The sequence below is a fragment of the Anas acuta genome, chromosome 4, assembly GCF_963932015.1.
Source record: "Anas acuta chromosome 4, bAnaAcu1.1, whole genome shotgun sequence".
Lineage (NCBI taxonomy): Eukaryota > Metazoa > Chordata > Aves > Anseriformes > Anatidae > Anas > Anas acuta.
The window spans coordinates 72,304,763-72,448,941 of NC_088982.1; the positions used below are offsets into that span (position 1 = coordinate 72,304,763).

Sequence of the window (144,179 nt, forward strand, 5' to 3'; positions counted from 1 at the left end):
ACCTGAAAATCATATCCAGAGACTTAATCAAAAGTTCCTTTTATTTTACCTTTAATCTCGCTATTATTTTGTGAAATATGTATTAATATTTATGTTATTTCTGAGTATCAGGGTTGCAGTACATTATACAGGTCTAAAAAATACTTCAGTGGCTGATGGAGACCATACAGTTAAGATATTCTCTTACCCAAGGCCCTGCTCTCTTTTGATTTCTGTGGGAGGAAAAAGGAAATGTGCTTATTTAGAGCTGTGTGGATGTTTTAGATGAGAAACTGCCCCTTCTGTAAAGTATGTTTAATCCAATGGGATTTTAATGCAGTCTATGGGGAGTTTGATATTGACTTCGGTTAGCTCAGGATCAGTTTCTCCTCAGTGTCTGGAAGCAAAGCGCTGTCACCCTGGGTATTTAATCCTGGAACGTGAAGATGAGCCTGTGATCCAAGAACATTTGAGGAGAGTACCCGCCCTGCCCTTGGTCCGCATGTTTTGCAGCACTGAGCAGCTAGGAGCACTGAGAATTTATGCAGGAATCAGCCTCTCTGACTTCTATGCCAACATCCGTAAGGTAGGTCCTTCTATAAGTCTGTCTAGAGATACGTAGATGGTATTACAATTTTACTGCTTGGCACAGGTATTTTAGGTATTTCAGCTTCTGCATGTGATGCATTCTGCCTTGCCCATCAGCTCAGTTATAAATAAGGCAGCCAAACGCAAGGGCACAAATGGAGAGGTTTCTTTAGCGTTGGGAAACACATGCAAACTCTCAGAATAGAATTCCCGTGCCCCTCTCTCCTTACTAGAGTCTTGTTTCTGGCACCTACGGCTAATTTTCAATACACTGCCCAAGGGGTACATCAAACCTTTTCATACAGGCGTTACTGAGAAGGATTTGGGTGGGTACTTCATTTTATAATTTTGTCCTAATGCCCAGTTGACCTTAACTGCAGTAGGATTTTAATATCATGGAGAGTGGCCCTAAAGCTCTTTAGTTTTTAATAAAGATGCTGTAACAAATTGGGGTAGATCTTTAAAATGGTGATTTTGCATTAACTACTCTATTCATTATAATTGTGTTTTCAGTTTGGTAACTTGTGAAATGATTTCAGAGAGTGAACCTTTTTTTGGTGTCATGTATAAGGCAATGAGTCTCAGAAACACTCCCTTATTACTTTCTGCAAGCCATTGTGTTGCTACTGATGTGGCATGCTCGCTCTAGTAAAATCACAGAGGGCTTCTCTGGGTTTATCTCTTAGCACTAACAGGAATTTTATTATAATAAAACAACTTTGCACTTTGAGAAAGAGAAGTTTCTGCAGTAGCGTGATGGTTTTCAGTAGAAATGAAGTATAAGCAGTTACCTCTCTCCTGTGAGGAGGAGTATTTTTTCGTACCATCCCTGGAAGTCTTCAAAAGACGTTTAGATGTAGAGCTTAGGGATATGGTTTAGTGGGGACTGTTAGTGTTAGGTCAGAGGTTGGACTCGATGATCTTGAGGTCTCTTCCAACCTAGAAATTCTGTGATTCTGTGATTCTGTGATTCTGTACTTTTCTATATAGAAATAGACTTTCATTTGTGCTAAGAGTAACAAATACGTGATATTTAGAAGTTTTCAGTACTTTGCAACAAAACTTGGGAAGATGGTTATTTCTTTATTTCTGATTCAAAAAAACATACCAACCCAAATTATGTTTTTTTTCTTCTGTTTGATGGCCTAATTTGTTCTGTTTGTGACCTTAGCAGTAATAAACAATTACTTTACAATTTCAAATATTACCTTACATACCAGGATCTCAGGGTACTTTATAACAACTCTTAAATTACAAATATCCTTCCTTCAAGCAAAAGAGAAGCATAGATCCTTTTTTACTACAAAAGGGGATTAGTGAAGCGCAGAAATCATACTCAGTATGCCGAGAGCACTCAGGAAAGCAGTGGCAGGGATGTTGATGGGATGAAGGCATCTTGCAATACCCTGCACACGTGGTTACAGCAGGCACACAGTTTGTCTGTACATGCACAGACATTTTAATTTGCAAAGTCTAACTGTGCCTGATTGTACCATTGCTTTTTGTGGCTTGCTAGCTGACAGCCTAGCGTAAGTCAAAGGCTACCCCAGCCAATACGTGCTGGCAGCTCTGAAGGAGGTAGCTGTATCTTTCAGCAGCCTGTTTGCTCACTCTTCAGCTAGGCAGACATTGCTCGTTGCCATGCTGCTGAGTAGACGTTTTGTAAGAATGTATGTGATTGTTAGTGAACACTTTGCTTGCAGTCCTGTTTGCTGGTTCTGCAATCACTGGTACGCCAGGCTGTTGCAAAATTATTTTCCCCGGTCCTTAATGCTTAACCCAGTGTTCAGTGGTCTCAGTCCCTGAGACCAATCTTCTCCTAGGTTGTGCCATTTTTCTTCAAAAATGATTTTATTGGGAATAATGTTCTCTCTGACTCCTACAGGTACTTTTTGGGGATTTCTGAGGAGCAGCAGAGTTTTGCAGGACACAGGCGGCTAAGCAATCGATGCTAAAATATTTTTTCCCCCTTTTCTGAAATAACTCTTTCCTCAAGTCTGAGCTAGAGCCTCTGTGTTCACACTCCCACAAGCAAGACAGGATCTACCTCTGGGGAATGGACAACCACTATCTGAAACTTTAATATAATGTGGGCTATTGCTTGCGCTTAGTGCCCCTGCCTTTTTTTTCCCCACTGCTCTTCTCTCCGTGTCTCTGTCTAGGTGGAGAATTGACAGCTGTGGCCTCGAGCAGGGTGTGTTTGGTAGCTGCAGGATTTGGATGCCAAGTTCTGGGATATCATTCGCTCGGCGGCATTTGGGTCAGCGATAGGCTCTGGCGCTGTGCTCCCCGCAGCTGCGAGGCTCGCTCTGAGGTGGTGTCGGGTCAGGCTGCCTCCTCCACAGCACAGCCCCGTGCAGATCGCTTGCCTCTTTCTCTACCAACTTCTTCCTCATATGGTATAAGAAATCCACATGCGGGGCTCTTATGGCCGCTGTGAGTAGGGTCTGACATAAATATATATATGTTTTTTTTTTTTGCTTTAAATCTTCAGAGTGCCTTTTAAATTTTGCCACGCAGTAAATGCCATTGTATCAAGAGCTAACATTCAGCAGGCTCTGGGCAAATTCCTTGGGAGATTCTGCCGCTCAAATATTTATTAATTAGGACATATTTGCTTCTGGAGATCTCCCGAGATGTTCCATGAACAGCAGGGAAATGAACGTTCCCAGCAGTTAGCAGTGTGTTTGATTACACCTGCTCTTGGACACCCACCAATGACTATCCCCTCTGGCACCACCTGAATGGCCAAACACAGGAAAATGTTAAATTTTTATAAAGGGAACATCATTTGCAGGGTGCTCAGGAAGTTACCTCCTTCAGGCCAGCCATGCTTGAGGCAGAGAGATCCTAAGTCTGGCAGCAACGGGGAGCATCCCGCAGTCTGCTCACAGGAGCTCAGTGCCAGGCACTGAGTGCATCTCTGGTAATTCCAGTCTCTTGAGTTCATCTCAGGTGCTTTTGCTGTGGAAGGCTGGGCATAGCACTGCCTGTTTCTGCTTCTGTTTATTATCCGTCTTGTTGGATCCTGCCTTTGTGTCAGCGGTGTGCAGATGCAAGCTTATACAGCTGTACGTTTATTCAGGCACACCAAACAGAAGTGAAGGTGAAGTTGAGCTAATCTAACAAAGAAAGTGGATCGGATTGGTAAATTGCAGTGATTTTATTCCACATAGCCAGCGGGACAGCTATAAAACAAATGCATAAACTGTTCCCTGCTGTATTTGCTAAAAAACAGCAAGATCACAAGAGGAATGAACCAGCTGAAAAAGTCTGTAATGTGGATAGGAAAGTTGACTGAAATAGTCTTTTTAATTATTCATCTTGACAGCCAAGAACTCATGGGATAAAAAGAGGAGGCAAAAGTAGCTATATTTCTGATAGATAGGCTTCAGAATAAGAACCTACAGGCTGATATTTATAATCCTGGTCTCTTACTGCTATCACTGGAAACCTTAAGTGCTCAGCAGCTCTGAAAATCAGTGCCAGATTTCAGTGAGTGCCTTTGTTTTGAGAGTTCTGCTGGAGTGCCTGCTCTAATGCATGCATGAAAAATCATTTTGCTGTGGGTGAACTCTCTCTGGGATGGAAAGTAGCTGTGAAGCAGAAAACATGGGGAGGATACATTTTTTTTGGCCCTGATAGTGAAGTAATGCCATACCTGTTACTAAGATCTAAGATCTTTTAAGTGTTCTTACAAAAAGCTGCATAGACCTTATTCATGTTAACTAATGACTTGCTTTATCTTCAGTTTTATCTCCACTTCAGAGAGCCAAATGACTCTTTCAACATGCTATTTTAACCACTCCTTTGTGTCTGCTAACATAGAGGCCTAATGTAGTCATCTAACATTGATAAATGTCATAAGTCAGTAATGTGCTATGTGGCTTCCCCAGAATGTTTCGCTGTTGTTCTTTCTGTCTGGATGCGAGAGAGAGCATATTTAACTTTCTTTCTGGATCCTTCTGTGGATGCCAGTGTGGTCTATCTGGTGAAATGAATATTCACAGCACAGCAACTGGTGAAAGGTGCCTGTCAAAACATTAAATGTAAAAGGGCTTTAAAAAGATAGTATTGGTTATAGTAAACAGTGCAGTTTCAGCGAGCCTTTTTTTTTTTTTGTCTTTTCCTTAAGATCAGATTGTAGCTGGAAAATGTGTAACCCTAGCAGAAAAGATGTGGAATTCTAACTGCCAAAAAATCCAGTGGGTATATGTTGTAATTTCTGCTGTGAAACAAATTGAGACAACTGGAAAGAGATTACCTACAATAGCACTTGGTTTTCATAATGCTTTCATGGTTAAAACCCTGCTCTTCTATTAATTTTGTTAATAAATTAAATTAAAACGTTCTGCCAGCCAAATATCATCTCCAAATTGTTGAAGAGAACAATGAGTGACATGCCTGAGGCCAAAAAAAGAATGGCCGTCATACCTCGGGAGGAGATTTCAGGCATTCCTGGCTTTTAGAGATCACTAGAATATGCTGCTCTCTCCCACTGGGCCTCCCTCCCGCCCTGCTTGACAGGCACTTTAACGTTTCTTAATGTCCCTTTTGTCAGAATTATGCACCATGTAGGCTCAACCTGCTGAAGTGGTGTTAGCAGTACTGGATGGGGCACTACCATGTCAGAGGAAGGAGGGTGGTCAGGGCGGGCAATCCCCAAACTGACACCGAGGTCAGGCTTAGGTTAGTGCAAGGCATGGCTGACAAAAATATGGGACGCTATTTTTATTTGTTTCTGGGCCTGTATGTTTTTTTCTTTCCTGAAGGCAATCAGAAATGTCATTAAAAGTAGCCTGTGTCCATAAGCTCCTGGGGTGGGGGCGATGCCCCTGCTGAAGTCTGTGTCCGTGGGCACTGTGACCAGGGCTGGCGGATTCCCTGGGGCCATTGGGACAGATCTGGGGTCTGGTTTTGTGGGGATCCGAGTGTCCCTCTCTGCTCTGCCCTCTTGGTGTAAGGAATAGCCCCTACACGTTTTCTATGCGATTTCAGTGAACTCTCGCATAGAATCGTTAACCTGTATTGGCGGTAATTGGTATTGTGATGGCTATAAAATATAATTTTAACCAGATCAGAATATGCCTGAGGCCAGGATCAAACTTCTAGAGGCTGACAGGAAAAGAAGCTCAAGTGCTGACAAGCTAGCATAACGTCTAGTAAGCAAGAATAAAAGCCAATATATGATTCAAACAATGTGCTAATTAAGACAATATAGATACTGAAAGCCCTGGAAAACTGAGGGAGGGCTCCGTTTCCTTCACAGCTTTGGAACAGCCAGAACATACCGTCCTTGAACTCGGGAACAGCAGCTTTTTGCCAAGGTAGGGGACAAGACCCTCTCCAGTAGGATCACTAGCTGGTCTTTACCAGCTTCGTTAAAGCAAACCCACCAAAGCTGGATGAAACAGTGGAAAGTCCAAAAGAAAGGAAGAAAAGAGCATTTGCTTATTGTTAGTTCATCAGTCACCAAGTCAGCAGGCCAAATTAAAGTCACTTCTTTGCATTTGATGTACTGGGACAGATGATTATAAGATCATTTGGGCTGGTTGTGTGTTGAGTGCCACAAGAGACACTACCCTGCTATTTCAGTCTAATTTATTGTATGAATGCTAAGCTGAAATAAACTACTGTACTTAATGCCTGGAGGTGGGCACGATAGCTTGCTTTGTTATAACGTATTTGAAACGACTTCTTCATTGATGAATGACTTCAGGTGTGAAGGAATCATTGCGTGTGGCCTGCTGAACCACTTGGTGAGAAATGGTATGTTTGAAAAGTTTAGCTGTGGTACAGCTGGATGGATTTCATACTTTGGAGAGAAGTTTCTGGTTCGATCTAAGGGGAGGTGGTCAGTTCTATCTACTTTCAAGTAAATTATGCACATCTTCAGGCCTGGATCATATCACACAGTGGGTCTGGGGGTTAGGTTTGGTCAGAGGCCCATTTGGCTCATGAAGGTTAAAAAAAACAACTTTCCCTCTTAAGAGTTTTTTTTTCTGCCTTTTTTTAAACCATTCCTTTATTTCTAGGATGGTGAAGTCTATGATTTTATAAACCACTCTTCATCTGACTGCAGAGAAGGGATCTCTTCCAGAAAAGCTCACCATGGTATTGATGTGTCAGACAATTCTCTCTTCACTGTTATTTAGAGAAAAAAAAAGAGCAGTTCTGGGCCACGCTTTTGACCGTGTTTTGAGTAAAGGCAAAAAGAAGAAATGGATGGCGGGGGGAGGGAAGACTCTAGGAGATGTCTGGAAAGGACAAGACATGTAAACGAGAAACTAAGAATGTGAGAGCTTCTGGAGTAACACAGAAATTGCTTCTGGGTTTTAATACGAAAGGGAGATCTTGTTGAATTTGTCTCTTTCAGTGCATTTGCCTGGAAGAGGTCAGAGCTGTGCCGGGACTAGCAAACACTCTGCTGGTGGTTACTCACAAAGAAGTGAGACATTCCTTCTGAGCTGTCCAGGTTGCGTGCTCCCAGCTTGAACACTGAAGAAAATCGTGTTGGGAGGAGCCAATTTAGCAAACTAGACTCAAGTGGCATGTCCATGGTTCCTGGGCAGGATCCTGTAATCCTAGATGGGATGGCAGTGCTGCACTTTCCCGTTGGTTGCCCTTTTGTATTCCAGGGAACTATTTGGAGAAGCAAATATTGTTTGGCATGAGTCTGGCCCTGCATAATTTACATTACTATTATTGGATTTTATAGCACGCAGAATAGAGACTCAGTTCTGAGCAGAGTATATGAAAACGTGGCTTCCATTTGTCAGTCCGGGTTTAATTAGTTGCATTAGCTGCAGCAGTGAAGATCGAGCAAACAGAAAGTGGCTACACACGGACCCAAACCATCAAGAAACAGTTGCTTTTAGTGGAGAGCGGCCCAGTTTATAATCAGGTTTCGTGCTTCTTATTTTCTGTCAGTGCAAGTCTGGACTCTTATCGATTCAGACCAGTATGGGGGGGGGAAATTCTCAGGGAGGGAGTTTGCACAGCTGCAGGTTACTCTCTGTACTGTCTGATGCTGCTGTTCCCAGCTGTCATATTAGCATTTATCCTAGTGCAATACTGTGGAAATAATTAATAATAATAATAATAATAATAGAAGCAAGAGAACCAAAATGCATTACAGTAGTTAGTGCAACAAAGCCCAGTGGAGTCAACTACTTAAACACCTGCTTAAATCTCAGCACATTCAAAATTGGGCAAATTACTTGCATTAGTGCCTGCTTTGGGAGACTGATGCTCCTGGAATTTCTCTAGTGCATATACACTAGCAAAACAGGTGTAAAAAAGCATTACACCACAGCAGTAGCATCCTACAACACTGATGTGCCCATACAGATGACTGGGCTGTGGGTGGAAATTGCAGGCTCATAACAAGTCACCTTGGTCTCTGTCAGCAGGTATTTTCCTGGAACTGCAGAAAGGCCAAATTCAGACCTGAGAGAGGTGGCTGCAACTTCTTTGATATCAGAATCACCGACATGTACCCTAGATCTGAATTTGACCTTAAGGCAATTTGTATTTCCCACTACTGGAGAAACTGGAAGGATTATTTTGTTCTCCTTTTTGCATAGAATGTTTTAAAGACAACACTTGTTTCAGGTGGTAAAAACACAAGATGATATTAAAATCAGTGCAATCAGATGATATTAAAATCAGTCACGATTGAACAGGCAAAGTATAAATTAGGCTGCAGTCCATGAGAAATAAAACTTAGCTGTCACGCTGTAGGTACTTCTCAAGCATGAGGGGCTGCCTTTCTAAATAGGCTGTATTTATTATGGGTGGCTGGGTATCAGCATTCTGGCTCGGTTCCCTGTAGTAAGGAACTGACCACATTACTATTTGCAAACACAGGGTTCACTCAAGTGGTACTAAAAAGAGAAGAGGTGGGGCAAGCAGAGCTTTAAAAAGCAAAGAGGAGTCCGTCCGAGCTGGTACGTAAAAAGCAACTGCATTTTGGAGGACGGTACCTGGAGATCTCACTCCCTGTACTTCACTGAGAGCAGCGGTGAAGTTTTTTAAATTCTTTGCTTTTAAGATTTAAACAGCAGCTTTGCTTGTTGGGAGGAAAATCACAGTGATCCTTGCGAGTGTTGCTTTTAAGCTGTGTTAAATTTGTGGCAAGAGTGTCAGGCATTTCATACTTGGCTTCCAAAAAAAGAAAAAAAAAAAAGAAACGAGAGAGAGAGAGAGAGAGAAAACGACGTGTGTGGGGAAGAAATCTCCCAGGAATTTCTTCAAGGTTGTAGTCAGACACAGTAAGGACTAAAGTGACAAGAAAAGCAAGGCAAAGATAAAACTTGGTATTGTGATAAGATGTCTGAGTGTAAAGCGGGAGATTGCAGAAACCTTTTGGGATTACACATGTTCATTTTGTCCTGGATATGACTGCGTACAAGCTAGTTCTTCTCTAGTGACAGTTTAAAAAAACCCTCAAGATTATGTTTCTCTTCCTTGTTGCTTTTTTGCCAGTGGTTTTTAAAATTGGTTTTGTCAGCCTCTCAGCTCTGCAGCACTGGAACTGTCCTAATGGATACAGATTAAAGACTGAAACCTCTGCCTGTATAGGTAAGTAGCTGACCATTCACAGATAAGAAAACAGCATTTGTATTCTCTTAATTGAATTTCATAATTGTTAATTTTATTTTTTTTTTGTCTTTTTTAACCAGACTGCTTGTGTGTTGTACTGGCAGAATTGATAAAGCAACTTTTCAGTATCCCTTGCTTCTCATAATGAACAGAACTCATTTTGTTTAGTTTGCTATTCAAAAATCAGTCACTTGTGTGTCGGTTTTACTATCAGAAAGCAGGATAAAGATTTATATGATCATTAAGAGATCTGAACTGAATGCTAGTCACTAAAATTCCTTTCCATAACTTTAGTGTGTCTTTATTTTTGACACATCCACACATGTATTTGTGCCTTTATATGTGTATAATTTGTGCATGGGTGTATTTTATATTTCTATATTTATAAAGAAAGAGTACTTTTAAATATTTTTATATGTGTATTGGGATATGCTTCAATGTGGGCTTGATAATTTTAAAAACTACTTGTTCTGTGCTCATACAGGTAGGTGTAGATGTGTGCTAATGTATAATGAGGTCTCATACAATACGTGAAACACTGATGTGTTTGATACAGTAGTGCTAAAATCTGAGTGAGATGACGCTATTATTGGTATAATGATCCTTCAGTGACTCAGAACATGTGAAATGCAGATCTTACTCTTTACCAAGTGTAAGGCAAAGCATGACAGAACCTTTCTGTTCACCCTGCTACCTTAAAGGCCAATTTTTTTGTATTTATTTATTTATTTAGAAAGCCAGGGCCAGTGAAGTTGTGATCTTTTGGGGCAGGAGATGAGGAAATTCCCTGGAAGCCTAGCAAACAGACCTAATACTTGGAGTCAATGCTTTTGCCTTAGTTGCTTGGGCTTCAGAGGCCCTGACTCAGTTCTTGACATGATTCCAGTGATTTAATAACAGGTGCCTCCTCTGTGTGCTCTGCCAAGAAATACCAGCTTGTAAGCAGAAAATAGAAGTATGCGTGTTAAATGCCCTCGTATTGAGAGGGGAGGAGCTAGCCGTTTTTTGTGTACAGATGACAAACCTGACCAAAGGTTTGTCAGAGAGCCAAACACACCTAGGGTACTTCAATGCTGATGCTTGAATTCAAATGAGGAACACCTTCCTGAAACAAATCTCTGTACTGCTGCCTGTTACTAATGCTTGTGTTAACATTATGGAGTAGTCTCAGAGTGCATGGACTGGGTTCCCTTTAGGCCAACATAAACCAGAAGGCGTACCCTAGGAGAGCATCTATTCCCATGGCTGTTGATAGCCATTTGGTCCATAGAACCGGGCTACACCTGGTTCTCCATAACCCTACACTGAAACATATGCAGTCTGTATGCCAGATCCTCAACAATTGTTGCACTTTACAGAGCCTTTCTATAGGTCCATGTTATTTGCTGATATGAACCTGGTTTCCAGGAACTAATTAGGATGTACATTAGTTGTGACTTCTACATTATTGGGTTGCCCAGTTGACACCTCATGTATAATAGGACAGTCCTCCTGAAACGAAGTATATTGGTTGGCTTTTTTTGTGGGTCAAAATGAACTCTAAATATTGAATTTCAAAGAGCTACGGGATTATTATTATTTTTTAAATTCAGTTGATTTAACTTGCAAATTAATGTGCAAGTTAATGTCTTCCATTAATGGAGACAACTTTTGTTGAAAATTAGATATATCATTTGCTCTACTAGACTTGAGGGGGTTTCTAGGTAAAGCACCAAAACTGAAGAGACAGTAACTCAGCAAACTGTGTAAGAAATAGTAATAGAAGTAGTCTTTTGAGTAAGAGCTGACATTGCTATGAGCTATTTTGTGTAACATATAATAAATGAAAAATGAGGTGTGCTAAGGTACCTTTTTATTAGAGATTTGCAAGGGATTAAGAAAAGGTTTGAAGTGAAATATCAAACTTAAGGGATACTTTGATGGCATGGATTTCCCCTCTTTCTTCAGGGTGCTTGATGTTCAAGTTCCCTTCTGACCAGAAGACCGGACGTATGATATTCTAGTTCATTAATTACGTGCGATGGAGGGTGTGCAGTGGAAGCAAGTGGTAGGAAGCTGGGGGCAGGCTTTGAAGGTAATAGTGGGGATAAAAGTGGTGAGTGGGAGACATGACTCATACTGCTGAACTGTGAACAATGACAGCAAGCTGAACTGTGGCTTGGCTACCGTTCTTGGTGAGCTGTAATAAGTATACCAATTGTAAAGTGCTCTGTGTCGTCCGTGACCGTGGTGGCATCCTGCCAGCCCTAAGGGCTACCCTCAATGGAGAAGGTGCCTGCTCCCTGTAAGAGAGCTGTTACAAGCAACACTTGCTGTGAAGTGTTTTTCTACCTTTTCTAGATTTTTTTTTTCCATACTACCACTACAGATGAAGGTCTAGGCTTTGCTCCTCTTACGTTGTTAAATATCTCACTTCTTAATTAGTTCCTTTTATTTCTAGGGGTATTCAAAGATCAAAGGCCTTCTCATCCTGTGGAAGGATAGTGAAATCCAACCCTAAATGTTTCACATAATTTTATATAGTTATTTTAAGAGAGATTATTTGAATCCTGACTTGGTATGCCAAGAGAGGAAAGGCCTTGAGGGGGGGAGAGGGGCACATAGCCCAGAACAGCACGGTTTATAAGAGACAAAGTATGGGAGAACAGATCATGAGGTCAAAACGAGGCTAGTCTGGTGCATGAGCATATCCATTTATCAAAAATTTATGATACTATTGGAAGCATTTCTGCAATTCTTGACATTGTCATCTTGATTTAATCATTTATTTTAAGCTGTTATAAAGACTGGGGACTCAGTTACCATTCAATGACTTATCTTCCCTAGACTCTAGTGAAAATAAGACCTTCTACCTCTAAAAGAAAAATAGTCTTGGCCACACAGTTGTTCTTCCTACAAGGTAAAGATGCATCCACAGTTGATACTGGGACAGCTTCTGTTTCTAAGCTGTTTGGCCATCTAAGCATAAATGGTACACCAGGGGATGGGTCTTATGTCTGTTGGAAGTAGTTGATTGTCCCTTCCTGATGTCCTGCTTTAACAACACTATATTTTGTACTGGTATAAATACCAGTATATATATAAATATACTTCATTCATGGTATATAGATGCTTTCCTTACTTGAAACAACAACAAAAAAATGTTTATCTGAAGACACCCATAGAGCAGCCCCTCACATTACTGATTTTAGATTAGACACTAGTGCCTGTTAGTCCTGGGCTACCCAAGGTAAATATATTATTTTCTGAATATTGAGAGGCAATATATAAAAACACTGCACCTTGGCTTCAGGGCTGACTTTAAGTATTCCTTTTGTAAGCTTTCATGGTGAAGAAAGATAGTTATTTAAAAATCAGAAAACAAAATTGTAAAAACCAAACAAACACAACTCACATTAGTAAAGTTGTACCTAACCATAGATCCTTAAATTCTGCAGGTCTCTGCTAACTTCTGACATAATCTGATCAGCCCTTGTCACTTCTTCAGGGCTAGCATGCTACACGTTCCTACAAAGCTAAAGGCTGCAATTGAAGGTGACAACTGCAGCTAAGGTCTGCTCTTCTAGTCAGATGCTTCTTTCTGTGTCTCAAGCTTTCCTCCTTTCTTTCTTGCTGTTCACCACTCTCCTGTCATAGGACACTGGTTTTATGGAATATTAAATTATTCATATTTGTATTACATCTTTAATTTCACCTTAGTTAGCCAAGTCCTGGTTTTAGTTTGCTTCATACAGCCTTCTGAAGACACACTGCTAAGACCTCTTATGTTGTATTCTGAAGAATATGAAATGTCAAAACCTTGCTGATTCACAGCTACCCTTTCCCTGCAAGTATTGCGTAAAGAGCAATAAGAGCCAGTGAAATGAGGAGCTGTGTTGTCTACCCCTGTCATGACATAGCTTTAGGGATAATCCTTTTGAAACCCCACTGTAACCCTGTTTTTCAGAAGAGCTGCAGTCGAGGCACGTCTGCTTGCTTGTTTTCAGTAGTTGTCTTCCAGCTAGCTCACTTCGTATTCCATTGCCTTGGGGAAAAGAGGGTTGAAAATATTGTTACCAAATAACAGAAGGGAATTCTTCAACATGGGTCTGAGCCCAAAGGCCAATTCATGAGAAGATTCCCACTGAATTCTCTGGAAATTGGATCCAGCTGAAAGTGGACAAATACTATCCTTAGATGTAAAAAACTGCATCAAAATAGAAAGGGGGTAAATATGTCACAAGAAATGACAGAAATGGCATCATAATACACATGAAGTTTAATTGTGAAGTGGGCTGAGGAGTAGACTCCAGGGCCAGTGACTAATACTACAAGACTCATCAATGTTTTTCTCATTGGAAATGAAAAAATGTCTTTTTCAGTGGAAAATAGCAGATATTAATCTTATGTTCTGTTTTGAGCAAAACCCATCTACTTTCTAGTATCTAATATGAAACCTGCTGGAGCTGGATGACAATATTTGCTGATGCCTTTCAAAAAGGGACAGATAACAGCATCATGAAATTCATCTTTGAAAGGCAAGCCAATAACACTATGTTGAAAGGTGAACTACATGATCTGGGAAGTAGAGGTCCACTAGAACTACATTTTTTTTTTCAAATTTTTGCCTTGGATATGATTGAGTAATTACTGATTTATGCATGCAATTTATTTATAAGGTAAAACAACAGCAACAACAACAAAAAAGTGTATTTTTTTCCCATTCTAGTGGCCAAACTCTTGAGATCTGAGTTCAGAAAGGTAGAAAACTAATGATATCATAGTACTATGGGATCTTTTTTCCATTTTCCTTCAAAATGTTTACAAATGGTTTCTGAATTTGAATTCAATTCTAAATTTGATTCTGCTCTATGCAGAATGGAAGAGTTAAGGAGCTGATAAACACCTTATTGCACTCATATTATATTTCTTACCACAGTATAGAAGCACTCCACAGCCTCTACCCTAGCAAAAACCAAGAGTGATTAGGTTGTACTTTAAATCTCATTTAAGAACTTGGGAGCAGAGATACTGAGCTGTGCTATTTCTATCTTATTGTGACCAGTTGGTAGCCAGAGCATCTTTTTCCATTTCTGTCTCTCTTCTTTTGTGTGATCTGTCTGTCATTAACAGAATAGACGGAAGGGGTGGGGCGCTTTCTTTGTAACCCAGCTGAACTTTCGTGTTCAACCTTGTTGAAAAGATTATGGTGGTGGCTGGGTATAGCAGATTGAATTCATTCCCAGTACAACTCCACAGGAACCACGTTTGAGTGAGGTTGTTTGAGTGTGTGTATCTGCATGTGTATATTTTATGTATATAATCTATGTGTTCGGGGCCAAATGAAAGGCGGCCTCTGGCTCCCAGTGGTTTCTCTGTGTCCCTGCCAGGCATACTAATGCTTCACCTTCTGCAATCAGAGCATTTCTCAGGACTCTCAACAAAGTGGCATATTTGTATGCAAAGTCATTGAGGGCTGCCAACATCATGATGACATGATTCATCGTTTTTGCTGATTCTCAAGGCATTTTCTGCATAAAGAAGCCTTTGAGAACTGAGCAGAACCTCATTCTTCCTTTCAGAACTGGCTGTCAGGGCACTGCAGACAGCTTTTGTGTTCCCTAAGCCGATTTCTTTCACAGGGTAAAGTTCCCACTGGGGGAAGTGGTTGCCAGGAGACGTAAAACAGCCACAGCAGGATGCGACTGTGTGCCTCGCTTTGGCACAAAGAGTGCATGCAGGTGAAGGCATTGCTACTATTGCTACTTTCACCTGATGGATGGTTTTATGGTCAAGTTCTCCTAAGGCTTTTTTTTTTGTTGTTTTTTGTTTTTTGGCCTTCACAAAATGTTAGTTTTGTAGACTCATATAGCTTAATGCTGGAAAAGCCCTCCCTGTAAATCACAGGCCATTGCCCAGTTACCTTGGTACATAGCTCAGTAACTTGTGCTTGGTTAAAACATGTCTCCCCATTCTGGCTTTGCCTGGAGACCATCCACTGATGGTTTTCACAACTTCACAGTTTTTCTTGGTAGCTAGTTCCCTTAGTGAATCACATTTTGCGTTAAATGTGAATTGAATTTCTAAATTGATTTCCCTGGCTTCAGTGCTCAGCCACCAGTCCTTGTTAAGTCTTTCCTGCAGAAGATTAAAGTGAACAAGCCCTCTCCCAAAGTTGTTTTTGATAAACTAAGCAGATATTTGTGTCTCACTGAAAAGTTATTTTTCTTACTCTCAAATCATGCTTTTTATTCTTATTGTATCCACTTTCTAATTTTTCAAGATTCTTGAACAAACTGTATCTGAGAAATAGAAGGAGCATTCCAATATAGTCTGACCACTGCCATATACAGAAGTAAAATTATTTCCCCACTGTCATTCATTTCTCCTGTGTGTATATGTATTTTGATTTGACTTTTCTTGTCCTGTAACTTGCTAAGCAGTCAGACGTTTGTCTAGAATGAATGCCAATCCTCTTTAGAGTAAGCAGTCTTCCAGATACAATCTGCAGGTCAGGCCTATCTTTTTATTCTTATTTAATGTACTCTTTATTGTGACTGAATAATAGTTCTTTCATTGGTGCTTCACATTGCTTTTTCAAATGACTTCTGTCTTTAATAATCTTACCTTTAGCACCCATAATTGTGATTTCCTCAAAGGAGTAACATCAGCTTTATTTAACAGGCCGCTATTGTCATAAAAGTTATATTGACTGACATGAATTATATTATAGCCTTCATCAGCCGAGTCTTGCCCTTGTTCATCCAGCTTGGTCAACCAGTTATTCCATTCAAAAACCAGTGCTTCAGGGCGAGATGCGAGCCGTGTTCATGCCCATAGACTCCTTCACATCTCTGTTAACACTGACAGCAGCTGTGACAATGAGCTGAGGTCACCAAAGCACTCCTGTATAAGCTATCAATGAGCTCTTTGGTTTTAATGACATCCAGGCAATGTCAGCTAGGAGTGGCTGATTTTAAACTGGCAACCTAGAACTCCGTGTTTCTGTAGCCCACTGGCAAACTTCTAAACCATTCAAACCTTTCTGGAGGGCATTTGGAGGAGTTACTCCTTTAATCCATGGAGAATGGCATGTGCAGCCCTAGTATGTGTGGGAAAATATGCTCCTGAAAGCTGATTGTGTGAAGAAGATTGTGGTTTAGAATTAAAGTGCTTTACGGAATTAAGTTGTTGGAAGTGCTTCTGCTTTACCTTCGTACTCTGATCAACAAAAATCAGTTGGACATGGTGTGATTACATCTTGTATGTTGCCACATTGTTTTGTTATGTGCTATTATTTACATATTGTTAAATTACTGTTGTTATCTGCTATATGGAACGTGCATTGTAGAAAAACTCTGAAAATGCCACAGAAACATTCCCTAAATTGTACAGATACATTAAATGGTTGTAAAACATCCACAATCTTTAACAACTTTGATATAAGTCTTCACCAGGAATGAAGAGCAAAATTATTCTAAGCTATACTTAGAATAAGCCAATACATGTATGTAGTTCTCATAACGATCTAGTGTTGTCTAGTGACTTAATCAAATGTGTTTCTTGAAAAGAATTCATTTTGGTTCCTTTTTTCCTGTACGTACAAATGCAGATCTATGTTAATGACAAAATCCATAAGTAAAGCCACTGACATCAAATAGGTCCTGGGCAGGGGAGAAGCTGCTCCTCGGAGCATCCTTCACAGTGGTTGTCCAAGAAATACACAAGGGTATGGTACTCCAGATGCCAAGAACCTCAGGAAGCTACTATCAGATCCATTCGATTTCAGTTGGATGTGAAGTTTCTTTAAGCCTTCCAGGCCAGTCATCTGTGGTGCTGAGTACTGCCAAAGGAGTCAACTTCTTTCTCCCTTAGTGTAAAATGTGCTCCTCAACGGTGACATTTTTTGGAAAATGAAGTCCTTCCTTATCATATTTATTGTCTCAAACTCTAATAAAACACCATAAATACATCAAATATCTTCTAAGTTCCAAAGGCTTTAGCTTAATCTATCAGTTAAAAGTCAAATTTCTATTTTTTTTTATTTTTTTTTTTTTTTGCTATTTGTTTGCTGCCTCGGGCTTACTGCTCTCAGAATGTAGCAGTATTCTTTTATTTATTTATTTATTTACTGTTTTGAATGTGTTTTTGAAACTTAAACAAAAGAACTCAGAAATGAGCTCAAGGTGGAGCTCAGTGTTGTGGCAGTCTGTTTGCAGCTTTGCTGTTTTGCAAAATTTGGTAGTTATTTGCAGAAATGTTATTGTGGAAAGAGGGATAACAATAGAAGGAAGCAGCTGCAGGCAGCATTTGCATAGGAAAGGATAATGCAAATAACAAAAATTGTTTACGAGATAAGTCTGTTTCCCATGTTTGGGCAATCAGAGACCATTTGTATAGAGTGTCCAGACACTAGGGAGAACGGTAATTTCTAAAAAAAATTACGTATAATAACTGTGCATGTGACAATGCAAGGAAAATGATCCTGAGACCAATGCATAAAGTAATACAGATATTCTCCTTTCCTCTTTTCATGATGAGAACTTACATTTTCTAACCAGATGGTTATCAGCTTTCTATGCCAATGGTATTCCTTCTGTTTACTTTGTACTGTTTTTGCTCATCAAGTTGTCCTTATTTGTTCAAAACCACATTTCAGATATTGATGAATGCCTTGAAGGTGGTTTGGGAACCTGTGGCCAAACCTGTATCAATGTGCCAGGGTCCTATATCTGCTCCTGTTTGCCTGGCTACACCTTGGATATTGACAAACGGTCTTGCTATGCGAATGGTAAGGTCATTTTCTTTTTGGCAATTAAAACAGAGCTTTAGAGTCTTAGATTTATTTAGCAGTTGGCATTATATTTTGAAGTGAGCCATGCCTGTCTGGTCCCAACTCACAATGGTGGGAAGAAGAATGAACAAACAAAACAAAACCAAATGAAGACTTCTTATTCAGTAAAGCTATTCTCTCTCTGTGCTCAGAACTGAAATCTCTCTCTGTTTTCCTGTCCTTACTACTTCCAGGAACAGAGGGCAATGCATAAGGTTTTGCTACTCTTGCCTCTTTTGGGTTGTTGGCGTTGATGTCTGTCTAGTGTATTTAGGTTAGAGACAGTGCTGTGAAATGTTAGGCAGGAAGCTCTTATTTTTGGTTTGGTCCATAGGAAATAATCACAATAAACATAGGTGCTCCTCTGAGGCCTTTCCTATTGTCCCAAAAGTTTAAATTGATTTTTGAACACATAAGCTGCATCCAAATTTTATAAGCTTCTAGCCCTTCTGAGGGGAAAACATCCATAGTTATGGTCTCTGAATAACCTTAATTCTGTCCTCCACTGATGCTACTCATAGAAAAAAGATCTAGTTAGATTTTATTAATTGTTTTAACCTTATATTACATCTAGAATATGAGGTGGGTAACCTTATATTACATCTAGAATATGAGGTGGGAGTGCTTTGAAGTTCACCTCTCCATTTTGGTTTCCTGAATGTCTGGTTTTGGTTCCTGCCTGGATATGCTAAAACTTCTTTCTGGTCCAGGAGTTCAGGTTTTCTTTTTCTGACTAGTGTTTACCTGGAACTCTCCCTAATGTGGAGATGGGATATGGCAGGACAGATTTTTGACCCAAGGAGATGAACTTGAGTCCCTCTGGGTGTAGCCTCTGGAGCCATGTACGACAATCAGAAGTATTCAGTGCAGCTCCTAAATTTTTGCCAACACAGTTACCTCAGTCAGCTCCTTGAATCACTCAGTGCTAGCAAAGTATGACTTTTTTTTTTCAGTCCTGCCTAAACTATAGGTTTAGTCCTTTAAATAGTTTTTTTTTTTTTTTTTTTTTTTTTAAAGAATGTTTTCTGCTCAGTTATCTTTCAAAGCACAATCCTATTTTATACATTATTGGAGGTTTTCAACTTTTTTTTTTTTTTTTTTTTTTTTTAAGTTATTACTAGTCTTTATAGCACCAGAAGTGATGGATTGGGAGCTACCGTGATGGATAAGGAACCCTGTCCTTATGCTATGTATAAATCCTTCTGTTGGAGGTATACAAAGTTGTTTATCTGATCATTAAACCCCTGATAAAATTAAGTCCCAGATCTGGCTGGCCCCTCTGCAGTCAGATTTGTTCAGTCCTCATTCACAGGCTCCTGGTGGGAAATTCAGAGAGCAGAAAGGGAAAAAACAAAGTATAAAATTGTTCTTGGTCAACTAATTGGCAAAAATGCTGGCAGTACAGCTGTCAAATTCCTGAGATAAATCAACCTTGCTACACTTCACCATTCATTTACGTAAAACAAGTCTTCGTAGTTTAAATATTCTCACATGGGATTGCTCAGAACAAATAGCAGCAGAAAAAAGGAGACACTAACATCCCAGAAGCAGCTGTTATAACTGGGTAATACCTTGAAAATCCAAATGAACACCAGTGTATTAGTATAGAAATCAGAAAGCTGATCACTGTCCTTGTGAATAGCAGTAAATCACATCCTGGGTGCTTGTCAGAACTTGCTGTTCTCCAGAGAAATCAAACTTGGTCCCTTTCCTCTGCTGTGAAGGGGGTTGCATCAAAGAACCTTGCAACCATGGTGAAGGTACGGCACCTGCCTAAAATTTGTAGAAATGGTGTCAGCTGAGTTTAATGTTTCATGTTAATAATGAAGGTACTTAGTTAAAAGGTTGCAAAACTGATTAATAAAATGAGTTTAGTTATCAAAAGTATATGTGCAAGGAAATTGATTTCAGGGTCATCAAGGATGCAGGCCATCCCTGGTAAGCAGAGAGTTACTTCTGCATTCCTGGAAAATCAATTCAACAAGTGATTAGATAAGTTTTAAAGCTGTCATTCTGTTGGATCTATATTAATAATTGTATTTCAAAGTTGCCTGACTAGAGCATTTTTTGTGTGCCTTGATCTGTTGCTTCAGGCAACTAGGTTATAATTCCCCACAATTACCAATATAATGGGACTTTCTTCTTTGAATGTGGTTTTAGTGGTAAATTAAAGACTGAGCTGTGTGTTTTGAGATATAATATTAGAAAAGACTAAAATGTGGCTGGCTACCCAAAAACTCCTTTCCTCTGCTACACACCATATAGTTATCCATTATATTCAAATTACCTAAACAAAAAACATTCTGTTTTGGAAATGCAGTTAAGTTTCTCTGGGTGATCTTGACCCTGTCCTGTGGTGATACCCTACAAAATAACAAGTAAGACTTGATTAAATTGGTTTAGTGTAATCTGCAGCCCCACCAACCAATATAACCCACTAACTCCTTCCATAGTTACCACCTGGTTTTAAGGCCATGTTAAGGCTGTTTGGCCCATCCTAGTTGTTCATCACTCCAACCTTAATTTGATTTATAGAGTTTGGGTCATAAATAGATTGAGTTTTTCATTTTAAAATATTTCCTGTTAACTTACTGATATGCCTATACCTTTCAGTCAGTGTGAATACAATTTTTATTTGTAATGAGTTGTTGCTGTTGAGCTGTAGGAGTTTCAAGTAAGGATCTTTTGCTTTCCTCCATCCCTTTATGTCACAAGAAACCTCCACAGTTTGTAGCTTCTTCCTTTGCCCTACCTTGGGATCTTCAGTTTCCCTGTTTGGACAGTTAATGTGAGACTCCAGCCCATCTCTCTGTGAAAAGTTCCTGCTATGGAGCAATAGTTGGAATTGGTCTTCGTCTTGGAGATACATCCATGGCATAATTTTTCCACCATCTGCTGGCATGCATGTGATGGCTCTTCTAGCCTCTGACTAGGCTATAGGGTTTGGAATTAGTGGTAATAACTTTTTTCTGCAGTCTCAGTTACATTACTCATATTTTTGACCTAAAAAATTCTCAGCAATAAATGTGAAGGGACCATTATGTTTACATCATATTGACACTCGGTGATGTGTTTGGAAAGTCATCATTAAATATGAGAGAAATGGTTAGATCCTGAACTTTGCCTAGTATAATACTGATGAGAACTTAATGTAATGTAGCAAAAGCACAACTTCTATCTAGTAATTAGTTTCTCATTTATTTATTTATTTATTTTTCTCCACACCAGACCCTGTACCATTCCTACTTTTCAGCCATGGAAGTGCCATCTTTAGAATTGACACTGAAGGGACCAATCACGAAAGATTGGTGGCCGATGCTGGTCCGTCAACACTTATGGATTTTCATTATACAGAAGAGAAAGTGTATTGGGTAGACTCAGAAAGACGACTTCTGCAAAGAATTCACCTCACTGGCACAAAGCGAGAGGTAAAGTTATCAGTTCTTTGAAATTTTCCGAGCTACTGGGCATAAAACCCTGTAAAGAAACTGCCTACTCTGTAGGCACAGTTTTGGAGTTCCTGTTCATTGGTTGTCACTTCAGACTAATTAAACAGGTTTTGGTGTTGTAATAGTTCTAGTCCTGAGTCTATGCTGTTTTACTCACATTCACAATACACGTAGTGTTTTCTGTGGATCAAATGAAGGGGAAGATATTGAGACAAACCCAAGCTTTGAAGACAATAATACTTCTATCAGGTTTAAATTAATTGTTATGGAAATTTGTCTTCCAGATTACTGTAACTCAAACTGGCACAAATGGTATGAGTGGAATGTGCTTGAAATCCTACTCTTTTTTTCTCCAATCTTTTAATGGTTTCTATGGTTGCCTAAATGCTTCTTTTAGTACTGCGTCTTTTGTTCAGAAAAAACTGTGCAGTTCATTGCCTCTGGCTGATTAAAAGGGAAGACAGGCTGTTGCTGCACTTTAGTGCTGTGAGAGCCTTCTTTTGTTGGAGAGTTTTCAAGTGTTGTTGTACCCATGTGGAGTCTTAACTGATATATTTGATGCTGATTTTTAAGAATCAGGGTCCAGCACAAGTGTGTTAGGTTTTCCCCCATCTGTAACAGTGCAGGTCTGGGTACTTCCTAGTTTGTGAAATGCAGGAAGAAGTTGTAGCTAAAAGATTAGTCCAGTGTGTCACTGATGGAGAACAGTTTTCCCTTTTTTAGGGAGTTACATGGTTCAGAAGCGGTATGTATAAGTGCAAAGACCAAATGAAAGTGATTAAAGAATAAGAAAGAGAAATAACTACAGGTCTGAGAGAAAATGAAGCAGGCAGTGGAATGAGATGGGAAGCCTCAGTCTAGCACAGTAGTCCCTATACTGAAAGTCAAGCTTAGATTAGTACATATGCTTCTTGCAAACTTGCTTTTTGCTTGTTTACAGAGACTGTGTTACATAGACAAAGGCATTTCAGGTTTTGCTATTGACTGGATAAATCAAGACATCCTCTGGGCCAACAGACAGAAATCAACCATAGAAGCGACAGACATGAATGGGAAGAAACGCAGAGTTATTCTAAGAAATGTTGGTCGTCCCACAAAGATTACCATTGATGCAGAGCAAAGGTAATTTTAACTAGGTTAGTAATTTCATGAAAATGGTCTCAAAATATGTTAAGTAATATGATTGTTGTTTCTAAGGATACTCTGTGCAGTGTGTTATCTGTATTCCAATACCTCCTTGACCATTGACAAAATAGGCTAAAATATTAACAAGTTATGAGAGAACCAGAGAAATGTGTGAGAAAAGCCCACAGAAGTCTAATGCAGAATCTATACCTATTGGTCATCAGGGAGAATTTTGCTAGTGAGGACAGCTGAGGGAAAAGAAGCAGTGCTGGTCATTTCTCAATGAGAGGAAAGTTTCAGGGCAACAGAAACAAGAACTGGAGCACCAAGGGCTATGATGTCTGCAAATGCTGGGAGTCCCTTGTGCTCCAAATGTGGCATGCTTAGAATGTTATTTAGTGTATTTTCAGGAAAAACAAAGTTCCTATTTCCTTTGTTCCTCAGTAGCTCTCAATATTGATTCTGATTCTAGAGTTGCTGTTCTGTGTTATCAGTAATTTGACCTTCATAAAGATGCTTCTTTCATCTTCAAGCCATTTGCAGTGACAACCATGGCTAAATAAGAATTGTTGCATCCTCAGAAGTTATTAATATGAATGTTCACAGTGGTTCTCTCCATGCTAATTTCTCTTGAAGTGTAAATCTCTTCAAGTCTGTGAAAATAAAAGACTTTGAAATGCTATGGTACAGCAAAATCACATTTTTGTTGCCACTTTTAACTTGCAGTAAGCTTGTTCTGCACTGTGTAAAAGTATTTTAATATTAAGACGTGTATTTTCATATTGCATTTATACATAAAATAGTTTTCTGATGATAGTAATATTAGTAGTATTCATTGGAGTCTTGTCATTTGGGTAGGCTTTAAAGACCTGAGCATCAGCCTTTACATATATACATATTGTTGATTTGTTTTTAATATAGTACTTACCAGTTTTGGAAATATTCACAGGCCCTTAATTTCACTGTCAAATGCCACAGAAAGACATGTTACAAATAGCATTATAAGAGTGTATTTGCTGAACTCATGCAGAAGTTTGTGGAGACTCAAGTGCATATATTCACCTAGGTGTGATTGACCAAGCACTGAAGCTGTACTTATGTGCTTACTAAAAGACCAGTAAGCCAGTAATGAACTGTGAAGAAAGTAGGCTCCAAGGAGTCTAACATCATTTTTATGTCCTAGTGCACTTTGCCTGTATGCAAACTCTACTGGCTCTATTTTTAATGTGAAGTGAATTTAAAAAATAAAAAGCAGAAGTTTTATCCAGCAGGTATAAACCTACACTAAATCTGATGACAACAGTATCTTCCCTAAAATATGTACAACTCTTTAAGTAATGAAGGTCAATATGACTGACACCCTAATAACAGTTTTTCTCAAAGAATGGGTCTGGATAAGATTATTAGCAGTGATAAGATTATTTTGCTACTAATAATGCAACTATAGCTGTAAGATTTATATATATATATAGAGAGAGAGAGATAGAGAGAAAGAATGGTGTTTAGGAATGTTGTAAAGTTAGGATTCAAAATAAAGGGAAAGAGAGGTCAAAGAAGATAAATGCTGGAAATTACTCAAGCTGGTTTCTAATCTTTTTTCTTCTGTCTTCCTGTTTGTTTATACCATTTTATGTCCACATGCTGACTTGCAAAAGATGTGCACAGACCACCTTTGTTTCTTAGTTTCCTTATTAATAAAAAGTGAATCCTAGCATTTATCCAACCTTCCTGATCACTGAGATTTCTTTAATAGCAGGTGTTATAGAAATGTAACTAGATATTATTGAAGTGCTTAAAAATGGCAGTAGAAAATTGGACTGGTTTTGTGGCCATATGTTTTTGCCTATACATTAATAATATATGATAATTGTAGGCCATGTAGAAGTGAGGAAAAGCCATGGACAAGGACTGATTCTTCCTACTTGTTTAGTACAGTCCCTTACCAGTGAGATCTAATCCTTTTTTTGGCCTTATAACAATAGTTTAAATAAACATAGAAAAACTGAATTTATGGCACACTGTTTCATACACATAAATCTTTTAATTTTGTGAAGACATAAAGCTTCCTGGAGTTTTTGTGCAAAAGTATAAGAGACTAAAGCAAATAATCTAAACCCAAACCTTAAAAAATAAAATATATGATAATGATGGATAACCTGCCATGTTGGAAGGAAGAACTGTTGCTAACCTCAGTCACATCAGTAAATCTGGGTTCTGATCCACGAATAACCTGAGCTAAAAGTAGCTTCAGTGCATAACTGATTTGGGTATTGGAGCTGTATTTTGACTGTCTTAATTTAATGACAGCATAGTCTGGCTGCTATAACCAGCAGGAAGGTAGAAAGAAATGAAAACAATAATAGACATGGTATTTTTAAGTTAAGTACCACTGCGTGACATGTTGGACTAGAGTTTCTGGAAATGGATTCCTCCCCAGAGGCAGAGGGCAATGCATAGCTGCCTCAAAGACGTGCCTTTTCCTAAGTTTGCAGGAGCCCCCTGCAGATCTGAGAGGTTATTCCAGTTTCCTTCACTGACTGCATGGCTGAACAAAGCAGAGAGAGAGACAATAGCACTTCATGGTTAAGCTGGGCTGATTCCTGCTTGACCTACATGAGATAAATTTCAAGTATCTCAGTGCTTCCTGAACGGAGTCACAGAGTCCCTGATAAAAACTTGTTTGAAAAAACAAGAAAACAACTGTAGCAAAATTGTAGTGGTAACTGTACTTCCATTAAACAGACAATGCTTTGTTGTCAGAAACGTTTCCATTCTTAATAGAGTTATGTTAAGGGAGAGCTATATGGGGTTTTCCTGAAATAGGTCAATGTGTGTTGAGAAAGCCTTTTGCTTTATGATTAGTTTTGGTTCTGGGAGCACTGTGGTAAGACTGAAAAATGCTGTATACAGGAGCAACTAAATAAGGAATGTGTAGCAGTGATATGATCTTGTAAACATATACATATATTTTTTCCCAAACATGCCTGCAGGTTGTTATTTTGGTCATCTGACGGCATAGTTTCCAGTATATACCGAGCATCTCTCAATGGAAGTGATGTGAGAAATATTTTAAGAACCACAGAAAAGATAAAGACCATCTCACTAGACCTGGTTAACATAAGGCTCTATTGGATCCAGCATGACCATGGGAAGGAGATTTCCCATATTGGATCGTGTGACTACGATGGGGGAGCTGTTCATTTGCTTCAGAGTTCTGGCCGGTGAGTTTTTCTGAGTTTGTCAGAAATAAAACGCTCATTTCCTTGGTATCCAAATAAAAAGAAGACTTTTATTTTTCCATTTTATAGCACCATGAGGAGTACGAAGTGTAGCAGAAATGACATGTAACTGTAGATCTAAAACTGCAGGCTTGAAAATGGAAAAAAGACACTGTTGCAGGGATAATACTGCCACTCCATACTCCATCTTCTAAGCTTTTAGCAAATGATAACCACTTAATCCTCAGAAATCCCCTCTAAATGTTTATTAGTGGCCTTTTTCTGCAGATAGAGGAGCCAAAAGCAGAGAGATTAAATGATTTGTCCAAGGTCACAGGAGGTCAGCTCAGGTGTCTGAGCTGTGCTCAAGAGCCTGAGCTCCACCAGGTCTTTCCTATCCTTCCCTAAGCCTGTTGTCCTCCTCAGCTGCTGGTCAGGGAGGCTTGGAGAACGCCTGGTGCTCAGGCTCTCCAGTAAACGTCAGCAGATGTGGTGAAAATGCCCTATACAACCTTCGTGTACCCCTCTGCTCCCCTTTGCCTGGCTGAGTGCGCTCCTGATGGGAGGGATGCCCATCAAAGAGGGCACTGAAAACTGAGAAACAGGGGGGACTTACCTGGCCTAAATCCTTCAACAAAGCAGGTGCCCATTTTAGTTGCTGGGTTCAACAGGCTGCAGGGTGATACCTAGGCTTTCCGTGTCATTTGGGTCAGTCTGGAACACCAGTTCATGTAACTGGTGGGAAGCACCCACCATTTTTCAGGTGTTTCTTGCAAATCTGCAGGATTCTGGGCTCTGGGGCTGTCTCTGGCACTTCATCTGACTTTCATATTTGTAATTCATATAAGATGACATAAGATATATATATAGGAATACAAATAAAAGGTATTGACAGCAAATTGACTGAACTCAATGGTCAGAAAATGTATAGTGAGTAAATAGACGGGGATAGGTAATGTGCCATCTCATGTTGTTTTCTTTCTGTTGTAGACATCAGTTGCTTGGTATGTCTCTCTTTGCTGACCACCTGTACTATTCAGAGGTGAAATCTGGTATGATATGGAGAGCCAACAAGTATACTGGAAAAGTTGTAGTCACAATTAGCCTGAAACCATCATTTTATCCACCCGTGGAGATAAAAGTGGTGCATCCGTTTCAACAGCCAGGTGCAAGAACAGATCTTCAGGATTTTGGTAAGTTAACTGCAATGATACAGCTATATTTGTGAGAATAATAATGTAATACACTCTGATCTGTTACAGTAATATTTTATTTTCAGCAAAATGTGTGCTGAGCATGAACTACTCATGTCATTAATCTGAATACATGTGTAGATAAATGCGTTTTTCTCCTTGTCTTTTTTTTTTTCTTTCTTTAAAGTTTTTGTGCAGATTACCTCCATCAAATGTCTATTCAAATGTCTATTCTCTTCTGGAAGTTTTAATGCACTGCACATCTAAATACCTCTGATTGATTATTATGGCCCTGAAGTTTTTTAAGAAGTATGTGGTGTGCCCTGCAAGTGATAGTGTGAAAGTCTCAGCTTCTCTTTGAAAAGACTGGATTAAGAGTCATCCTGTTTAAGACAGACCTGAAGTTTCCATAGTAACTATCAAATGAGAGCCTTAGGTGTCTTTAATTGCTATCGGTTGCAGCCTACACTGTGAGGTGTCCATGTCACTGCATTTCACTGTGGGATCAGGAGGTGAAAGTACTTGGCTATGGATAGCTTGCCCTGCTTGAGTATTCCTGCTGAGGCAGTAGGAAGCGGGAGGTGCCCAGGGAAAATAATGTCTTGTTCTCTGGTCTCTGAAAAGCAGATGTAGAGTATTATCGATTTAATTGAACAGCCTTTGTCACCGGTTTTGCTTTGACATGAAGAATTGAGCAAACAGAAGGCAGACATCTGGGAGTGTCAAGCAATGATTGCAGAACTCCGAAGTGAAAAGAGTCTTGGGTTGCCAGAGGTAGAGGTGGTATAAAAACATTAGAAGGAAGCAGTGTATGTTTGTATGAGCAAAAATGAAACTGTGTATGTCTTGCTTGAACAATTTCTAAATATCTACCGTATAATAGGCTTCACCTTCCTTCATGCCAGCTGACAGCTTTATATGATACTATGCTGTATCTCCTTCCTCAAGTTTGGTCTGAGTGGGAAAATCAAATCTTGAAGGGAACTTTCCCTTTCAAATGCTTTGTTTGCAGTGCAAAGATCTGTTGACATGAAGAATAAAAAGTGCTCTTGGAAATCAAATTTTTGCTTATAAATGCAGGGAGCTTTCATTCAGAGACAATACCCATTCTGTGCTTCATTGGAGGAAAACAGTCATCTTGTCAAACTAAAGCACTTTCTTCAACTTACAGCCTTGGTGCTCTCCCACAGAGAAACTAGGAAAGGGTGCGCATGGTGACATGCCCACACAAGGCTTAGGGTTGTTGCAAAGAGATCTGGAAGGCCCTGCGTAGTCTCAGGAAACCCCCTCGGGTGCTGCCTGTCACCATAGAATCATAGAATCATAGAATATCCTGAGTTGGAAGGGACTCTTAAGGATCATCAAGTCCAACTCTTGACACCGCACAGGTCTACCATATTTACAATTACAGGAAGATGGGGAGGGAGAAACAGTGACCAAGAAAGGTAGTTCATGACAGCAGTCTCCTGAACCTCAGGGTCATGTTTCATATGTTCTCTCCATGAGAGTATGTATTGCATTGCTCTTTGACTATGGGCACTTAGCTTTTATTCTTCTCCCAGAAGATTAACTCCCCTCCTTCCTCCAGAACGTGCTGCTTTCCAGTGTTTCTCTTTCCACTGGAAAGAGGTGTTCCCTGCTTTTCTTTAATAATTTAATTACTAGTGTTTTTAAATGCCTTGCATTATTTAGCCCTATATTTCTAGCATGTTTTACAAAGTATGACAGTAATTGTTTTCAGCAGTAGTTCTTTTTTATTCCAAGTACCTTCTTGTAAAAATGTCTGGGAAGTGATGGAGTAGAAAGAAGCTTAACGGGCTGAATCCAGATGAACCTTTGGACTTCGCATATACATTGCTTGGCTTATCCAGTGCAAGAACTGGGATAAAAGAAGGACTAACGAGCCTGGAGTACAAATGAGATTTATAGCTGATCTTACAACAGAGAAACTTGGAGATAAAAGCATACCTCAACTAATTGGATGCTCTGTACAAGCTAAGAAAGTGTATGTTTCACTGTAGTGTCAGCTGTGAATTATAAGGCCTTCTTTAAAACAGATAAAAAGTGAGCCCCTTCAGATAAAAAGGGAACTGACAAGAAGTGCTCAACTGACAGGACTTGATTTTTGACAGGAGTTTGGATTATTTACTTTACTACTTAAATTCCTCGTGTTCCCTCTTCCCTTTCTCTCTCAAAAGGCTTTCCTGAATTGATCAGGGCCAATAAATAGATAGAAGAGCATTAATTCTGCTACGGGTTTTCTATAACCCCATATAACTTTGGTATGGAGTAGCTGGAAGATGGCCTTCAATTTACCTCAAGTCTCTTCAATAACTAACCCTAGATTTGAAGTCAGTATGTGTATTTATAAATGCCTGCTGGAATACTCTTCTCACTTTTATTAAGTGAGAAGAGTATTCCAGCAGAATTCCAGCTTTTATTAAGTGAGAAGAGTATTCCGCTCACAAGACACCTAAATTACCTTACAATCTAAAAGCCTGCCTCTAGATTTTTTTTTAAGCTTTCTCTGACAGGGTAAAATTAAGAGGAAATGACATTCAGAACACTCAGGATAATTTATTTTATTTTATTTTATTTTATTTTATTTTATTTTATTTTATTTTATTTTATTTTATTTTATTTTATTTTATTTTATTATTTTATTTTATTATTTTTAACACAAGGAATTACTTTGTGTTTCTTTCCAGTGTGAGATACTGGTATCAGACTATCATTTGAAAATACCCATTTCCATTTAAAAAAGGTGATGGAGTGGAGAAAATGTTTCATAGTGGCTGTTCTTCCAGAAAAGATTATCTGAAAACTTTGGTCAATAACTTAGTCACTGTTCACTTCTAGTTTTGAGATGTGATAGTTTCTTTCTTCTTTTTCCCTTCCCCTTTCCTTCCTTTTTTTTTTTTCTTTATTTTTTTCTCTCTCTCTTTTTTTTTTTTTTTTCTTCTTTTCTTCTTTTTCTGACATACTGCTTTGGCAATACTGAGGTCTAAAATTATTGCCTTAAAGAATATATTTCTGAGATTTCCTAGATTGCAAAATTGTTTGCTGTGGTATTTCCATTGTAACATCCAGGTTTATTAGGTCTCATTAGACCAATAATGGTACAAGTAAGGAACAAGAAAACATACTGGTGATAAGCATAAGATGATCTCGGTGCTCGTTTGTATTGTTTTGAGGTTGCATGTACTTGCACTGCTGATTCTGTAATGAGTTCTGTATTTGAAAGTCAGACACCCCACCATGGTATATGCTTAATTTGGCTATAACAGGGACAAAGATTAAGGGTCCAGTAACATAGATTCAAAACTGGTTCTACAAAAAGAGAAGCGAAGCTAAAACTACATAAAATTCAAGTCTCTGATAGCCTAACATGCTTAGTGACACAGATAATATCCATCTGATCATCCATTCATTATTTTTCATTCAATTTTGTTAGAGAAAAGTCAGTCGGTTTCATCTAAATAAGTCCAATGTTGATGCTCTCTGCCAAGCTGAAATTGTCTCAAAATTATGTCTAGGAAATTATTGCACTCTTCTGTAGATGTGATCTGTCATTCCAACAAATGGCCAGCATTTTCTCCTCTGCGGCTAGCAGAAGACTAAACACTGAACTCATATATTATGTTGCTTTCTGTCTCTTCAAATTTAGAGGGTAAAGTGGAAATAGTGCAAGAAATTTGTTTGCAGACAAATGTCTTCCCTGCCTGTATGAGCCTATGATTTCCTTTGTTACACACACAGCAGAGGGCAAATACAGAGTTGTGTGTGGGTGGCTGCATACCCACGTCCAGTAGCAACAGTTCATCTATTCTTAGCTTGGAAAAGGGGCAAGCAACCCCAGAAGAAGATTAGGAAGATTAAAACAAAAATAATAGTTTGTGAGACAAAAATAAAGACTGTGAGCGTTGCATATCTATGAAACCACCAGCTGTGAAAGACAGCCAAGCAGAGACACATGGCTCTTCCAGTCCTTCCCATGGAAGATGTTTCAGTACCTATTTGCCTTATTCTATGAAGCAAGAAAAGCAGGAAGGCTTCTGAAAACCTATTGAGTGCTCTTTTCCGCTTCCTCTGAAGAAACTTTGTACATAGCTTTTAGGGCATCAGAAACATTTTGAATTTTAAATCTGACTACACGATTTATGAGGTGCACATTTCTAACAGTCAGGAACCCAGGATCCATTTCAGTACAAAGATTCTCTAGGCTGTACTAATAATTTTAAAATGAAAAATATGGTCATTGTCATCTATCCAGGCTTTGGTTTTGTTTGCTTGATTTTGTTTGTTGTTGTTGTTGTTTTTCTTTTCTTTCTTTCTTTCTTTTCTTTCTTTTTTTTTTTTTTTTTTTAAGCAATGTAAGACCTAAGCCCTGCTTTGTCCTAATTTCCAGACTTGTTCTTTCTCCCCTCATTTTTTTTCTTTTTGTGTGCTCTGTCTTCTTTCTGAGTGCTTTACAGAGCCTGATAGCACAGAATATTGTTCATGACTGGCTGCATATGAAGCCTGCTACACAGGTTTTTCCCTTTCATAGCCACTAGAGTTACTCACCCAAACCAAGCCATCCCCTGCTTCAAGGCTCTTTCCAGATCTGCCTGTGCTGATGTGGAGCTAGAAATGACCTTTCATAAAAACCTACTCTTATTCCTACAAGTACTTTAATTCTATAGTGACATTTTGGCCTGATTTTACCAATCAAGATTAATAGGGATTGTTTTCTAATAAGTTCCTCAGGTTGAGCAAATAGCTGTTGAGAAGGAGAGGACATGTCACTGCATCTTTGGTCAAAGTAGTTCCTCCTTGAGCAGAAGATTGACATGATAAGAACTCCATTTTATTTAAATTTACATTTACATTACATTTGTTCTTCCAGAAAGAGGAGTCTGTGATATGACAAAAGAAAAGTGCAAAAGAAGAACCTGCAGGCCAGACTCGAGGACTCATCGGTGTAAATGTTCTAGTGGCTTTATTTTAAGTCGAAATAAGCAGTATTGTGAAGGTAATATATGGATCTACTGTCAGCTTTATTCCGTCAGACAAAAATCTTCTTCTGTTCTTCTACTTTATTTATTCCTATCTTGAGGAACACTGAGAGGTCTTAAAAATTCCAGTTGGTGTAAATGTTTAATGGGTATAAATGGTTTAATGGGTATAAACGATTTAATCTGGATTGCTTTAATCAAAATTTAATATTATTATTATAGTTACAACTTTTAGAAGCATCTTTTTCACTACAGAACCAGATTTGAAAAGATGCAAAGACATGAAAATTATGAGTTTATAGCATTTAAAACAGCCATCTACTTCAGGATTTTTTCTCAGGAAATTAGCCAGTATTGTTTTCTGAAAGGAAGCTTCTAATCCACTTCTGTGGATTTCAGAATTTTACTTAAGTCACGTTGGAGCCTTTAAAAAAAAATATTGTCTGAATAAAGTGTCTAATATGGATTTTTGGGGTGTGCACAGGATTTAACTGGCATCAGATTCTCTATCGGATGGTATACTTTGCTTCTGGCTACCTGTGCTGGACTCATACGTGATGAATAGGTTACTTGGGAGGTTTTTGAAGCTTATTTGAATGAGGTCTGCAAAGCTGATTTTTTTTTGGCATTTGCTACTGTCAATATATTTTGTAAAATGAATGGGTAAAACAGTCTGGAAGACTGCTAGTTTGCTTCATTAATCCAATTCCCTGATGCTGGTTGATGACCTTATTCTGACACAGCACATGTTTCTTTTCTCAGATATCAATGAATGTGGCTTCTGGAATCATGGCTGTACTTTGGGCTGTGTGAACATCCCTGGTTCCTATTACTGCACCTGCCCAAGAGGTTTTGTTCTGCTGCCTGATAGGAAAACATGTCACGGTAAGTAGCAGTGATGCAAAACCGTCTCCAGCATGATATTGGAGATGGTTCTCATATAACACCAAAACCTCTGCAAGTTTTGTGTGTTGCATTGCTCCCTTCCAATCCCTCATTATATAAGTAGGATCAGCTTAAACCAAGTGAACCAAAGACAGATGGCAACTTTAAGAAAGTGTAAGTCATACATAAGTAATCAAGTGTGAGCCTCTTGGGGAGCAAAGAGTCAGGTTTAATGCATCCGTGTGTCTGGTTCTACATGCCTGCATGCAGTCCTCATGTTGAATTACAGGCCTAGGTTTTATGGTGTTTGGGGAGTTGTTTGCCAGCCAGCACCCTTGCCTCTGGGGAACTTGCACTCTGTCAAGGTTTGTCTGTACAGTGGCATGGCTTGTGCACTGACTTTTCAGCAGCAGCAAAAGATAGCAGCACAACTTATTCTGGTATAATATTGAAACACGATAAGTGGAGCAAAGAGCACAGACTGTCATTTTCTTGATCGAGTCATTGGGGATAACTGGACAGTAGGCCATTTGGAGATGCTGATAATGGGTGATAATTTGATTAGTCACATACAAGTAACGAAAAATCTGATTATGGTATGAATGCACTTGTACGTAGGTATCTTATGGGCCTTAAACCCCAGACTAGAGAGACCTCTCTGCTCAGATTCAGCTCTGTGGCACATTCCAGGTGCATAAGCAATTACATCATTTTAAATGCAGTCTCTGAATTTGGCTCACTGTCTAACCTGCATAATGATTTGCATAGTCTCTGAATGAGCAGCTTACAGCACCAACTTTTTTCTTTTCAGGTCAGCGTTGATAACTTTGCTATATGCATGAAATCAATAAAATTAAATGCATAAGCAAGTTTACAATGAGCAAGACACATCACAGGGTTTATTCTGGGTGGCTGCTGTACTTTGGGAGTTTTTTTTCTTTTTCTTTTTTTTAATCAATTAAAATGTGTATTAAAAATATACTTGAGAGAACTTACCCATATAACATAAGTGTTTATAAACTAGGAGGCTGTCTAAACCTGGACAAATGGGGAAAAACAAAATGCAGAGAACACAGACAATTCAAAGGAAAAACAAAGATCTGTGTTTGAGCAAGCTTCAAGGACCACGTTTTAGTCATAGTAAGAGTCAGAGGTGAAAAGTTTTGTTCTTTCATCAATTTTTGTTTGAAACCTTGAGGAGGCACTTCTCTTGCTCTGTTAAGGAGGATCCAGGAGCAGGATTTAGTGGCCTAAGCATGGGTGTCCAGGGTGTGGGACACAGCTGCACACGGCAGCCAGATGTGACAAGGACCTATAGGAGACCTGCAGCCAGAGGCTGTCGGGTGGTGGGATATCCCTCTGTGTCCAAAACACCACTTAGACGCTGTGCAACTTAGGCCTACTCTGGATGACTAGATGAACCATCCGCCTACATTTTGGGTGCCTCAAATTAGATAGAAAATAAAGTTTTTCTAACACAGGCTAGGGATGCAGCATGGACAGTATAACTCCATAACTACTGCAGCACAAGGCAGATATGTCACCATCAACGTACCTTGAGAGAGAGAGATGCAAGGTGAGAAGTCCACATGCTGACCAGACATTTTGATGCTTTGTCCCCCAAGTCCTGTACGAAGCTTTTCATCCAAAGCCACGAGCTCTGGTCAGACAGAAACAAACATTCAATTGAGATCAGTTTCTTCACCCCCTTCACTGTGTTTAAAGGATTAGAGCAACCAGGTTCAGAGTGCAGCTGCCTGGGAGAAGGCAACAGCTACAAACCATTTAAGCTGGTGTATGCAGCTGATTCAAAAAAGCAGGTTGGTTCTGCAGGGGACACAAGGAGATGTAGCACTGCAGGGCAGAAGGTGGAAGGAGGATATCCTGTAGAATTGCATAAAAGAGAAAAAATATAATGATGATGGTGATAATAATAATAAATCTTTAAAAAGAGTTGGCACTACAACTATTATAATAGAAAGTAAAAGGAGACTCTTCGTAGGTCCGTGGATGGTTTTGCCCCTATAGGCTCAAAAATTACCCCTAAAGAACATGGTTGTATTTCTGGAAGGTTCATCTCCCATTTTCACTGGTTTTTAACTCAGTCACCCTGGGAGAAGAAGGAAAGTAGTTTTTCCTTATTTTCTTTCCATTTAGCACTTATTCTTTAAGTCTACCTTCCTCATAATTTTTGAAGCCTGATCCATTTTGGATGAAACGTAAAAATAAAAGTTTTGTAAATTATTTCTATTTTGATAACACTCCCTCATAAAAAATTGGAAAATTTAAAGCTGATCATTATAATGACTTCATGACCCAGCAACAATTTCAGATTTTTCCTTTGCTGTAATTAAGAGAGGGTGGACAAAGAAAGGAGGAAAAAAAAATACCATCAAACAAACAAACAAAAAAACAGCAAAGAAACAAAAACCCAGAAGAAAAACAACAACAACCAACAAACAACAACAACAAAAAAAAAACAGAACTGTTATTCTCTCTGCTATCACTTTCTTTTCCTTCTTTCTTTCTTTCTTTCTTTCTTTCTCTCTGTCTCTCTCTCTCTCTCTCTCTTTCTCATATATAAGAAAGTGTATATATGAAAGTGTTAAGAAGTCTTTTAATTTTTTTTTGGTGAGGAGTAGTAAAAATGTTTCATTTATGATTTTTTTCCCCTCTTCATGTTACTCTAGAGCTAATTTCCTGTGTAAGTAACGACACTGAATGTAGCCACGGTTGCCTTCAGACATCTAAAGGGCCTGTTTGCTTTTGTCCTGAAGGATCTATACTCAAAGTGGATGGCAAAACATGCACGGGTAAGTATTTAACATTTTTCTAGCTGTAGTGACTGCCAAACTCTGTTTGTTCTTGGCACTGAGAGCCAGAAGTAAATGATGGCATTTTATACTCATTTTGCACAGCTGTAAATGATTGTACAAGATAGGAGGCAATGGAATGTCAGGCTCTTTAAGTGCTGAGATGTGCAATATTCATCTTCATTTTTAATGGATGTTTCTTAGCAACAGCATCCAATATTTACTAGCCAAATTCTTTTGTAGTTTGCACAGACCAAGGCATCTCCCAGATGTTTGTTGCAGGAAAAACCTACAATTTATATTTGAGAGGAATCATAGGACAGATGGTACAAAATTAAGGCTTGGGTATAAGCTGAAGACGACCTTATCAACATCACGAAACCCAGGTTCTGACTCACTCTAACTTGCAGCAATTTCATGTAATTACCCACAAACGGAATTTTTGCAGCCAGAGCATTTGGAGCTGCTCCACCTACTCATCTGTCATTCCACATTCCAGCAAGCTTTCCAAATTCAGGAAGCTGTAGGTTTTCGGTTGTATTTCTTCAATCTGTGGATCACGACAGCTCCATTGATGTCAGCCTTATGCCTTGACAAATCCCTTTCCCCTTTTACAACCCATACATGCTTTGGACTGCACTGTATACCTGGATTCAGTCAGTGTTGCTGTTTCACTGGGGACGCTCCACTGCATAAGTTCAGGTTGGCGTTGCACAGCCCCAGGAAGAAAGAATGATTTCATTTCATACAAAATCTTGGCTTGTTGTATTAGAAAGCCACTGTATATTTCATCAGTTTGGCATCCTATCCTAATCAACTTCTGGGGAAGAATAGCATTGCCTGGCTGCTGCTTTGCATGGAATGCATCTCTGATAGAATTTTTGTTTTACATTGGATGAGATTTCCATGGGACAAAGAGTTGTCTGGGAGAATCAACACATGGAAGCCCTGGTCATATATTCCACTTTCCCTGCATTCTCAGCTTTTGTTATGAATTTTCTGTAAAGGCTCTGGATGAAGCTGAAATTAATTTGCTTTCATGTCACTAGACTTCTGCTTTCAACACGAGACCTTTCAGGAAATCTCTTGGTCACTGAGAGGCTTTACACTGTGGAAATCCTAACCAGAGTGGATCATTTTCTTGCTTATACTTATGATTTTGTTGTATTTTTTTCTTAGGATGGCAAAGTTAAAATTTTCAAATGCTCTGTTTAAGGTTGCACATCTCCAGATAATGGTGGCTGTAGTCAGATATGTTCTTCTTCAAGCCCGTCCTCCTGGGAGTGTGCTTGCTTTCCTGGATATAAGCTTCAGGGAGACAGAAAGCACTGCACTGCCATAGGTCAGTATCTTGATATGCCTATATGTTACTACCATAAAAGCAAAAACATTTCAGAGGCTTTCAAAGTGGGTAGCATAACCAGGATGCATTTTTGTACCAGTTCCAGGTTCCTTTGTGAAACTTGGGAAGTCTTTTTGTTTGGAAAAATAACCTGTTTTAGAAATGTGTTAGAACAAACACCGTAAGTATACAACTCAGTCTCCCTCACACGAGATTCTGTCCATTATCCAACTTCTGCATTTCACTTTGGGCTCCTGTACAGCAGGGGTGTATCTGCAGTAGTCAGGTGGTTGTGCATTCAGATAAATGTGGGTGTAATTTCTGCCCAGTGACAAAAAGCTGGGGTTGAAGTGTCTACATTTGGAGAACATGACGGGGAATAGGCTGTTTAAGTGCCTTCCCTATAAGGATATTTCTCTCCCATTGACCCCAGAAAACCCAAGTATTTAACATCCATGTCTGAATTCCAGACCCATCAGTTCCTTCTGAGATAAGGTCAGACCCTGGTGAGCACCATTATATATGCAATTTCAGGAGAGAGAGGATGAAAAGAGAAGCTCGTGATTTGTTTTAGCAATAGGAGAAAAACTTTATTTGTTGGGAGACAGCAATTTTCTTGCTTTTAATGCAAAAAGGCTTCTCACAGACAATAGATGGGTGTTCTTGCATTTATGGTGACGCTGTGAAATGCAAAGGGATGGCTGTCTTGATGCTAATTTCCTGAGTGTGCCATGCAGCAGAGATAGAGACTGCCTTTATCACAATTTTTGAGGATGATCTTGGGCAAGACGTTTGTCCTGAAGGCCTGTACATACATCTGTCTTTGTCAGAGGCAAGCAGGATATAGGGCAAGGGTATAGGGCGTTTCTTCTTGCTTCTGTTCCCCATTTGTCTTCTACTGTTACCTGCTTACAATGTTAGCTTTCTGAGTCGAGAACACTTGTGTTATATTTATACTGCTTACAATTAATCCCAAACTTGCCTTTAGCTTAGTTATAAGAACAGAAAAAATGTTCTCTTGGGAAATAGTTTTAGACTGCCAAATTAACAAATTAAAGTGATGCATGAGGTTATCTCAGATCTGTGTGAGATTTAAATCTAGGATCCAAAGGTGATAAATCTAATACAATAATATAAAATACTACCAAATTCATTTTGTCCTTCTCTGTTATATGTTTAAGACATTTATCTGGCTTTGGAGATGGGAAGACGGCTTAAAGTCTGAATTTTACTTTCAGGCTTTTAAATCTTCTTTTTGTTTCTTTGTTACATAAATAGCATCTTGGTTTGTGTGGTTATTTACAGTTTCACAGAGTCAAAGCTTCCATTAGCTTGCTTGGGGTTTGCCTCCGGTACTTACTACAGTTAAATGAGGATGAAATTAATTTGATCTGAAAAAATGTTCATGGTTATACAGAACAGAAAAAAATATGAAATAGGAAAGAAACAAACAAAAAAGCAGCACCCAGAATTTTCCTTCTTCAGTAATTAAGACATTGCTGATTATATTATTAAAGCGGCAAAGAGAACATGGAGTAACTGTCTGCAGTAGCTGTCACTCCCACTCAGAGCATCCTGTGTAGTGATGCAGAACAGGATGACTTTGAACCTGGTGAGACTAATGCATGTAAAATTTTCACCAACAGGCCCCAGGCCGTTCCTGTTATTTGCAAACGGCCAAGATATCCGCCGGATCAGTTTTGATGGAACGGATTACACAAGTTTACTTGACTGGCAGATGGGAATAGTCTTAGCTCTGGATTCTGACCCAGTGGAAAATAAGGTAAGGTATTAAAAATGAGAGGATTTTGAAGTGTTGCAAGGACAAATGGATTGGGCTTTCGTATGCCTTAACCTTTCTGCTGTCAGTGATCCAGATTACACGTTGTGCTGCGTGTTGCTCTTTTGCCTGTGCAGGAGCACTGCTGGTACAGGATACCAAACACTAGCTGATGAGTTTCATCCTTTGCTTGCTAATTTAATGTGCTTTGTACATTGACATGGCTAATTCACGGGAAATTAGGATTTCTGTATTGATGCATGACTTAAATTTTGTGTGATTGATTGTTTCTGCCTTAGGATTTCAGTACTGTTTCCTGGAAATATACCGTTTGTTTTTCCATCGGGTAGCTGTAAAAACAACAGTGCATTTTGCTCTGTACAGCTCCTTGCCACAATCTCTGCTAAACCTAGATGCAATCATAACAAGAATTACATCCTTATGTCCCAACACTACTGAACAAATCTGCTGAACACTTGCTGGGTTTATTGTTCTTATGAAACGTATTCCTCATATTACAAGATATTCCTGTTGGAAAGAGGAGTCTTGTCTGCCGAAAGAGCTCTTTGGATGTGTGGCCACCTCCCAGTGCCCTGCACTCTGCCTGCAGAGTTTGGAAGAAGAGCTCAGCTAAACTTTGCTAAACTTTATGTGGCAGATAGTCATTTTTTCCAATGGTGAGATTCATTTACACTGTAAAAGTGATAAAAAAAAAATAATAAAAGGTACCGGATGGTAAAGTGAAAGGCAATGAGGAGCTCAGTTAAGCTGCTGGAAATGTCTCAAGGCCTGGGTGGACACAGCTAAGCACATGGGAATGTCACCAGATCTGCGTTACAGGAGGATCATTTCAGGCTCTGCTGGAACATGGCCACTTGCCCCTGAAACAGGGCCCTGCTGGGGAGCTCGCAGTTGTTCAGCACTGTACCGAGTGTGAAAAAAACACTGCGGTGGCAGGGGAAGTGCACATTTGTTGCCCTGTGAGGTCTGCGGTGTGGAGGTGAGGGAATCCAGCAGTCCTGTCCTGGCAGTGCAGGGTCGAGGTTCAAGGTAAACTTGCTCTGCAAAGCTCTGTTGCTCCCATGGTAGTTGACTTAGCTGGTTTAAGGCAAGAGACTTCTCTACTGCTTCCTTTGGCCTCATGTTTTCTCTTTGCTTGTTACTGTTTGCAAAGAAAGCCTCAGCATGGTTTTGTATGTGGTTCTGCTGTACAGTGTTTGGAACCCTCTGGATATCAAATACAGGACAAATTTACTTTTTCCTCACTGGAAAATGTGAAACTAGTTCTCCCCCAGTAGAAATCTTTTATTTTAACCCAAACCTGAGAAGGCTCTTCTGGAATAGTTGGAGCTTTACAGAATCAACACCTGGTAAGAAATGCAGATATACGCCGCCTGAAAGAGACAAAACAGAAGCACACTGTATGACTCCCTTTCCCCTTCCACCTCCCTAACACACATACAGTACTATTCCCTCCTCTGACCCCCTTTTTCAAAAGAGCAGGCAGTGAAATGGTAACACGCTTCCTTTGGCTGCTCCTGCTTTTGCTTTCTCAGTGGTTCTTCATGTGAGGTAGCTGCTCACCGCAACAAAACCATAGGATATTTAAGGGACTGTATGTAGGGCAGCCAGGATTTACAGCTAAGCACAAGCAGCCTGTAGAAGTCATCCTGGCTGAAGGATATATGCCCTTTATTTGATCAGGGATCACAGGTTACCCATGCAGTTTTCTGTGAATAAGCAGTTCAGGGGACTTCCAAGATGAAAAAGTTCTTTCAGAAGAGGAAATATGAGACAAGGAAAATAAAGCAGAAAGTGCTTTGGGAACTAATCATACATCACCTGTTATTTCTTCACAGATTTACTTTGCCCACACTGCCTTGAAGTGGATAGAACGAGCTGATCTGGATGGCTCAAATCGTGAAAAAGTTATTCAAGAAGCTGTAGATATACCCGAAGGCCTTGCTGTTGACTGGATTAACCGTAAATTGTATTGGACAGACAGAGGGTACAAGCTCCACTGTGCATTTATGTCAAAGCATGCCATAAGATATTTGGAATAAATGACTGGTGATGCAGGAATAGCTGAGATATCACTCTAAATTCAGTAACGCTTCACATTCTGACTGGATAGCTCTAATCTCCAGTGTATACAGTTGGAAGGCTCTCTAAAACTGAAATGCTGGAAGTTCACTTTGTCTGCTATTGTATTTTTATCTTTATCTTTCCAAGGAGCAAGAGTTTAGACTCAGCTGCAAGGAATCTAAAGCACGTACTGCATATATACATATATGTATGTGCAGATGCATGTGAATGTGTGTATACACTCAGACATGCACACTGTGTGTCTGAGTGTATATATATATATATAGATATGTTATATATACATATATACTACGAGTATTATTGCACTAAGTACATCTTGGGCAGAAGTCAACATTGTTTACAACCAAACTCATGCTCCTTAAAGCTGATGGAGAGTCTTTGGCAATTATCTCTTATTAAAGGGGAATGACCACTGACAGACAGTATGACTTCATGTTTCAATCAGTACCTAAACTTACATGTGGAGAGAGAGAACCAAAATTCACCTTTGATAAAAAGGCAGAGGCAGATAAGGACATGCAGTGATGACTCCTTGAAGAGCAGTCATGGTGCTTCAGTATAACCCATATTTTATCAGTTAATAAAAGGTGATTTTAAAAGTCCCGAGTGCCTTCCCTCTCCTTGTTAGAGGTGCCGCTAGGCCATTTCCTTGCTGTTAGGTACAAACTTCTCTGCATGGTCATACTCCCATATAAAAGTGAAATGGGAAATTGTGCTGCTCACCTCCATAGGACAAGAACCAAGGAGGGAGCCATGAATCTGTATCTGCCACTTTCTTTCCACTCTCTGGGTTTGCCTGTTTGTATTACACATATCTAGAAAATGTGTGTTTGTGTGTATATGTGTATGTAAATTTCTCCTTCCATCCTCATGTGGATTTTCTTGACATGGAAAGCTATAGGCTAGCTTTCAGGTAGAGGCTGATATTTATTCAGCAAGGTGAATTTTCTAGCAATGAGCCTATACAGTTTTCTGAAAAAAAAAATAAAAATGATTGGGGAACAGGCAACATAGGTTCTATATTTGACTGCTGTAGATTAGATGAGTGATCATAAGGACCTTTGCTTCATTCCTCCCTGTGAAATAGATATGCTATGTAAATTGTCTGGAGATTTCTGGATGAAAAATGCTATTGAAAACAAAAATTCTTTACACATTTGATAATGCTATTTAGTTAGGAGCTGGTTTTCTTCTTGACTCCCTTTAAAGCTTAGATTAATCTATTAGTGATCATACTTCCAACTCATTATTTGCCCAAAATAGGAGAACTTCAGGTCCTTGGTAGAATAGCAGGTATTTTATCATCATGCCCTGGACCAGATAATGAAGCTGTAACATGAATTACTTGTAGATAAAGCAACTGGACACTCCACAGCAGCAGGATTACTTACTGTCTTTGCAAAATTATTTATTATAGTTTTGTGCTGAATTAAAGCAATGCAAAAACTTAGTACATTCTGCCTGAGAAGGTAATTAAAAAGATATCAGGGAGGACCTAACAGTGCTGTGTGTGTTGCAGGAAGGCATGCATTGAAAGGAGCAATTTGAATGGAATGCAAAGAAAAATGATCATCTGGGAGGATATCTCCCAGCCCCGAGGGATTGCCATTCACCCATTTGTGAAGTAAGGAGTGATAAACGTGTTTAATTGTGTAATACTTAGGGAGGTTTCTTCAAAATGAGCACACCAGCCTTGCCCTTTTGGCAGACAAAAAATGCATTAAGCCTCAGGTTCAGACAGTGGAGTAATATGAACTGCAGTGCTTTATTGCTAGTTTTTGTTGTGGTCTGGGACGTGTTCATTTCCCATATAGATTTAAAAAAATATCAGAATGGAAACATCACTAAAACCTCCTTTATTAGAGCGTTAATGGCAAAAGCAGCAACAATGTCCATAACAGTAAAGTTCATACTAAAGAGGAATCTGAGACAGATGCAAGACTATCAAGAATACGGATCCCTGCACTGGCTACAGCAAAATTACTTCTGTAAATAAAGCTAAGCAAATCTGTGGGTGTCCCTGTAAGCCTGATAAAGACATCTAATGCCTTGGAAGGCTGGAGTCCAAAATTCAAAAGCAATTTGTTGTTTTGGCTATCTATGATTTGAGCTGCTGTCTTGCGTTGTTCCTTGAAAAACATTCAGTGGGATTCAGCATTCCTTGTGTAACACTGAGGACTCTATAGGGAGACCCTGAGAACTGGGATTTTATTAAAATAAGAGGTGAGACTTGTTACTGGTTTCTTTTTTAAAAACAAAACAAAAAAAAACACCTGAGGACTATTGTTTGCTTTCCATAGGTGGTGGGTAACTTGGGTTGCGTTTGTGCATTGCTGTCATTTAGCCAAACAGCTGGCTAATGCAAGTCCTGTATGAGGACTTGGTAGAAAGTGTGAGTTGTTTTTCAAAGGCTTTGTGCCGATGAACATAGTGGGGATTCTGCATAAGTTATGGCAAGTTTTAAAAGATCAGAAGCTAATATATTTGCTGGAAGCACATACCTTTCCTCCCATGCTTCAGGCCTGTATTGTGCTGTTCTGATCTTCCTGCTTTGAAAGAACTCGGTGGAGCGGATGACAAATATTTCCTTACTGACTTCTTGTGTGCATTTTGTTTTCTAAAGGAGATTATTCTGGACTGAAATGGGGGTCCGTCCCCGGATTGACAGCTCTTCATTAGAAGGCAGCGATCGCCGAGTTATAGCCAGCACTGGGCTAGCATCTCCCAGTGGGATAACTCTTGACTACTTAGCCAACAAGTTGTACTGGTGTGATGCTAAGCTGTCGGTGGTTGAAAGTGCAAACCTGGATGGTTCTGATCGTCGAATTCTTGCACAGAATGATGTAGGTGAGGCTTTGAGGTTGATAATTACCTACTGCCCTTGTCGGTATGCCTGTGTGTGTGCTAATGTGAATTACCCATCACTGGCTGTGCTTGCAACCCTGTGCTAAGGTTAATGGCATCACTTTATTTTCCATTCTGTCACCCAGATGACTTTTGCATATTCATTTTAGGAAAAGAACACCTTTCTAACACTCTCTGCTTTTACAAATCAGCCACTTAGCATTATACAGAGATTTCCTCTGCCTTCACCAGAGAAGTAAAAAGAAGGAAAAAATTAAAAACGTGTTTTGCTTGTTCCATGCATGACTGCCTAGTTTAATTCAGTTTTTGCAGTGTTTATTATGCCAGTAAGTTATATTGACGTAAACTGGAAGAGAATTGATCTTGGCCGTTAAGGTCCTTGAGCAAAGAACCTGCATCTGCACAGGGCTGAACACTGGAACGATTCTAAATACACAATAGGCATTGAATGGAAAAGTGATTTGTGCAATATGCTGGTAGTTGTTCTTGCTGAGATTGCTATTGTTTGACACGTAATTGTGTTTTTCTGGAGCAAGAAAACAGAAGTATTAGCAATGAAGAACTGATGTTGTATCGTGTTTAAAGTAAAACATGTTTAAGGATCTCATTCATAGTAAATTAATTTCTGGAGAGGTTAATTCCTTTTTGTGTCTGACATCTCTTTGGGGACCAGACTTGTTTTGTAGGTGTGCATACAAAACATGGGCAGAATGAGGACTCTTGGCTCAATATCATGACTGGCATGGGTAGAGACTTCACAGTTCCTGTTAAGCTGATGCTGTTCTAGGCTCTGCTTTGTGAAGGACTGTGTTCATCTCCCAAGCCAGATGCCCCCTCACTTGTTTGGAGGTGTGCAGAGTGAGATTTTGGAGGGATTATGGAGTATTCTGCAGTCCATAAGACATTGAGAGCCCTGAGCAGTGACTTGACACACTCCTCTTCCGCTGCTGCACATGCTCTGGTGTACACTCTGCCTTGCAGCTGACCTGTGAGGAGGACCTGGGAGCCTGCTGAATGTTTCACTTTGTTTAGGAATAGGACAGTGTCTTATGGGGAGAGAACAGAGAAGGAGAGCTAGGAGCGCTGGAGAACCACAGGGTATGGGAAAGGTGTAGGTTTTGGACAGTGATACATGGATGACTGGAGGTAGGAGAAAAGGACATCGATGCCTGGATGGAAAGGAGTGAAAGAGAAGAAGTGAAAACCAGCAGGGGAGTGAGTTTAGAGAGGCTTGAGACTTGATACCCTGAAGTTATGCTAAAGTTGTTAGTGAGACCAGAATTCAGCTTCTGTTCTCTGACAGCTTTACGCTGGAAGAAGGGAAAGCAGCATCTGTTCATACACACACTGCTCTAGCACGAATTTTACTACACCAGCTCCCTCTAGTGCCCCTGTACTGAGAATTCATTCAGTATAACTGCATGCAAAAGAAGATTAGTTCTGTTCTTCTCCTAACCCCATTTTTAGCTATAAGTAAAACAGCTTGTAAGCACTCGTCCAAGGCATTAAACAACACAACCATTCTTTTTATTTATGTAATGGCTCGGGTTTGCATTGTTTTGGAAAGATTTCTGCTTGCATGTGACTATTAACTCTCCTGTTCCTTCTATTCCATTAATGACATTGCACTTTTTTTTTTTTTTTTTTTTTTTTTTTTAATCCTTAATATATTTATAAGTGGAGAGTTTAAGGAATTCCTGGTCAAAATGGGGTGTTTTTTGTTGGTAGTGCAAGCTATAGATCCTCTGAATGTGAATGAATATTTGGACGGGCACAATGTGTAGATCTTGGATTAGTTGCTCAAATTTAATGAAATGAAGAGCTAAGAACCGTGACCAGTAACCAAGCACAGTTCAGTGGAGGTGGTGAAGTGCTAGCAGAATAAAAATATGCTCTTAAACTTAATACTTAAGAACATTTAAATAATGTCTTAGAACTTTTCTTATGTAGGATTGTGGTATTTTATCTCCTTTGTGGTTTATTTAAAATATACCAACACATACCATTTCTCCAAGGTTCTAATTTATCAATTTAATTTGTTTTGTTTATTAGCTCTGTTTTTTTTTTTTTTTTTTTTTTTTTTCGTTTGTTTGTTTGTTTTGTTTTGTTTTTGTCTTTCTAAAAACTAATACCTTTTAGGGTCTCACATTCATTACTGAGGTTAAATATCATCTAGTTGACACCTATATCCAAATATAAAAGCACTAAGCATACCATCTACATCCAAATATAAAAGCACTAAGCATACCATCATGTGTCTAAAAGACATCTGTAGATTTCTAGTGCAGATAATGTTAGGTTACCAAAGAAAAATTGCTGTACTCTGTACTTGGGGCCTAAACAGGTGTCTGGATTCCCTTAGTAATTCATGAAAAGTAAAGAAGCTTCCCAGATGATCTGTTGCATCCTGTGATTTGTATCAGCTGCTGCTGTTAGCTAGCTGACAGTGGCTAACAAGTCACAGCCTACTGCTGCTAGTGGGCTGAAGTAAGGAAAATGAATTTCCGTCTTGAATTTTGCTCTGTGATGAATTGGCTAGTGAACGTGCATGGTTATGTGTACGTGTGGACCTCTGTCTTGCCCTTGCGCGTGCTCTTGGCACTTGCAGAGAAGGCATACTGGCATACTGTCTACCTGAAAGCTGGGCCACTTGTTGGCAGAAGAGGGAGGCACTCCACTTCTGAAAGAACATCCCCAATGCTACTTCAAGAAATTATGTCTGAAATAGAAGCATGCTGTGGGTTTGGTTTGGTTGGAGGTCACCAGCAGTCTAGAGAATGGACTGAGCCAGGCAGGTATTGCAATCTCCTCTGCTAAGAGTAATGCCCATGGTCCTTCATTCATGGATGCTTATTCCTCCCCATGAGACATCAAAGTAGAGAAGCCGCTGTGATAGAAGTAGATACTGATTTTATTTACGTGGTTTCTTACGTGTGTTCTACAGATGTGGAAATGAAGAATCTTATTTCTTTGTAGGCCGCCCCTTTGATGTAGCAGTGTTTGAGGATCACCTTTGGTTTTCTGACTGGGCTAGGCCATCACTAATGAGAGTGGACAAGAAGACCGGCCAAAACAGGGTACGTCTTCGAGGCAGCATGCTGAGACCCTCATCAATGGTTGTAGTTCATCCTTTGGCGAAACCAGGTATACTGCAAAAATTAAGCAGTCATTCCCTTCCAGCCTCCTCTTGTTCACTGATGTCAATAGAATAGATGTTCTCTTGTCCTTGGGAAGACAATAATTTTTTAGAAAGTGGTTCTTTAAAGGCTTCACGTAGCTCTGCCAGCATTCACTGAAAGCCTCACCTGGGCATAAGTCCAGGAATACAAAAAGATTTTGTGTATTTATAATCACACTCAAGAATATACACTGACCAATTTCCACAGGCCTACCACAGTCTTGTAATTCCTATTTATCCTACTTTACTAGCACCCATCTAATGCATGAATAATAACAAATGACATAGGGAAAGATTTTTGTAAGATACATTAATTTGGGCCAAATTATTTGATTTTCCGTTGGGAACAATCTCCCTGTAAGCAGAAAAACAAGTAATTCAATAGACCATGACAGAGAGAAGGTAATCATGGGCTCCCTATGTCCTTGTAATGTTCTTTCAGGGAATGCTAGGATTCTAAAAATTAAAGGAAGGATAAATAAGGAAATTAAAAAAAAAAAAAAAAAGTGATACATTTATTAGATGAAGGGTATGCAAATCTGCTTTCCTGACAGAGGGTAGGTTATAACATTTATACCTTACTATACACATCTATTTTTAATTAAAAAACAAATAAACTAGAAAACTTCTAGTTTTTGTCAGTCCTTATTATTTTTCCAAATGCTCCAACTTGACTTAAGAATCCATTTGTTAAATTTCCTGTTTTTCTGTGCTAGGGACAAATCCTTGCCTTTATCAGAATGGAGGCTGTGATCAGATCTGTGAAAACAATTTTGGAGTTGTCCATTGCATGTGCCATCCAGGATTTGTGAAAACTCAAGATGGAAAAACCTGTCGTGCACTGGATGCTTCCAACACAACAGCAGGTACAACCCTCCACTTCCAGACAAAGGTCCCTTTAAGGACCCTGGCAGATAACACTGAAAAATATTCACCTTGTTCTACAAAATGAATGAGAGCTTCTCTGAAGAATTATAATATTATGTATTTTCCTTTACAGTCATTAGTTTCACACTGCTGCTTACCTTCTTTTTCTTTCCCTCCTTTCTTTTTTTCCTTTTTTTTTTTTTTTTTCATCTCGAGGCTGAATAGTTCAAGCTCTTTGACATAACTTTCCTATGCATAGATAGTGTCACTTTCATATCCTTGATTAGGATGTCGTAATTAGAACAATGTCTGACTTTTACAAGAAACTTCACAAGCTCCACTAGTAAAACAGACAGCTAATTAATATGATATGGCTCAGGTGTACATCACTTGAGTTTGTTTGGATGTACATACTACAGGAAGAAGAGCAGAGCATTTGATGAAGTGATAAAGCTTGTGTGAGGGTAGAAATTGCTTTACTCTTCCTATGTAGATCTGTCGGAATGAACCACCCCTTCCAACTCTGTCTTTGTACTTCTGTGTTTTTGAACCACAGCCCTGGGCTCACAACTGGCAGCTCTGCTTCTGCTGTCCACCTCTGTCTCCTTCCTGTTGCCAACAGCTGATGCACTGGTTGTTGTCTGAACGTGCCGCTCCTTCCTGAGGGACTATTGCATCCAAGATGCTTATTCATGAATGCTTTAGTGTGTTCACCAGAAGCAAATAGAACAAATCTCCTGTAAGAAGCACTGGCGTGTTGTTCTGGGGCAATACCATGTAGTCTGACTATTTCGTTTTTCCCTTGACACTGTCAGTGAGAGAGATGCCTGCAGGGCTGACATGAGTTGCCTTCCTTTTCCTTTGCATTTGAGAAAACCCACCCATGAGTGTTTTCAGGAATAATTTGAAGCCAGAAACAGGCTAGTCTGGGAGGAAACTTTTTTATTTTAAAATGAAACCACTGTGATTACTGGAAAGTAGATCATAGAGTCACTGAAAATCAAAATGTTCGTTCAGTAGATTTAAATAGTCTGTGTCTTCTTTTTCTTGTCTTTTTTAGGAAGTATCTCTGTGCAGAAGGAGGCAGGGCCAGTGCCAACACCAGAGACCCTGCTCCAGAACACACAAGGCAATGCAATTTTCAAGGATATTGACAGTGGGGAAAAAAAGAAAACCAACATTTTGTTGATGGCTGAAATCATGATATCAGGTAGAGTCTGATGATTTCCTTCCTTCAAAAAGAAATCGTAGGTCTCAAAGGAAGAAAGGCTCAATGTCAAGACTGATGGCAATCATTTTAATCCTCTTACAACTGTGGTCTATGCAGTTGTGCCAGGTAGAACTGTGTTTGTTTGTTCCTGTGTTGCTTTGCTTTGTCAACAAAACTTGTTATTATTATCCAGGTCTAAAGAACAAACATTTCTATCCTATAAAAACATGTGAAAGTCTCTCCTTTACAAGTATATTAAATTCCTCTGAAAAAAAAATATGCAATAAACCCTTTTGAATTCTACATATGTTCAATGACACTAGCTCATAAAATTGTACAATAGGTTTTGCATACAATATTCAGAAATCTCAATACTAAATGACACTTCAACTCCGTCTATCCAGACAAAGACAACAGCCTGATGATTGTAGTGGTTTGTCATCATTAACCCTGGAGAGTTATACTTCAAACTAAGACCCTATGCTCTGTTTTTCTAATTGATTTTTTTTTTTTTAATATAGTACCTTCTTTGCTCTGTACAAATACATTTTTTATCTTTCTGATATAGATCAAGATGACTGCACTGCACTAGAATGTGATGTCAACGCACAGTGTGTTTTGCTAGAAGATGGTGCTGTGTGCCAGTGTTTGAAAGGATTTACCAGGAAGGGCAAATCATGCTATGGTAATGAAAAACATAAATAAAACCTTCAGGGAAAATGTAAAAGTGGGAAGAGAAAGAAAATCTATCTTTTTTTTTCACATTGGCAGCTCTGCTTCATGAGCCGTCACAGAAAGGTCAACAGGATTGCTTGTTTTGAAAGGGATGATGAGCAGAGAGCATGTGAGATGAAATCACTGATTATCACATGGCTTATTTTCCCTTGAGTCATAAGCATTAATCTTATTAATATTAATGAGCAATAATGGGATAATAGAAATAAAAGCATAAAGTATTTATTTGTAAAAATTGTCTTATTATAAATGCTCAGTCCATAGACCTGATAGTTGATACACATGTATAATTTAGAAGTACTAGGGAATCTTTTAAAAGTTAGTACTCCTGCTGTAATAATTATATAAAAGGGCTGCCCTTTTTTTTTTTTTTTTTTTTTTTTTTTACTAGCACTTGGAAGAGACTTTAACAATCAGACAGCCCTTTGCTTGGAGTGGTCTTTAAAATAACTTTTTGTTAACATAACATTTACATATGGTGTAAATGGAAATGCTTTGTTCTCTAATAGTAATGACCAAGAGAGAAACGCATGAGAAAGAACAATTTACCCTACAGTGGCTAAGCATCAAGACTCACAGGAGTATATGTTGTCATGGAAAGGGGGTTAAAAAAGGAAGGTGGAAGGTGGAATTGGTGTAAATTTTATTTTCCGTGAGCTGTGGTACTTTTTTTTTTTCTTTTTCCTTTTTTTTTTTTTTTAAACTCCTATTCTTGCTCAGTATGAAATATGTCTCTGAGTAGGGTTTAAGATGAGAAGGATGTAAGACTGATTTTGAATAGCATAGTTCCCTTCAAACAGGGGGTACTTCTAATTCTAGGTGTTTTTTGTTGTTGTTTTCTGGTTTATTTCTAGTGATTTTTTAAATTATTATTATTATTATTTTAGAACCCAAATAACTTTTGTTTCTTTTTAGTGATTTGTCTGATGGTTTCATGTGTCCCTTCTCACAGATATTGATGAGTGTGCTGCGAATACGGACCGCTGCAATCGAAACGTGTCAGGCTGTATCAATACAGAAGGGGGCTACGTCTGCAAATGCCTGGAGGGCTACACAGGAGACGGGCTCCATTGCTACGGTATGGGAGTGTGTAAGGGCTGTGCTGCCTCTGGGAGGCTGTGGCAGGAGGAATGAACAAGAAACACAGCTCATGATTTGGGGTAGATCTGCATCAAGCCGTGGAGCTGACTCGTGTCCATGATGATCTGTTCTGTCTCTTTTTGAAATATTGGTAAGGGCAGGGATCCTAACAGTGGCTCCCCCAGACAGCTGACATTTAGCATTTCTTTCTTTTTGATCCTCTCCTTCCTGTCTGAAGTGTGGCAACCTCAGCAACTGATCAATATTCCAAGCCTCTATTTGTCAGTGGATACTTTCTCTCCATGTTTGCCCTCTTTTTAGTAGCTACAGCAGGAGAGAGAGGATGAGTGAAGAGGAGGAGGGAAATGGAGGTGAACCAGTAGAGCTTTATTGGAAATCGTTGCCATGAATATAAACGAAAGCAGGTATTGAGTGTGTCATAATACTCATCAAATAATTACAGGTTGGTTTAATAGGCATGAGGTTCAGGGTGTTGACACTTACAGCTTGAGTACATTTAGAGTCTTGTTAATAATTCGACCTGCTGATTCTCCCATCCAGCTCTAATGCCAGGTCTTCAGTTCATTCCCTATGTTTCTTATTTTTTAATCCGCTTTAGCAGCAAATGTGAAGGAACAGGAATCTTTTTTTTTCCTCCAATATTTGAGTAGCACGGTATGTTCAGAGCTTTGTAAGAGTCTTGACTTCTCTTTTGTCCTTTTCTTTTTTTCTTTCTCCTTTATAGCCCAATTCAAAGCCTGTAAAATTTGACCCAATTCTTACATAGTCTTTGCTGGACTTTGGTTCTTCGATGCAGACAAGAATGACTGAAAAATTAAGTCCAATATTATTATGGGCACAATGTTGGAAGTGTCAAAGACAGGGGGTTTGAGGAAGTGTTCTGCCTCCAGAGGTCAGAGACAAGTCTTTGGGGATGTTCAGGAGTGCAGACAGAAGTGACAACCTCCTATTGCTGTCCCAACCACCTACAAGGCATGTCCCCAGGCAGCTGTGGGCTCTCACTGTCTGTGGTTTATAGATGATCAACTAGAATGATTGTGGTACCTACCACTGTTACTGAAAACCAATCCATTATCTTTAACTCCGGGATATGGTCAGATATGTTTTAACAGCATTTTAGGAATGATGAGATTTGACTGTGATGTAAACAAAACTGAAACTATTTTTGCATTTGGTGAATTGGAATGTGCTGTAAAAAAACAAAAACTGATGTGTAAGGGTTTTTTTACTTCAGTTTTAGATGCCTGCTTGCATGAACAGTGTCTATAAATTTATTGGTATATCCAGAGATGGCACAGGATGAACTCATTTTGTGTTTCATCATTTTTTATTTTATTTTATTTTTTTATTTTTTGGAATATACTTCAACAGTTTTGTTCCTCTGGTTTTACTTTTAAAAGTGCTTTGAATTTTCTGTGCTGTTTTAAGCTGGATCCTAAAACCCTCCTGTTCTCTTAATGCAAGAATGCCAACTGACTGTACTCTAGTACACATCCAGGGTGCATACCGTGACTAGAAATGTCAGGAGAATGCAGAAGATTCACAAGTGAATCTTCTCTTCAACTCCTCTGTACCCATTATATTTCATGGGGTGGCTTCTCCTTGCCCTCTCCCTACAGACAGCTTCTGCAGCAGTGCAGTGTGCTCTGAGAGGCTTGGTAGGCTGTGATCACTTGGTGTAGAAAGCATGCTGGTTACTCTTCTGTTACAACTTCTACCAAATTTGCAGAGGGAAAGTCTTTGGCATTTTTCCCCTCTGCCAGGAGGCTGCAATGCTGCTGCTGCTGCCACCCTTTTAAGCGATGCTCTGAGGTGTTTCGTTCTTCTAACTGCAGACTGTTTGGGTGACAGATATTGATGAGTGCAAGATGGGAACCCACACCTGTGGAGAGAACAGAACCTGCACAAATACAGAAGGAAACTTCACTTGCTCCTGTGCTAATGGCGCTTCTGGAACTACCACGGGCTGTGGTGAGTAAATGGAGTGAGCAATTAAAATAAAGTGGATCTTAGCTAAGATCTGTGCTCTCAGCTGAATTGTTATACTGGGAAATGAAAGAGAGACCACGTAGTGACATACTGGGCAGCTTGTGAATGAATTCAACATTACCTTAGGAGGTTGTTTTCCAAGCAGCTGTTCTGAGCTGGGTTAATGAGACTGGATCTGAGTTTAGTTTGGAAATGTCTACGTTAAGTTTCAGTGCTAATTTATACAGTCTAAATGTAGTGACTCATCTATCTAATGGCCTTTAAAATCAAGAGCAGAAGTAAATGCTCCTTGGAGATAATGTTTTGGCGCTGATTTCAGGCTGTGTCATTCTTCAAACTTGGACCACACATAATTTAAGTCCCATTTCATTCCTCAGAATAAGCTAGTCCTCAGATCCATCCAGTAGCTAATTTTGCAGAGTGTCTCTGAAATGCTTCAGAAAATCTGGTTGCTAATACAATGAAGGGAGCAGCTGAAGCTTCAGTACTCATAATATCTGACCCCTGTTTCAGTGCCTCACTGTGACAGCAGCGTTCTCTGAAAATTCGGAGCCGTGACACATCATCTTCCTCTGTGTCAGCCCTCGTCATCAGGGTGAATTTTACTCCAGATCAAGTGACTGTCTGATGACAGAAGGACACTGTATGATTGTCACAGATATTTTTCTGCAGAAAAACAGAGGGAAATTATGGCTTTTTAAAGTAGGACATCTATCAGGATCCTCACCCTCCTTCTCAGTCATTTAAGCTTTCAGTAGTTTCAAGTGTCACTCAGGAAATTATGATTTTAAATGATGTATGACTTGGAAGTAATGCCTTATAGATCCCTCAGCTGTAAATATGATCCCAGACATCTTTGTGTGTGCTAGCGCACTGTTTTAGTTCTTTGCCTGGTAAGCTCTTTTAGCAGTCTGAAATTTTCCTTGCAGAATGCAGAACACCCAGGCTTCACTGAAATCACTCAGTCCTTTCCAGTTTGGGCTCTTTGCCCTGACAGTTCTCCTGCAAATGACATTTTAAAAAACAAATGTCATTAAAGGTCATGTTGCAATAAAACTGGTGTGAGTCATAAAACTGATCCCATAAATGTGTGGGAGCGATTAGGTTTATTGCTGCTAAGCCACACTGCGAGAAATTCTTTGCCATGTAGATGCTGGGTTCTGGCCTGCCGATTCGGTAGGCAAAAAAGTGCTCCTGCTCTATAAAGGCATCTCTGCAATGCAGGTCATGTTGTGCAGAGATATCAGGGCTACCTGTAAAACTAGCTTGTTTGGATGTTTTTGTAGGCGACGGTGTGTACAATTCAGAGCAGGCTTCACAGAAGCCTTTGAGGAATTGGGTCAGTGGAGTGCTCTGGTTGCCCATGAAGCTGTTACCTGTACCTTGAAACAAGCTAGCTCAAAAATGTGGTCTGCACTCATGCACAGGTGCAGTCAGCTGGGTGGTAGAAGAATAGAAACATCTGTGCAAAAATGTCCGTTTGCATGTGAAAATTTTTCAGGCCAGGATCCAGATGCATGAAGTGCAGTCACCCTTCACCTGTGCATCTGACTCTGACACCTTGTGAATGGTAGAGAGTTACTGTACCCTAAAATTGCTTATGTTGCAGAAATTATTCAATTATAAGCAACTAGACAGACAATATAGTTTCATTTTCCAGAGCTGTACTCACACATCTAAATAAACTGAACACAGTTAACCTCTGTGTTTCTCACTGTGTATCTAGAATCAACCACATTTACTATTTTAATCTAAAAACCCGTGTACTGAAATTTGATAAAAAAAATTAGAAATTCTTACCTACTTTCCTATCTTGGACTGCTGGAACTCTTTCATAAGATCACATTGCCAATGCAGCAAACAGGTTGAGACGTCCTTGTGAAATCCTGTGTTTCAGAATCCACTTTGTCCCCTACTGCTGTCAGCAGTGAATACTCTACACACCCTGTGCAAGGTGATTCCATGGGATGCCCTCCTTCCTATGATTCATACTGCCTCCATGGCGGAGTGTGCAATTATGTTTCTGACCTACAAGACTATGCCTGCAAGTAAGTACAGAATTTTATATTGTCTGTGCTGATGAATGGTGTCCTTAGGGCACAGTTGAATGGAAGCAATGAAGTACTTGTCCATAAATTTTCCGTTCATCACCCCCTGCTGGTAATTATCATTAGACGTTGGTGTTTTCTGTAAGCGATCACTCCATTCACACCCAATGCAATTGATAGTAAGATTGGATTTGTTTCCTGAGCACTTGATTCTTTGCTTTGGAAATGGGAGGTAAATTGTTAAATTACTTAGGGCTCATAGCATTATAGGTTCCTGCTCTCTCTCTCTCTCCTGTATGCATCATGCTAACTTACTCCTCCCTGTTGACCTTGCTACTCATTTATATGCTCATTTATATATATTATATTATTATTTATGTGTCACCTGCTGAAGCACTCAGTGGGGTGGAAGAGGACACCTCTGTCCTGTCTTTTCTGTCTGGGAGCAGGAAGGTGAAATCTGGTGTTAGCATTTTCCCTTACAGTTTGAAGAGTCTTCCTCCCTGGCAGAAAGTGCATAATACTGATGGTCCTCTTGAAAGCTTGGAGAATGGCAATTAGATCTGAAAAAGATTTCCTTCCTCCTGAGGATGTTTTGTGAAGCCTAATTCCCTGATCCTTGAATGTAGTTACTGATAGAAGCAAAGAAAATTTTATGTTTCCGAAAATCAGCCTTCGGCTGGTCAATGTCACAGCCTGAAGCCATGGGGTAATCATTTCTTCAAAGCCACTGTTGCTGGAATTTAACTGATTATATCTCAATATTTGTTACACATTTCTTCAAAATCCAGCATAAGCACTGTGTTTACAGTGGGACAAATCCAGTGGCTGCCCCCTTCCCTGGGGTCTCACCGGGTATGTGAGGACCTGTGTAGGGGACTTTCTGTTCTAGGAAAACCTTCCTTGGTGGCTCTTGTGTGAGGAGAGTGAGCTTGGTGGGGAGACGAGAAGTCCTTCCTCACAATTCCCCCAGACCCACCTTGTTCCAGGCCATTCCTGCAAGCATCATCAAATCTGAGGCTTGTATTTAATTTATTATTATTGTTATTATTTATTAATGCGAGTGGTTTCCCCTGCCCACAGACCTCTGTACCCACAGGGATAAGTGGCGAGCATATTTTCATGTGCATGCAAAGTAGATGCTTTGTGCTGTGGACTTGCTAAGATCAACACAGCCATTGTAGGAGGTCGTATGGCTTATGTTTATTTCTGGCATGTGTTATGCTTTTTTTAGAATAAAGAATAAAGTCATTAAAAGCTATTTTTTTTTCCTCACGGAGTTCCTCATACTGAAACTGCAGAGTCTACCACTGCAGAACTTTTAAATTAGAGTCTATCCATGTTTTCTAAATTTTGTTAAGTGTTAGTCCATAATAAGAACCCAAATTTCCATCTTTTTCAGTACTGGAAGTGGAAGCTGTTAAATAAATTAAAGCCTAACCTTGCTTAGCTGTGATCTGCCGGAGAGATTTGTGTTGAACTATCTGATTCCTCACGGTGTGCACTAGATGGCAGCATTCATTCGTGTAGGCTGTGATATATTAAAATAGCAGAAGGGAAGTCATGGCAAAACTTTGTTTTTCACACATTTTCACACATTGCCAAGTGTATTAATTAATCAATAGTTTTATGTGGTTTTGCTTGTTTTTTTTTTTTTTTTTTTTTTTTTTTTGTTTGTTTATTTTTCACTTTATAGTTGTTTTGATACATGGGTTTCATGCCCTGAAGTTATATTTTAGTGTTGGATTTTTACAGTGTTGAGAAGAAAAAAAAAAAAAAAACAACAAAAAAAACCTGAGAGAAGTAACTTGTAATAAAACTAAATTTTGAAGATACTTCTAACCCATACAAGTTATAAAAACACCTTTGTTCCTCTTAGTAAGGATTCAGATTAAAATTTGTTTCCCTTAACCAAATCACTCTCAAAAAGTTGATAAATTGTATTTTGTCTCATTCAAAGAAACGGGAACCTTGCTGCTGGGAAGGGTTAAATAGAAAATCTGATGGAAATAGTCTGTGGATTTGTTCTTTTTTTTCTTTTTTTTTTCTTCCTTTTTTTTTTTTTTTTTTAATGCTTTATCTACTGATATCTGGGAAGTATAATCTCACTGTATAATTCTGTAGAGTGCTTCAATAGATTTACATTTACAAAGCATTTAATAGTGAATTTTACAGGATTTGGCAGACATTCCTTGAATGCCATTTTGTCTTTACCCCCAGACAAATTTAACGAGAGATTTCCATAGGGGTTGCCAATGACAAATCAATACTCAAGGTGACTGAGGCGATGATTTGGGTTGTTTTCTCTGCTGCCAGTTACAAAGTGTCTGTGCTTCCTTTTGGCAGCTGTGTGACGGGCTACGTAGGGGAGCGGTGCCAGTTCAGCGACCTGGAGTGGTGGGAGCAGCAGCACGCCGAGAGGGTGAAGGTGCGGAACATCACCATCGCCGTGTGCGTAGCAGTGCTGGTCCTGCTGCTCCTGCTGGGGACCCTGGCCGCCTACTGCTCCAGGTACTGCTCCCAAACACGTGCTGGGAACGCGTGGCAGAGGAACCGAGGTGCTGTCACAGGTGGCTCATGGAGGAGAACATTTGCTGTCCCTCAGCCGGTGGAAATCACCATCACATCCTTGCTCCTCTTTTGCTTTTCTGTAATAGGGTCTGTGAATAATTCACAAATTTTCTGGCTTGTCCCTTCCCTGCAGTACTCACACGGATTTTTACCATGACATGTGCCTGAGGAGAAGAATAGACCTGATTAGGTTTGAAGAGGAGCCGTAATTTGTATTGATGAGAGAGTTAAAGAGCATGCTATTTACTTAGCTTCCCTTAAGAGAGCTAGATGTCTGAAACTGTTGTGGTAAAGCTTTCCTCTTCTCTGCTAGCTATTATCATCAGTTTTGTTTTACAACCCTTTCAGAGTAGAACTGCACCTGAATGTTTCCTTGCAAGGGAGAAAAGCAGAGCGTTACCCTTCCAGTAGCACACTTCTACATGCACAGTGATGTCTGCAGCAATGAATGTGAAAGCAGTTTTCCTGGTAGTAGAAAGTAAAATCAGGGATGTGAGTGTAAGGCACATCTGTTGTAAGAGTACTCCCTGGCATTTTCCATGGCTGTAATGAATTGTGCAGGTTTGGGATTCTTCTCATGGCAAAAAGAATGCCCGTAGTCACTATTTAAGAACCCAGCCTGATGTGAAATTAAATGTTGTTGATGTCCCTTGGACTGGAAAGTATTCAGCATTTAATAAGTTAGTCTTTTGGCCATGACCTTGGCAGACAACTGTTCCCAGAGGCTCTTGTTTAAATGTATATTTTTATTTAGCAAGTAACAAAGTAAACAAACAAAAAGCCAGAGAGCAGCCAAATTTACAGTTTCCCGCTGCATGCCTACCTGCCTTCCATATGCAGAGGTTTTGGTTGTGGTTTAGACTAGTTTTAACATTAGAATCTCCTAGGCATAAAACATTAAGCTGAAAAAGAAGTTAGCTATGAAAGCTAATACTTTCCACTCTTATTTAATGGGTCCTAGCATATTTAGCCCATAAAAGTAGATAAGCTGTTACTTTTCTGGTTTTCTACTAGCTAATGGTAGAGCTCAAGAGTTAAAGCTAAGTGCAAGCTGGTTTGTTCTCATGACCCAGGATTCAGAAGCTAATCACTGGAATGATATATGTGGAATAGACAGATCATGAGACTCTTGTGTTTCCCATATTTGTCTTTTGAACTGCCATGGAAAATAGCCACAGTATGTCGGGTTTTAAGGTGTGAAGATATTCATTCTCTTCCCTTCCTCTCTCTTTTGTCATTTCTCCCTGATTTACTTTTCTTTCTTGCCAAATGCTTTTGATCAATATAACTATTTACCTCAACAACAAGTTTTCAATTACATGCTCGACTGCATTTGTACTGCAGCTATTACTCTCCTAACTAGATCAAAATGAAACCACTGATCTAAAATCCCTATTTAACCAGAGTCTGGAAACCAATATTTGGCTTGAAATCACTCTGCTGCTTTTCCCTCCCCATGATCTACTGTATTTTGAAATGTACCAATTAAGCCTATAACAATCCTGTTCCTTCCCCTGCAAGATGCAGGCTCCTATCTCCTTCTAACTGGAGGAAATGACGTTGGTGAGCTACACCTACCTATTCGAAAGCTGCATGAACTGGAGGCCAAGGGTACCAGAGTGTTGTGTTTGTTCAGTGGCTGTGGCCTGCTGAAGGGCATTGTGTTAATCTTCACGTCAGGTTTACACAGTCTGAATGTACAATATGCCACGTTTCCTTTCTTACTTGGGATGGAGGGAAGCAATTTCTCTTCCAACAACAAACAAAAAAAAAAAAACACAACACCCTGAACCACAGATTTAACACCCAGGAATTGGCTGAGGTCATGCAAAAATTAGCAGTAGAGCTGGGATTAGGATTGAGAAATTCTTGGCCTGTTGCCCGTGTTCAGTCAACCGGATTTCACTGCGGCCTCCCGCTTGTGCTCATGGAGACCCCTGTGCCCGCCGTGTCAACCTGGCATCTGCTGTTCTGCGTGCTCTGAAGTAAGCCCTGGAATTAGAGGGATCCTCTGGGGCAGGGCATCCTGCTGAGGACAGTGCCTATGTGCTGCATGGAGGGTTTTAACCATTGAGTAACGGGATGGAGTTGGGTTCTGTCAGCGCTCTCAACTGCAGTGCCGAGGGGGCAGACCCAGGTGAGGGTTAAAACACAACCAGCAGCCATGCTGCAGTGCCAGGAATGCCAAAATGGAGTAACTTAACCTTATGGCTCAGCATTCTGCTCTGGGGATTTATCCTCAGATCTGACACCTACCTGATTTTGTGTCATCAGTCCCAGTCTTATGCTCTGCTGGGAACCATGAGAATTTTTCTTTCTGGTTGAAGGCATAGGAAGGAGTGTGTTATAGAGATTCTGGGGAGAAAATCCATGGTGCAGGCAGGTCTTTCTTCTTTCTAACAGAAGCCAAATCTTGTTTCTGTTGGCTTTTCTTTAAGGGAATAAGATATGATAATTATGGCATGATATATATTCCCAGTTAGTGTATGACTGTGGCGCAGGAATAAAAGGAAAATTCCTATTTTCTTAGATAGGTGTCGATTGAATTTCATTTAAAATAGATCAAGTAAAAGGAAGTTATAACTTGACACTTCTGGAATTTGAAGAGTGAAACATTACTTTTGTTATCTGATGTCTAGGAGATGAATAATTGTGTGTGTGATGTCAGTAAAAATGTACTGATTTGAATCTCAAGAAGTGTAAATGAGCTCTTTTTCTTATGACTGTGTTTTCTGTGTAGGGGCCTAGATTGGATTTTAATACTGCCTTACAAGTGATCACTGTTTAACTTCAAAAATAACAGATTTTGAATTTATGGAACCAGCCACTTGGAGCTAACTATTCACAGCCTTTTTCCAATTCAAGATTGAACTCTGGCTTTATTTCCCCCTTGTTTGAGCTAATTGTGTTAGTCATGCATTTTTTTTTTCCAGGAAATATCTTAGTTCCAAGCTTTTTGAGGACTTCAATTTATTTATTTCATAGTATTTTCTAAAGTTGTCTTTTGTAAATGATGCAGCTGAATGCAAAAGTGATTTTATGATTGTGATTACCAAATGATGTACAAAAATACAGTCACATTTTTATTTCTGAGCTTCACCCACACTGTTCATTGTATTGGCTAAAACTTAAATCTTTGTAAGGGTAATGTATTGTAGAGTGAATAATATAAGAAAATAGAAGGGGTTATTTAAAATTAAAATTAATTATTTTCTTTTCCTAATGAATGACCCTTTACAAATGGCACATTAAAACAAGTATTCACTTCTTACTGACTTCTATTTCTGGCAAGCTGTTTGTTTTAACCACTGTGCTGTAATTAACACTAATACAGCCTTTCAGAGGAATGAAAGAAAAGAAAATGTATGTCCCCTCTGTAAATACCTACAGAATGAAGTGTGAAAAGAAGCAGCATCTGTTCCTCCTGAAGTGAAATAATTTGTTTCAGCTTTTGTTCTGTTGCAGAAGTCAAAACTTGTACAAGAAGAATCTCTACGCAGAAGCGATAAGAGATGCCAGCAGCCACACTGACAATGAGAACGTGACACTTACTTGCAACAAGTCTCGGGTAAGTATATTAATGTGGAGTGGAAAGGGAAGTAGGAAGGATCAAAGAACGTTAGGGATCCACTTGAGATTATCCATCAAATAATTCACATCTTAAATACATTAAATAAGTGCTAGAGTCATCAAGTGCTTTGCTGTGAACCCTAGTTCATCTTACCTCATTGTTATCCCTCAAAGTTCACAGCTGCCTGGATGTATTGCACCCATTAGCTGGTGTTATTGTTAGCTTTGAACACAACAGTTGGGGAGCTGTGTTCTAAATTAAGGAAATGGCAATGTGATGACATGGCATATCACAGAGTTATTTTCACAGGAAAGTGTGCCCTCTGCATAAAAGGTTTCTTGGAAGCCAAGTGCTGTGTGTGCTACCTGAGATGCCGAAGTTTATTTTTGGGGGTGGATGCAATTAAATGTCTTGGTATTAGAAGCTGCTGCCTTGTAAAGAGAACCTATCGGGATGTTATCAGGAAGTTTGGGAGGGAATTTAGAATACTAATTGTGCACTGGTGTAGGTAGAAGAGCCATCATGATCTGCTTGCTCTGGCCTGTTTCTATTGTCACTTTTGAATTAGAGATTTTGGCCCCACGAGGTCTTGATTTTCACTGGCATTAAAATGTCATTACGCTGCTTGGTGACTGCAGTTGGAACCTGAAGTCAGCAAAAAGGATGTAATCAGCATCTGTGGCTACTTCTGTGCCCAGACCGAAGCTGCTCTGTCAGAATGGCATGGCTTACCCTGAGATCGTCTGCACACTCACATCATGCAGCACTGAATAAGCTGCTGTAATGCAGGTGTCACCGTACATGTCTAGGTAGCATCACATAAGCTCTCCAAAATAAGCACAGTTATGTCAGTGGAACGGACTGCTGGAAAAGTCTATGCTTGCACAGGATTGGATTTAAACTCCCGTGATGCACCTACCATTTTACTGTGGTAACTGTACGCACATTTTTCTAGCATGGGTATTACTGCAAGGATTTAAAGCCTTTCACAACCAACCATAGCTGGAAGGGTACAAAAACCATGCAGAATAGTCAAGGTTGCAAAAGAATTTGGCTTTATACATTTACTTCAATGATAATGGATACTTTAGCTTTAAACCTAGATTTTATTCATCTATGGGTAAAGTTCAACTCTGCTCCAGATCTTTGGGTCCAGAAAGGGATGAATTTGCTCTGCTTGGGGGTGGCTGTTTGAGGGGTTGAATATCATGGAATATCCATAGTGCAAATTGAGCATTTTTAAATCAACCAGAAGAATGCCTCTCAGATGGTTTAGATTGAATATCTGGCAGGATTTGTGAGTGGGTAGCTGCTGAAACACACTATTAGACATGTGCAGGGAGTACTGAATTGACTTGACCCCAGTTATAACATGAAATAGTTCCACTGATGGTCTGCCACATGGTCTTGTGGACCTTTTATTACTAGCTGCTGACCTGGCCAGCACTTGTTCCTCCAGATAGCAAGCAGCAAATGTGCTGAATCTTAGCGATGCCATCATTTGTTCACAGCAGAGGCAAAAACCATGGTTTGCAAAATATCTGTGGCTGGCAAAAATCGGAAACATTTGTTGGGACTGAGAACAGCTTGTTGCCTGGGAGCAGTGCTCTAGGAGGCCTGCAGCTCATCACTTCTGTCCCCGCCTGCTGGTGTCCCCACAGTTAATGCTAGTCGTTAATGACATTTTTGCTGAATATAGGACTAATTAGACAGCTAAGCAATGGACTGAGTCAACAAAAACAAATCCTACCTACTCATCTATTACACACTCGGGTTGAATTTCACCACGCATTCTTCTACTGGGAGACATCAAATACATTAATAAAGTAATTCATTGCAAATGGCTTGTTGCAGACTGGAAGAGGAAATCAGTGACCCTTTGCTAATTATTGCTTCTCACACAGTAATGGATTCCTGTGGTTTCATGCATGTGATTTTCTCTGTGCTGATGCAGCCATGAGTGTTAAGTTCACTGGGGCTTCATTCATGCATGCGCTCAAGTTAGAAACTGTAGAGCTGCCAAAAAGCAGCAGGAAGTTGTCTACTACTGTTCACTTTAAGTGGAGATTACTGGGGAGCTTTGTGATGAAAAAAAAAAAAAAAAGAAAGAAAAGAAAAGAAAAAGAAAAAGAAAAAGAAAAAAAAATCATACTACATTGGGGCAGAAAACTGTAGCTCCTCAACTCTTACGGTACTTGTGTAGGTCTTTGGGTGCTATTGATGTACACAGCATTGATAATTGTAAGGAAGGATTTCATACGGGACTGGGTGAAGTAACTGGAAGGAGCTCATTAAATTCTCTCCTTTTGTAACCTGTAGTATGCTTGCTCATTTGTGTAGCTAGGGAGAAGAAGTGCAAAGACTTCTTGATAGTGCCCATCTAGGCTAATGTAGAGGATAATGAATTTTACCCTATCGCACACACCAAATGCCAGGTATCGTGATACCAAAAGAATACCTACAATTTGCCCAAAGGTCATTCACTTTTTAATTTATTTCTATTTTGCCAAAGGAAGCTACATTTGGGTGAGAGTGTGTGTGGGTATTTTTCTCATGTTTGTGTTAGAGATCTGTAAGCAAGGCTAGGCTTGTCCCAGGAATACAGAAACCTTGGTAAAACATGCCTGGATGCACATGCCTCAACCATTGGGAAGTGGTTGAATCACCATCCCTGGAGGTCTTTAAAAGACATTTAGATGTAGAGCTCAGTGATATGGTTTAGTGGAGGACTTGTTAGTGTTAGGTCAGAGGTTGGACTCGGTGATCTTGGAAGTCTCTTCCAACCTAGATGATTCTGTGGATTTTGAAGCCTTCTTGTCACTCAGCAAGTGTTGAGGTTTGCACAGTCAAAGATATTTTGCAGAGCTGTGTGTAGCTGGATCTCCTCTGGGGGTCTGCCACATGTAGGTTAGCAGCTGTAAGCATACAGATTTTATGCAAATGAACTGATACCTAAATATTCACAGCTGTTACATGTGTGGCCTGTTCATACCATTCCCTGGTTCTCCACCTGGACCATGAATCTGCCAACAATCTTCTGTTGGAACATCTTACTTATGGACATTTTCTCTTCTTCCTTGTGTCTGCTCTTTCAATGCCCCCTTTTAACTATTCCTTAGCTGGGTTTCTCTGTTCCCCTCTATCCTATTTCAGCACATTGCTTTCCTCTTTTTTTCTCTGCTCTTTTCAGCACAGTCCCCCAGAGGGTGCTGGCTTCAAGGCATGGTGTAGCTTGTCTTCCACTGTCACCACGGGACGATGGAATTGCACCCCTCAGGTGCTGCTCAGAGCTGGGAAAGGGAAGCTTGCTTCCTTCCCCGTGTCTGGCAGGGTTTCCTGCTGTCTGGTTATGGGCCTCTTTAATGCTTTAAAAGTGGCCCAGATACTGTGGAGAGGGTTGGTTTTCATGTACTTTTCTTCTTGCATCTGGAAAGGTTGATTTGCAAGAGTGTGGGTGCTTCTTTACTAGGCTGGGACTGCACGCTTTCCAAAAAAAGACCAGGGCTGTCATCAACTGCAATGTTTAATTATCTGCAGGGGAAGGGTCATCCCAGAAGCCAGGATGACCTTTTTCCCCCTCCTGTGGTTGGAGTGTGTGGCCCTTCCAGTCTGCCTCTTGGGTTTCAGAAAACTGGTTCATTTTATATTAATTTGGGCTCTCTGTGTTTTGTGCATATTGTACATATTTGCAGTTTGCGGTTGTCAAGGAGTGTAACAGTCCTCCGGAGACTAAAGCGGTTGATCTAATTGAGTGTGAGACAGCAGACCCTCATCCTGCCTGTCCTTCAGAATATGGTGAGTAGGATTTCCTTCCCTATTATATCTCTCCTCACCTTTGCACCAGCAGCAGTGGTGGCTAGTCCAGGAGACAGAGAAACCAAAGGATACCACTGGCTTGTTTAGAGCTCTGTGCAACGCAAGAACCATGTCTGCATTGCTGTGAAGAGACCATTCAATCCTTCACTTTGCAGATTATTCATGAGAAATTACAGTACAACAGTGCTTTCACAAACATAAGGAGCCAGATGCTTATGATAGCACTAATATCATGTTTTTGTGTTTTTGTAAAACTTCATAGTTTCTTTCTTTTTTTTTTTTTTCTTTTTTTTTTTTTTTCTTCATAGCAATGAGTTATGTGCATCATACTGATGGGAAAAGTGTGTCCCTGAGAAGATATACTTTGACAGTCCTTATGCATTCAGGCAGGAAAACTGTCAGGGTGTGAAGAGTCTGGACCTTTTGCCCTGTAGAAGCAACAGCAATTCTGATTTTTCATTTTTTTTTGTGTGTGTTAAACAAGATGTTTGACTGCCTGGGGAGTGTTTGGTGCTTAAACAAAGAAGAGATGAGTGAAGGAGATATTCCTCCCACCATTGGTGCAAAGTCAGCAGGCAGCACAGGAACACACAACAGGCTTCCCTGGCCCACAGGTTACCAGCTGGATCACTCTGAGTTTTAGCAAATCCTGCCTTGTATAGAGGCAGCTGAATTTCCTAATGGCTCACATGGTGAGAAGTGATGGGGAAAGACTGATATCCTTTAGCAGTTTGTCTTTAATGTGTTTACTGCCTGTTCTCAGAAGTTACCAGACAGCCTGGTTTGCATCGGCCGTTTAGAAATACCCAAAGACAAATGTTTAAGGATATTGAAATGGGCAGGCATCTTGCAAGATTTTCATAATTGCCCATCCTGTCCTTAGATATATGTTGGGAAATCAGTTTATTCATCAGCAGAAAACATGCCTCACGTTTACTTGGTTGAACTAATACTGTGAACATGTGTAGAACTGTATTGCCCAGTGAAAGAAGCCTGATGTTTCCCATTAGGAGACTCTGTTCTCATTTATAGGTTTATCAGATGCAGCTTTTGGAAGAGAAATTTCTCCTGACAGGTGTCTTTTTTTTTTTTTTTCCCCTAATTGAAAATTTTAGCAAAAGTGGTTCAACTGCCTTAGAGAACAAGACTAGCAGATAATCTGACATCTTTTCTAAGATGTCAGTGAATAATTCTAAGACCTTTGACTTTGGAGCAGGGAATTTAATTTCACCAGGCAGGTGGTCTTCCTGTCTCGGGCATGCCTTTTTCTTGTTCTTAGGTGTTAGAATAGAAAAACATGACATTTTCCTTGGACAAGCCACTTCTTAAAATCTGAAGCAAGTTCTGTACTGTCTCTTTCTTTCCTTTTGACATAAGCTGTTTTTGTAATTTTCTGTGTTTGATGCCTTGCTTCCTTTCATAGCTTTCCTCTCAGAGCTGTCATTAACTTTCCTTTAGCCTGGTTGTTGTGAAGCTTCCCAGATGGCTTTCAATAACATATATCCATTTTGTTCAGCAGAAGAACAGCCTATAACATATGACAAAGCGGCAGAGACTTTGGCAGAAGAGGAGAAAGAACAAGGCTGCCGACAAGAGGTTCCTGGTGGTGAGAAATCATTTCAGCCCCCGGGAGCAGAGAACGGTCCCCCCCAGGCTCCTTGGGGAGCCCACCCCAAGCCCCTGCAGGGAAGGGAGCCCTGCCTGCCTGCCCCAGCCAGCCTGCTGATGCAGCCGGACTAGAAGAAGCTTGGGCTGAGCAGGAATAAGAGGAAGGATGAAGTCAGTGGAGAATGGGAACTTGTGAAGCACTGAAGCAGCCCTCGTTTTTTTTCTTCAAGCTATGCACTAAAAAAAAAGAAAAGGAAACAAAAACACCGAACAGAGCAGGGAAGATCTTGCCACTCCTTGCCTGCCATCTCTGCTTGGAAGAATTGCTGTGAGCAATGCATTAACCACCAGTACTCTACAAGTATCACTTTAAGGGTCAACACTGCGAATTTCATCAACTGGCAGCTAAAACGACACTGAGGGAAAACAGACCAGTGGGTGGTTTGTTAGAGGTAAACATTTTCTAAAGGAGTTTATTGCAAGTGATAGTCTTTACACATAGATGGAGTCCGAAAAACTGCCCAGAAAGTGGGTCATAAGGGACAACCGCAGAGAAACTGGAATGGAAGACGATGCAGGAAAACGAGTTCAAATGAATCTTTTTGTTAAAATACTGTTCCTGGGCACTACAAGCCTCTCCCCAGCACTGCTGTCAGGCCAATGTAACATCTGGGACTTCAATGGGGTTGTTCTTGTATCTGAAGTTCTTCTGTAACTGAGCACCAGATGTGGGCCTGTGTTTCTCGGATTTGGTGGGTTGGAGGATTGTTTGTAAGCTCATGGTATTAATGATGGTCCCTTCTATAGCAATTTAGGTGATTCCTCCATTCAATTTTCTACTCTACACCATTTCTTTGGAGGATCATGTAGTTGTTGCTGGACAGGGACAGCAGGCCTGTCTGCTTTCAGCCCTATGAGGGGTCATGTGCTGGAGCTTTCTTTGCCTCACAGAACTGTGGCTGGCAGCAAAATTTGTCTCTCTATATAGGACTTAGTGTGGCAGAAGTCCAGCCAGTTCCTGTTCCAAAAGAACACGAGAAGTGGGACAAACGAACAAAATGCCCCCTCAGTTTGGACTGACATCCACGTCACTGATTTGCGCTGCCTCAAAATCCATGGGATCGATTGGAAAACAACAACCATTTTTCTTGAGACTGACTTTCTAACAGCTATGGTTCCCTTCCAGTTATTTGTTAAGAAAAACTAACTTGCTTATAAAGCTCTGTCATACACAGAGTTGTAGCTTAGTTGTGTATCATCTCAAGTGATTTTCACCACTGGTCTTGAACTTCTGAGGCTGTTTTCAGAATGTTTTGGAAGATATCTGGAAATCAGCTATGTTACTATTAATGTTTTCATTGTAGGGGATGTTCTCTGTGTGTGAAGTCTACTGCTATAATTATTGGACACCTTCTCTAAGCTCCACTACAGTGCCCACTACTAGCGCTCCTCATAATTCATTAGCTGGATAATAGTTGTTAATGGTATTCATCTGTGTGTTTAAGATCCTGCTGTTTGTTTTTGGAGTTCCACCAGGAAGGTGTGATGTGTTGTAGGTTGGTTGCTAGCTCTGTATGCCAGTGATGGAAAAGAGTGTTAAAAAGTTCTTATCTCTTGTCCGAAATAGTTGCATGCTTGAGTAACTTTGTGGAGTTAAATCTTGTAATCATAGAATGACAGAATGGTTTGGGTAGGAAGGGGCCTTAAAGGTCACCTAATTCCAACCCCCCTGCCATGAGCAGAGACACCTTCCACTAGACCATGTTGCTCAGAGACCCATCCAGCCTGGCCTTGAACACTTCCAGGGATGAATTCTGATTTGTGCTGATGAAAGCAATAAAAGCACTGAGCCTGAGGTGTCTGGATTACAGAAATTGTAAGGCCTTGATTTGTACATAGGATAGCAATTAAGGATAGTTGTTTATCCTTCTAAAATGATCTTTTTGTGGGTAGTTTTGAATTACTAAGACAGTTCTGAATTCAGACTGAACTTCTAAAATAGGCATTTCCAAAGGGTGGTTGGAGTTAGCAGTAAGGAAGACACAAGCTCTTATGTGAATGGAGAATGTCCATGAGAAGTGAAGCGATTGAGGAGAGTCAGCCTACTAGATTGTGCTCAGAAGAGGGCAACAACTGGACTGGACCATTAGTATTTAGTAGACTGGATTTTGAGTTAAGCATAGTTTCGTTTCGTTAACATTGTTAAAAGCATCTAGGCTGGGTTCCCTCATCTTCCACAGTCCATCAGGGATCTTGTGCATGTTAGTGGGAAGAGAGTCCAGCTATAAAGGCCCTGATTGAGTAAATCAGTTTATTTTCATGAGAGATAGACAGTAAAATGATTTTTATCCCTGCACTTTGATTATCTCTGGTGAAATATGTTTCTGTGCTTAAAATCAAAGTGCCGTGTTGAATGACAGTTAACATTTAGTTGGATGTTTCCCTGATCAAAGAAAATAAAGATTTTTAACTTTGAATCTTGTCTAAACAAAGATGTTTCAGACTCCTTACAAATTAGTTTTATATTCTGCCCCTTGTTTTGTTTACTTTGCTTTCTTTCACTCTAAGGATCAAATTTTAAATTTGATAGTGTTCTTTAGAGAATGAGATAAGAAAATCAAAATGACATGTTTTAATAATTAGGGTATTATGAGTTTTAAATGTTTCCTATTTAGTGTCTCAGCACTAAACTCAAAATAATCTTTAATGTTAAAACCTTGAGATGATATTTCAACATAAATATAATATATTTGGTTTATTTGTATGTTTATAAAACTGTTGATTTATAAAAATAATAATAAAGAAAGATGCTTGGTGTCCCTCTTGTTTTAAAAGAAGTGGGTACAAAACTCCTCAGTTAAACCATGTCATGCTTGTCGATAGCTCCATTGGTTTCATCCAGCCACAGTGTCATGTATTGGTACAGCACATGAAGGTATCATGTTTTTTTCCTTCACCACTTAAAGGATCTTTACAAATGAGGATTATCTTCTGCAGCTCACAGTTAGATCTCTGCTTAAATATGGTAAGTTTTTACTTATGACTTTAGTTATACTGTTCCATAAACAAGTAGAAGCCATATATTCATTTTTGTGTGCATTGAAATGGCTCTCTTATGAATGTTGCTACTTGTTTGTCTAGAAATATTACTGGTGGTTTCTCAATATGTTTTCAAACTGGCCTCCAAGGTGTAATTCTCAGGCTTGACATGGAAGTCAGATGAAATCAAATGGTAGAATGCTAGAGGTACCTTTTTTGGTTAAACTTTTTGTTTGTTTGTTTTTAATGTCATCTCAAAAACTTTTAAATTGTTAGACTTTCTGGGTATGTAGCAAACTTGACCTCAAATCCTGTTGGTGGACTCTGACTTTTAAAAATTAAATTAATGTGTGTTATAATAAGCTGAAAAAGAGGAATTTAGAAACAGTGGGAAAAACCTTGACAAGCCCAAAGTGAGAAAACTATTAGGCAATTCTGGAGGGCAGGGGAGAAAATGAGTTTGTTTAGTTTAGTAAATCCTGACTTTATTGAACTTGACATTTCAATTTTCCAAAGCCAGATTTTCATCATAAATGAATGAGGAATGATTCATTCATATTCATAATGGGCAAAGGCAATGTGATGGTTCCCAGTCATGGGAATGTATGACGCATCCCATTTTAAGTCCTTATTTGCAGCCACTTGCAACTTGCAGAACGTTATCTTTTCAAGCAAAATTTTTCCACCCTAGGAGTCTATTTCGGCATGGAAGTATTTCAGAAAAATTCTATGAAAAAAGTACGTACTGGTTCAGAATAGGATTAAGGAAAACCTCTGCCTTGCTAATATATTTTGTGGTTTTGTCTTATTGGGAGTAATTTTATCTCATGTTATTTCGGGGTGATGCCTACACTGTTCAGTTAGTCTTCAGGACACACTTGGTGTTATTGCTTTGCTGCCTGATAACTTGCCATCTTTATCTCTGTGCTTGTGAAAAGAAGAGGTTAGTGGCATTAGAAGCCTCCCCCAGAGCCCCAGGAATGCACCCCAAACACAATCTGGAAGGATGATAGCCTAAGTTGGCTCACGTTCCTCTGTGATCTTTTATAGAGACTGCTGTTTAATGCTGGTTTTGATGTGGACCAGGAACAGCCAACTTTGTGAATACCATTCATCATGGGATTAGCTTTCAGGCACTCCTCAGTACCGAGGTGGACTAGATTCAGGCCAGTGAAAAGCCTTACTCCCTCCTGGCCAGCCTTAGGGGCCATCAACATCCTGCAATTTAAAGGCTCTGGACCTTGACTTTTGAAGCAAATGTTGCAGTAATAATCTTAAAAGATGCAAAAACCCTTTTGTACTGGGACTCTGGCTGCTATGACAATTTTCTCCTCAAGCCTAGATGCTACAACCAAAATGTCTTCTGCCTACTCTCTTTCAGGAGGGGATGGTTCTGACTCTTTCATTCTACTAGATACAAACAGGAGCTAAACCAAAGACAAGGAGGAATTTCTGTGCTTCATAGATCAGGACCACGAAGTCCGGTAGCAGCTTTTCTACCAGGTAAGAAGTTGAAATAAGTCTGAGGTGAATCTTAAGAACACCTGAGTCCCAGATCCTTGTCTGATACCTTTCCAGACATCCAACTTCAATCCAACTTCAAGGCATCCAACATGCCTTCCAGGAGCTTTGGTTTGTAGATGGTCTATGTTACTGCTAATCTGGCTGTCAGTCTGGCCCTCACCATATGCCTGGTATGGGTTATAGGATCTACCCATACCAGATCTGTCTACCATTCAGTTTTCAGTCCATGCTGTATTGGCCTCACCCACATGGCCTTTATCCAAACCAGTTTGTAATGGTTTTAAAAAGAGAGTCAAAGACACCATGCAAAGGAATTTCTCACTTTTATGTGAGCAGCTACTAGAAACAGAGCAGCTGGAGTCCTGGACTAGTCCCCTAGGTATTAATATGATGCAAACAATGAAAAGAATACTTAATAATTTATAAAAGAATTAGCTACTCGTGCCCATTTAGAGAAGAGAGTTATTTAAAAAAAAATCAGGTTAATAGCTTTGTAGTTTCATGACCTAGCAATTTTTGTGCAGCTCTGGGCTTTTTATTGATTAAAGCCAACAAGTTTTATGTGCTGTATTCATCCTCCATAACTTTGTGCACATTTTAATGGACATGATCTTTGTTTATATTGATTGCACAAAATAATATGTTTGAGAGTGCTGTAACAAAGGGAGAGAATGCACAGTTGATATTTCATTAACAGTAGTTAATCATTATGTAAGAGTACTGAAAGTGTGCTAGATATAAATTTATTGTTGTTGTGTTTTTTTCTACCACCCAGGAAAGAAATAGTGAGTGAATTATTATTTCTCTGATCCTCTATAGATGTTTGCAGGTGGTAATCAGGGATGCTGCTTAGGAAGTGTAACCTAAAATAATCTTGTTGCAGTGCAAATCAATTAAAACTATTTAGACTAAGATTTTACAAAAATTTTGCTGTTTGTTTCTTGTTTGCAAAAGGAATTTGGGCCCATTTCTGTGCAGCCTTTGTGCACTGTGTGCCTGTAAATAGTAAAAGTTAAGAAGAAACATGTATTTTAAATGGCTCTTGAAAGGTAACCATTTAAGAAAGCAATCAATAAACTAAATATAGCCAGATGCTGAACATCTCACTGGAGACTGAAAACGCTAATAATTATGGGAGATTCAAGGATCCCTACAGTATTTGTATGAAATAATAATAGAGTTCAAACTTATTTCCGCTGACCTTAGTGTTGCTCATTAAAGGTTTTAGCAGAGACCTGGATACAGTCGCGTTTGAGCGAGGTGTTTGGAATTAAAATACAGATAAAAGGAAAAAGGTTAATCCAGGTCAAGGGAACAGACCAAAACTGGGATTGCATAAGATTATAGTATCTTTCCCCATTTCTCCAATGGTCAACATCAGTTGGTTTTAAGTAACACTCTTCTCTGCAAAATCTCCTAAATGGGAGGCTAAACATAGTATTAACTGTCCATTCTTTGGCTTTGTAAGTATCCTTAATTGCTATACAATCATTTTTGACCTCTAAGAGAATTTTGCTTGCCTGAACCCAGAAATGTGCTAAACATCAACTCCAGGGGACTCAGGTATGTAACAAGGCAGCCCCTACTGCTTATTCTGTGCTTTAATCCTAATAGTTCTTTTCTCCTTTCTCAAACTTAATAATGTTCATCACTTGTAGGAAGTGAGTACATCAAAAAGCTATGAGCTCAGTTTTGTAATAGCAAATGAACCATGACCCCAGAACTGAACACTACCAACTGCTGAGGAAGTTGGAACTGGATCTGGTCTGCCTTGTGGCTGGATGTAATAATAAAACAAAACTAAGGTCTTCGTCCAGCCAGTGGCTCCCTACTCTTCTGCATCCCATGTAACATTTCCTCCAAATGTAAATTCAGAGCTTTGTGGTTGAGGATGCTGCTGTATTAAAGGGCAGTAGTGAGTAATCAGGAGCACGTGGTTCTCTTCCTCACTTCACTGCTCATGGGGGAGCATCAGAAAAACACTCAACAGGTCCTTGCACATTGCTACTTGGGAGAGGAAAAGAAAAAAAAAAAAAAAGAGACCAAAAGAGGGACAAAGAAAGGAACATAAAAATTCTTACCTATATCCTGTTAGTTCTTAATGTGGCATGGTTCTTCATCCCTGGAAGAGATTCCCATAGAAGGGCTATTCTAATAAACAAATCTAACATTGAATTAGTGGATTTGGAATCAAGCCGACTGAGATTTACATTTCTTTCTGCTTCAGAACCAGATTAAGACCCAGCTCAAGTGGGCATTGCTTTAACATTGTTAATGTTGACTCATTTTATGTCTGAATCTATCCCCACTCTCACATTATTATACACACAGGGTGGCTACTGTGCATCCTAACTCACTCCACGTTTTATTTGAATGTTATTAACTAATCTTGGTAAAACACAGCCCTTTGTCTCGAGCCTATTCACTGTAGTTTCCAATTCAAACCAGTGAAACCGTGCTAACCTTTTGTGAATTCACCCTCTGTTTATGTGTGTAATGCTAAGCAGACCCAGATCTAAGATTTTAGAAATGCTTCACAGAAGTACTGAAGCTCTACATCAGGAGGCTTCAACAAGCAAAACACAGGTATGTTTGCCTCAGTGTATATTTTAGGATAAGGAGAGCATTAGAAGCATTCGAATGTATCAGTGCAAGGTCTTCTGATCTACAGTAACACAAAGCATGCGGTGTGAAGTCTGGTTCAAGAGTCTGTTCAGTTCCAGGTTTGAAGCAGACCTGTAGCATGTGAGCTGGGTTATGCGAGTATGTTGTATGCCACCCAGCTTGCTATGAGCAAAGGAGGCAAGGGTGGCTGGGTTCTTTAAACAGTTAGATCTAACAAACGACACATTGGGAAGTCTTAGGAAAGAATGTGTGCTAGAGTGCACTAATTCTGGCAAACAACAGAGGAGAAACGGATACAACCCAAAGTTGGCAGATCTTCCCTTGGAATGCACAGGGGGAAAAAAAAAAAAAAAAAGAAGCTAAGAATAAAAAGTCTAGGTGTTATTCTTTCCACATGTGTTTATAGAAAAGGGATAGATTTCATGTTTCACCTTTTTCCAGTTTAATGTGCTTTTTTTTTTTTTTTCTTTTGGTTTGTTTTTTGCTACTTCTCTCACCATCCATTGTTCTATTACAGGTTATTCAGCCTTATATTTGATGGCTTTGTGACCTAGGCCTCTGTTTCCCATCTGAAAAAACAAAGGGTCATATTTAGTCCGCTACTAAGCATTCACATTTATCCCGCATGCTATGCATAGATAACAAGCATCCACAGTCTGCTTCTTCAAAAACATGAAAGCCAAACAAATGCCTGGAAGGACAGGAAACATCTTAAATGAGAATGGCTGGCAGGTTTCAAATCTCCTCATCATAAAAATAAGAATGGAATAGGGAGTTTATTTATTCTGCAAATGCTCTAGAAGAGGGAAAGAAGAAACAATGGTTAAAGGCATTGGTTCATTATAACAGGACTTCCTGAAGACAAATCTAAATCATCTCTCATATGACATAAAATCTTGTAAGCTCTTCTTTATAGACCTCTCTTTCTATCATTTCCATATGGGAAACTACCACTGGCCAATGGATACATCAGAGGAATATCACAAAGTTGAATCTGGAGTTCAGAGGAGCTACGCTCTTTCCAAGGGTACAGATTCTCACTCTTACCTCAGCCTGTGGATGAATGTGTCCCAGGCTGCATCTTTGGATTCACCCCAGTAACTCTGGATATCTGGATAACTGATATCTCCTCACCATATACTATCTTACTGAGTGACCACATAGCCCCATTGAACCGCACAGGTTTACATAGGAAGACCAGTTGCCTTCATCACCATGGTTAAGAAGCAATGACGATCGACAATTTCTCAAATAGGAACTTTAGATATTCCCAGAAATATAAAACATAATTTATTATTTTTTCTTCCTATCAGGTGAGAGGGATGCAGCACTGAATCGCTTCAGTATTTCAGATGTTAGATGAAAGTGGCATCCATCTACTGGTACTCATAGCTGTGGCACCTTTTTCTTTAAATGTAAAAGGTAAATATTATTTTATGGATGAATATTTTGTCAATTATTTTGTAAATAAAAATTGTTATAATTGGTCTTCTTGGCTGCTGGATAGAGAAGTGAAGGTAAATCTGCAGCAGCATCTCTGTCTTGCCAGATGTATCAGCCCTGCAAAAACGGAGAGGCCTGGTGCAGATCCTGGGGGTTTGGCCAAGCTTCAGAGAGTCATGTGTCTGTGCAGCATCTTAGCTGAAAGGAGCTCGTTAAGGTTCCCTTAATTGCCACTGGAGCCCATGGTTGTGTAGAACTCTCCAATTGTTTTTAGGCTTTAAGCATTTGTGTTCATTTAAAACTTGCTGTTCTTTCAGAAAGTTTTAAAACTTTCCTGTACTTTTTAAAACTCCACTTTTTAAAATGAAATTTCTAGCTAAGGGCAAGCCTCAGCTCTGGAGGCAGAGCAAAAAAAAAAAAAAAAAAGACCAGATTGAAATGAATGACTGAATGCTAGATTTACAGCTAAAACACTTACAAAAACCCACAAAGGAAATCCAGTTATTTACTAGCAAAGTTGATCAATTGAAAATTACTAAATGTGGTATTCAAAACTGCCTGTCCAACATGAATTGAAACCCCATTTTTATATGCATTACATTCACTTATTTTTTTCTCCCTCTGGATTTTTGCTTCACTCATGAACGCAATTATTAAAAATAGATTTACACTAGAAAAATGATATTGGTTCTCAATCCTGCCTGCATTATACCAGAAAAATCTCTACTGTGGTTTTAGAGAAAGGAAATGTAAAATAATTTAAATGGAACCTTAAAAAGTATTAACCTATTTTCAGGTAGAACTTGCATTTGAACATCAAGGTGCTGTACAAAACAAACGTGCTTTACAAAATTAACACCTTTTTGTAGACTGTTAGCAATGATGTGTTGTTTCTTGTTCTGCATTATTACCAGTGCTCAAGCTGCTTCAGCAGGAAGCCTCAACATGTGGGATTGCCCCCAGAGCATCACCTAACTCCAAACCTGTAGGCCTGTTGTGTGCAGCCTTCAGCTGAGGGCAGTGAGGTTTTTGCCTTTATGAAGACTGCAGAACCTGCTCACATGTGAGTTGCAGAATTAAGTGCAATGGGTTTAGGGAAGGATGGAGTTCCAGCTCGAACTGTGAATTTCCTGACTTCTGATAGAAACCAGATGCTTGGTACTGTTATAACATGGAGTTTTATGGGTGAATACAGCAATATTTTATTTCATAAATGTGTGCTTTACAACAAATCTAATGGGAATTGTAAAGTAGTACCTGACAATATCAATGTTTAAATGTCCCAGCATAGCATATTAAAACAATAGCAATTCTTTGCTCATGACACAGCTGAGGCGCAAATCCATATGCTGATACCCTCTGCAAAATGCGTCAGATGGAGGAGAGAAACACAGCCTCTCAGGACAATATTTCAAGGCCAAACGCAGTCTCCTATGGGATATCTTTACAGATCAATTTCTTAGGGCTATGAAAAATGAATGTAAACATTCTTGCGAAAGTCTGTCCGCATTTATGGCTTTGCATTATGTATCACCTCTGTCCTCTTAAGGCAGAAAGAAATGCCACAGCGTGTCATATGGACTGGATGCTGCCTCTGTGTGTCAATGGGATTTCAAAGAAACTCTTGTCCAGTTCTTTCCAAGAAACACTCCATGTCCTTCTCCAAGGGGAAAATCTCTCATGAAGCATTTTTACCCCCTTCTCCCTTTCCCCCTTTGCCTTTTCTGCCCACCTTTCCTTTTGCTCCCTCTGCTTTCACTGATGTTTCCCCAAAGCTGATAAGAACACAGGTATAAGGCAGGTTTCATGCCCATAAGTGGGATGCCATGTAGGCAGTGGATTTAATACACACAGTGTTTACTCATGTGGACTCTGGTGTCTTGTAGCAGAGCTGAACACAGGCTACAACCTTCTGCATAAAGCAACACTGTTTTGGCTCCTTCACTCCTCTCCCTAGCTGCCTATTTTAAGGAAAAATAAAAATTAAGATTGTCATATATTTGAGCTCTCCGTCTCTGGCACAGCTACTCAAAACTGACCCACAGGTACAAAGCAAGAGATGGAGAGAGCTGACACAAACCATCTGACACCACTTTTCAGAACAAGCGACCACGATGAAGTGCCTTCATTTCAGAGTTACAGCAGTCACAGTTCTGCAGGTTTTCACCTGTAAAGCTCAATTCCTAAGTTGGGCGTTATGCTTTTGTTTCACTTCACAGCTGATACGGCTGAAGTGGAGAGTGCAGGAACGGCTTAGTGCCTACAGCCTGCCTCCTGGTTGCTGTGCCAGCAGGTCCACCCTTCTACAGGGAGTGAAAATGAAGGCATTGCAGGGATGAAAGTCTGGATCATCCTGGGCAAGGTCCATCACTGTAACCTTTTAATCTATGAGGAAAAAAAGGAAAAAAAAAAAAAAAAGAAAAGTCCTGTTACATTAGATCTATTTGGTGTTTGCGAAGACATATGGAGTGAGAATACTGGAAACCACATGCCCGCATTTATCTGAAGGTTGGGGATTACCTTCCTGACGGGTGAGAAAGAAGTTGTCTCAAATCTCATTCAAATGTTTCCTTTGTTTCGGTAATTCTTGGAAGAGAGACAAATTATAGCAAATAAATAATTTTGACATGAAAAACAGTCCAAAAGAGCCCGCAATGAAACCACAAAATCCCTTCAGCTAGGCATGGAGATTAAGTGTGGCTCTCTTGCAAATGATCCACATGTTGAAATTCCAAAGGTTGGTCTTGCTCTCTTTTTCTCTTTCTAATTGGAAAAAAAAAATCTCTCCTCAAAGTGGGTTAAAGCAACCCTTTAAAATCATTTCAAACATACACCAATGTCAGCTTGTTGGAGGTCTTGCTACCAAGTGTCAAGTCGCAGGTGGTAGTAAGAGCAGGCCTCAAGGAGGGCATCCTCATGTGCTCTCAAACTTTCTGCCTTTTACTACAACAGACATGGCCTAAGGGACTTCATGCACCAACGCAGTGCAGCAACTTTCTCTTCTGGTCCCAATTTCACCATGTAACTGCTCTTTGATGTTGGACGATGTGGTAAATGCCCTAGCTGTTCCGGAGAATTATCCACACGTGGTAATAATGAAAATAAAATGTACAGTGTTGCTGCAGGATGCAGCACTAGCAACTAGCTAGAAAATAGCATATCATTTTTGGTTCGCTTGACCTCTACTGATGATGGCAGGCATGTCCTTGGTGGGGAAAAAATTGTATCACTGAAATAGCTACGAAAATTACCAAACTAAATGATCATTTGCACCAGCTCATTAGTCCTGCTGAATGTTCTAATGTTAAACATTGATATGTTTCAGTGAGAATCATCTGTCCACATATTTTTAATAGTATATACGCTGTAACATCACCGCTTTCAACACTAGAAGGTGACAACAGACTGAGAAACATAGAAAGCTGCTGTTGTCTCATCATCCTCTCCTTTCACAGTGAAGGTCCCATCCCTTTACATGGTACCTTTCGAATTGGAGAGCGGAATTTTGCCTCTTGTCTTGCTGTGGGTTTATTTGAAGCAGCTGTAGACACAAAGGGCACTGGTGATGGGCTTTCTGATCACAACACCAGCACCAGAGCAATTCTGTCGTTATTTTACTTGTGTTTTCTAGTTCTTCATCATCGTCTCAGGATGTGCTGGGAAAGTAAACCGAGACCAACCATAAAGTTCCTGTGTAAGCAAAATAGGATGATAGGTTAAACAGTCTACCAGGACTGACTGAAAGCTCTGCATTAGCGGGCACGCTGCTTGCCGAATGGGTTGGAAATGGTGTGAGGAGGAATCTGCAAAGCACATCGGTACTTCTGTGAGCTCTGTGCAGGCCTCGCGAGGGAGGGAGGGAGCCTCTCTCTTTTATTATCTGATGAACATCAGTCCCTTTGGTCAGACTGCTAGGCGCCTCCTGGAGCTTAACCTCAGATTAACATCTGCTTCATTTCAGTGTCTGTCTGATAGCGATATCAATAAACATCATCATCTTACAGTAAAAACTGATAATTAAATCTGTGCCTGCTGACTCGTTATCTGTTGTGCCCGGGGGAATAATTGCGGATAGAAAAGTTTTAATAGAAATATTTTATATTTCACTGAATAATGAGTATGAAGCCCTTGTAAGCATGATTAGGGATTAGCCACGTATAATGTGTGTCTATAGATCACTGAAGCACAGAGACAGGCTGAGTGTCCTCACATTGGTTTAGACCGTCTGTCAGTGGTGCACCCTGTTGGATTGGGCAGATTTAGACCCTTTGAACCAGGACAGTACTGGCTGGCCTGGCCCTTGCCTCCCTGCTGCTCTGCAAGGTCTGCGGCTACTGCAAAAGAGAGGTTGGAGAGAAATCCCAGGTCAGGACGGAGTCACGTTGCGTGTGTGCCTGTAACTAAGAGCTCCTGCATGGTTTCGTAGGCAAATCCACCATCAGGCTTTAGTTGGACAGAACCGCTTTTGAGCTACAAAAATACATTTTTTATGACTTCCCTCTAGACTGCCCAGTGGTGTCTCGTAAACAGTCTTTTGAGCTGCTGGGAGTGCGCCTCCCGCCAGTGATGAGGAGCAAGAAACCTCCTGAAGGAAAGCACTAGGCAAAAAAATGCTTTGAGCGAGGCACTTTCTAGTATTACATGTGAGGCCCTGCTAGCAACCACACCTGCCTCAGCAGGGAGCCTTCGGCAGCTCACCTCAAGCTTGCAGAAATGGCAGTCCTGCCCTCCACATGGTAGTGGCTGAGCACTGTGCTGAAATTAAATGGTGTCGGCCACCATTCTTTGCTCTCACCTGCTCCTGCAGTCCACACAACGCTGAGCACAGAAGACCACAAGCCTTGGAAAGGTTTATGTGGGCATTTAACTTAGTGCACTGCCAGAAGTTTCTTGGATGGTGCTGCAGGCTTGAGATTAAGGCTTTGGGTTGGTTTGTTGGGAAGACAGAAGGGGGAAAAGAGAGATGAAGAAAAAAAATCATGTATTAATTTTGCTTTTTAAGCAGCCAGCCTACATTTGTGCTTTCAGAAAATGTCACTGTCAGAAAATATAAATGCAAAGGGTGAATTAGAACAAGAGTACAATGATGTAGCTCTGCCATAAGCTAGAGAAAATGAGGCTTCAAAAAGAATTTAAATTTTATATCAAATTCTGTCCTGCTGGTTTGGGAAAAAGGCACAGTAGGGATGTTAAACTGGTTTGCATAAGCATTGATTTTTAAATAAGTGTAAGAAAAGGTCAGAATAATTTGACCATGCGCATGTTCATCTTCTTTAGTCTACCTGTCCAAGAGGAGTTTGTGCAACTCAACTGATGTCATCAGTTTTGGAGAGGGACTGAGGGAAATGATCAGTCCTTGTGCAGGTCGGGCACCATGTCACTGAACCTGCTTGAGAGTTGGGACTCGCCTCTGGCATGGTGTGTGAGGGGCATTTGGGGTGTTGCTTCTCAGTACCTCTGGGTTTGGGATCTACTCTGCAGCCCAGGTTGTGGAGCTGGTGCTGTAACTCAAAACGTCCCTGAAATCTGTCAGGCTTTAATCTGAAGGCCTGAATTTTAGTGCAGCCTGAGTTGTTTATGATTGAGGATATTTCAATGACTTTGCTAGACATTCCTAAATGATTGCGCTACAGTTAAAGTTTATTTAGGTTTAATTAGAAATCCTAAACACTACTTCCCTGCCCAACACGCCGCAGTTCTGCACTACCACTGACTCTTACGAGATTAAAGCAGATGTAGGTGCAATGGGGCAGTGATCTAATGTGAGACACCCACAAAAGACAGATCTGAGGACTCATATTGAAGGAACCTTTAGAGATCTGAGACGAGTGCTTCCTACCTTAGCTAATCACTATCATTAAAACTCGTGAGTTTATTGTGGATTGATATATACCACACGAAGACCTGATTGGTGGTTAAAATCAAAGGTAATTGGGCCTTTGATCTTAATGGGCTATCATTTCAGTTATTTAATAATTTCTATCTTTAAAAAGAGAATTGTCTGCAGCTCTGAATGTATTCAACACAGGGAGTCAACCAGAGATCAATAACATGTACGGGCATTTTGCATAATGCTTCAGAATGAGGCCCAGCCGGCAGTGAAATGGGGGTGTGAGGGGAGATAATAGGGCACATTAGTCAAAGTCTTCATTGACAGGACAAATCTCCTTTGCAGAGGTTTAGGCTAAAAGCTTTTGCTTCACTTTTCCCATGTGGATAGTCCCGGTGGTTCAGCCACTTGCATTAACCCATTTAGCTGCCCAAACAGGTCTGTTTGTTGAGAGAAGGGAGAAAACCTCACTCTTTCTCCTCTCCCCAGAGGAGAAGAGGGGACACTTGAGCTTTGTTTGGTTTAACCTGTTTATAATTGTATTTTGCATTAGGAAAAGAAACTTCATGTTTAGGTATAGGTAAGAGTGGCAAAGCTTTGGGGAGACTGTGTGTGGTCTCAGAGGCCTGGATTTCCAGTCGTGCTTCGCTGATAATTCGGTGGTCTTCAGTGATGCACGGAACTGTTTGGAGGCAACCAGGGACTCATCCACCACAGTGCTTGCAGCTTGTGTGGGCACTCTGCTCTTTCAGCTCTTGGAGAAGAGCTTCCTCACCTGTAACTGGGAATAAAGATGTGGGGGGAATGCTGCATGAATCACAACCCCATCCCTCCCTACTTGCAGAGGCTCAGGCAAGGCTTTGTCCTCCCTCTGGGGCCACATTGTGTAGGCTTGTGATGCCGTACCATGGCCTTCTCCCTGCTCCAGGGCCCGATCGGCCCTGTGAGGGTACTTAAAAGTTCCTGCAAGCTGCTGTCCAGCTTTGCCCAGCACACAAGGAGGCAGTGCAAGGTCGTGCCACCCATCTCCTCCTCGCATGGGGTCCCGGCCATGCAGCAGGCACAGAGCTGGCTGGTGCGATGGGGCAGGAGAAACCCTAGCAGCTTGGATTAATTGGGTAATTTGTGCATGTTGCTTTGAACATGTAAAGAGCCATAAAATGCCAATTAATGTTATGAGGTGCCTAACAGACTTTTTTAATTTACTGTTGCTGTTTTCTTTCGTGTGCATTTGTAAAGAGCTTCTGGCAAAAGGGACTGTTATTGTTAACATTCAGAAAGGAAAATTTTGGGTTACGTGTCCAGCGCTGTCTTGGAAAAATTATATCCGATAACTTGCCTGATTAAAGTGAGACCAAAATTAATGGAGCAGGGCTTACATTAATGGAGCAGAGCCAGCTCTCAGCCTTTGCTCTCTGAGCCCTTTCGAAATTTCTAGAAGTGTGTAGATCCCCCAGAAACATTTCTGCTTCCCTAAGTGTATTTCAGTTACATTTCTTAAAGGAATGGTAGCTCAGTGTGCAATATTATTGGCCTATATTTTTATTTATAGAGAAAACACTTCCATCCGAACCCTTAAGTGCTTCACTGATGTTAATGAATCCTGGCTGGAGAGAAACATTATTTGTATTTATGAATAGGGCACCTGAGGCGGAGAGCGAGGGAGCTGTTTTGTGGAGTTAATGCATTAGGGCTGCTGCGTATCCCCCACCAGGAGCCAGCAGGCTGCTGCGAGGAGGCCTCACCCGGCGCCGATGCCTCTCCCTGGGCCTCACACAACGCCGCAGCCCCTCGGCGGTGGGGCCCCGCGGGCTCCCCGGCCAGCTCATGTGGGCGAAGGGAAGGAGCTGCAGCACCCAGCCCACGCTTTAGCTCTTCCCCGTGGCAAGGTTTGGTTCTCCTGCCACGTGTAGCGTGCTCCTCTGTTGGTGCACGGACAGCGTTTGGTGCCATGAGGGGCAACAGCACCCTCTTGGGTTGCATCAGCTTGAACCCTGCTCTCTCCCAGTACCCGGTGCTCCCACACCTAAAATACAAATGACAAGCTCTTTCAGTCATCTAGCTTCTCTGCAGATTTCCTGGAGTGCTTTCATTGCTCTCTGGTTGGGCTGCGGCTTCCACAAACAGGCATGGTGGACAAAAAGTCGCTCCTGATACCAGGAGCGGTGCCTAAAACGGGAGCCCCCCGAGGCCTCCTGCTTGACTTGGCCAAGTTTGCTGCCATCTCTCAGCGAGACAGGCACACATCCACACTGCTGGCAGCCTTTGGTTGCCAGAAAAAAAGTGCAGAGGAGAGAGAGGAGCTGTGGCAGCCCCATCACAGGCCCTGTAGCATCGTCCTGAAAACAAGCGTGCTCTCCAAGCCTTTTTTTTTTTTATTTTCTTCTTCTTCTTGAAGCATATCTGAGGGAGCTGAAGCGTGTGTCTGATGTTGGAGACGTGTCAGGATCACAGCCAGTGAGTGACTGTCCAGCAAGGCAATGGCACAGGGTCTCTTCCAACAGAGGCTTTCAGTGAGCTGATGCATCAGAAGGCAGTACATTTTTATATCACTGATATTGAGGACGTATCTATTTCTTTTCTAGGCCCTGTCTCTGGTTCCTGGATTACCACTGCAACCTTTGCATTTGAAGCTTAGCCTGAGTGCCAGAAAGACTGCCCAGAGGCAGCAGAAGGATCACGATGAAGGTGGAGACCTCTCAGGTGAGTTTACTGATGGCTTTATGCTACAAACTCTTTCCTCTCTTGTTTTCTCCTACATTTTTCCCAAGTGATAAACATGTCTGTTTTTGACACCTAGCAAGTCAAAATGCACAAATTCAGGTTGCAAAACTAGGTGATGGACTTCTGTGAAGTTGCATAATAAGGTACTATTAAAAACCTCAGCCTGAAGTGCTGCCAGACAGTGTCAGTAAACAAAGAGCTGTGAACTAATTCACGTAACTTAAAAACAGTGTTTCTCCTAAAGCTCATATTAACTTTTTGGGAAGTACTATGAGAATTTGGCAATTTGATGCATCTTTGAAAATGTGTGTAGCAACAGCTTTGATATGCTTGGGAACTTGTGCTGAATTGTTTCTTTTCTTTTCTTTTCTTTTCTTTTCTTTTCTTTTCTTTTCTTTTCTTTTCTTTTCTTTTCTTTTCTTTTCTTTTCTTTTCTTTTCTTTTCTTTTCTTTTCTTTTCTTTTCTTTTCTTTTCTTTTCTTTTCTTTTCTTTTCTTTTTTTCTTTTCTTTTCTTTTCTTTTCTTTTCTTTTCTTTTCTTTTCTTTTCTTTTCTTTTCTTTTCTTTTCTTTTCTTTTCTTTTCTTTTCTTTTCTTTTCTTTTCTTTTCTTTTCTTTTTCTTCTTGATATACAGCTTTTTTGTTTTGTTTTGTTTTGTTTTGTTTTGTTTTGTTTTCATACAAAATTCCCAGTGTGCCAGAAGATACTGGAAAGGTGTGAAAACCAAGTAAGGATCTGCACAGGTTCTTCTTCATCTCCAGTAGTACATCTTCTCCCCAAACTATCAATTGTGAAAGAATTTAATGAAATGTGCACAAGAGAAATAGGGAATAGAGCAATTGTTTGAATGTGACAGATATAAAGGTGAAGAGAGAAAGAGCTTATTTAACTTCCACACTGAAATATGTGACTTGAGAAAAGAAATGAGGATTTAGGGGGCTTAGTTTAGAAAGAAGTTCTTTTTCTTACAATAAAATTTGATTATTCATATTCAAATTAGAAAGTTTTTGCCACAGTCATTTCTTAATCTTACAGACTAGTAGGAAATAATTTGGGTAACATGAAAACAGATAATACAGGCTATATAAACTGGCCATCCACAAGCTGTGCGCACTCACCTTTGAAAACCTTGTCAAGAGGTTTTGGAAGGTATCGGTGGCATCTCTAAACCACAGGGGGTGGTGTGGCAGTTGGGGCTGTGTGTGGCGCTGCCCTGAGTGGTGGCCAAAGGCTTTGGTGGGAAAGCAGGACCCTGCTGAGCCTCAGCCTGGATCATCTGCCCATGGGCAGTCAGGAGCAAGCTGCAGCTCTGATAAAGCTGTCAAACACTCGCTGTTTAGTTTGCCTAGGAGTTCAGTGTCTCTTAAGACTTCAGTGTGTGTTTCTTGCAGAGGGACCAGGAGATTGGGCTCTAAACTCTGTTGGAGGGATGCTAGGTGGTTTTCATTTTACGTAGGTTAAATCAGGATATACCAGTTGTTCTTCAGACTTCTATTCAAAAGTAAGTACATTTAAAGGAAAAAAAAAAAAAAGTAGCATTTAAATAAAGGAGAGCAACGAGCATGTGTCCAGGGGCCGTGGCACCTCAGATAAGTACAAAGGCAAGTCTAGCAGAGTGCTAGCATGGATAGCTGATTTCTTCATGTGTTAGTTTTGCCCAGTGCTTGGTATTACCAGGAATCCAGGAGATGTTTAGCCAGAGCCAGTAGAATAAAAGATATATTGGAATATAATGCTGATAGGTGTTCGGGATCTCATATCCCCAAATATATTGGGAAACAGTGACACCAATCAGCACATAACAGCAAACACAAATCTATTTGCCATGTTCCAATAGCATATATATTCAGTAATAACATATATGTCAGGACAGCTGGATTAATCTTTTCACCTGGATTTATGAACCTGTTAACAAGCCTTCCTGCTCTCTTTGAAGGAGGTTGGTAAAAACACCATAATTTAATCGTACAGATTTTGGCCTTAGCACTCTCAATGAGAGGCTTTGTGGCTGGCTGAGGGTGTAGAGCCGTGTCCTTGAAAGTGGGTATTGCAAAAATATGTATGCCATGAATTAAAATTTGAGTGAGTTCGGGCAGCTAGTTTGTCTGCTCTCTGGTAACAAACTCTATAGGGACAAATATTTGTAAAGAGTTAAAGTCAAACCCTGACGCAAAAGTACTCAGCGAAACAGAAACATATATTTGCTACACGACTATTTTTGCTCTCCCAGCCAAGGGCTGGAACCAGTCCCAAGCATGACCCATCAGAGCTGAGTAAGTCTCAGTCTGGAAAATAAGTATTTGTTTACAAACTGACTTGGTAGATAATTAATTATACATGTACTTATTGAAATAATTGGTAAATTAAACATTTGTGTGGATGTTTGGAGGATGGTGCTTACAACTACAATTTAAAGAGCAAAATAATTCTTTCTGGAATGGTAGAAGAAGAAATACGTTTGAGGAAATTGCAGTTGGTCTCAGATATCCTGCAAATTAAAAGAGACTGGATGCATCCATCACTGGATGCATTACTCGTTGAGAATGAGTTGTTCCAGCTCCAGGTGTGGATGAAAGACTGAATTTAAACTGATGGAAAATTACACAGAGCCATAACTGTGAGGTTTAAAATTCAAGTAGGTGAAAGCTCAGAAAATGAAAAAAAAAAAAAAGTTATTTCCACATGGCTGAATTGAGATAACAGCCCAGGATGAGTTCACTTTGATTCAGCCTTGGTCTGAGCAGGTAATTGCTTGGAGGGAATGAAAAAGCCAAATTTTCAGAGTGCACAGGAAGAAAGAGGAGACAAAAGGATAACGTTAGCAGCACAGCTTCAGACTTGAGAAAATATTTTGGAGTTAAGGGAGCTAAGTTGTGGTGGAAGCTTTGGGCAAGGCCTCTTCTGCCTGATTTTTCATCAGTTTTCCATTTCCAGGAATTTAAAGTCAGGAAATGGGATGTTAGCTAACATCCATAACCAAAGCTTGCGAATTTTTGTTGTTGTTTTGTTTTTGTCAAAGTTAGTGAGCTTTAAAAGTACACTTCAAAGAAGATTTTACTAACTTGCATGTTTTCCACCTGGATCCCGAAATCAGACTGGCAGGGAGAGATGATATCTGCAGCAGTAAAGCAGGAAACAGTAGCTGCTGTAGCCCACGTGGAACACACATCCCAGAAAATAAGTCTTTTCAGGGCTCAGATTTGAATATGTATTTACAATGTCCTTTTCAAAGGAAAGGGACGTTATTAATCTTCATCGCTTTCCAGGAAAAAGGAAGTTTGCTGAGTGATGGTTCACTGCAGATAGTTTGAACAGCTGTACAGACGGCTCCTTCTCTTCCCTTCCTTTAGGGTATGATTTCTTCCTTCATCTCTTTCTAAGTCTCCAACCCTATAATGTTCTTCGCTGAAACTGTGCCACCTCTTCTGCACTGATCACTCCCTATTACACCTTGATGCCTACCTGCGCTAAAAACGTCAATTAAATTCCTTCCTCTGCTAATGAGTCTGTATGCAAAGCTATTTATAGGTGTAAACCTTTCCTTGAGCACCTTTGCCTCACATTCTTTTCACTTAAACCCTTACAAAATTACAGAGCTCCTTCCTCCTCAATCATGTGTTTCACCTACATTTTATTCTTGCTTTCAGAAAGCTTGGATCCCTTCCTCCCCACTTCATGGCGTTGCTCACTGGGTATGCTTTACTTTCAGTCTCTGTGAGACGATGCCTCACTGCTCCAGCAAGCCGTATTTAGGAGAGATTTATTGCAAACTAACCACAGCCCCTATGTTTATTTAAGTTGCTGTTGTGTTTGGTCTCCATCAAGTCAGAGCAAGTGGCTGCTTTCCTGCTTCTCACTTACAGGCTTGTGTAAAACGTCGTTTTGAGTAGGTATTGTAAAACATTGCACGGCGAAGATAATCCATTTGGGTAGGTCTGAAACAAGGGGCTCGTCTCCCTGGCCATAAGGAAGACTCTCACACAGGCTGTGGGAATGACTGCTGTGGTCAGGCTAGATGCTCAGCGAGAGGTTTTGTACCCTGGTTAAGTGCCTGACAGGAAAGCTCACGCTGACACTACAGCATAACTCAGTTTACCGTGAAGGCTGGTGGGAATGCCATCAATTTTTGTCCAGGTGGCACTCACGGATCTTCCATTTCTTGCATGCTAGAAGCTATCCTGCTGCAGGCAGCCACGTGTTGATAAGAGCTGTATAAACTCATGTCCTGATGCGTTACGGGGAGCCTGGATCGACGCCACCCCTGGGGGCAGCTTTGATACGGGGGGTGGGTCCCCTACATGGACAAGGGGCAATTTGGGAGCCTTTCCTTGGAGCCAGGATGCAGCTGGAGGAAGGCAACCCCTTCACCTACTTACCCATTTTTGGGGCAGGGGAGGGAGGGATGATGCTGTGGGGTTGTGAATCACTCACATGTCCGGCTGGTCCAGCAGAGGGTGCTTTGACACAGAGGAGCCTCATGTGTGCGGTTCCTGGCACCCAGGTGCAAGTGCTCCTGCATCCGAAAACAGCAGTCTGACCAGAATTCGCTTCCAGCAGTTAGCAAATAAACACGGCAATGGGTTTATTAGAGCAAATTTGTGATGCAGGAGGCTTTTGGCATTTCTTGTTTGTGTCTGGACGAGGCATCTCAAGGCGGCAGGTGCAGAATTGTTGTGTTGGATAACAAAATGTTCCCTCTTTGCCTCTCCACCTTCCCAATCATAGGATGTTTCAGTAAGTGCTAAAAAATACGCTCACCCTGAAGTATAGCGCCAGGGATATGATCTTGGAGGAATTATTAATCTAAAACCTCGAAAGGTTTTTGAATTGAATTTACAAGGCACCTGGAACTGACCCCCTGTAACACAGAATAAGCTTTATTTATTACTTTGAAATGTCTTGTTTGATTTTTAAACCAGTGGTCTGCATGTAGAAAATTAAAGCTCTATGAAATGAAATTTGGTCACTTGTGCAAACAGGGCCTTGAAGATGAAAAGAAGCTTATGACCATGCTTTCGACTGCTCAAACTCCGCTCCTTGCAGCCAGTCCCACTGTGTAAGCATGTTGCCTTTTCAGGTTTCATTTATACATCCCAAAAATGTGTCAGACTTGTAAATGTTAAAGTGTGCACTCTGGAACAATTCCTTGCTCCTCCTCTGCTCAGCCTGCCTCTGGGCAGAGCCGCAGGCAAACTCTCCCCTGGTCGTGACCAGGCTTTAGAAAATAGCCATTTAAAAAAAAATAATAATAAAATAAATAAAGAAAAGCCAAGCTGTTTTATTTCATGCAGAGGTAGATCTGAATCATGACCAAAAATGTCTATTTTCAGGTATTTCTAGCGTGATTGAAGGTTACGTACAGGCCAGTTTAGATGCAGAGTGGGAAATGATGGCTAATTTAAGAAGGGTTCTGCGGCAGGGAGACACTGCTTATTGAAATCCAGATAGGACTCCCACCGGCTTTGCGTGCCCCTGTGCAATGTGTATTTTAATCTCCTGCTGCTCGCAAACCATTCATTTTCTATGATTTTTATATGCTGCTGCATATACAACTGTAAGTATTCTAGGCAGGCTCAGCTTAACATCCTAGTTGTGCTAATATTTTTGTACTTATTGTTGTTTGAGGTACTTGTTTTTCCTTGCTATAAATGTTTTTTTCATTTGAACTGGTTTGCAACCTGCCTATTTCTTTGTTCTGCCTCCTCTGATGTTGTCAAATAGCATTCAACAAGGGGTAACAGCAAAGCGTGCCAGTCATGCCCCTCTGCAGACACGTGCACTGGTCCTTGCTTGGGAGGGAAGGATCCAGGATTGCTCCCTCATTCAGAAAAAACAAAACAAAACAAAACAAAAATTAATCTTGCTAAAATTCCTTATATCATTTACATCATTGTTTTAAACATGCTGCAAAAAGAGAGGAATCGCTTCCAGTGAAGCCACTGGGTCAGTCCCAGGACTCAGCATTAGCTCTGGGTAAGTCTCAATTGCTCTCTTTCTTCTTCTTTTTTTTTTTTTTCTTTTTTTTTTTTCCTTTAATTTTTATTTTCATTGATCACTTACAGTCACATGAATTCTTGTTCTTGTTTACCACATTTTATGTTAGCAGAGTAATTTATTTTCCCAGTGACCTTAACTCCTGAATCAATTTAACTAAGTCCTGCGATAGGAGTTTTGTCCTCCTGTGCTGTAACTCGAATTAAAAGAGAAAAGATCATTCACAGACAGTACGGGTATTTCAGCAGCTTGTTTCATTTCTCTCCTTGGCAGAAGTGAAAAACTTGCAAATTCATTAGCCTGGAATAGACAAGTGATGTACAGAAGGATTGGCAAACAGCACAATTTCACAGAGTTAGGTCCCATGGCACTGCTGCAAACTAATTTCTCCCAAGAGCTTCTCCTTCTCAAACACGTTTACATTTGTTTTTGTGTTTATTTTATTACAGAAAACACAAAATACAGAATCCCCACACGCAGCTCCTGGGAACCCTGCTGGCAATTTCCCACTGCTTCAGAAGGAGAAGGGAAGAGACCTCATGCTTGCTCTAGGGCCGGTTCTGGGCAAAGCCTGCGGTGCCTCCTCACACAGCTCTCCCCCATTCTCTCCAGTCTGCACGCATCTTTCTTGACCCCAGGGGACCAGGATCCCTCAGGATTCGCCCCATTTCCTAAGGGCTGCTCTGCCCCTCGGGGCTGCTTGCCTGCTGCGGAGTTTCTTCAAAGCCAAAGTTTCACAGCAGTACGCAGTGTTAATCTATGAAATATCAAGAAGTTGTGCTTGAATGTTAAAAACTTCTCAGAGGAAAAGTGTCTCTGGGCGTTTAATCCCTAGGGGATGGGAGGAAACTGGCCTAGGAGTCTCTCTGCTCTCATGTACCTTTCTGAGTCTTCTCAGGAGGGTGCTGTCATCCATCCTGTTTAGTGCCTGTAACATTGTCCTGCTGCTGAGATTTCTTTGGTATCCTCACCACGTTACACAGGACAGCCTCACTGGGCAGACCCCTCGTTGTTTGGCTCAGGTTTGGGTCACATTTCTGCAGCAGCACCGTGTACCTCGCTCACGCTTATCTCCAGGGGTAGCCGGGAAGCATCAGGTAGGTTTTTACTCATGGTAGTGTAAGGGAGGAGTGCAGCATTGCACCGTGTGGCATCCATCGCTTTTCAATTTTAGCAGGGTAAAACCAGCACTCCTTCCCTCTCAGAATGCCTGCTGGCCTCCTCTTTAGGGCTACATACCCGGGTGATTAAAGAAAGCCACAGAGACATTCACTTTCTTCTGATGATTGTACCCGTATCTCTCTGATGTCCTCGTTTGCAGTCCCTGCCTTGCTCCCACCTGATCTTAGCTCTTGCCTAGAGAGCAGGAATCTGGGGGGCTGGGAGGGTTTTCCCCTTATTAGCCTGTCTGAAAGGGCTGTCAAGCAGGTAGCTTTCCTCTGGCAGCTCTGCAGCTTTTGGCAGCCAGGCACTCTCCCAGGCATTTTCTCCTTGCTCTCCCAGGCATTTTCTCTCCCGTTTTGCCCATTCCCCTGTTGAGCACTCAGCTCGCGGCCTGCAGCTGCCACGCTGCCCTGTGGAAACACGCTCCGAATTACGCCTCATCCACGCCCTCCACACTGCAGGTTCATTGCAACACAGTGCTCCTGCTGCAAACTTGCTTCTTTTTTTTTTTTTTTTTCTTCAAATTCTGTCCAGAAAACCTCAGTTCGGGTTATCTGTTCGTGCCATTTGATCTCGGAGTACAAGCTAAATGTCTCCAGTGGGTCACACAGCAAGGGTTGTTTATTTTGGTTTCTGTGCTCAGAAAGGAAAACCAGTACTTATCACTGAGAATCTCGTGCAGGAAAAGGGCTCTTTCCCATGGCTTCTCCAAAAAAGTATTTAGCATTTAATTTAGAGGTTGTTTTTAAAAATTGTCGTTGTGCTTTAGAAGCTGGGCCTCACAGAAACTGTTCAGGCATCTCAGCACCTCATCTCCTCCCGGACAGAAAGGAAGGAAGAAGAGGAACACAAGAGGAATCCATTGCTTTCTCCCAAATATCTGCACGCCTCCTTCCACCAGTGCTCACCTTCCATGAACACCCCTTTGCACACCTGCAAGCTCCTGCAGATGCAAACACGCGACAGTCCCTGTCCTGAGCCCTGGGAAGTGGTGTTCCCTCTCTTCTGCGACTGTGAGGAGACAGAAAATGAAATGACAGCAGGGCAGGCAAATTACAAATCCTTTGATACCTGCTTCAGAGGTTTGTGCCCTGCTTTTCTTGGTCTCCTCTCGCAGGATGGCCTGGGCGAGGTATTCATTTCCCCTGCAGTAGCAGCCCCGGCCCTCCTGGCTCCTCCAAAATAACCACCCTGGGAGAGCGTGGCTGCAGCACTGACGTCCTTGCCTTCCAAGTTGTGATAGCAAAACCCCAGGCGGGTTTGGGATGGTGGTTGTTTTCCTTTATTTTATAAACAAATATCCTTTTTTAAAAATTGCTTTATTTGAATCCTGATGCCTCAGGAGTGGGAAAAGGAGTTAGCACAAGAACAAGGTAAAGCTTCCATTAAAGTTCGAGCCCAGAAAGCTGAAAACACAGTAACTTGGGATCTCGATTTGGGATGAAAGCTGTGATCTTTTTTTTTGTCTTTTCCCTAAATGTCAGATTCCAGAAAGTTTTTAGGGAAAAAATAATAATTTTTTTCTGTGGTTTCCAGGTCTAGCAGGCAGAAGGAAGCTAAATAACCCCTCATTCAGCGAAGCACCATGTCTGGAGAGAGGGGGCAGCCAGGTGCAATCCAGACCCAGGCTCACAGGACACCGCAGAGCCCTCTCCCCCTTCTGAACGTGCAGGCAGCAGCATCCCAAGTGCCTTCACCTCTCTCACCCCCTTTTTGGGAGGGTTGGCAGCAACCGAGAAAGGCAGGTCAGCGAAAAGCCTGAACGTGGGCTGAGCATCCGTGGCCGTTTTGTGCTGCAGAGCGGAGGCTGCAAACTCTCCCACCATCCAGGAGCGATTCCTCGAGGCATCTCTTGTGTGTGTCTGCTGGGTGACCTCCACATGGAGCGAGGACAGCTGCCTTTGAGCGAAAGCTGAGTGAGGTAACGAGCAGCAGGAGCTCTGCTAGAAGAGGAGTCGTGCTTGGAGGATGAGATCACACAAGCCCAGTAATTACGTACTACCCTCTAATTAGGACATCGAGATTTGCATTTTGTGGCTTTGAAAACAAGTTTAAGAAGTGCTAAAGTAGTAGTTACTCCAAAGTTTAGGATTCATAAAGTGGTCCTGCTGGCGAAATATATATATATGGAACAGATCGTCTCTCGTTTAACCATTTACATGGCCAATGAAGAGATCAGCTGTAGTTAAAATACCAACACATTTTCCTTTGGGTCTGTCTATGTATTGGCTTTAGAAGTTTTCCGTGTTGGTAATAACTACAACAATATCTGACTCACGCTGCAACTGAGGAAGATGCTTAAAGAAAGAACAGATGAGTCACTCTTTAATGAATACTGCTCCTTAAAGTTTTATAACTTAACTCGACTTCATCGTTTTAATTGTTCCTCCCTCTACAGAGCTAGAATCGTTGTAAGGTATACATTGCTTAACAGTGTAAACAGTCTGCGTGAATTCAAGGAAAACTGCTTGTACTCTGCTGCAATTTATGACTGCTGCCACGGACAGGAATAGATCCAGGCGAGCGCGCCTTGCAACAGCTCAGCCAAGCGGCAACGGGACTGGAAGTTTCACACTCAAAGCCCTTGTAAAGAGTTATGGAAGTCGGTGAATAATACCACTGTACAGTTTTGAACAAGTGAAGGCTTGTTCTGCATCTAAATGGAGAATGCCAACAAAAAGAGTAAGAGATGATGAATTAAAGGGGTAGCTAGCAGATATTTGAGCAGGACTTTGCAGGAAATGTTAAATAAATGAATGTTAAATGAATACTTCGAGCTCTGGAGACCCATAAAACTACCACCACTGCCTTGCCCAGGAGGTGTCTGTCTTATGCAGGCAATTTCAGTAAAACCAAGAAAGTTTGGAAATTTCAATGTGTTTACTTCAGACAGATGGTGAGGACAGAGATAATGGGGTTTGGTTCTGATGGAAATGGGGCCATCGGTGTTGAGAGCTCATCAGTGACTGCACTTCAGCCCAGTGTTATCAGGAGGGGAAAAAAAAAAAAAAAAAAAAAAAAAAAACCACACACACTAAAATCCATCTACAAACATGCTGTGGCTAACAGCAGGCTCGCAGCTGACCGGCTACAAGCACTTACACGCATCTCACCACGAAGATGGGCTGTTTCTATCCTATGTCCAGAGTTTGGAGAATGAATTGGTCCGATACATTGCAATGCTACACTCTCGGCTCTGTTGGCTTCTGCACGTGCTGAGTCTTTGCTAGTTATTATCCCGAGCACTTTCATTCCTTTGATGTATTTGCAAAGGAAGGTCTACATAAGTGCAGGGCAGCTCTTAACACTGCAGAGCCTGCCGTCCTGTAGCATTAAGCTTATCAGCAGGGCTGAAGGACAGTTTACTTAAAACAATGGTCTGGACTTTTTCTTTTCAACCGATGTTATTGTTTCACTCATTCAAAAAGCAAGTGACACCTGCGTAAAAGCAAGCTGTTCATGTCTGGTGAGCACCCATCGTGCTGCAGGCTGTGGGTTTTTCACTGCTGAGTTATTTTCAGCACATCCAGAGAGCAGTGGCAAGTGCGTGCTGCATGCTGGCTTGGACAAGGCCTTTTGAAGGTAGCATCCTGAAAAAAGTCATGTTCTGTAAACTCACTTTATGCTTTGGTTGCAATTTCACAGCTCTGCTCGCAACACAAATTCAAGATCTGCAACAGATACTTGCAAGCAGTGAACAATAAATAAATGCCAGTTGTATGTTCCCTTAAAAGCCTTCTGATTTTGCGAGCAAACTCAGGTGCTACATTTTAGAAAAAATAGCTCCAACAGACACCAAATATTCACATGGGAACTCTGCAATTAATATATTTAGGTGTTTCTGTGCATAAATGTATGGATACTTTTGATAGGTTTTATTGATCTCTACGGAATCTGAGCAGTAAAGGTAGCCAGTGCCAAACCTTGCAGGAGGCACTGCAGGGGTTGGTTTTTCCAGGGTGTGACACAGACTTTGGGTCAGATACTTATTTTTTTTTCCTTTTCTCTTGTAAATGCCAGCATTGTACATCTCCCAGCCACCCCAAACACTGGGCTGAACCAAACCTAGGATGCCTGGTACTTTGTGTAAAATCCCAAAGGAGAAAAATACCAGCTCCCCCACCCCTGCAAACCCTTTATCTGGGACCTTTGAAGTGCTTTTAGCAGTAATAAATTACTCTGTGTAACACACTCCAAAATCAATATTTTCTATTAGTTTCCTTTATTTCCTTTACCCACTCCCAGTTTGAAGGCTAGGTGAGTTAGATGTAAAACACAGAAGAAGCCACGTGGCTTGTTTTACACAGGTGCAGCTGAATTTCTTATCGTTTGACACTGGAGCTCATGCAGTTAAGTGTTGGTGTTTCATCCTTTTTTTATTTTATTTTTTTTTTTAGGGAAATGCAGTACCTCTGTGAATGGTAAATTATAACAGCGTGATCTGAACTGGCAACACCACGCCCTGCAATTTCCCTCTTCCCAGAGGCTCCGGACGGCTTTGTCCAGGTAGGATGCGGGGAACCTGAGTGCAGGTTCTGTTTCTTACGGGAGATGCAGAGATTGGGATTTCCTAAGTGTAAATGTAAATAACCAGGACATCCAAGCACTGCCTGAGCTACACTCAGTTCATACAGATTCACACACAAAAACACAAAGAAAAGGCAGATAATGCTTCTGCTTGGCATGTGAAAATATGAACTGGGCAGAGGTTTCCTGGGAAGCGACAGGCAGCGTAGCCACAGTGTGGTCCCATTGCCAGGGAACGGCTCCTCTTCCTCGGCAGCTGGGCCTGATGGCAGCACGATCTGGATGGGGGTTACAGATCAATAAAACACAGAGAGGTATTTTGTTTTGAACCAAAAGTTAAAATTTTATTTGGAATATCAATATACCAAAAAAAATAAAAATAAAAACTTCCTTTTATGTAGTGAAATAGCCATTTGAAAATGGTAAAATAAAGATATTTCTCATACTATTCTCTCCCAGCTATTGTACATGTATTTTTATTTTTTTTTTTTGTATTTTTTTTTATTATTATTATTTTATTTTCTGAACAGAAATCTAGCTTGAGCTTTAAGGCTCCTTAAAGCCTAAAGCATGTAGTGGCTCTTTTGAGAAAGCAGATAAGTCAATCAAAGCTGTGTTTCTTCAGCAGACAGGCCTGTTTGAAGCTCTCCAGAGCTGGACAGATGTGAGACTTCTCAGGAAGCTGCTGTTTCAGGGGAATATTATTTTTTTACCCATTGGGAAATGCTCTCTAATCCCACTTCATGCAGCATTTTATCAAGCTTTATGATGCACTGGGGAGGCCCCTGGTCCCCCTTCGCTGTAGTGCTCTTGTGCAGAGCTGATCCTATTTGTGTTTAACTTAAGAAATCATGTTCTACTCTGCGGTGGTTGCTCTGCTAGAAAATAAACTCCGCAAGAAGGCACTGATCCTGCCCTTGCCCCCGTAAGCAAAAGGTTTCTGTGCCCGCGTGTGGCTGCACTGACCGCAGTGGAGCGTTTGTGGCAGCAGGACAGGGAGTTGTCCTTTAGCTTGCTTTTAATAAAATAAATGGAATGGAAAATGCATGGAAGTAAAAGCGTGGAAACACACCAACAATGAGTTGTAATTCTTCTCTTTTAGAGGACTCACAGATGCGAGGCTGGAAAATATGACTAAGGACTGACATCAGGGCCTGAGTGCTGCCCCGAGTGATTCGTGGCACCATCAGCCAAACTCAGGGGGCTTTAGGTCTGGCATCGCCCCACCACTGGGCTGTGATGGGCCAAAGCAGAGCTCGCTGAAAGCAGTGGGCACCTCACCAACCACCTCATTTTCAGGGGGTATTCGGCCAGGTCCTGAGCTAGCGAGGTAGGGTCTGCAGTCTGCTGAGCTTCCTCCCTTGACCATTTTTGTAACTCGGAGCGTATCTGCGTGTATGAGTATAAATGCTTCTGTTACTCGTTGAGGCACAGCACAGTGCCAACACTGCAGATACGGCTGCACTGATGTGCTACATCTGGCACGTGCCCACGAGGCGGCTGTTTCACGGGCACAGTAACTGCTGCCTTACACTGCCTGATACCCCAAAGCCTGGTATCAATCCCCGAGGTGCCATTCTCCCCGGCTTTTCCTTAAGGGAAAGAAAACCAACACCCGCTCAGGCCTCTGCTCCCCCAAACCAGCCACAGCTTTCGGCTCAGGGGCAAGGTCTCGCCCCCCTCTGCCTCCAGCCTTCTGCAGGCTCACGCCCTTATCTGGTGAGTAGACTTTTATTTGTTTCCTGTGAAGTCTGGTGAGAGATGTCTTGGGGAAGCAGCCACTCTGGTGTTATCAGTGACCCCAGACGCACATCACTTGCGGCCCTGAGTCAAGGTCTGTCAGCGGGAGAGCTTTCCTCCTCATCACGGGCACAGCTTGAGGAGGCTTCCCAACTTCCCAGCCTCGTGTTGTTTCCCTAACTAGCTGAAAATATTTTCCTTTAAACGTTCACTGCACAGAAGCAGTGCTCGGGAAGAACCAAATATTGCTCGCAACTGCCTAAGCACAGGCCTGTACCCACGGCACTGTTTTTCTTTCGGTACACTGGATCAATGTGTCAGAACACAAAACACAGACCCTGGCCCTGGCAGACTGACCTTATTGTCGGTGTAATTTTCCTGACTTCAGGAAAGGACCATTTGTGCTCCTTGCCACAGGCCCTGTAATTTTTGGTATGCCGTGTGAAGTTTGCATTCCCCAAGGTGTGTGTGAATGCAGCACAACTGCAGCTTTGCTGAGGATCATTAGGGAAAATAAGAGTCCTGCCAGGGGACAGAGAAGTGTGGAAGTGTGACCCCCATGGCTCCAGCCAGGGGAAGTGAGGAGGACCCAATTAGCCGTGTTTAGGTTGGATCAGCTGGAATATTACGGAGGTGTCGCTGCCTGAGGGCTGGCTGCCTGGCTGTTCAGGTACATGTGAGGGGGTTGGATGTGATGCCTAAATATCATGCGTGCACTTTGCTAGGAAAAAAAAATAGAAACCAGTTTGTGTTGGCTTTGGCCTTATCCTCAACTTCCATAATGCCAGTTCCCACATCTGACTCCAGAAAACACTGGAGGGAGATCCCTATGGTGTGGGACAGCAAGGGCAGAGCTGTGGGTGCTGGGACGCCAGCTCCTGAAGCAAGTGGTGGCACGACACCCAATTTCTAGGGTGATGGGAGGTGAACCCTCATTTGTCCCCTACCTGTCTGATCTTGCTGCCCCTTCCCTGTATGTGTGCTCGCCTGCAGACTTGTCCTCCCCTTGGACTCCCTTTGAATTCAGCCTCATCTTCCCCTGCACATCTGGAGCACATCTGTACTGCGTCTGGAGGGGGCCTGGTGGGTCAGTCCCTGCACTGCAGCCGCTGCCCAGGCAGCAAAGAAGGGACACGGCCCTTGGCATGGCTGGGGACACCTCCAAGCCCCCCAAAGGCTCGCAGGGAGGCGGGCAGGTCGGGAGCAAACAGTACAGAGGCACCCACGAGGGCTTTTGGAGAATGGGCTAACAGGGGGTGAAGCACCTGCTCCGCTGGAGTCAGTGTTGGCATTGCCAGCGTTGCCATCAGGGATGCACAGAATGCTTTTTGTCTGCTTGTTTGGTTGTTTCGTTTGTTTGTTTCTTTGTTTTCTTATGCAATTAAGGAAAAGGGTGTATGAAACACGGTGGGTTGTTTGCACACTCACTAGCAACCCACCCTGTTTGCTGCCCGCTCAGCTTTGGCTGCAGCTCTTTACCTAGCTAGGAGTTGCTTCATACTTGTAAAGTTTATTTGTTGTTTTTTTTTAAGCTGTTCACTGCAAGCCTCCAGTTACCAGGGGATGTGTGCAGCTCCGTGCATGGCACAATGGGGCCTCTACCAACACTTCCCATCTAAAGGTAGGTGACTCGAATTTTGCCTTTTCCCACTGTTACTCAGTCTTCATAACCCGCTTCTTAGCCAGGGCAAAATTAAGCGTGAGGAAAAAGGCTCATTCAGCATTATAATTATCTACTCCCAAGCTGTAAAACAAAATGGTTTACACATTTAATTGGCGTTGTCTAATATTTCCATGTATACAGTAGTCCTATTAATGAATATCATAGCTTCATTACGGAATATCACATTTTGCTATTTGCTGTGTACCATAAAAATAACGTCAGCACATCAATAACTTAAATAACACAAATGTAAACTTATTTTCTGCTTGTTGTAATTATGATTTCAGCCTACGGAGGCTTGTTGATTTGTAAGACCATTCACATAACATGGAATGTAACTTTATTTGTTTTTCTTTTGTATATAATGAGACACCAAAAGCCCTTGTCATCTCTTAACAAGATACTAAAGCAGCTCTGTTTCATGAATGACAGCACAATTAAAGCTAAAAATCATAATTAAAAAAAAAAAAAAAAGAAACCCTTTGCACTGTACAATCTCAAATTAAAGCAAGGAAATTAATGACAATCTTTTGCATTAGCCAGGAAACGTGATTCTCTGCCACTGGGCTTTTTTTCTTGTTGACAATTCACAGGATGTGTATATGGGTGTAGTTATAGGTGTGTATATCCTACGCAGAACAGCAGTCCCTATTTTGTTGATCTAGTTCTTCTAATTGTTTAGTTAAGCTACCTAACTGATACAATTTAGAGTACTACATTAACACATTTAACATCAAGTTTACATACTTGCGTCTTTGAAATACTAGGAACTTTTACACGTTTTATTTGGCTTCGTAAGGACTGGAATATCACAGATAATGCAATCTACTCGTCTTTGAGAGAATATGGCTGTTATCAACTAGCTCTCTAAGGTTCAGAGTGAAATACGTTTCCTTATTTCTGTAGCTGACTTCAGAGAAGAAACGTGTCTTCTTAAGCGGTCAGTCTGATGTTACAGCCTCTGCAGAGAGAGAGATGCACGTTTAGTGAAGGACGATTCCCTCTGGACATTAGAGCTAAGCCGTTGCAGCAAAATCACTCCATTCAGCCTGATTTCCTACACAAATCTCAAGAAAAACCTATTCCGAGCATCTTTTCATAGTAGTATCTCCACATGACCAGAGGAGGGCTCTTGGCACATCTTCGCCCAGCCTGGCAGGTCGCCTTGCCTCTTCCCAGAGCCACAGAAGCGCAGGGCGAGCATCCGTCGGTGAGCACCGCGGGCTCTGCTCTGAAGTCAGTGGGTAGAGACGTCGCTCGCTGCTCGCCAGCTGGGCTGGCTTCTCATTTCCCCCATTCGATTCCGTGTCGCTGCGGGTTAATTTGAGATTAGCGGCTAATTCTTAAAAATCATGGTCGGGGAGTCGCCTCTCCCTCCTTCCTGAACATTCATCTGCTATTAGCCCCTGGTAATTAAGCAAATATTGATTGATTTAACCCTCTATGACTTATCCTGCTGCAGAAATTCCTTGCTTTTAGCTGAAAAATGCACTTGGAAAATGCACTCGGCTGAGATATGTATTGCAACAGTGCATCTTTTCACATCAAGCTCTTGTACGAGTGCTGCTCCTTCCTGCCACCCCAGCGAGGTGACTGCCTTCCAGCTCTGCTCCCCTGGCACGGTACAGAGCGGAGAAATCAATCTCGTCTCGCTTCCGTTCACAACCATGATGACGTTCAACCACACGGGTGTCCGTGACATCCTTTTGGGTTTTGTTTTGGCTAAAGGTATTAACCTTTTATGGAAAAGATTTTAAATTTGCAATCCTACTGGTATCGTAGATAGATTTTTTTTTTTTGTCACCTCTCTGCTTTGTTTTGTTCAAGTTTAACACTGAAAAACTATTAGAAAGGATTTAGAAACTCGGTTTTCGTAATAAAAGTCTCTCTTCCATCCCGGGGAAGCTTACTTCGTGTACTTTTCCCCCCTCAACATTATTCCTTTTCTCTTCTTTTTCTTTCCTTTTTTTTTTTTTTATTTATTTTTCTTATTTCTCCTTTTCTCCTTTCTTTTCAAGAGCAGACAGGTACAAGAAGGAAGAAGTCTTTCGTCAGCAGTCCTTTGAGATAGAGTAGATTTCAGTGAGTCCTCACCATGGTAGGATCATAAACTTACTGGGTTAAACCAAGCTAACTTTCCCTAAGCTGCCATGTTTGATCTGCACCATACATATATGTGTATCCTTGTGCCATTTTCTTTTCTTATAATTTTGTTTTTCTTGATGACCCTGAGCTATGGCTTCTGTCTCATTTCTACCACTACTCAACCTTCTTTGTTTTTGTCGTTTTGCCGATATAGGCCTCGAAGAAAAAATGGCAGAAGAGCACAAAGTAGCTGAGGTACATGAGGGAGGACCAGATGATGTTCTGCACGTGGGAATGGCACTGGCCGTGCTGCATCCAGGAGAAGACCAGGTAATTGATCACACAGCCAACCAGCATCTGGGTGATCTGCGACAAGGTGATGAACATGGCAAACTTGCGTGAGACTCTGAAGCCAGCAGCCCGCAAGGCATAGTAAGAGTACATAACGGCGTGCACTCCATAGTTCATGGTCATAAACCAGCCACCGCCAGCCACCATGTCCTTGTAGGAATACCAAGAATAAAGTAACACAGTAATGTGATGGTACCAGTGTAAGAAGATGAGCTTCTGTTTCCTAAGAATAATGAATATTGTATCTCCTGTAACAAAAAAGAAGAAAAAAAAGAAAAAAAGAAAAAAAAAAAAGGGAGGGGAGGAAATGAGAAACATATTGAACAATTCCACAGTTTCTGAATTCTGCAAGGCTCTCTTCCCATTGCTCTTGCTGCAGTATACACTTTTGGAGCACGAAAAAACACCTCAGCTATTGACCTCAGAGCTTGTCTAATTTGACAGCTTACTCGGGTCTTATCTCTCTGCGATTTATGCCCAACCAGAGCACCCCCATTTTGCTGCGTGGACAACCCCTGCCTGAAGACTCCACAGGTCTTTGCTGTAAACACAGCCTGCAAAGCCTGAAGTGACGCAGGTGGATGTACGTGCATCACCTCAGGCTGTCAGACTGTCCATCACACGCTGTGACCAGAAGAGAAAAACAGAGAGCAGAAAACCCGAGGAGGAAGCAGCAGTGCCCTGCCATTCAAGTGCCTACCTGCATGCCAATCCTGATTACATTTAACAGCGTCTTTTGAGTTCCTATGCAAAAAGCTATTGCATATTCAACCTGTGTTATTGAAAGGTATGTAATTGCCAGAAAAAATGCTTTTAGAAAGAGATTTGTTCACGATGAAATGCATATCCTTTTCTGCAAATTTGTTACTGTTGTAGAAAAGTAGATTTTATTCCAAATTCCTGCCTTTTTCTTTCTTCTGCTTCTTGTGATTGCACTGAGCATCCCAATTAGATACAATATATATACGTGCGCTATTCGTTTGTTGTTGTACAGTGATTCCAAAAAGATCCCTAAGCTTTGAATCAGGGGCCTTATTTCTACATATACGTATCCCTGAAAATCCGAATTATGAATAATAGTGATGGCTGGAACTGAAACTGCATTGTCTGCACTAGGTCTGCAGTAAGCCATAATGCTTCTGTTTATCTCATTAGCTGCAAGATGTTGATTCACATTTTAATAAGTAATCACATGATCAGTTTATTGTTGATGTGCAGCTCTAGCTGACATTTTCTAGTTTCAACCAAACTCGATTTCAGTGGTTTTGCAGTACTTTAAGCAGCAGGAAGCCAAAGGGTTCTGACACAGCAAAACAACTGGTGTCTGTCCCCTCGCTGTGTTTATGCTGATGAATTGCCGTGCTGTAATTTGCTGAATCAAATTCTCTGCTGAAAGGTAAAGACTTATTTTTGCTGTACACCTGAACATGGTGAGCTCTGCAGCCCTCTGAGGTTTTGTAAGGGTGTCCTCTGAAGGGAAAGCTGGAAGGCTACTAAATCACTCCTTCCTCCTTCCCATTAAAACAATCCTCTCTTACACTAATAAGCTGTGGGATAAGAACACCTGCAGACAGGGTATGAAGTTGGCTTTGGCAAGTCTATAGTAAGTATCATTCCAAATAAATCGCTGGAGAAACAACAGTTTATAAATATCCACATCTCACTGGAATGGGGATTGGAAAAGCCAGAGATGTTGTGGGAAACTGGTTTCTATTTGGAGACAGCCACAGCTTTCAGTGTTCAGGGAGGAAGCACGTTACTGTTCATAATTGTACGCCCACACGTGTATTTAAGGATGAATGTTGCAGAACGGAGGTAGGATCTGACTCGAAGCCACTTGCTGACACAGCTGCTCTAGCCCAGCCCTCACTTCAATATCCATGGGGTAAGTGGCTGCTGCTGCTGCTGTTCAGATTTGTCTGTAATCACTGATGGCTTCGGAAGCAATCGGCCAGGCCTGGTAATGCTGAGGGGAATGCTAATTTATCCTTTGCTGTGGGATCAGGACATGTCCTCACAAAAGTTTCACGGGGAGCAAAAGGGATGTGATGTTTTCTCATCAACTGCATCATGACCATAATGCTGACCAGTCCCTCAGGGCTGAGCCCGGAGCTGCAGAGCTCATGGCTGAACTTGCAAAGCGTGAGAGCCCAGCTCAGAGCAATACTGGACTTGTGTCTCCTGCTACCGACAACCACAAAAAAAAACAAAGCATGTGAAGCGTGCTGGACTGGCAGGCTCGGATATAAAAAGGGTGGTGGTGAATTCCTGGCCAACTGCTGGGGACTTGAAAAAAACTCTCTGGAATTCAAACTACAACTTTAACTACGGTTTCTCGATGGAGACTTATTAGCTTTTCCTGGTTTTCATTCTTCCCACAGCTCTTGCTCTGTAGGGAAGCCAAATACCCTTGAGCCATGGCCACTTACAGCTGAAGAAAATGTGCACCAGACAGAGCTCTGAGGAGGAATGGGAAAGCCTTCTGCCACTTACAGCATGCCTTGCTGTTGTGAATCAATGGCCAATGTCCTGTTGCTGTTACGGATAGATAAAATCCATTGCTGGCAGGTGGGCTACATGAATTAATTGACAGGTTGGTGACAAGGCACACCCCAGTCCTTTAAATACACTGGAGCTTAGTGAACTTCACGTTTGAGGACGTGGACCTACATGTTTTTGTTACCTGAAACCAGCATCATCGTAGGTATGCTGACAAAGGCTAGGAGAAAACTCCGAGAGCTGAGCTGTACTTTCAGCTTTGAAGGTTTGCCTAAATGAGTCATACTGTGGAGACCTGGAGCAACCTAGATTATATGTACAAGTACCTGAGACTGCCCCGTATTGCTAGGGCAACCATTTGAGGGGCTTTACACTTTGCCACATGAATTGCAAATGTCCAGTTTCAAAACAGTAGCAAAGACCCAGCTATTTTCCAGGAGGACTGACAGAGGCAGAGGAGAAAGAATAGCGTTGAGTTTGATGGCATCTAGAGAATGCTCTCTTCATGCTGCTCTAAATAGGCATGGAGAGAAAAAGGGAGAGAGGTTACTCACCTAGTTCGGGTGCTTTGCTTAGCACAAATGCGTACGCCCAGAATTTGCTGACAGGTCCAATGTAAAAACTCTGGTCGCACACTGACTGCTTCAGGCCTTTGGTCATCAAAATGTACAGCATGAAAGGAGCAGTTCGAACAGCACCAAGTATACTTGGAAAAAAAAAAGAAAATGAAGAAAGTTGAGTAGATACTTGACATCTACATGCCATCACTTCAAGTCATTTTGAGAAAAAAAAGTCATAAATGTGCTAAGATAATAAGCTTAACAGCCTTAAAGCTGGAGTAACTCTGCCGGCTTCTAGGAAGTTGTTCTGAACTCATATTTGCAAAGTGGATCGCAGTAATAAAGTATTCCCTGCTGAAAGTCTGGCACAATAACTTCAGTGGTTTTGATTTCATTACTACAGGAACGAGCCTTCAGTTTTCAGGACCAGCAGGAGACCCCAACTTCAGCTGCAAACAACGTGCAGAGTTTTGATGCTGGCGGCTGGAAGACTACAAGAAACGAGTTAATAAAGAGCTGTCAGCAGCATAACCGGGACCGATTCCCTCCTCTGATTTTTCCCTGAGTTTTCTCTTGTCTCTCCTCGTGCATATTACATCCACAGGAAGAGCGAACAGGTGCTGTGGTCAGGGCTGGCGTTTTGGTGCGTGTGCTGGCTTCGTCTCTTAAGGGGTCATTGCTAACAGAGGAGCCTACTGGGTCGAATGGTTGTAAACAGCACAGATTCACTCTCACCTCATCAAAGCGAGATGCGAGGTAACAGTGTTTTGTAAATGAGGAGCATTATGAGATTTGCAGCGATACTAATTGGTGCAATTACAGAGGGGATAGGTTCAGATAACAAAAGACGTGCAGCTGACGTAAGGAGCTTCTGTCTCAGCAGTGAGGCGCTTTGCAGAGGTAATTGCCTTGCTGCTCTACAGCAAGAACATGCTTGCCCATTATTTAATGCTGTGGTTTGGTTGGCCTTCAAAAATCATGATGAATACTGGGTGAAACAAGAAACTTTCAGAAAACTGGAGCAAAGAAAGGCCCAAGCTCCTCTGGAGCTGAGTCTATCTTTATGCCTATATCATACAGCCCTCTGCTTCTACTCAGCTCCATCTGATCTCCCCTCTAACTTCTCTGTGGCCCTGTCCTACTCACAAGTTCTCTGGTTCCTGCTCTGCCTCGGTGTCTTTTGTGACTGTGGCATGGCAGTAGGCCAACCAAGCCACCTGAAACTGATGTGTGCTGACACATGTGGACAATGCCAGCTATCAAATACGCAAAGTAGGAGAAAAAAGGAACACTTCATCTGAAGCTGCAGATTCCCTATCACTTGTCCTTGTCGTGTGAAGCCAGTATTCTTTAAAAAATGGTTTTTAAAATCATCAAGGCAGCCTCAGAGCCGTGGTCTATGGCAATTCTTACTCGTTCAGAGTAAATGCTTCAAGTACAGCTGCTGAGCATCAAAACTATTGATCAAAGTTTTTATTTGCATAAAGTATTTGGATTTCCAAATCTGCATTATTAATATAACCAGTCTAGCCCAACTGCTGTTAGCAGAAGCAGTGCCCTTTGCTGGCTCTTGTCCACATCATGTACTCTGCAGGCTCGTGGAGCACCACGCTAGGAGGCTCTCCAGCCCTGTTGTGCATGGGGAGAAGTGTTGTGTCCTGGCTCCTGCACTACATTTTGTTGCATCAGGTCTGACTGCGCCACCAAGAAATGCAGACAACAGTCAACATTGCTCAGTTCTCCCAAGAAGCTGCTATTATTAGCTGCTGTTTGTAGTTGCTTGTGGGCTCTACTGCCAGCCAAGTCCTCCTCTGCTATGTGTAAATAAAAAAACCCATCCTGTGGTGGTACAGGATTACTAAAGTTCAGGTAAGCCTGGGTTTCCCAACAGCACTGCCCAAAGTTATGCATATATTATGCTTAGTTATGCTTAGGCAAGACAGCAGTTGCAGTCTCTCACATAGAGATTTTGGATTCATCCAGCCCTGCACAGAGAAGAGAAAGTGAAGTATTCTGAGCATCTACGCAGCCCGTAGTGCATCTTCTCCACGGAGGGTTTTCCCTCCCAGAAATGCTGTCTGTGCATGCTTTTCTCACGTCTGTCTGGCATCAGTCCTTCTCACTGCGCAGAGTGCCCAAGCCTGCTGTAGGAGTTTTGAAACCGGGTGCAACTTGTTCTGTGTCTTCTCTTTAGCATTTCACACAGGCTGTGTTTTCCCAGGAGCTGCATTTCTCGTTCCCAAGAAGAGAGGAGATCCTCACAGAGATACAATCTGATCACTTCCCGAGGCAGTGAACTCCTCAACTTGGCCAGGGCAGGCTGCTGCTTGCTCTTGCGTTTTGGGTGGTGGCAAAACTGGGTGGAGCAAGATTGGGCAGAATAGCTAAAGATACACAGCTGGTAACCTAGTTCTCCCTCAGCAAATACTTCAGATGGGGAAAATAGGGAAATGGGGAAAAAAATAGGAATTTTTAAATTAGTTAATAAAATAGCTGCAAGTAATGGGCCTTTGCTTGCACAGAAACTATACTGCTCTTCTAAAATACCATATATTTTTGAAGTTTTAAAGCCAAAGAGAATCCTGTGCCATGAGCACATGCTCAGATAAGAAGAGCACTGGTTCAAGCAACAGGCAGATGTTGACTTAACTGCAGGTGACTCAGTGTGGATGGCCATGGGCTTAATCTGGACTGATGAGAGAGCAGAAGAGTCTTTGCCTTGTGGGGATGGCACAGTTTCACTCTGCTGTCCTTGGGACTGCGAGGATGTAACTCTTCCTGTCTTTCTGTCTAGCAACAACTGCAGAGCTCTCCTTGGTGTGGATACACACACACACACACACTTTTCTAATTGCAGCAGGAGTAATTTCATGGCATAGTGGCATCCTCTAGGTCCACGACTCCAGAAGTGGCTCTGGCTACTTCTCTACATGGTGTGAGTCAAACTGGTCTGAAATTTTTATCAGTAAAGAAGTTAGGTTTTAGCATAATTCACAAGGGTGGCAGACTGGAAGCAACCGATTCAACTACCTAAATACATGCCATGGGAAAATAGCTGCCTGTGTGGTATGCTGCACACCAAAACACTGGCTTGCTGACAAGCACACACCCCTGGAGACGTAAAAAGATTGAACACAAGTCTGAAAATATGCCTTGGACACACAGAGATATTGCTGCCTGTTTATGCCTCTGCCACTTAACCTTGTTTGCTCTGTAAGGTAAGATCAACCAACAAATTTCTATCTTGCAAAGACACGATGTGCAGCAGAGTGATGACACTGCTTGCTCAGTAAATCACTTCTGCTTGGTTTTGTCCTCGCCCTGCTCTGTGCTGTAGCTTTTGTGAGGTATTGAAATGAACTGCTTACCAAAGCAGTCTGTCTCGCACGAATCATCCGCAGGGATTTTAGAAATAAGGTAGCAGTGAATTACTGTACAATTACAGCCTTTTGCAACTAGAGAGACTGATCAGAAACAAACTGCACTGGCTAATACAGCTTTCTCATCTATTCAGACTCAAAATGTCCTACATTCGCCTCCCTCCAGGCAGTGGCTGCTCTGGTAGACTAACGAACGCCCAACTGATATTTTACTGTCTATAATGTGATCAAAATATATCTGTGAGTAAAATAAAACCTGAACTTTTTTCCTCGCAAGCTCAGTTTCAAATGAAGGCCTCAAAACCCATCACACACATGGGTTAGGACAGCAGTTATGAAGGAGGGAAGCAGAAGGTCTGGAGCTATCTGATGTTACAGAGGAGGACACGGTAGGCACTAGCAGCTGAAGGCTATCCACTGCTCCAAGCTGCTGTCAGAAGGGAGTGAAGCACGTGTTTCTCAGAAGCCTGAGAGGGAGGCAGGTAGATCTTCTGTCCAAACCCGGCTGTCAGCGAGGCAGGCTTGGCCATGCTCCTCCTCATGCAGGTAAGTTCCTGCACTTGGCTACTGGCACCCCAGCCCAGGATCAACACGGCAGCAATGAGCAGGGAATGTGTCTGCAGCTTTAAAAACAATATTCAAAGAAAGCTATAGAAATGCAGGCTTCCATTTATCCCCCAGCAATGGCATTATTGCGCTCTGTAATGTCCTACCCAGATTTCCTACTCATTTTGATATTCTGCTTTCACATCGAGAAACAAGCCCACGCCCGCATTTTTCAGCACACAGCCGTGGACAAGTTCGAGTTCAGCACAGAATACAGCAACATTTTCTGAAAGCTCTTTAGTGCTGTGATAACCACACAGTGGGAGCCTTTTGCTCAGGTTTGTGTCTGACAAACCCCAAATAAGCTGACCGAGTGCTCTGTGAGAACCGGCCTTGTCTATGCAAACCCAGGCAAAGCCTGGTGTCAAAAGTGGCATCTCTTGTTTTCCAAAGTGTGCCCTCCTGTGCTGTAATCTGTCATGTGGCACCAGCAGAGAGCAGCAGGGAGCCCGTGGCAACCAAGACCACGCCACACTGCCCAAAATTAGGGAACTACAACATGGACTCCCAAGCAGGCCCTCCTGGTCCCCCCATGGCCATGCTGGCCCGGCACCCAGGGCTGCAAGGCCTTGCTGTGGGAAGGCCGAAATCCAAATTTGTGTCTGCCTGCTCCTGTGGTACCTCACGGGGTCCCAGCAGGTGTCACCTCCATGTCACCTCCCGGGGGGTGGCTGAGAGCATGTGGCCCTTGTGACACCTGAAGTGAGGAGGCCCAGGCCTAGCAGTGCAGGCCTTCCTCGCCTGCCCTTCTTTGGCACAGTGTGACAGTGAGAACGAAAAAAGGAGGCCACTTCTTCTTTTCCTCTTGTTTTAGCATGCAAAATATTTACAGAGGAAGCATTCTGTGTTAAAAAGAGATGTTCAAAGGTCAGCCCTGCTGAAGAAAGCGGTGCTTTCTAACCCTTCTTTGTGAATAATCAAGCTGTGTTCAGCTTTCAGTCCTGTTCAGTGAGAGTACTTTGCTGGACGTATCGAGTTCCCCTTCTGCTGCTAAGGAGCTGGTCTCTTAACAAAATCAAATGGCCTTTCTGTGCCCTGCTGGCTGAAAACCTGCCGTCCCTACACAACAGCAGCACGCTGTGGTGCTGGTGGTGTGGCGGACGTGCATGGGGTGCACGGACTCCCCTCAGGTGGGCAGCTCAGGGCGGCCTGAAAACACACCTAGAGGAGCCAGTTACTGCACAAGACAACAAAAGATATTTTCTGTGCTTAGCTGAGCAACAGAAAACACATAAAATGTAAACAGATACAGGAAAAAACAAACAGAGAAAGCACCTACAAGAGAAGCAAGCTTCTGAAATACGTTTCTTGAAACGAAACACAGTCGAAGCCACCTTCATTAGACAAGCTCTTAACTCCCAGGCTGGACAGCTGCCCCTGAATCTGAACCAGACAAGAAACTCAGGACCCCCTGCCCTAACTGAAACCAGGACCCCCTGGTATTAACAAGCAGCGTGTGCCCGGGTGGCTGCATCTCCAGGTGGAGATGCTCACGTCTTTCAGCCCTGTTTGCTTCTTGTGCTCTTTGATTAGGTCCTAAAAATAAGTTTGTGAGAAAGCAATTTTGCAGCACCTCCAGGATGTTTTTTAATAGTTGAGAGTATTTATAGAGCTTTCTTCTCCACTTGGTAAGGGTGAGAGTCTTTGAAATCACTCTTACCTTCTGTAGTCTCATGAAACATGGTGCCAGCATACCAGGCATCAGTGATAGCCACCAAGCAGATAACACAGCAGGGAAAGGGCTGGGTGGCCGCTTTCTTAAAAACTAAAGGCTTATGTTGCCTGAGATTAAATTGTTTGCAGGAGATTTAAGAGATTTCCCATGAAAGCTTGCGCTGGCCATGCAAAAAGGAACAGTAGCTTTGGCTGACCCAAAAGACACTGAGGTACCTCATGAGGATGCCTCATGGTTGAAGGGGCCACTTGTCTTGCAAAGCAGCAGAAGGAAAGTTTTTTTCTAAGCCTGCCACAGAGTTGTTTTTTTTTTTTTAATATATATATATATGAGCTAGATTTTATATATTGGCTTCAGGTCCCACAGGAGCAGAGTGTTCTGGGAAATTGTTAGTCCTTGTGTCAAAGAGGAGAAAACCCTCACACAAAATTTTACTAGTTAAATCAGGAGGTTTATAGGGCCCTGCCCTCAACCTGTGAAAAAAAAAAAAAAGGAAAAAAAAAAAGAAATGTTTTTTTCTTCATCTGGCTGCAGTGAGGGTAATTTATTGTTAAAGCTGAGCTGAAATAAAAGGGAATTTCCATGTTAAAGCAGTTACCTGGGTGGTGCAAAACAAGGAAAGGCTATTACAGCTGGGACTGAGCCTACTGGTTTTTACTGGTGACTGGGTGCCCGTTTGAAGCCTATTGTTCCCAAATCCTTTGTGGGTAAACATGCCAGACAGTTTCAAGGCTGGGGGAAGAATTAAAAACATGACGATAACCTTTCAAGAGTCTGCCTGACAGAAATGGCACTCGCTCCATGCAGGGAGGAGACCAGTGAGACCCGCTGAGAAAAACCACCCTTCTGAAATAAGGAAGCAAAGGCTGAGCAAGAAATACATTTCCTGACTAACTGCCCTTAAACTTCAGTGGATGGATTCTTGTATTTAAACAGGTGTAGATGCTATAAGGCTACTTTAGGCCTGTCTTTGATTGTAAAATCCTGGTATTTTTACAGTAGAGTGAGCAACCATCCAGTAAGAAACTGATCAATAATTACAAATGAAACGTGGGCAATGACTGAAGAGATCTTCTGGCTGCTGTTCAGTGGCCTGTGTGGAATTAATGCATCTTATTTGGATCCCAAGGAGCTAGTGAGAGTCATGGCTAAGTCAGCACAATAGGACATGTTCTCTAATCTCACAGAAAAGTAGTCTAGAAAAGGATCTGGCACTCAACGTCCTAAATGGTCCACATGGCACAAGGACAGCATCTACGAAATCTTTGTAATTTATTTCAGGACATTAATAAGTGACTAGGAGAACCAGCTTTCTATGTCTGCACCTGGTGATTAAAAATGTTTTGCTAGGTTTGTTGAACCGAAGGTTACAGTTTTCAGTTAAATGAGTCAGCCTCTTGGTCAGTGAAGGATATACACAGCGATAATGTATTCTAAATGATAAAAAAAAAGTTTGAAAAATAATAATACTGACTACGTATTTGGTCTCTCTTAACTCTTACGTAACATTTATGAGTCATTTTACAAGCATTTAAAAGAGAAGACTTCTAAATAGTCAGTTACCTTGAAATCCTAGAGAGACACTTGTTCAAATTACAGCTGATGGACCCAGTCCAACTCTTATTTTTGGAAGAAATGGCAAAGAAAATTATCATAATTAGGCTGTCCTTCAACACTTCTGAGCTGCTTTTGAGCAATGCCAAGGTTAGTGATGGAGAGAAACATGACCCTGCAGAGACTGTTCTTGTCAAACACTTGCAAACCCTGTTTCACCTCCCAGAACTGTTCTAGGTATCTTCTACAAGATCCTGTCTCATCATCGAATCCACTTGTAACGAAAAGTCATCTCCATTTTCTCCACAGCACAGACCTTCCTTGTTACTATACCAAAATTTTGGTTTTGTCTGCTTCTCAACAGCCAAGTGATTTACCACCACCAGTTTGGACTATCCCAGAATTATGAATTCCCCAACAGTATCTAGACCAAGAACTGCTTTAGGTCAGATGTCCTCGTGTAAAGATCTGTCATGGACAAAGTTCTTCTTAACTAATTCAGGTTCAGATCTAACTTCATCCAGGCTTCTTCTACCTGTATTGGCATCTCCAAGGCTCTTAACATTGTGTTTGTGAACATTTCCCAGTCCTTAATGGTGTTTACTCTTGTAACAGCCTTGTAAAGTGGCTAAGCATTGACTCATTTTGAAGAGGAAAGGCTAACTGGAATTTAAATGTTCTGTAAAAAATCTCAGCCTGAGCCATGATAAGAAATGATGTGCAACATCACAAGTTGTGGTTCAGTGCCTTGTCCATGAGTCCATTTGATGAAAGCAGAAAGAGGTGTGCCCTCACTCTGTATGAGTGAATACAGTATTATTAAAACAACATTAAACACTCTAGTTTTCAGATAAAGTCTTCTGACCTGCTATAAATTTTTCCCCACTTTTTGATGTTACTCTCTAAACCTTCAAGTCCCTTACTCTCTGTCTTACTTACCTCAGGCATACCTATAACTTTAAAGATAAATAGCTCATAGAAATAATAATAATATTAAAAAAAAAGATATACAGTTTCTAGACACACACTTCTTAACGTCACATTTTCATCACCTGTACATCTGATATTTTACTTACTGCCCTACCCAGAAGACCAGGTAGGGACAACCAATACATGTCAGCAAAAGACTCAGTCATACTCCTGCTTTCCCTGTGCTTTCTCTTGGCATATGAGGCAAATACAGGTGTGGATTTAATCTGACGCAGCTGGACATGAGCTGCAAAGAACATGAGCCTATGGAATGAGTTCTAAGAGCATCCCTACTTCTATCTCACCATCACTGTTTTGCCCCCCAAATTTATGTAAAAGCAGGCCCCAGCAGCCTGTCCTGTGGGAGGAGAAAATATTTGGATTCTTTTCCCTTGTGGAATTTCTGCCATCGTTCTAATTATTGTGATTGTTTTGTAGTAATGCTCCTTGCTGATTCCTTTACTTGCACCAGTGAACTCCAAAAGAAAATCAGGCATTTAAAACCACCCCCCTGCTGTGGATCCCAAGCCATGCCCAACTCTTTGTGACAGGGGCAGGTACAAAAACCACACTAGTGGGGTGGAAAAATCTCTGGTGGTGTTCTTTAAAAATCATGTTTTCCTTTGCTAATGGTCTCAGTTGATAAAACTACAAAAATTTAATCCCATCCAACAGCACCTGATTCTGTGGGACTCTTGTTTCTAAATGCTTCTATCCAAGCCTAGGAAGAAGAAGCCTGAAGACATAATTGAGCCAACCACAGGAGTAGCAACCTGCATGATTGAGAAACTCTCACTGTAAAAGGAAAATTTCTTTATTTTAAAGCCGGTCTTGGAATTTCGCAGAAGACTGCAATGTTTTTTTTTGTATATTTGGGATAAATTGGTAACAATTTATGCGCTTATTCTGTCTACAGCGGTTTTTGTGTAAAACTAAATTTTTAGCGTAAAACTGTGCTATCAGAAAGGAGGTTTCTGCTGCCATACTTTACTACTTTGCAACTGTGTTTAGACGACCTTGTGCTCGGTTACCACTGTTCTGTTGTCCGCAGATAATTTTGAGCACAGTAACTCCCTGTGTTCTCCAAGGCCTAGCCTACTGACAAGATTATTTGGGACCATTAATTATTCTCTTGCAATTGGCAGGAAAAAAAAATAAATAATAATAATAATAAAAAAGTAAAAACCACCTTGGTCCCATGATGTCCCTTTTTCCTATGACATCTGAGCACCTTACAAAGCATGTTTTCAAAGATTGCGAAACCTTCCTTTGAAGAACACTTGTGTTAATCTCATACTTTAAGAACATGGAACTCATTTCCTTTAGCCCACGTATCTGAAAGGCCATAAGGTACCCATAGTCCTCTCATGAAGCCCCATTAATGAAACCTTCTTTCTAAGGTCTTACTGTCCTGCTGCTCCTCTGCCTCTCCCATCTCCTGGCTGGGACAGAGAACAGATGGGTCTCATGGGTCTCACAACTAACCCACAGAGTCTCTCACCCATCTTAAAGGTGATGGATTCCCATTCAGGGTGGGGTCCATCTACAGTAATGTTAAAAAAAAAATAAGAAAAGGAGGAGGTGATGAATAACATATGCTTGTCTCAGCGTGGCACTCACTCACCCTAAAACCTCGCGGTCAGCTGTACTGAAAGTGCATTTTGATGGGGTGCTCTAGCTCTCGGTACCACGTGTGTGAGCAGAAGCTGTGCTGATCCTTGCAGTTTTTATCCCTGGTTTTGGCAGAAGAATTTTCTTCGCATTAAGTTCACGCATACTTTGAGGTTTGGGCTCGGTCCTATCAAAATCCCAAAGCAAAATTTGAGAGACTTCCATCTCTGCCCCCCCAAAGCCGAACCGAACACACAAACCTTGCATTTCAGACCCTTCTGCTGTATCTGATCCAGATGTCTCTCCGGCAAGCTTTTCAATGCGAATCATTTGAGTTTTCAGTGGGGACCAAAACCTGAAGCCACGCCAGCTCGGAGTGATTTAAAAATTGTGCAAATATTTTACATGGCTCTAAGAAATAATATATCATTGGCGCAAGTTTATATACCCATAAGCATATGCATACAGGCCTGGGCAGTTATCACTTTCCCAAGTGATAAATTACTGGGAGGGAATGGAGGAATTGGAGGTATGTTAAAGCAACAGCTCACTCCATGGTTTCAAGTGAGGGCGGGTACTGTGCTCCTTGCATCACTCTTTCTCTCCCCTGCAATAAATCCTTCTGCGTGGGGCCACTCCCTTCAACCGTTCCCTCTCATCATCACACTTCCTAGTCACATCTCACCTGGTCCCTAAAACCATCTCTTTGTCCTTTTTATTGACAAAATTAGAAAAGAAAAAAAAAAAAAAACAGGCTAATTTCCTCCCCTCTCCAGGGACCTCATTAAGCATCCCAAACAGTGACATCTCTGCAGGGCTCCGGATCAATGGACACTGTCATCTGGAGATTTTAATCACGTTAACACCACAGCAGAGTAAAATCCATCTGATTCTCCCTTGCTAAAGTGCCAAGCTCAACAGCCCTGCCAATTGCTGCAACTACTACTCAGCAGGCTTATTTATGTGTGGATAAAAATCAATCTGCCACAGCTCCTGTCTCCCAGTCCCTCCTCACCAAACCCGAATTCCCCCCCCAGGAAATGCAGTTTGATCCCCCGGACCTGCCTTCTTTATGACTGGGATTAGCTATATTCAGGCAGCTCTGAGGAGCAGAGTACAAAAACAATGCAGCCACACTTTGTGAGCCGCTGGAAGGAAGCAGAGCAGAAAAACAAATGCCAGGACCAGACTCTTGCAAGTGGTCTTTACAGCAGCTGACATTAAAAAAAATGGTGCAGAGTCTTACACAGAGCACTCAGCAGCTATGCAAGGCCTGTTGGGCTTTGCTAAAGAGATAAAGAAGGAGCTGTGGTCAGGCTGAAGGGCAGTGGTACTCAGCCATCACCCCAAAAGCATGAGAGAATAGCAAAATTTGCTCACAGGGACACCAGTGAAACCATACGTTGCTGAAAAACATGTAACTGTTTTCTTGCAACGAATGAAAAATATTTTTTTCAGCTCTACCCACACATCCCTGCATTTCACCTGGCTTCCAAAGAGCTGGTTACAACCTAATCAATAGTAATTACCCACCATTCATTCTGGTGCTCCTCGATGCGCTGTTACCTGATGCTAGTCCCTGATCATCTGGCACGTGGGGGGTAGGAACTTGCAGGAACAATATTTCTTGATGAAAGCTATCATTTCTCAAGCAATAACTCACTCTTCCATCGCTAAATAATAACTGGACTCTTGTTGGAGCTGAAGCATCCTGTGAAGGCTGTATACTTGGGCAGGGAATTTGCTGTCAAGCAACATTTCCTAGTTCTTAGAGACTTATTTCAGCAAGTTTGGACTGTGGCTAAACTGCTAAAAAGAAAAAAAAAATCAATTTTCAGCTTAAGCCCTGTGTTTTTTGTGCAAAATCTCATAAGAATTAAGGAATCCATCTAAGGATTTCTAAAGTAGCCCATGAGGATTCATAGGCACAGTGTAACTCTTAAGCGATCCTTAATGAATGCTTCAGGGGCATTTGCACTTGCTCCTGGGTCATTACCAAAATTATTGTCAGCATCAAACATTATCTCAAGAAAATTCTAGAATAACTGTAAAATTACAGTGATTTAAATGATAAGCCAAAAAAAAGTGACTTATCTATTTCTGCAGGATAATTCAAAGATACTTACGGGATCAAACGTATCAAGATGGTAGAGTAACCATCATGTATAGCATTGAAATGTGTGTATTCGGGAGTTTGAAATTATCCTGGGCAAATAAAGCCAAAATGTAATAAAGTAAAAGATTTAGCGGAGAATCAAGCCAACCAATGGAGCTAGCGATCACTAAAGCTGTAAAACAGGCAGATAACAAATCAAACTCAATCTAAGTTACAGATAAAGACTAGCGTTTGACAGAATAAAGAAGGCTTAAAGAAGCTAAAAGTTATAATATGGCTGTAATGAGTTGCTCTGATCCATAAATTAAACGGCAGTCGCAGGCCTGGAGTCATTCATCTCCCCTTTTCACTCCGTCCTCCCTGCAGCAGTGCTCCTGCGAGCGTCCAGAGATGCTGAGATCTCCGGGTGCCCGCAGCTGGTAAATGGCAAACACATTTACTTAGAGGAAGAGCTGAATGTATCCAACAGGCATAAGCTGTCGGGGACTCACTCAGAAGGCATCGCGGGGAGATTGCTGTTCCCTGGTGATCGCGGAGAGGACACGAGGCAGGCACCGAGGCTACTTTATCCCTAGCACAGTTCCCTCCTCAATTTAAAACTGAGGGAAGACGTCCGCTTCCAGGGGGCCGTGCTTTGAGCAGGGCACTTCTGTGGTCTGGAGGAGGAAGATTTCGCAGGAAAAATATAATTTCAGGTGCCAAACAGACTGACAGATCTCTCACCGCCTGAGAGAGCGGACAGCGTAGGGCCAAGCAAGTGCAGCAGCACTGGAAAAAGAGCTTTCCACAGCAATTGTTTAGCCAATGCTATCCGTACCTCCTTTAAACTAGCATCAGCCAGGTCTCACAGTGAATCCCTGATTTACTTTTAATCATACCTGATAAGGTAAAAACAGTAAAAACTTAATATTCGAAGTAACTTTGACAGACACAACATAGGGCACAGCTGTAACAGCAGCGTGAATGAAAAGATGAGATTTCAGAAAAAGATGAGCGCATCTTTTTGTCACATGGCATCAAGCACACTTCTGGGAAAAAGACATTTGTCATGGGATGCTCTTTTTACTTGGAATAAATAAGGTACATATTGGACATACGTCTTCTTGACAGTACTTTATTGCTCTTAGTCCGTACATTTTTATCACCCTTACGCTGTATTTGTAATGCCAGCCAGCATTTCTTTGCAATTTATAAATTCACCCTACACAGCACTGTTTGTATTTCCCTCCTAGGAGTACAGTTTAGCTTACAGAAAATGTTTTTTCTTTTTCAACTGTTATGTTATCATCCAAGGGGGTTTTGTTTCTCTCCAACCACTCTGAACTGCTGTTCACCCCATTTTCAACTTTTGCTCCGAAGTGGTAATTAAAAAGATGTATCCAACAGCTGTTGCATAAAAAAAATCAGGCAGGCTCACAACGGCCCAGCTGAAATAAATTGCTAGGTGTATATTAAGCACTTCATTAATTTGGGTTCTGACCCATGTCTTGTTGAAAACATGCATCAGCGCTTTGCAAATACGGGGAATACTTCATATGGCATCCTCGTGCTTTTAACTGTGAGAGAGAGAAGATATTTCACCTCAAATGCCACTCATTAATCGTAATGCTATTTGGCAAATATTGCCCTTTCATTACTTCGTTTTCTCTGTGAATGTACTTTCAGGACCCATGTAAAATTTCAGAATGTTTTAAGATTTTGAGGGGTTGCTCAGCACCATACAAAATTAAGTTAGGTTTTAATCTCCATGGCGAGGCTCTGTGAATGGCAAACCTTGAGATTGGACATAAATTTGAATCACTGTTCCTCGGTTTTCTTGTGTATGAGGCGTGATAACTGGAGTGTATTTCGGAGTCACAAATCCAAGCAATTGGACTCCTGTTCATAAACTTATGTTCATTCTTCTTTTTCTTTTCCTTTTGGGTTATGTTGGGAGCTCTCTGCAGAACAAGTGCACACCATTCCACAAAATGCTGCTGTGCTTGCAGAAAGAAACCCATTACAGCAGGCTCATGAAAGAAAAGTGAGTCACCTTCTTCCAGGGAGACTTTCTGGTTTTCCTTTTCAAATACAAGAAATGCTGCTGCTGAGATATTTCACTTTTGAGGCTTTGTGGCAAGCAGCTAGTGGCCATTGATACCACTCCTACTCCTTTGAGACAGCGGATTTCCCAAGAAGAAAGATATCTGCAAACCCTGTGCTGACATGGATTGATTTTCACCGTGGCTACAAAGTACAGCTGAAGCTGGACTGGAATCTGCGTGATCTCAGATGATGATAGCATTAGCACAAGTGTGTGGTTTGGCTTGACAAAGACAGCTCACACCTGTCATGGCACCAGTCATGGTCAGGTTTAGCTTCTCCCTACATACAACAGCATCATGTTGGATGCTTTAGCTTCCTTCTCTCCTTTATCGATGTGACCATGTTCCTTAGGGAGAACAACATTTTGCTATCATTTGTTACTACCCTGACCCTGATTTGTCTGTTGGCAGCCCTTTCGGGATGGAGAGTGAGTGAAAACTGTGCCATGCTGTTGTCTTGCGTGAAGGAGCTGCCCTGAGCGAGCTGCTCGGTGGCGATGTTACCCATACACAGACTCGAAGGCCCATTAAAGGAACTACACAAATCCAGCTGAGCTGCAATGAAAACACGTGTTAATGACTTTGTATCCTCCTGCGAGAGCCCCGGTTGCAGCTCTGCTGATTCCTAGAGATGCCAGCATGACACTTTTGATATGCTCTAACTAAGAAATTCTTTGGTGTCAGTGAACGACCCTAACTTTATGTTCAAAGTAGCACGTACACAGAACTGGCAATTCAAATTAAATGTGTTTTTGCAGGTTTTTAACCGCTGGAAATATTCAGAAATACAGAGCTGGCACTCACTTTGATGTGTAGGTGGATCAGCAACAGTTTCCTTGGGGTCTTACCAGTCTGAGAAAGGAGCATTTGTGTCAGCTCCCTAACACCGGGCTCCCACTGACACGGAACAGCACAGAGCTGCTCCAGCAGAACCTCAGAGCACAACAGGACAGGTACAAACTCTTAATTAAAGTGTATAAAATGGAAAAACAAAAACAAAGCCACGTCACATCACACAACAAATCCTCAGTGCCTGAAACAGCTCAACAAACCTGCCAGCAGGAAAAAGAAGAACAAGCCCTCAAAATACCCCAAACTAATTTCTCAACAAAAGCCTTACAAGATCGTGTTTTCACAGTGGTTTCAAAGCGAAAAGCAAGCTTTAGTGTTGCTGCCTTTACAGAGGTATTCATGGAGCAGCAGTAACCTTATCCTAGAGACAAAATGTTCGAAACTAGCTGATAGCTTCCAAAGGGAAATAAAGCTGCTTTTCTGCCTCACAAATCCTGCTGGCTGCCAGTGTTGACACAAAACTCACTCTGAATGCTCAGCAAGCTCGCTAGGGTGGTGTAGTTGTTTTGTTTGTGTACAGGCGTGGCAAGTTTCCTACCAGAGCTGCTACCACATTTAAATGATCTTGGCAAAAGCAAGGCGGGCAGGATGCATTGTGAAGGAGGGCCAGGTCATTGCCTGGCAGGCGATTTCCCTTTTTTTTTTTTTTTTTTAAAGTCCAGAACACATTTTTCCAGCCTCTGCTAAATGTTACTATTTCTGATGATTTCTGAAGTAGGTAAAATGGTAAGAAGAGAGATAAACAAGGACTCTGAAAAAAAAGGCTCACTCTGACCTTGAGACAGAACACGGAGGGCTCTCCAGGCTGGTTTTTCTTCCTCATTACAACCATTCACTGCAGACACAATACTTACAATTTCTGAAAGGTAGTGTAAAAGTCAGAGAATTTCAAACGCTAGCAGGGAAGACTTAAAACCGAGGAGTATTTTCCTGGATCTGTAGTGAGTCTGCAGGTGGAACAATAGCATATAAATCTATCCAAACGGACCTTCAAAGGAAGCAGAAATGTCTTTCAGGCTAAGTGTATCTAAATGAAAGACCTAGTCATGCGAGGAGCCAGAAAAAAAGGGAAAGTAACACTAAGTTACACTGAAAGTTGACGGCATTCAAAGTCTAGTAGAGCTGGCTACCAGAGCCCGTAAGGCTGGGAGTGACCGCTGGCCCTAGCAAGGACAGCCACGGGGAAATGCCAGGAGATCGCTGTGCCAATTAACACTTCTCATAGCAACTCTCCACGTCAGGTTTTAATGACAATTCTCTTTGAATTCTCTCTGAAAATTGAATGGAAGTGCACTTCCTCTTTTAAGATGTGAAGGGGTGTTGTGTTTGGGTTGGTCTTGTATGGGATTGCATGCTACTGCAGAAGCTAAGGAGGTTTTGTGCTCTGCCTTGCTGTGAACATCATGCCCTCAGAAGAGCAAAACTTTATTCTTATAATCCACTGGTCTCCAAAAGCAAATCCAGCAGCTTAAATGCTCCATGTAGTCTGAATGTCTCGCACTTAGGGTTCCTCCATCTCCTTTCCACCCCCGCCATCTCATTTTCTGATGAAGGTTGAAAGCTCTGCAGTGCTCAGGGGCATCCCTGGAGCAGTACAACTTGAGGAAGCAAATCCCACGGGGGTGAATCTCTCCCAGGCTGGTAAGTGCTTCTCACCTGCAGAAGCAGGGCTCAGAACAAGTGCCTGTGCTGCCAGGAGAAGGTGGTCTCTGTGATCGGTTCATGCCGGCAGCTTGCAGCTTCACAAAGATGAAGTCCATGTTTCAGATCTTAGCCAGACTCCCTCAGCAGCTGCTGCAGGCCGTGCGATGGATATTTCATTTGATTATGATGGGAAACTCCAGTTTGCAAGTAATGAACGTGTTGATTCAGCCTGAATGTTTTCAGTCCACCTACGCAGCACTTTCACAATGTAGTGTCTATTGCTGCTGTTGATGAGCGCGTTGCTTTGACTTCGCTAGGTAACTAATTAGTGAAATTGCTTACAAGCCCCACACCATGCACATCAGCCACAGAGCCACCCCAAAGTAGGGTGGTTTTAAAAATGATGCTAGTGACCCTCTGCAAAGGGCAGTTCTGAAATCACGCTTCCTGCCTGCAGATCGGGAATTGAACTACTACTGCTTTGCAAACGTCAGCTGCTTTCTAGTGGCTATGCTCGATAGGAAAGTGTAATTGGAATATATACTTTGGAATCCAGCTGGCTACAAATCACTCTGCAAAGCGATACACAGATGACATGCCACCTGGGAAGCAATTCAACACTTGCTGAAATTCAGCGAAAGATGGCAACTGTGTACAGGACACTAACAGCAAAACTCTACTAGACACAAAGCCAGAAGCACAGCACCAAATGCCACTAAACAAAAATTATACATTTTGCAGTATTAGAACTTGCTCTCAAAGTTATCCAGAATGCTCAAAGCTTTGTCGGCACTATTTTATATATATAATATATATATTTTTAAGGAATCTATGAACTATTAAAATCAAGCCAACACAGTCAAAAATTCAACTGGTAGCAGGTCCTAGCTGAATGAGACAAGTTAAAAACACATTTTATTTTCCCTTGGTCAAGTTTTAGGAAGAACCAGTGTGACAGAATAATTTTGGACATGAAAGGAAATAAATACAAGAAGGTAAAGGAAACAAACTTCTCCATTCCTCATTTTGTTCTGTAGCAACTCTCAGCTCAAACTACTCCCTTCCTGCAGAAACTCATTCAACATTCAGAGCTGCTCAGTAAGCAAATCTGCATTATTCGCCTGTGAACTAGTCAGTAATTATTAAAAAGGTATTAGAAAATAATATGGGCAGCAGTGTTTGATAATGGTTTCCAAATGGTTTCTATACTGTAGGGTGAACTATAACGTCCACTCCCAACAGGCACTGAAATGAATGACAATCTTCAGGTCTTGTGTGTACTGTAAATTTTATCAATAGTTTGCGTGTTTGTAAAGGTTATTTTAAAAAGTATTTGTTCATTTGTTTGTTGATATTCTGTTTTATTAAAAATTAATATATTAAGCAGATAAAGCGGAATTTGAGTTGGTCGGTTTTATTCCTGACTTTAGGAACGATGAAGAATGCAAACCTGATGGTACAGGGGCAACACAGAACTAGAGAGATGTGCAGTACTAAAACCCAGCCTTTTCCCTGCTGAGCCACCCTTCTGCTATATTCAAAAGCTCTTTGCTTCTGATGGAATACCCAGAAGCCAGTTTGTTTTTTTTTCAGCCAGGGAGGTCTAGGTTTACCTCATTGTAATGGAGATCAGAGTCTTGACTAAATATTCCATAAATACACCCATATAAACCTGATACCAACTAGCATGTGAGAACAAGACTAGCATCTGAATGTGTTTATTTCCATTTGTAGTTTGCGTGGTAAATTTACTGCAACGATATGTGCTTTTTCTCCTGTTCTTACTTTTTTTTTTTTTCCCCAAACTTTATTCTTCAAGAACATTTTTGATTTCTCTCCTCTCTAATGCTGTATGATCCAGCAAGCCAAAGAGGACCATTTCAGTGGTGAGGAATGGATCAGGACATAGCCCTGGGCAGCAGAACTAAAAAAACTCCATTTCTGGCTGAGCTTGTTGCCTTACTAGCACTACAGTTGCATCTGAAGAAACCAAAACTCTTTTCAGAGACTCCTGTCAGAAGCAGTGGGTGTGAAGAGATGCCTACCTGAAGACGGCAAGGCTCAGGGACCAGAGCACTAGTGGTTTCCTCAGTTCAAATTTTGCTCGCTTGTTCATTAGGTGCCGGCCACCAAATATAAAGGCAGCATACAGTGCTGAAAATAGGAATGATTTCTTCCTGCAAAACAAAACAAAAAAAAAGCACCTGTCAAGTGTTGCGTTAGTACCAGACAGATAGAAGATAAGTGCCGCGTGCTCGTGCATTTCTGTGGAAGGAAACTCCATTGAGGACGTTCCTGCAGCCCAGTAGAGACCCTGTTACTGCACCAACCTACACGCCTGCACGTAGGTCTAGGTATTCCTGCAAGCAAAACTGCAGTTCTCCTGGAAAAGGAGAGCCAAATTTGGTTCCTCATCTGTCCCAGTTTGTGTAGACTGTTCTGTGAAGATTATAGACGCAGCATAGCCCGTGCAGGTCATTTGCCCAGACACACCTCCACAAACACAACACGGTCAACACTTTGTACCAACTGTTTTTTTCGTGGCTCATTCACTATTGCCATATCATATTTTGTGCTACCTGGCCACTTTCTTTCCCACTGTTTCCTCCAAGAAGACACTTAAAGGCCTTGAGCATCGCAACCCAATAGGAAGAGACCCACGAGCAGCAGAGCACCACCAGCCCCATGAAGCTGCGACGATGCCGAGCGGGGTTGCCCTCTTTCAATGGTCGGCTCAAGAAATCCAGTGAATGTGCTGAAAGATTGAGCAGGGCTCTGCAGAGGAACCTCAGTGATACTGGTAAAATTGCAAGCCTAATTCTTAAAACCGCCTGCTAGCAGCCCAGCTCAGCAATAAGCAGCAAGCATTTGAACTCTGCTGCTGTAACTCATTGTAGATCAACCATCAGAGGTCAAAAATAGACGCAGTCTGGGATTCCTTCCCACACATCACTCTGTTACACTGAGTAATACTTAATGCACCATTAATGCACGGCTCCAAGGCAGGTGGCTTGCCCTGACTGGGTGGCTATATATTTAGGAACACATTTTTCTCGACAAAAGCTGTAATTATATACACAAATATCAGCAGAGTATGGCTGTGCACCAGGAGGTGCTGGTTCTTTCTGCATCCCCAAGAGAAAGGCACAAACACTCCCAAGAATTCATTAATCTGATGGCACAACTGCAGTTCGGCGCGGCTGGAGGTGAGCAAATGTTTGCTAACCAGGTTGGGGAGCGACGAACAGCTCCAACCTTGCTCATACTGGTGTGCCCAGCTGCTAAGGCAAAACTTCAGGGCTACGGGACAGGAGGGGACTCCCCTGATATTCAGTCAGTTGAATGAGGTCAGCAGCTACACGGCTACAAGAGCTGCAGCTCGACGGCACGCGGGGAGCGGGCTGCACTGTAACGTGTCAGTACTACTATCTAGAGTTACTGCATTACTACAGTTTGGAGAAACTAAACAGAGCAGAACACCAGCAAAATAATTAAATAAATAAAGAAACCTTGAAATTTCCAAGAAAAAAAAAAATCCCCCAAAGTAACGCAGTGGCAGACTCGCATCCAGTAGCTTCAGCGCTAGCACTTTCATGTGTTTGTCGTCAACGCTGTGCTGCAGGGTAGACATGAAGACAAGGCTGCCAAATCCTCCACATTTTTCTGGCATTTCTGTTTCTCACAGTTGTCTCCCACCTTCCTACATTTTCAGACTTCGGGGACTAAGTACTATCTATACTGAATACAACTCCATGCTTTGCAGTTAAAGGTGCCAGCTCGTTCCCCCAAAAGGGAGGCAGGGGAATTTTCTAGAGAAGCTGTAGGATGCTCTGCTCGGTCTGGGGATCACTGTGAAAAGGGGAATGCAGATTTTGGAGCTACAGGCCGAAAAGGTGAGGGATGTTTTGATGCTTCTTGCACCCAGGGGCACACTGACGGAGGACTTGGGCTGCCCACACTGCACAGAGCTTCGGTCATGTCCTCCAAAAATCCCCCAGCAGGGCCAGGCAGTATTGTCATCATCGGGGCCACAGGCCACCGTGTCTGGTTCTCCCTTTACACGGTGAACACTGAAGAGAGGTTTTGTGTTTTATTGCATCCTCACGGACAGAAGTTTGTGCACTGATGTGCTTTTTAGGAGCTCAGATCCTTCATTAGAAGAGCAATGGAGGCAGGAAAAAAAAAAGGAAAAAAATAACTGATTGAGAAGAGGGAGGCAGAAGAAGTTGATTTATGAAATCCTGTAAGTATGAAAAATACCACAGCACTCAAAAATGACAGACTGAGGCCTTGCGGTGAGCCTTGTGCACAACAGCATGAGCCATCCTGGCACCTCTGACACGAAGCGAGAGAGCCCTGAGTATTGCCGTGCCTCTGGCGAGGGGCTGCAGCCCAGCTGCACTGTTGTCGTTTATTTATCCCGAAAATAGCAGCCTGAGTCACTATTGTAGCTCTCTCTGACGCTAATGAGTAAACTGACATAGGTATAGACTATAAAATACAATATTTCCAAAGCATTTTCTTTAATGGTTAAGGAAAAACCTTGTAAGAACACTCAAAGGACAACCTTTGCTGATCTATTACCTACCAGCTCTAACATAACACAGGATTACCCCCCTAACAGCATTCAGCAGGGGCACAGGAAAGTGAAGCAGTGTTCTCCACCTCTATTTACCTTCTATAGGTTTTTAGAAATGTTTCTTATCAAGACGTATGTACTTTGCACTGGCAGAGCTCATTCTTAAATTCATTACCACTTCTGCACAGACTGTTAAGGGAGCACAACAGGTAAAAAAAAAACACGCTGCAGTTGCCAGAGCAGAGTGCTTCTGGCAAGGAAACAGGCAATTTCAGCCTTCTGATGTTTTTCTTTTGACATTCTTCATCGGCATTTCATTTGCGTTTGTGAAATAATAGATTTCACTAAAAAAAGGATAAGAAAAATGCAGGATGCTTCGTAAGATGACAGATAGGACGCTTTCCTTACCTGTTTCTCACAGCTTTCAGCAAAAAACAATAACAACCAATCGTGTTTTTTACTGAAACTCCAAACTTGAGAGCCTAATTACAGTGCTTCAGCCGAAACCAGTGTACATCACACAGCACATCCACGTCTGCAGTCCACCAGCAGCGCCTGGTAGCCTTGGCAAAGCTGCTTTCTCTCTGATGCTTGTTTAAATATCACACCTTCTGTATGTACAAAAAAAAAGGGTGCGAAAACGCTTCACAGTCTCTCAGGGTGTCTACTTCAGAAACACTGTCAAAGCAAACCTTTCTCTCCCTCTTCCTAAATTCAGCTCTGACAGAACAGCACAAAGAGACGCAACGTGTGGATGTGTCAGATCTGCATATGGAAACACAACCCGTGCTCCTGGGCTTGATCTGCGCTTCTGCCCTCGCTTCCCATCGACCATGCCAGCCCTCATGATGGAGCAACTGGGAAATGGAGACGAGGAAGACCGGTCCGCTAGGCACACGCCAAGGCAGTGTGATTTACTCCCACAGCTAAACATCCTTTGACATTTATATTTAGAGCAGCACGGACGACAGTCAGACACGCGTAGGTGACTCACTGGTGATACTCGTTGACGTAACAGGCTACTGGGGAGTGAACAGGGACGCATCTCAGCGTGATCAGCCGGTCCCCTGATCTCCAAAACCTGCCTCTCAAGGAGCACTGGGCAGGGGCTAGAGATACCTCTAGAGGACCTAGAGATAGTCCCTGTTCCTCATCGGCCAGCCTGCGTGGGCATAATTTCTGGGGAGGCAGGGTCTGGCTGCAAAGGGCCATACCCACCTGAGCCCTGTATGCCATAAACCATGATGTATGCAGCTAGGGAAGAAAACAACAACAGTTTTTTATTTTTTTTTCATGCTTTCCCCTTGTAGGGGAAATGTAAGAGCTGTGTAGCTGTGTAAAGGTGAGAAAATGATTCAGGGATGATTTTTTTTTACATGGAAGTGGCAAACTCAGCTCTGAAGGACATGAAGTCTCTTCATCTTTATAACCTCATATAGGCTTAATGGAACAAATCATAAAACCTTAAAAATGTATACACTGCAATCCCACCTATCAGCATCAACATGACAGAAAATTACTCCTCAAATGGAAAGGACTTCAGAAAACAGTCCCCCAATCTGTGGGTTTTGAAACGAGACAGTTTCAGAACTGTGGGTTTAGAAAAGTTTGTTATCATTGAAGGCAAAGCAGCTTCGTCTCTGGCTCTGTCCCAGATGTCCTCCACTTCTACACTGTGTTTTGAATGGGGACCCACCTGGTGGAGATGGTGGGTGATGGTGGTCACCTGTGTGCTTTTACCTAGCACAGACATGGAAAGGAAACTACCCAGCAATGGAAATTAATGCAGAGACCTGTGGTTACCAGAGGTAGTAGCAGCAGAGTGTCCCGTTGGGCCCACTGTGGGTTTCTCCAGGCTTTGCTGGGGCTTTCACGCAATTGCTGAAGCGATGGCAGAGACCTAGGCCATTAATGTAGGTCACAGGCACTGCAGCTCTGATAAAAAGCTACAGCACTTTCACTCCTAATTTCGTCAACGTAATTTTAAACCTCTGGCCTCTACAGTAAAAACCTGGAGCTAGTAAACACACTCAACTACAAGTGAACTCGGGGACTACTAACCTACATCTCTCCCAGTTAAAGCCACGCTGTACACAGGTCTCACCTGGAAGCAGTTAAGGTTGATGCACATGGAGGTATTTCATAGAGACAAGGCCTGAAAATAACAAGGTCTCCACATCGCCTTGTTCATTTGATCTTTTTTATCTGATCAAATGAATCAATGGCTATGGCATTTAATACATTTATACTTCAAGTAGTACATCAACGTAAGGCCTTCAGATGCAGGAGGACCCCTGAAGCAATTCATGAATGTTATCTGTATAGGCAAGTGCTGCTTGAGTCACCGCTCTGGGAACAGATATTTATTTAACAGGACACAACACAACACTAGAAATAATGCATCAGCAAGAATACTTTACTAACACTACCTTTGCCCCTGCATCTGCAGGAATGCCTGTGCGCTGCAGTGAGGTCAGGTCTCTCTGCCTTTGCAAATGCAATAGTTGTGGAAATAGTAACTGTTGGATCTCAAAAGATATTGAAGTGGGGAAAAAAAAAAAAAAAAAGTAGTTGTTCAAAATGAAACAGGAAAAATGAAGTGACTGCAAGTAAGCGGTGTGTTGTTGTTCTGTCTGTCCTAAAAGACGTTCCAGCAAACGTTGCTCCCTTCCAGCCTTCTGCAACACTACCTCAAAATGATGTTGGTACAACTGCCACTGGATTGCAAAACACAAACAAACAAAAAACGTTTTGATTTTCCTGAGAGGGTTCCCAGCCAAAAGGGACATGTCAGATTCTCCTCTGGAGCAGAGTGTAACCGTAGAAACAGGGCAGCCACGCGTCCTGTACAAATAAGCCCTTACATCTCTTTGGACAGGATCACTTCATAACTCTTTCAGTGCTGGCAAAATTTGGATTATCCCCGAGGAAGCCAAACTGGGGGGACGTCTGAAAAGCACAGAAAATTAGAATATACACTCTCCAGACTTCTCCTCCCCATCTGAAGACCTAGACACAGAGAGAGGGATCTGAGCACGCCAGAGACGCCATTTTGTGGCCTAGGCCTGATTAAAGGGGGATACTGGTACCAGTGACATCCCAGCAATGGAGCTGAGGAGTAAAGTGTCTTGCTTTCTAACCTTTTAAATACTTACTGACCCGTGGAGGAGGTGGGAGAGAACAGAGTTCACAAAAAAGGCCATTTGGGGCTGAGAAAGAAACGAAGGAATATTTTTCATTATCTATCCGTGAAGAAAAACCAGGTCACCTGGAGAACAGCTACCTGCTCCGACCGGTCCTGCAGTTCCTTTTGATGCATGATGTCAAGAACTGCTTGATGTATCTAATAAAATCTCAAGACATCTGACCTTTGTCTGCTGCTGAGATTAAGGACAAAGGACGCCGATGGAGAAGGTGCAGGCCTAACTCCTGACTGACAGGAAACTAGCAAAGACCAGAAAAAATGGGGCAATCTTTTCAGCCACCTCTCTAAACCAGAGGACACCTCCAAATAGCTGGGTAGCAGGTCAGAGAAAACATAAGGGTGTTTCAGCGGTGCTCAAAACTTGCAACAGAGAGAAGTTTGGAGTAGCCACAAGGCAGGTTTACACGTTGCTGCCTCCTTACAACACCACGGGCCGCCACTTGTGCCACACAGCCACCAGCAGGGAATCATTAGTATGTAATGATCGGTAATCATGACTGAGTGACACTTTCATGAAGTAAACTTCACAGCTACTTATGTAAGAATTTCACACTTTTTATCCCAGTGGAGGCTTCTGTCCCTGGAGTAATACATTAATAAATCTCCTACTACTTCCAGCCCATCAGCATTCCCGCGTCATTGGCCATGACCTGTAGCTTCCTCATTCAATCCAGAATCGGCCAACTTGAGATCAGTAAAATCAGTACCTTTGAAACAGGCCGTTGCACAGATAAAGGAAGAGGCAAGCTGGTCTGAACCCAGATAAGCTTGCTGGGGAAGGAAACGTAAAACACCCTGACAAATACTGCCAATGGAAAACCAGAAGTGATTTTCTCATTATGGTCACAGCTCTCAGGGCCTAATTTAGATGAAATGCAGGTGGTGGGATGACATTGTTAAAACCTGTGGTGGACATGGTGATGGGGCAGGAACACGGCAAACACCGTGCGATCCCCAGCACCCCTTCGTCCATTAACCCCACAGCCAGGCTGTTTTCCAGGCTTTTAATGCAAACATCCTATTTGCAGTCCCGAGCCAGCCTGCAACGATAGGCATAAAGCAGCAGGAGTGGCACAAGGCAGTACAAAGTACACGGTATTAATGTGGCTTATCTATATCCTGTCAGCAATATGGTTATGACAGCTTGTCCTGGCTTTCCACCCCTGCCTAAAACTTCAAGCTTGGCACAGGCACCTCATTAGAGGTGACGGGACCTGCCAGCTCTGCCCAGCCAAAGGGTTTGGGTCTTTCCTTTTGCTTCCACCCGCAAGGGCTCGGCTGTTCCCTGCCCTTAGTCACCACCTCACCTAATTAGATGGGATGCTAAACTGCTTAGCAGTATCTCACTTTCCATCGCAGCATAAAGAACCCAGGTTACTACAGGATTAGCAAGCGTAACGTTAAAGTGCTATGTACACATGGAGAGGAGCACATCCTGATCAGAGAGGGCCTGTTAAAACGGGATGTGCCCAAAGGAAAACGCGTGGATGTGAACATGGGCCAGGATGGAAGTGGCTGCACACACGGTACTGCAAGAAGGAAAAAGGAGCTGGCCAGGAGGGAGCAGTAATTGACATTCAGCTCCTCAGGGCACACGGATGAATAGACCAAAGGAAGGAAATAAAACTCTTTTTAAACAATTTAAACGTAACAGTCAGAATTTAATGACAATGGTCATTAAGGAAAAATCAAAAACAACACCAAAAAAAAAAGCCAACAAAAACACAATTAGTGTAAATGATAGAAAATTCTGTTAGCATGTCAGTGATACTACTACAGATCTTTTAAAACAAAATGTGGTCTCCCAGGAAGGTAGGGAAATTAAATAAATGATCCGACCTTTGTTTTTCCCCAAAGGTCACATAACCAAAATTTGTTTTGCATCTCCAAACATATTCCTTTTGCTATCCTTTTTTTTTTTTTTTAATTGGATAGTCCACCACCAATTCCCTCTGTAACTGTTGGGCTTTTGTCAAACTTCCCTCCAAGGCAGGTTTACTAACTTAGGGCTGGTCTTTAAAGCCGTTAAAAACAAAAAAAAAGAAAGAAAGAAAGAAAACTGTTCCAGTAAAGAGCCATGGTACTACTAAATTCATGTTTATGTCGCAAAGCAGGTATAGCACAATGCCCTTTTGTTCTCACTGCAGCCTTACCCCATTCTTTCCCATGGCTTTTACAAGAGCACCAGCAAACTGGTGCCTCTTGCCTGGTTGCCTGGAGGCTGGGCACTCCGGTTCTGTGCGCATGTGCTCCGTACACATGAACAGCAGCGTGCTTTTCAAGTTTCTCTCCTTGGGAAAGGCAAATGCTATCTCTCTGAGGGTGGCAATGATCAACGCAACTGCATGCCTGCCACAAGCGCCCAGAGAAAAATGTGCAGCAATGTGCATTCAACAAGTTTTTCCACTTCCCTGACACCCTAGAGCAGTTTGCTAATGCTTACTGCTTTTCCTTTCTATTTCTTTCCCTTCACCCGTAGCCTGCTTTGAGATTAACAGCTCTGAGAGCAGTATAAATGCAGAGCAGAGAGTTTCACAATTACTCGGTGTTGGCACCAAGATTTCACTACAGCATGTCTTCCAAAAGGCAGCCAGTCTCAAACCCAAACCGCCAAGGGGAAAGGTTTTATTCCCGCTCTAAGAGCCCGTGACAGTGACTACCTTTCCTCCCCATTGCAGTTTTTATGTTGTCCATTTATTTTAATTTGCCTGGTTTCTGCATCAATGACTGACAAACATAGACGGGTGCCCCTGTGCCTCGCAGCTACCCCTGGAAATGCAAAAGCTGCTTCTCGCTAGCCGGCATGGCTGATGTGGCTGAGAAAAGCGGCAGAGAAAGGCCTCTTGGCACAAAACCAGGTGGCTGAGCTGCTCCTCCACACTTCTGAAGGGTGCCGGGCGCACGCTGCGGCCTCGGCTCCTCATCCTGCCCCACCCCGGTAGCTTTTGCCCTACATAAAACAAGGGCGTTATGTGGCCACCAGCCAGGCAATGGACTTGACTTTGACTCCAGTCACAGCCATACCAGCTCTTACTACTTACACCGGTGTTTCCTTCTCCTTTGGAGGTGTATTTAAATAGTGTGCTGGTGCACGCCACACTCCCCGTAGCACTGTGCCACGCTGCTAACTCCTCCACAGTGCTCTTGTTTGCTTGGATGGCAGGAAGGATAAGTCCCACGTCGCTTCCCACTCGCTCCTGCTAAACACTACCTATAGTACTGATAGTAACCAAATAAGACTGATAATAATACGACCAGTAACGCACCAAGTGCTCCTGATAAATAACAAAGAAAACCGATTCACTAACCAAATAGGTAAGCACGCTACCATCTGGCCCTAGGTAGTAGATCCAACCAACGGCACTGCTAACTTTGCATTCAAAGGAAGACTGCAAACTTCTGTGTATTTATTTATTTTTTTTTTGAGTAAAACTATATTCAAAGGATTTGGCTAAATTTGGAGCTCACACGGTGGGCTAGGCTTACACCCTTCTGACGAGGCTCAAGAATCGTTTCTGTCAGCCCTGCTGAAATCTGCAGATGACAGGAGGTGTCAGTCAGTGAGAGCCGGGAGCTCCCAGGGACCAAGGAATTTCTACCTTAATTAATAACAAAAACAGCCAGCAGTGATGGGCCTATCTGAATTTAGTGGCTGTAATTATCCAACGGAGAAAATATTCTCAGGCAGCTGCTTCTCTTTCCCACCATGGCGTACAGAGACATTTTAAAACATTTTACTGGTGGCATACGTCCTGCAGCCAAAATGAGAATGTCCCGGTATGAAACTTAATCATCCAGCAGCTAATATAACTGAAAGGTGCCAGAATCCAGGCTTGACGTCCCGAGAGATGCTGGCATAACTTATCCTCGTGTGCTGGCCCATTCTGGGCAGCGTGAACTCCCCTGGAAACTCTCCTCTGTCCAGGGCTCCCCAAACCCAAGGGTTTGGGGGACATTGCGTTGGAGACAGCCTCAGGAAACACACACACCGTGTCGTAGCTGTGAGTCAGGTCAGGCAGCTACAGAGCAAAGGCAGGGCCTTTTCTTCCCTCTCGTCAATGCCAGACTTGTTTAACCAGGCTCTCCTTGGCGAATTTGCTTTTACAATTAACAAATGAAAAGGAAACATGCTTCCCTGCATTAAAAAAAAAAAAAAGAAGAAGAAATACCGCAGCTGCCTTACACGAGTCATTTCCATTTCTGAGACTGGAAAAAGGCTTTGCTGCCTCTGCTTAAATACGGCGTTATTTTTCAGCCTTGGTTAATTTGGGAGGGAGAGGGGGAAGGAGTGAGTGTTTTACATGATTGAGGATCTTTGCATTCGTATGAAATGATAAAATAACAAAGCAGCAGCGAGACAGTCGCCAGCACGCAGGCTGGGACGAAGCTATTATGACACCCACACCGGGTGGCTGATCTGAAGGACCGTGCGCGAACTGCACAGACTTTAAATACAAATAAATAAATAAAAATGGAACCCTCTGTGCCTTAGGTAGGCTTGCAAGGCGTCCCTGCAACATGTCTATTAGCAAGGCCTGGCAGGCTGGGCTCACTCTCACGCAAGGGGGAAGGTGAGGAAAGCGAGGAAAGCGTGAGTTCCCTGGCACCAGCACCACAGGGACACCCAAACTCCGGGAGACTCTGCTTTCGAAGTGCAAAAGGGTTTGCCTGCATCGAAGATGGGGCTTGGGAAGCTGCGCCTCCCTCTCCCCGCTGGTTCGTGTCCCTTGGTGGCACGGCAAAGCCCCGGGCTTTGCCCAGGAGCAGCCGAGGGTGACTTTGCTCAGTGCTCCGCAGCAGCTCAGTGGCACAGAGGCAGTGTTGAAATGCCTCGCTTGGGCAACCCGCCCGAGCTGTGCCCGTGCCTGGATTCCTCGGCTTTTCTTTGCGTTCACTCAAACGCTTCGCTGCACCGGTGCACGGATTTGGCTGACAACACCGTGTCTCTGGTAACGAAATAATAAACTATTTGCTAGCCCGTTGCAAGCAAATATGTCGTTTGTAATCAGAGCAGGTGTTGGGTTTTTGCCTCGGTTTGCATCAGCGGTTATGCACTGCCACGGACCACGGCCAGAGCAAAGAGTGCAGGGTTTGGTGCTACACTGTGTGTGCAGAGAGGAGTGAGAAAGGGAGCCTGGCTATCATGCTGGAAATATTGGTGACCACAAGTTTTGACCACTCCATGCTGACAAGTCTTCAGCCATCTCGCATCCCAAGGGACCCCACAGCCTTTGTCCGTTCCCATTAATTCACGCGTAGGAAAAGCACACTCTGTGCTTCTGCAGGGTCCTCCGTCTGTGGCAGTAAATACACCACGAACAAACAGCAGGAGCATAGGTTGCTGCAACTTACGGGGTGGGGAAAGTGGGAACAGCCCTTGCTCGGGGCGTAAGCATCTCTTGCTACAGCTGGGAAATAGAGCTCGGCAGCTCCCAGCCAAACCGAAACGCTGCAGGCAAAGCAGCTCTGCTGCTTATCAAATAACAAACAAATGTGTATCCCGTCTTCTTTACCTGCGTAGGCCAAGTGGGAACTAACAGAGTGAGGAGGCCAAAGGCTGCCAAAATAGCTGGTGAAACTGCAGAGAAGCTGGGAGTTCGCAGCCTTCTCCCACTGCCAGAGAAGTGCTTAGGTCTGGTCCAGCGCTCAGGGGCATTAATGGAAAATTCCCTTCCAGTTCACAGCACTTCAGGAAAGCTGCGTGTTCTCTGGTGGATGTTGCTTTTGTCATTTGCCACACCTAACTCCGACAGCAAAACTTGATAGCTTTAACAGTGTGACTTGATCTCCTGCTCCCCCAGGTCCCTCTCCCAGTACCTCTCCTTGATTGAACAACCCTTCCTAAGGGATTCACTTGCAGTGATCTCTCCTTCTGTGACCTCCTCATGGGCAGACAACAGCTGAAAACGTCTGTTCCCCTTCCCTGAGCTTCCTCGAAATCTCTCTTTGTATGTTCAATATTGTTCTTTGCTGATTTGGTTGGCAAGGCTGCCCTTCCCTGTGCGGGTGTGTTCGCTGTACCTATTTATCGCTTATTGAGTGAAAAAGAAACAGTTGAACAAGTTGTCCCTCATCTACAAATTCCTTTTTGCAAGGGTGAGTTAAACAAGGGTGTCTCACGAGGGGAACTACGCATCTGACTGCACTCCGGTGTTGGTAACCTGGAGGAGTCAAGGCTTGCCACTCACAAACTGTATTCCCATGCCAGTCGCCAGCAGGGAGCACGAAGGGCTATGGCTGCTGCTTGCCTTCCTGCTCGCTGCAAATCATGCTGCATCACTCCCACTGCCAGCACGCAGTTGGCATCCACAAGGCCTGCTGCAGCTCCAGATGAGCTGAGGAGACCCAAAGCTGCTAAGAAATGTTCCAAGTGAAGCCAGAGCAAGGTGCTCTCTACTGAGGAAAAACAAACAAAAAAAGCAACAACAGGAAATTGCCTCTTTCTATTCATTTTTGGCCTGTCCAATCCAGCTGAACCTGTTACCGTGCGTTTCACTGGCAGTGGTACAAGACCATATTAGTGCTGGTGCCAGGGTGCCGGTGTTGTGAATACGCATTGAGCAACTCCCTCACTGCAGTTATTCTAGCACAGGTTTATCTTGCAACAAGCCTCTGGAGGATGTCTGAAGACGAGGAACTTACTAGGAGCAAAGGTGAGCGAGCTTCATCTTTGGTTTCCAACCACAGCTCACTGGATAGAGCATGCACGTTGCATACTGCATGTTTGTACCACCTCATTAACCTCACCGTAGGTCTCTTGAAAAATCTCAGCTGAGTTGCCCAGATGTACAACAAATACACGATGAGACTTTCAACATCTGTCTAGATGAAGATATTAACATCCAGACAGATTTACAGTCACAACTAGCAGTTACTTTTACTGTGTACTCACACACACGTACTGCACACTCATATGGAGTACTTTTCCTAACAACAGGGGGTTGTTTGCAAATGCAGCTGACTTCATGCCGTAATTACTTTAGGAACTGGTTCATCTACCTTAAATACCTGTGTAACCTTGTTACTGCTCACACTCTTTAATGTTTTTTGCCCATCTGCAGAAAGGACGGTGCATTTGGAGAGACAGGAGACAGCAGTACAAACATAGAGCTGGCCACATTCCCACCTTTGCTTTTGAGTTCCTTCTGTGGGAGAATGCTGTCCAGTGGCAAGAGTTAGCAGGAGCTGATTTATGGCTTCTTCCCCCTTCTCTCTGTCATCTCTTACTTGCTTACTCCAGGAAACAGATAAACATAACTGACTCGATCTGTAAAGCAAATAATATCTCACAGGGTCTAGGATCATGTGCCATTCTTACAGGCAGCAGGTACCTCCCTGTCTGTGCCTCCACCACTGCCCATGGAGCGCATGCAGGTTCAGGAAGACACCAGAAAGAAAGAGATCTTGCATTACATGATGACAGGAACAGTGAACAGCGGTCCTTGTGGTGGCACTGGGACCAGACCTGATCTGACGTGCTATACTGGGAATGGGATGATGTGGTGGACACGTTTGCATGCTCTCAGCAAGCTGGAGTCACTGCAGCGCTGGGCTGTGGGATTAGCACTCAGGAAACTTGAGCTGCTCCATTGTAAGCTTCCTGTGATCTTGAGCAAAGAAAATCTAACCATGTCTTCAGACATAATCAGGTGTCATAATCCCATGGAAGTAACTTGAATAAATACCTGTTGGGCTCAGGTCAGATCTCTGCAATGTATCGTCTCATTTCTATGTATCCGGACTAGTTCTGGTGCTGGATTGAGTTTTATTTTATCCAGGTCAATGACAACCCTGTCCCCCAGCCTTTTTTATCTTGCTGACTTTCCAGTGTGTGAGGTAGGAGATAAGGCACAAAGTATCACCCAAGACCCTCCTCCCCTACTCAAACACCCTTCTGATTATTCATTTCACTAATTGATTGCATTAGGGAACTGCAGCATCAAGCACGTCACATTTAGGACACATCTGCATTTTCCCTTTTAATACCTCTTCATGATTTGCAATGTATTTCTCTCATTTAGAGGCAGAATAACATTTCCTAACACAGCCTGAATTTATTCAGAAGCACAGAAGTCAGTTGCCTTTACTACTGACAGATGCACTTCAACGTAATTAGTTTCATGACTATTAATGAAATAACTCATTTGAACTTTTGCCACTAAAATGTTAATGAGTAAGACCAGAGAGAGGTTTTGTAATGGGATATAGATCCTTTCACCTCCACAGCTTGTTAGTTCAGATCTGGCCCACGTCCACAGTGACCAAAGGTCGTTATTACCTGAAGACTATTCGATAATCTGTACGAGACGAGTTGGTAGCATTAAGCCCATGGTCAGCCAGGAACAGCTCCAAGATTTGCTCTCAGCAGAAAAGCAAAACAGAGAAAGGTCACTGTAGCGTGCTACTTTTATATAGCTGTGGTCAGACAAAATTCAGTCCTTACGACTGTATACCCAGAACCTTTCACCAGCAATGAATTCAACGAAGGCAGAAGAGAAATAATCTGAACTGAAAAAGCTTGTGGATCTTCTGTGCAAGACACAATTAGCCTCTCTGACTCACTGCTGCAGATTGTTGCCTTTTAGCGTGCTCCTAAATGAAAACTGGAAAATAACTCATCGAGTCACAGAATGGTTTGGGTTGGAAGGGACCTTAAAGCTTATCTAATTTGAACCCCCCTGCCATGGGCAGGGACACCTCCCACCAGACCAAGCTGCCCAAGGCCCCATCCAGCCTGGCCTTGAACACTTCCAGGGATGGGGCACCCACAGCTTCTCTGGGCTACCTCTTCCAGTGCCTCACCACCCTCATAGTCAAGAATTTCTTCCTGAGATCTAATCTAAATCCATGTTCTTTTAGTTTAAAGCCATTCCCCCTTAACCTGTTACTCCCCAGCTTTCCTGTAGGCCCCTGTAGGCCCTGGAAGGCCGCTATCGGGTCTCCCTGGAGAAACAGTAAAACCCATACAAGATCATGCTTGATCTTTCGAAGTTTTAGCCAGTCACTCATTAGGTTCAAACCTTCCAGAGGCAAAACGTGTTATTCCTAAGCTCCTCACAGCCTGGCAGCAACATGATGTGCTCAAGGCCTTACAGAACTGGGACAGGCCCCATTTTCCTGGGGAGCTTTAGGTAGGGTACGCACAACCTAATAACACAAACAGAGCTCCTAGCACTACACCCAGGCTGGAAACCCTTCCCTTGGGACCCAACATGGTCTTGACCCAGGTTATGTGTCTCACTAACGGTGTGATACCTCCAGCACCATATTCCCTTGCATTGCCAGCTCACAGCTGCCTCTATATTGACTCAAAATGTGGCCAGGTAATGAACCCTGAACACGTCCCCGAAGCACTGATTTTCAGGCAGATGAGGAATATTATCATTCTGCTGATTAGAAACCAAATGCAGCTCCCTAGCTTACCTTTCCCTTATCTTTCCCTTCCCGTCTGTAGGCTCCTACGAATATACTTTTACTAGGACTGGATTATCTTCTAAAAGAGATCACTGGCGAGAGATCTCACAAATCCTCACCATTCATCTCGGCCATGGAAAATGAAATGAAAACTGCCGAATGTCGCCTCAAGCCTGTGTGGATTTGATGCTATGACAGAAGCGCTCTTCCAAATGTAGTTATGGCCTACAGCCTTCGAATGCCTGCGTGTGCAGATGGCAGATAAATGAAATGCTTGTAAGGGGCTGGTATTCCATGATTTTTTTTTTAAATAAGGATCAAGACTTAGGTTTCAGCTTTACTTTTTTTTTTTCTTCCCCAAAAAAGTCACGTTATATAAGACAGCTAATTTTTTTTCTTTAAAGGAGAGTCAGGGCTTAGATAAAAATCAGTCACTGCTCTAACTGGGCACTGTCATTTATTTACAAATGCACACGTGTATGCCTGTGATTGGGGTTTCCTTAGCAATATACAATACCTCAAAGAGCCAAGAAAAATTTATTGAGCAGAATTATCTTAGGTTTCACAGGGGGCAGGGACTGAACATGCCTGCATTTTTCAGATGCCAACATCTCCGCAGTGAGTCTGGTTTTTAGAGTGGAGCTGCTCCACACCTTTTGCAACCAGCTTCTTACAAGGTGGATCTCCATAGGAGCCCACTGGGGAGGTCTTATAACCACAGTCACCTCCAAAACCTTGAGACAGCAGTAGGGTTAACATCTCGCTCCATGCACCTTTCAAAGGCAGACCTTCACATTGCACCCAGCAGCCTTAACTCCAGCTTTTTGTCCATTCAGAAGCAGTATTTTCCTTCCATTTCCAGCTTTTAAAGGGTGAGCCTTACAGGTGAGAGCCAAAGAAACAACTCACTAATTCATTAAGAAACCTCCACACCCCACACCAATGTGCACAACTGCACTTTTCCCCGTGTTATCCTTGGATAATGCCTTGGATAAACTCCTGGCTGCGCTGAGCCTGGGACTGGCTGGCTCTGGGAAAGCCCTGGATCCTACAAAAGGCTCAAACCAGAAACCCCACCACTAGGTACAGCATTGTGGTGGCAGGCTGGTCCTTACAGCCAGGCCGCCACGCTGCCAGCCAGTGTTGTCTTCTTTAAGCACAGCCGCACTCAGATGGTTTGTTTGTCAACTTTAGTACTTAATCCAAACAGCCTGCACACATATTGATATTACCAGCCAAGGGTGTCCGAAGGATTACCTCGACGGAGCTAAACTCTATTTGTCTTAATTCAGAGACTCGACAGGGAAAAGTGCTGCTTCGGTCGCACTGCTGGAATGCCATGCTTTGATGCTCCAGAAATGGGACGTGTTATTCAGTATTTATAATTTCCTCAAAGAGCAAGCTATGGCACTATTTCCCTATTGACAGATTATTTTTTTTCTGTTTGCAGTGATAATTTTTTTTATTTTTAGTATTTGGGCTTTGTCTAAAGTGGGATCTTCTGCACTTCACAGTGACGTTCCTGAAATAACTTTGAAGAAGAAATAATGAGCCTCCCGTTACTTTACAGGTTCTCTAATACAACGTAAGCAGCTTTACAAGGCTTAGCTAGGCTCTGCTGACCTAACTGCACATTTCACTCCTACAATAAACTAAAATAAACAGGCTGCCTCCAAAACAATCTGCCAATTAACATAGTGATTTTGGTTTTCCTTGTTAAAAAAGACAATCCCAGTCTTTCAAAAAAGTCAAAGTCAGAGCTACGGAATAACAGTGGATCAGGTTATAAGAAACCTCTCACGTTGAGAACGACAGCCTTCATCTTAAGCAGCACATCAACGCTGCGCTGAGGCTGTGCGTTGGCTGCTTTATTTTTAATATCCAGTAATTCAGGGCCTTTCTTTTCTTCACCTACGATTCGGTTTGAGAAGAGCTGTGTCCGAATCCCTGCTGGCTGCCGTGCTGAACTGCTCACCGATCAGCACGGCGGTGTTTGTGCAGGATGTGTCTGCTACCGTGGCCCCGCAGAGAGCATCAGGTCGCTGGCAGCTGGATCTGAGCCCCAGCAGAGCCTGCCCGAGCTGATCTGCACCCTAGCAATGTCTCGCACACCAGAGGCAGCCCGCTGTCACCTGCCTGCCATAAACTTGCCTGTGTTTGCTCCAGAAGAGGCCAACGACCGATTTTTTATTAACGGACATATTTAGGAGAGATAAGCTCGTGGAATTTACTATCCGGACGATCAACGTCTGTGGCACTGTGCAAAAGGGAAAGAGGCAAGGCTTTGACGCCTCCACGCTGTGTATATGTTGATATTGGGAGCTATTTAGAGGAAAGGGCATTTAATTGGAAGAAAAAAAACAATTTTCTCTACCACCACTCCCGTAACAAAACTGTGTGGTTATCAGACTAAACTAACACCCGAGCTGCTGCCATGAACTACGGCGAGTTAGAGCAAAGGAAGAGATGCAAAGTTAAACCCAGCAGCTACTCACATGGCAACGAGCCTCATCTCCCCGCGTGCCACCGTCAGCACCCGTAACGCATGAATGAAATGAAAAGCTGTGCATGGGAGGTAGATTACTATATATTTTTTACCTAGTTTCATTCAAAAACAAATCCAGAAACACACTGTTAGAGGCTTCTAGGTAGGTGTTTGTAAGAGTACATGCTTTTTGTAAAGGTGTGACCCTCTCGAGAAGAGCTGACACAAAACACTGCTGAAAAGGGCAAAATCTTCCAAGGTGCCCCATTTTTTCCCACCGCTCTCCCTATGCACCATTCCACACCTCTACTGGTGTGTGTTTATATTGGAATCATCCGGATTTTACTAGGACTTCAAATTCAGACCAGCCTAAGGGGGGACCACAATCTAATTTGGCTTTCTGAACATCGCAAGTCCTTAGATTTAATCTAGCAACTCCTACGCTGAGACCAAGAAGTTGGGCTTGGCTACGGCGTATCTTCCAGGCAGACATCTGCTCTTGAGAGGAAGAAATCCAGCTACAGGAATGCACCAATCCCCATAATAATTTGCTCCAGTGCATACCCACACTCATCACTACTGACAATTGCTGCGCACAGTGTTTTACTTCAGGCAGTGGCCCTTGCTCAGCATGCCTTTTCAAGGTAGAAGAGCTCTTACTGCTCAGTATTTTCTTTCCTTTCTGCTGCTTACGTGCTGATTTGGGATAAAATCACCAGATAAATGCTTAATTTTTTTTCCTCAGAGGGCAGCCTCAGCAGTTCCTTTGCAGACTCTTTTACAACTTCTCCAATCTTCCCTTTCCGTGGAAGGAAAAGCCTGACCTGCCTAAAACAGTATAATCCCCCCAAAAAGCTGTTTCAAATCACTGGACGTCCAATAACTCCTTTATGTGTAATCGGAGACCATAAATGCAAGCTGGACCTGCTCGTTTTCTCTACTGGGCACTTCACCGAAGACGAAAAACATAAAGAAAAGCTGGGGTTTCTTCCCTACTAGCTGTAAAAACCAGAGACCAAAGCACTCACCAGCTCGGTGACACAAGACAAGCTGCAAAATGGGTGCCTACCCAAAATATTTCACAGGAGGACGTCCACAACCCTTGGGAAGAAATATCAAAGAAGATAAAAGGTGGCAAAAATGAAAAGCCTGGTACAAGGCCTTAACTCCTGCCTCGTCAGAAGGAAAAAGCAAGGCCCAGAGCAGTTTAGGCGCCCTGCAGCCCAGCACATGTTTGCTCCATCTTTTGTGTGTGCTTCTCCGGGTAAGACGAATCAAAGGAAATGCTGCGCAAACAACTCGCCACGCAACTGCAAGGGGAAATTTTAATTGCACAAAAATAAAGGCCTTTGGCGTTAGCATTACAAAACCAATTTTACCTTCGTCCTCTTGCGTGTTTGGATTTCTCTTGATTGTGCAAGTGAATACATCACCTGATTGTGCAAGATCTGGCAAGGTGACATTTATTCAGCAAATACATGTAAGAGACTGAACTTCTGAAATGTTAGATGCATAAATGTAATCATTTGCTTTCCTGTAATTATTTCAGGCTGTAATTTAACTACCATCCCTCCAATACAACTATGTATAAAAGATGAGTTCTCCACTGAGCACGTAGATTTGAAAGGCATCCTTTCAAATAGCTATGGATATATTAGCTATTCAGTCTCATATGTCAACTGGATGTTCATAAAACGCTATTTAATGAAAATTTATAGGGCAGGAGCACAGTGGCACTTCACATGGGAATGTCTAAGCCCTACCACTCTATCTTCACACATGTACATCCATAATATTGAGAAGAATCATCTTGCAGAAGAGTTCACATAGCACCAGCCAAAGAAAAAAAAAAAAAAAGACCTGGATAATGAAGTTAGAACATGGTAGTTTTTGTTCTTTCCCTTTCTGTGGCTTCCAGAGCACTGTTTGGCAGTATCTCCCCTGCTGTGTTATTCTGTGTTATTTCATTTTTTCTCCACGTAAGCTGTCCCTCAGAATCTTGCATTTATGTACCCACCCATACATCACAGCTCTGTATATTGAATAATTCAGATTATTCATCCGGAAGATATTAAGAAAACCTACAGCCTTTATTTGCAGATGCACAGAGGGACCTCAAGAACCTTTGCTTTGAATCAACACTACACACTCAGGGAAAGAGAAGTTTTCTGGCTTGTGTGCATGCAGTCACCAGTTCTCCTCTCTGAGCTACTGCATCTCCAAGGCCAACTTAAAGTGCGATACAATTCTGAGATCTTCACCGGGGACAACACTTACCGTTGGCATCTCAAGAAGAGTTTGACAGCATTTAAGCCTGCCTCTGCTCTCTCTACTCCTCAGTCAATAAAATGGACATATCGAGCAGTTGCTAGAAGAAAGCCAAGCGAGACTGATGCCCGGCTGATGCTCTGCTGTGGCTCCTGCTATTAATTATGCACAAATTCCTTCCACTTTCAAGGGTTTATGGATGTCTCGCTGGCCTGGCTTCATTTCGCTGCCCCTTATTGCAGTTTCAAAGACTCGCCTGGCTCAGGTGGTCTTTTCCTTCTCCTGATTTGGAGCCGTGTCGTTACCACTGCAGCGCCGCGGCGAGGAGCAGGAGCCCCGAGGCGAGCAGAGCAGCTCCTCCCGCAGAGCTCGCGGGATGACACGTGGAGCTCTTCCCCTGCACAACTCACACACCACATCCTGTGCCACCAAAGGGCTGTGGGGGAAGCCGGGGATCCCCAACCACCCGCTGCAACCACCTCCAGCCTGCACAAGCCCTAATCACGCAGCTCCTGCTCTGGGGATGCCTGCGAGGAGGATGGTGCCAAGCCCGTGGCGTCCCACCTCCCTCCCGCGGCCGCTGCAATCTCTCTGCAACTCCTCTCGCGGCACCACCTGAGACTGAATTCAGCCCTCGGTATTTTTAGAGGGCAAACTGTACCGAAACACCTTTCATTACGGGAGGCGGCTTGCCTGAATCGGTTCCAAGCAGGTGTGTGGGGGCACCACGCAAAAGGTGATTAACACACCTCGCACAGCCAAGGCTGCAATTAAGGGGAGAATTCCCAAACGGCTCAACCCACAGTTTTGCACAGGAAATGCATTGGAAGTACAGCACCACATTTCTTGGCTAATTGTTTCCTGTTTACACGAAGCCCAGCACTGAAGGGATCCAATCACGGCGATCACCATAGCAGCTAAGCACTGCACTGCTTAATTATGTTTTGCCAAGAGGAGTTCAGGCCATGCTTCAAAGCCTGTCCTCTCCTCTTTCAAACTCTGTCCTTGACTAGAGGGGAGAGGCTTCAACGTGCACCCCTTCCTATCCTGACCATTAGGCACCCTTAGGTCAGCAGTCTTTATACCTGGGAAGACTTTTGAAGAGAGATCCAAAAAGACTCGACAGAAAACAGTACAATTTTTCCTGGCCTTGCCAAAAATAGCACTCTCGAGTCCCTTGCAATGGAGCTAATTTTCCCAACTTTTGAGATGTTGACCAGGTGGGTTTGGTGATTGTTTTTCCCCCTGGACTCATCCTCCGGTCTTCCTGCTCGTTTCTCAGCTATTTAATCTGCCTAAACTACGCTGGATTGAACTAACTTCAGTAAAGAAATACGTCATCATTCTGACAACAATTACAAACTGCAGAGCTAGGCAATCCATTCATTGTGATCTTTCTTACAAAACGAGTGCAAAATTTGACGCTTGTGAAAATGGAAACTGCCTCCAAAAGCATCACAAACCTGTGCTTTTTCTCTCCCTAGGCAGGCACTGAAGCGCTGGGAAGAACAGATTGATCT

General features: G+C 42.0%; 2 protein-coding genes and 2 long non-coding RNA genes across 7 annotated transcripts in view; 3 read left to right on the forward strand and 1 right to left on the reverse strand.

Moving 5' to 3' along the window:
- The first annotated feature begins 457 nt into the window (after window positions 1–457).
- EGF (epidermal growth factor) lies at window positions 458–69,267 on the forward strand. 4 transcript variants are annotated; one of them, XM_068681972.1, is made up of 25 exons: window positions 458–565; window positions 17,810–17,941; window positions 21,212–21,411; window positions 22,373–22,554; window positions 25,548–25,778; window positions 26,766–26,968; window positions 31,857–31,982; window positions 32,728–32,850; window positions 35,541–35,663; window positions 36,880–37,005; window positions 38,652–38,788; window positions 40,645–40,793; window positions 42,411–42,515; window positions 43,515–43,738; window positions 46,733–46,900; window positions 47,651–47,800; window positions 48,862–49,011; window positions 49,580–49,696; window positions 50,699–50,824; window positions 52,699–52,818; window positions 54,734–54,884; window positions 57,231–57,395; window positions 60,921–61,023; window positions 64,719–64,821; window positions 66,359–69,267. In XM_068681972.1, exons 3-25 carry the CDS (start codon window positions 21,319–21,321, stop codon window positions 66,580–66,582), a joined length of 3,399 nt encoding a protein of 1,132 aa, XP_068538073.1. In that variant the 5' UTR covers window positions 458–565; window positions 17,810–17,941; window positions 21,212–21,318; the 3' UTR covers window positions 66,583–69,267. The 4 variants fall into 4 exon arrangements, with proteins under 4 accessions (XP_068538073.1, XP_068538069.1, XP_068538072.1 ...); XM_068681968.1 differs by lacking the exon at window positions 458–565 and adding an exon at window positions 8,497–9,150; XM_068681969.1 differs by lacking the exon at window positions 458–565 and adding an exon at window positions 8,499–9,150 and having other exon boundaries at window positions 66,362–69,267.
- Window positions 69,268–71,247: 1,980 nt separating this feature from the next.
- On the forward strand, window positions 71,248–83,771 carry LOC137856514 (uncharacterized). Its single transcript, XR_011096531.1, has 3 exons — window positions 71,248–75,060; window positions 75,996–76,144; window positions 83,497–83,771. It is a non-coding gene; the product is annotated as an uncharacterized lncRNA (long non-coding RNA).
- Window positions 83,772–83,895: 124 nt separating this feature from the next.
- LOC137856516 (uncharacterized) lies at window positions 83,896–95,600 on the forward strand. Its single transcript, XR_011096532.1, has 3 exons — window positions 83,896–89,607; window positions 90,078–93,474; window positions 95,190–95,600. It is a non-coding gene; the product is annotated as an uncharacterized lncRNA (long non-coding RNA).
- A 3,445-nt stretch (window positions 95,601–99,045) lies between these two features.
- Window positions 99,046–144,179, reverse strand: part of ELOVL6 (ELOVL fatty acid elongase 6) — a 59,165-nt gene continuing 14,031 nt past the window's right edge. The window contains exons 2-4 of the mRNA XM_068681973.1: window positions 122,754–122,885; window positions 104,212–104,363; window positions 99,046–101,406 (exon numbers count right to left, since the gene is read on the reverse strand). Of these exons, the coding sequence (XP_068538074.1) occupies window positions 100,982–101,406; window positions 104,212–104,363; window positions 122,754–122,885 (709 nt within the window). The 3' untranslated portion in view covers window positions 99,046–100,981. The remainder of the gene's footprint in view (window positions 101,407–104,211; window positions 104,364–122,753; window positions 122,886–144,179) is intronic.

Excerpts from the sequence above, each read along its gene's own strand:
- EGF (XM_068681968.1), top strand. The coding sequence starts at position 9,024 with ATGTTTCTCTTCCTTGTTGCTTTTTTGCCAGTGGTTTTTAAAATTGGT. Across the intron at positions 40,794-42,410 it reads TTGTATTGGACAGACAGAGG|GAAGGCATGCATTGAAAGGA; the intron begins GTACAAGCTCCA and ends TGTGTGTTGCAG. Across the intron at positions 42,516-43,514 it reads GCCATTCACCCATTTGTGAA|GAGATTATTCTGGACTGAAA; the intron begins GTAAGGAGTGAT and ends TGTTTTCTAAAG.